Consider the following 133,389-nt stretch of genomic DNA (forward strand, 5'->3'; position numbering starts at 1 on the left):
TTCATCTCATTCCTTTCCAGAGATGTGAGGGCAACATGGTTTGCTAGGATGTTCATGGACACAGAGCCTCTGGCAAACATGCTCCTCCACGAAGAGTCACAGTAGGAAAGGATCATCTGGTAAATCTTCAAAGCTCCAGGAATTGCCCAATCGGACATCAGAAAAAAAGTGTCCCTAAGTTACCAATTATGGCCCAGTCACAAAACAAAAAAAAGCATCTTAGGAATGCACAAAACAATAGACAAGGAGTCTGCAGACAATCCAGAGACTGCCCAACTGCTGAGCAAATCGCTACAGGTGAACAATAAATAAGACAAACGCAATCCTCTTACATATAATTTTGCAAACAAGAAAATGTCAAATATACTAGCCTTGGTTAGGAGTCCTGTTCTAGCTTTTAGAATCTTGATTTTGTGCAAAATTGGAATCATAGAAAATAATGGCTCAGAGGGCTATTTTAGATCTGGATTGGGTTTTTTTGTTAAGTTTGCAATTGCTTCTTTTGAATGAACACTACGCCCTTGGAAGATGTCAGACTGACCTTTCTGGGAACTACAGAATTCATCCAAAAGCCAAAGAAACTTTTATTCCTCTGTTTTTCCAGCCAGCCTTTCTGTAAGGTGACATCCTGCCACTACCCAACACCAAAGGCTTTCCATGTGTTGTTCCTGCTGCTTCCGTTCCTCTACATCTTTTAGGTGGTGAGATGTGTAGAATCATAATTATGTGAACCTAGAAACAGAAGTAGAACCTACTCTTTCAGAGATCTACTGCTAGATGAGGATTTTACCTGTTCCTGGACTTTCTTTTGAACATTTAAATTCATCAGTGATCCCTGTGTGAGCTGCCGTGTTTACTGAATTCATTTGTTTTACGGATTAAAGCACCCGCTTTGCCCTGGTTCTGCGTCAGCTCAGAGCTGGATGCAGTCTGCTGGAAGCACCTGAGAAAGCTTTTTAACCACTTCAAAGCTTCTGCGAACATTGCTGCTCCGAGGGGACCAAGAGCAGGTAGCTTTGTTCAGGGAGGAAGAGGAGGAAGGGTGGGATGGCCAAACTTTTGCTGAGCAGGAATCCCAACACGCCACTGGCCCACCCCTCTCCCGTCCGCTCATTCCTTCTGCTGTCTTCCCACCACCGTGTCTCTAGACCCCACACTGCCTTAACATCTCTCAACTTCAGAGTCGCTCGTGCCCACAAACAGCTCTCAAGATTCACATGGGTGAGATGTGGAAAACGAATGGTCAGGTCTCTGGAAAAGAAAATCAGCTTCCTGATCAGGCTCGCGGCTCTGCTCTGGTCGCTGGTGCTCAGACCTCCACGCACGCCCAGGCACACGGAGCCCCCGCGCCCAGGGAAGTAGCTAGAAATGGAGTTTAATGAGAAGATAGGACAGGCTGCGGTGATCGGGCACACGGACAGACCAGTAGCTTCGTTACACACGACCAGCTCTTTTTATTCTGTTTCCCCGTTTTCCCACACCCGTTTCCCCAAAGCACCTCCATCCCTCTCTGTCCTCACCTTTAGTCCTTTCCTTATGGGTCCCGCAGCAAGTTCTGTACGATCCTGAAGTGTTCTTCCCCCTCTTCCCATATGGAGTCCCACACCCCCATAAGCACTAACCCCCCCAGTCTGTAAGGTGAGCAGGGAGCCTCTCGGTCGGGGGCTGTTACCCCCAGCCCATGGGGCTGATGCTTTGTTTGTGACAGCCCTGGGAAGGGCAGGTTTTCCCAGTTAGGTTATCTTGGTTTTCTCCGATTAGGTTATGGGGGTTGCTGCCCTGTCATCACTCTTCCTCCGTGCTTCTTTGTGTTCACAGAGATGAGCCTTCAGTCACATAACCTAACGCCTCTAGGCAGCTGAATCCCACTCCTAATGCCAGTCATGAAAATCATTGTTTCTGGAAAGCTGTGCCAAATGCTCGGATCATGCACGGTCATTTTTATTGGAACTATAAACTTGCAGATCTTCTCAAGGCAAGTTGTTGTTTTGGAAGATCTGTGTGGCCTGTCATTTGGCTAAAGTTTACTTTCATATTTGTAATTTATTTTTCTTTCACTCCACTCTTCCTGTTGTAAATAAGCCATGACCCTCAGCTAGGCAAGACAAGGTGACCAGCCCGCTCCAGCCTTGCACATGGGCATCCCAAAGGCAAGCCAGGACCCTTGGTATCTGCTCTTGTCCCCATCTCCACAGGGCAGGACCTGCCTCCCCGGTCAGCCTGGACTGCCCCTGGCAGTTTACAAGCCGTCATGTCCTTCTCCGACCCGCAACATCAGCTGGGTCACCCACATGCAGAAACATCTCTTGGTCCGAGGCCAGGATGAATGAAACCCCCAGGTTTCAAGCTTTTTGATGTCTGCGACCTAGCTGAAAACTAAATTAAGACTTAAACCTATGTTTTTTCTCTAAAGGCTTTGGGTTTGATGCTGTATTCCCAGGAAGAGTAAACGCTAGTTCTGAAATTTGGTCTCCAAATGCGGAGGAGGGTTTGTTTCTTGACACGTAAAAGCTGATCGCTGCAGTTGACCATGAGCACATCAAGAATCTAATGTAAAGCAACAAACTTCATCCTTGCCTGTCCATATGCTAAAGAGATCTAAATAATATTTATCTACCCCTGAACTTTGCTATGCCCTGTTGAACAGATGACTCGGAGCAAGAAAAAACGGTCAGTGGGACTGTCTGCCAGCTTCAACTTTTTTGTCCTCATTTAAGAGAGGGAAAGCTCTGATGAATCCCTTCAATGCTCTTGAAAAAACTGGACAAAACTGCCACTCCAGCTATAGCCCACACTTCAAATGGCCGTGAGATGGCCTTTTCTGAACGTTACATAGTTCAAGGAGGCAGTGAAGTGCTCGGTGGAAGATTTTGTATGGGAACTTTAACTTCCCATTCCATTTGACTTTTGGTCTTTAAAATACAGGTCAAATCAATGAATTTAATGAAGGCCGTGGAACACAAAAGCTTTGCCTTGCATTTTGACCTAGATAAAGGAGAGTCAGTCCAGGTCAAAAGGCTTTAGCAGCACTTTAAGTGGTTAGTACACAAATGTGACAGAGTGTTTAGACTCTCGGGGACTTGCAAGACCCAGTGACAAGCCGTTAAAAGTATTTGAAATAGCTGCTTGAATGAACTTTGATAAGGTACCGCTATTGTCTTCTATTGTCTCTTTCTTTTCATACCAAAACACCCCCAAAAGAACAAGAGTCAATGAATGTATAATGCAGTCCCACTTTTACTGGATTTGGGGCTTCTTTCGGCCCTTTGGACTTTTTTTGTGAACTGTTTATGCCATTTTCATTCATTTCCCCCCATTAAGCCTTTCTCAGACGCTAGTGATTAATGTGACTTGTCAGTAAGAGCTTTTAAAGTGCAATGATACTTTCAGAAGCTATAACGTGTCAATCGAACCTAAGATTAAGAACAAATTAAGAGTAAATTTACTCTTACTGAACCTTCTTGCGAGATGGAGCTACCGTACATGGAGATGGTGGTGGCACTTCCCAGCTCCCACACCACAAATCTGAGACAAAACTAGCTCAGAGCAGCAGACCTGTGTATTAAATTCTGGATTCATACCTTTCCCCTCACCGGGATTAAATAGCCCAGTAAGACCGTCAGGCGCTTAACACACATTCACATACTCTACGCAGGCATATAAATTAGGTGGTTGAAATCGGCTTGTTGGTAAAGGTAAGTTTCTATTATTAACAATAAATATACTTTAATGGTGGAAAGCGTACTGTCAGAAAGCGCACGATCGTAAGATTGCCAGAAAGCAAATCTCCATTTAAATACTTAATTATTCTCCATTACTAGAAAGCATTTGTCCAAGGAAAACTGGTAAAATGTGTAACAGTTGATTATGCAGGACCAAATTTGTCTAGAAAGACCAAAATCCTAGTTAATTTGTGCAAGGCAGAAAGGTTCGGTTTTGTTTTGCTTTTCAATTTTGTTGTAAAAAGTCTGCTTCTTGAAAGCTTTCCAGGCCAGAGATCAGGTTCCCCCTTTATAATGGGAGCTATTAATGCCTGAAATGGGCCGCTCTAAAGAACCACATGTCTGTTTCACATGGTTTGATAGCTCCAAGATTTTGCTCACTGTGCTTTTGGGACTTTTCTCAGTATTCTCTATAGTGAGATTTTTATTGTATTTTACTCTTTTGTCTGGTTTTTGTGTTCGAAATTTTTCCCTTATTCATTGACCAGCAACTTTCTGTCACCCATCTTTGACTTTTCTTCTTACATCTGCATTAAAGCTGTCATTTACTTCTGCTTTTTCCCCTCTCTCCATATTTGACAGCAAAAGCCTTCATCAGCTTTTATCCCTTTTTGTTCACATTATGACATAACCTGCGCAAAGTGGCACAGCTCCCCAATTCTTGTATATAAAATTTGCAACATTTTTTGAGACGGGTCAATGCCCATTTTTGGGATCCTTTTCTTTATCTGAGTACCGTGTTAAAACTTTTTGCAGATGTGAGCTATTCAGGAGCAGCCTGCGGCTGCATGCAGAGATGGGGAAAAGAAGAAAAGGCCTTCCTATTTTGCGATTGCCATAGTAACTCAAACATTGCCAGGGTGTTTGTCGGTTTGGTAGGGCACAGCCAGGGAATTTTATTTCCTGTGCAATCAAGCCCTCTACTGGAGATCATGGCTTGTATGACACAAGGTTACAGAGAGGACAGTGGGCTTGTTAGGCCTGGGATTAAGCATTTCGCTTTAAAATAATACCCATTTGTATCCATTTTGTTCAACATAACAACAGCTGCTGGCCTTGGGATGACAGGCTTGCCTTTTTAACCGGTCTCGTATGACATTTATGAATGAGGCAGACTCCGGTCATTTTCGCTTTGAATTCACACTGGTTATTTTTGGTTGTTTGATTTTTTCTTTTTTTTAAGCATGTGGTGATTGTCGACAATGTTCCTGTGATTATATTCACCATTTATGATGGGGAAATCCAACTTTATTTGGGGTGTCAAATTATCACTTTCATTTGGGGGCAAACGGGTTAAAAAAGAAAGGAGAAAGAAGCAAAGAAGCATCTTATGTCAGTATAGTGGAAGCTTTGTATTGGCCCAATAGATAGAGATGGAGACAGAAACTTTCAGGCACCGGAGTTTTTCTTCAGACCTGAAACAGGAGCTGCGGACTTTGGGTTGAGAAGGTTTCTGTCTCCTTTCTGGGTCAGAAGGAGGACTTGCCCCTCCGAGATCTTCCCGTATTTCCAGGCTGTGGCAGACACCGCCGCTCCCTGCACACTGCGCTTCGCGCGCACCCACCCCAGGCCACCCTTTAACCACGGCTGCTGCTACTCCAAAGCACCCCGGCTTTCACCCGACCGTGGCTTAACGGAGCAGCAGTGGCTCCTTCCCCATCACCAGGGCTGCCCTGAAGTCTCCGAGGAACTCGGGACACAGGCACAAGTCCCACGTTTCCACCAGATCTTCTCCAGACTTTCTTTCTCTTGCAGCAAGGGTTTTGAAAGACTCCCAGACCTATCCTGATGCAGCTCTCCGACCTAGGATGCTGCGTTCACTGAAAACTTCCAGCTCCATTTAAATACCAGCCAAAATACTTAAAATCTTGCCCGTTGGGAAGGCTGTAAGGGAAGTCTCCCTTCTGTAAAGCCAGAGGTGAAATTTGGCTTTTCTTTTCCCTGAAATATTTCCTAGACAGTCACCCTGATTTTTCTCCCCCACTGAAACTCATATTTATGAGCTGCCCCGACCCAGGACAGCAGCATGAAGCAGTTTGGTGCAGGTGATCTTCTGTAGTCCCTCGTGGCTGCCTGGAGAAGAAGTAAGATGAGGAGGGAGAGTGCTCCTGGTGACACTGGCACACAGCAAAGACCTGGAGCTTGGTATCAGATCCTGCCTGAAGGAGAGAAGCTGCCTCACACAATATCAGGTCGTTAAAAAAGCTGCCTCCTTCCCTCCTTCCCTCCCCATGAGGTCCAAACTTTTCATTCCTAAATCAGAAGAGAGGTTTCAAGTTAGGTAGGACCCGAAATCTTCCTTCAGTGCTAGTGACTGAGGGAATAAAGAGGAGAACCACTTTGATGATACCAGGAGGGGCTACAATCTGACTTAGACACATGTACTATTCGGAAACATTTAATTCATTGTGCATTCCACCTTGCGAACCTGCCATTTGTGTAAACCAGACCTTCCTCAACCCTGTGTCCTCATACCTCCAGGGTCTAAATCCTGGCTTGCCAGTGAGATGTGGGAGAAGACAATGAAGACTGCAGGTATCTTTCTACCAACTTTGGAAATGAAATAAAATTATTTGCTTTCACATAGAGGCTGAAGCAGTGGTATAATACTCAAAACCATCATTAACCAAAACTGGTGGTTCAAAGAGGGATTTTTCTTGCAAGGGGTATGTCGTTAATCAATTTGGAACCCGGTTCGGTTTGCTTTTCCATACCAGAGTGGATTCACAGCTGTGAGATTGGTGGGCATGTCCCATCTTGCCACATGGATTCAGCCTTAACCAGGCTGGAGTGCGACCACAGCCATGACCCATTTGACGTGTTTGACCACGGAGCTGCCTGGACTGAGCTGGTTTTGCCCACCAGCTGCCAGCCCCTCCAGTTACTTACCCAGCCAGCCCCCGAGAAAAGCAGCACCCTATGCCGGGGGAGCTCGCCAGCTCACCCCGTGTCCCTGCCCTTCTCCTCGCAGGCACTTACAAGTCACACCACTAAGAACCAGAATGGGGATTAGGATCTCTGGCCACACAGAGTTCATAGATAAGACACTGGAAAAATCTCTTTAGTCACATTTACTGCAGGATCAGCCTTTTTTCCCCTCTCAGAAATAAAGGAATTAAGCTGCTGTAGAATGAAAAGAAAATCATGTACATTAGGATGATGGAGTGGCTGATCTTCTCAAGTATCTATTTTTCATGAAGAACCTGCTTTCAGATTGTAAAGGTTAAGATTAATATTCAGCTATCTCCCTGAAGCAAACAGGATTGCAGCCCAGGACTACTTTAAATATGCTCAAGCACCTGGATCCAGACCACTCGGGCCACACTATCTTAGGAGAAGCCTGAACACGCACATGACTCATCAACCCACGGAAGATCTTCCTCAAGGCCAGCTCTCCTCTGCACTGCCCCCTCGCTTTTGTGCCCAGAAGTGGAAAAGCTAATGGGGGACTTCTGAAGGGGTTGTCCAACACGTGCACCTCTTCTGCACGTGCTGCCCACCTGGCGGGTGGCACTGCACGAGGCTGCGTTTCCACTGGATTCCGGCAGCCCTGTATCCCTTGCCCGTTGCATGGACTTGCTTGCTCGAGACTCAAATCAGGCAAATGAATGTAGAAACTAAATGCAACACAGAATATGCTTCAGGTGTGACTCACATCCTTCTGCTCCATGTGAGAGGACTTCTGTCCTGCACAGGCAGCTGGTTTGGAGCGGGCATGGCTGGTCGCTCTGCTCTGGGACTGGATGGAGCTCCTGTCCATGACCTTAGTGTCCATGACCACACAAACCAATACTGTAACCACTTGTACCTAAAAGCATCACAAACAATGAGGCAGGAGCATCTGGAAATACGACCACGTTCACCACTCTGACTGAGGGCAGGATCTAGCGATCCTAAAATCCCAATTCTGCCCTGAGAGAAATCCAGTGATCTCAGAAAGTCTCATATGCAACCCATATGAAAGACTTTCCTCAACACAAAGCTGTCTACATCTAGCATTCTTGTGACCTCTCTACTTTGCCAATAAATCCATTTTCCCTTTTCATCTCTCCCTTCCCTTGCCCCAAACACACAACCACCATTTAGAAAATAAACTTCATCATGCTATCATAGTTGACATTACTATATTCTTTAAATATTTCCCCATTCCCACTACCAGGAATTCTTCCTCTCCCCTTACAGCAGGTAAAAAACTTTAGGGGCTTGGCATGCCTTTATGATGTCCATTGCCTACACACAGTGAAATCAGTCTTATTGTTATCAATAGAAGCTGCACCTATAGCAAATCATCACAATATGATAATGTAATGCTAGAATGCTTGGAGATACAACTCCTTGGAGATCTTGAGAAGCCATCTGGACATGGTCCTGGGCAACCAGCTCTAGGTGGCCCTGCTTGAGCAGGGGGGTTGGATTAGATCACCTCCAGAGGTGCTTGCCAACTTCAAACCCTCTGTGATGCCAAGTTGAATGCTGGCTGTTATAATATTGCTAAAAACTCATTATGACACTGGGAGACTACTGTAAATAGTCTTCAGAAAGCAAAGATAGCAAGAATTGACACAGGATGTTGAACTTTAAGGATAACAGAGATTATGAAACAGCTTCACTTCTCATTTTCACCAGCATGAATTCACAGTAACTCCTCTGATGTCTCTGGATTTGCACAGATGGAAGAAAGAAATCCTGCCCAAGTCCCATAGGTCTGAAATAAGAAGAAGGTTTAAAGGTCAGTCAAATACAGTCATGCATGAAAACCCATTGTTGTAGAAGGCTTCACTTGCAAGCCTTATCACATCTTGCCTACTTATATTATTTGCAGAAGAATTTAACTTTTTTTTTTCCCACATGGCACTTAATTTGTAAGTTTTACAAGCCCAAGCAATTCAAAATGTTGCAGCTGAGTGCAGCTGTTTTCATTACGGTCAGACCTATGAACACAGCTCAGGTTTGGTGGGATCATCGTCTTTTCTGCAAGTGAGTTGTGACTCACTGGGCAGCAATGGATGCTCAGCCCCAGCCTCACCCTTCTTACGGTGTAGGAATTAGCATGGTAGGGGTATAAGTTTGCCTCTAGGTTAGAAATATTAAAATCCAGAGAGCAGTGACCTTTGGAACAGGAAGGAATATGTCTTTTATATAAATTACCAAATTTACTCTCCCAAATAAACTCCCAAATTTACTTATACAAAACACCTACTCAGTTCCCAGAACCGAGCAAAAGGAAAAACTTATTAAAATAGTGCATCACGTGCTGTAATCTCCTTCCAGGGAGAGCACTGATGTGGCCCAGAGCTTGCCTTCAGGGTGTGCACATCTAAAAAGCCGGAGGAACCTTGGTCTTCTTCACTACAGTTGTCATGTGAAGGTTATTATGGGACACCTAAAATACACAGCTGCACAGGGAAAATCAGTAGACTGCTGTTTTGCCTCACAAATTTTGAGCTTAACAGAGCTTAGAAGCTACTTCCATCATTTTGCCCTTTGCAGAGAGAAGGCTGCAGCGGGACTTAACTAAACCTCAGTACGATTCTTCACTGTGTTATTGTCTCGCCAGATACTTTAACGTGATATAAGCACAAGGAAAGCCAAATAAAACCGGCAGCCAATTCCTCCTCGGTAAGATACGTAGTGTACAGCTTCGTCGCCGCTGCTGATGAAGAAAGATGCTGAGACCAGATGCCTGACAGCACAGGAGAGAGGAGAAAAGAGCCTGCGCCGGCCATGGCACGTCTGTAGCTGGCTCTGGCCCGGGAAGGGTTAAACGCTTTGTGGTGAGGTGGGACAAACTTCACTTAAACTCAATTCTGTGGCCAGCCCGATTGTTTTGACACCTGCACTATGTGAGGGATGGCATGGTCTCCTTTGTGGCGTATAATGGCACATCTTCATTATTGTTCTAATACTCTGCGAAAAAAAAAAAATCCCTAATCTTTCTGTGGTGCCAGTGACTGTAACAATGCCGGGACGTTTTATTTTCCTCCTTGCTCTCTCTTTCCCTTAACCCGCTATTGTTGCCATAGCCACGATGGTGCAGTACTGCTGGTTCGGGGAAGTTTCTGTACTGTACCGCCCTGAGCTTATTGTTTAAATCTTTATTATTCAACTGTTCTGAAGATTTACATTTTTAATGGCTCATTTATGTAATCCCATAAATAAAGTAGCAGAAAAGCATCCCACACAAATGAGTGAATTGGGGTTTGAAAAAAGCTGCTGAAGCAGGTCACTCAGGGTCTCAGCTGCGGGGCCTTGATTGGTATCAGCGATATAGCCACTGTGGCAATGGACTTAAGACCACCCAGTCAGCCCCAAAATGGTGCATTACCAGGGAATAGTGGAATGGTGCTATAGTTCAATCTCCCCTATTTAGCAGGGAGCAGAGTTCTGCTGCAAAAACCATTTCAGCCTCAGACTCATTTACCTTATTGCTTTGACAGCTGCACCTCTCCCGCAGTAAAGTTTAGATGATTAGCTTTTCCCTTCTAGCAGCTGATGGCAATAGTTGTGTTTTTTTTTTTTTTTTTCTTAACCAGCATATTCCTGGGGCAGATAAATTCCCTCTAAAGAGGCTGTGAATTCAAGCACCTGCCTGAAGAATTTGTTTTATAAACTGAGCACCGAGATGGAGATATATTCCAACAATTCACTTTTAAGCTTCTCCCCGGCGCTCGCCTCGCCGGCTCCCTCCCCACACACAAATCCTTCGCGAACTGTAAATCCTCTGAGCAGGGCGAGCGCGTTCGTAGCCACGGCCGCGCTAAAGAAAGACGAGCGAGATATTTGGTTTCCGGTCAGTTCTCACCCTTCGAAGTCAAGTTTTAGCTGTTAACTCGAAAAAGCAACCGCGCGGCCGCTGCGCATCCCAGGGACTCTTGTCTTGGGGCAACCACCGCGTCTCCCGACGCATCCCGCTCTCCAGGACGGGTCGCAGCGGCCAGTTGGGTGCCCCACGCCTCGCACCCGTACCCTGCGGTGGGAGAAACCCACCTAGCGCCGATCCTGCCTTTTTGGCACTGCCTTGGGTCGGTGCCACCCTGGCACGGCTTTGGTTCCACCAACTGGAGTCACCCCAGTTGGGTGCCCAGGCTCAGGGTGGGCAGCTTGCCCGGGGGCTGCCTTGCTTAAGGGATTGCGGCCAGACAGAGGTGAGCCCAAATCCCCCGGGGATGGAGGTCTGCACAGATGTTAAGTGTGGAAAGCCGGTCCTCGGCACGAGCCCTCGTCGCCCGGACAGTTTGGGGCTCCGCAGGCGCTCGGGTCACGGCAAGACGGGGTAACTGGGGGCACTGGGACAAGCTGGTGCTGGCTGAGAAAAAAGGGATGTAGGACTGGCTGCTCCTCCTTCTCACCCCCAGGAGCTCTTCTGGGGACCCCAGTTGGTGCAGCATGTTTGGGGAACAGTTTGTCCTCCTCTAAAACGGGAGGTGGATGTCCCTGCAGCTGCAGAGGAGGAGCTCGGCGGTGGCACGAGCCGAGACCCCGCCGTGGTGAGCACCTACCCTGGGGGTCAGCAGTGGCTCGTCCTTGCCAGTTCCCACCTCCCAGTTTGTTCTGACCGGTAACAACGGGCACCAGTCTCTCCCCGCCACAGGACAGCCGGGCCAGGTCCTGACAGCGCTGCTCCCCTGCATATTCCCTTGCCCCGGAGAGCTGCGGGAGCATCATCCATCCTCCCCGGCTCTTCCCAAGGCTGCCGGGACAAACGCCAACCGAGGCACTGGCTGCCGGACAGACAACCACCGCGCCGTCAGAGCCGAAACGATGCGACCCGGACCCAACGCCCAAACTGCGACACACGGTCTGCTGTTACCGAGACACATCGATGCCGCCTTCCCCACGCCCGAGTATTTTAAGCGCGAAGGAACAACAGGTTTTTTCCCCTAATTAAAAAGCAAAGCAGCTCTTTACAGAGGTACGCCTGCGTGAAGCTCTGCCAGCAGATAAACCGCAGCGGTCCGTAGGCGAGGGGTAGCCGGACAATAGCCCTTCCTCAGTTTACCTGCTGGATCTCGTTCTGCCCGGCTGCGTGGAGCGGAGTCAAAGGAAGCTGCTCGGAGGCAGGGAGCAGGCAAGAAAACAAAAGCAGGGAGAATACCAGCCGGCCCAAAGGAACAGTGGGGAAGCTGGTAATTGGGCCGTGTGTGTTTGGCTTTCGCCAGGCTAGCAGGTTTGTTTTTCCCAGGCTGGAGCCTAGGCTGAAAGAGACACAAAATTATTAAAGACCTCAACCTAGAAAAGAGAAAAAAAAGGAAAAAAAAAAAAATTGGCAGCGGCGGCTGGAGGTGAATCTCCAGTAATGAGAGCGCGGTGGGGGCTCTCTGCTCCCTCCCAAGGGCGGAGGTGCCTGGGAAATTATTTTCAATGGGCAAAGAAAAACGAAGTTTAGGTAAAATTCATTCCTGTGGACTTTTATTGCTAGTTTAACTCATTTCTCAGGTAGCAGGGAGCCAACTGGGCAGGATGCAATAGGTCCTGCTACGGAAAGGTAGCGCCGTGCCTTCCTGGTCCCTTCCTTGCTGCAAGAAGATTCCCACAGGGATCCAAGTCCAAATGGGACCCATGGGTGAGGCAGACCCAGAGCCACCCTTGGGAAGGGATTCCCCCATGCAGGGCTGATCTTTGGTCCTTTTGCCAGGCAGACGTCACAAGGAGCTGTACGTCTACCTGCAGATCTACAGTGGTTTTTTTTGCAGGCAGGGTGCGCGCAGGAGCTGAGGGCAGACCAAAAGCCGAGCTCAGCATCGCTCAGGCTGAGCTGCTCCGTCCTCTCTGGCCAGGCTTTAGCACGGAGGACTGCAATTCCTTGTACGTATTTGCAAAGCACGCTATAGAAACAAAGTTTTCAAGAAGGTAACCAACCACCCTACATCTAAGCCTGGTGATAGGGAGGGAAAATACATTTGCAGCCCCTTTCCCTTTTAGTTTAGGGAGAACCTGCCTCGAGCCTCGCGGTTTTCATCCGCAAGAAAAAGGGGATGCGAAATCCTGCTGCTGGACAGGCAGTTGTGAGGGCTGGGGGAAGCAGTGCCCAAATTGTGAGCCTCAGGGAGAAACTGGGGCCGGTCGGAGCTCCTGGTGATCCCACACGGCTCTGCTGGCTTCTCTCCCACCCCAACCTACCTGTCGTTGCCTCGATGGGGACGGAGCGAGGTGTTCAGATCAGCAAACCAGCTCAGCTCTGCTGACGGCAACACGGCTTCACCGATTCGTACCAGGTGAGGATTTACTCACCGACACGGTACCATCCGCTTTCCTAGGAGTCTATGCTTTCTCCCAGAGATTTATTTAACCAGAACGGTCTCAGGTGTTTGACGTGAAGGGTTTTTTTGCGGTAGCCATGCCCCACACGGCGTCTTGCTGGGGACCTCGGGGAGGGAGGTGCAGGGCCAGACCATGGGAAACTTCACCTGCCTCTCTGTGAGGCATCCCCCAGCTTAGTAAGTCGAGACCAGGAGAGAAAGGAGGAGATAATACTCGAACTCTTCTAGAAAAAATATATTCCATCCTCCAAGGACTTTGCAAGTGCCGCCTTTGCATGGAGGGGTTCAGAGAGGCACTAACTACCCAGCGCTGGCTGGAGGAGCTTTAGAAACCAAACCAGCAATGCCATGAAATCCCAGCAACACCGTCTCTCTGCTGCTTTAGCAACACAGTGGATTTAGGGGTCTGCTGTGGGCAGAGCCATCCAAGTTTAGACATCCAGATTGACAACACCAACTACTTCGCTTACCTTCCTTTTGGCTTTTGCTATTACTCTGGTGTCTGCTAACACAGTAGGGAAGAAAACTGTGTTTGAATATAATATACAGAATTAAGACAAAGCAATAGCTCATGTAGAGCCTTGCTTTCCTTCATGTGTTATACTCCTTTCTTAATATTCTTATTATTGAACTTAAACAATGGCTCATTACCAGGAACTGTCTGTCGTTGGTGTTCCTGATGGATTAGATGCTTGCTGGCATTTTTCTCTCTCTGAGACATTTTGGATGACTAGCAGGCAAACTTTCATCCCTCATGGGATGTTTTAAAAGACACAGACAGTTCCTCTCCAGGAAAAACTGGAGAATTCACAAGACACAGTCTCAAGCAGAACGCCCACCCAAGTTTCCCAAAAGCAGACTTTGGTTGTATTTACACAATTGATATTAAGCTGCACGTAATATCGCTCCTGTAGCACTTTCTGCAGTCTTTCCCCATTCCCATCCACGTGCCCCATGAAAGCACAGACGGCCTGGCTGGGCCATGGGCGAGCAGAGGACCAAGGAGATGCCTGGCTGGAGGTGAACGTGTGTGCTCCTGCTTGGCAGGAGGGAGAAGTGAGACCGTGCTAAGACTACTCTGGCTGCCGACTGGCCAAGCAAACACCAAGCCACGTCCCTGCATTCTCCCTCTCATACCATGGCCCTACTTTCATGCTCCTCTTTCAGGTCCTCCATGACAAAATTCAACTCCCCCAAGCTGAACCTGCTGGAGCTGTGACCACGCAGGCACAAACCAAGGAAGGATCTCCACAAGGTGAACTTTACTGAAACTGCTAAACACAGAATTTTAAAGGATCAATGATTAAGTAGCTACAGTATACCTTGGTTTTTTGTTATTATTCTAACTACCATAGGTTTGTGACAAGCATCAGAATTATTCTAATCACCGTACTTTTGTGACAAGCATCAGAGTCAACTCTACCAAGTTCCAGGGCTTGCGCCTTTAGCCTTAAAGCTGACAAACGTTAAGGATCTTTGCCATCTTACTGTGCTGCGTCTGTCGCCCAAGGGAACATGAACTGGGTGCACTGGGGTTGCCATGGTTCCTCCCACACAAAGCTGAACTGGTGCAGGTGGGAGAGTGGCAGAGAGCAGCAGGATTTCCTTTCCGCTCCCCAGCAAGAGTCTCTGTCGGCTCTCTGGTGAAGTCCAACTCAATCCTCAGTTACACTGGTTTTCTACTGTGAGACAGCCTTTTCTCCTCCACACCATTAAAGATGCCATTGCCTTCACTTTCTGACAAAGTTTTGATTTTTGCCTTTGTGACTGTAGTGTCACATCCCTGCAACGCTCTTTCTGTGACCATGTCCCAGCCTGCGATGACATGGAGACGGCAGAACACGAGTGTGTGTGTCCTGCCATACTCCAGACCGTAACGGTGCTTCACGGGCGATACAGAGCACCTGAGGTTATTGACATGAGGCTGTGACGCCTTTTTCTCAAACAGTCCCTACATGTCTATGCTGGGTATTCACACACCTCGGGGAAGAAACTAAGCCCCAATTCTGCCTTGCTCACTGCCAAAGCCGCGGTGGCCATGGCTTGTCCACGTCTACAGTCAAGGCTCGTGGCAGTGGTGCCCACCGGGTCTGGAGGCCACAGGGCTGCACAAGCCCGTGGGACCTTATCAAACCTTATCAAACGCAGCCACGCTGGGAAGCCGATGGCCATCCGCAGAGCAGCCAAGAGGACAGAAGGTGGGCAAGGAACAGAGCTTACAGCGCTTACGAGCACGCAAAACCTATTCTTTGTGGTACAGACATATCCAGAGCAACGAGAAAACCTGCCCAAGATCCTACATGGAAGTTGTAGATGGGGAACTTAACTCTCTTCTCCAGAGACCTATACCAACAACACAGGGGGCTATATCCCCTCCCCAGGGCACCACACCACTTCCCACACAATGTTTGTGCAGTTAGCCCTATGCGATCACAATATAAAAGACACAGGACACTCCTGCGAGAACTACGGAGAACTTGCACCATTCCTTAGCCTAAGCTATTTGGCTCAACATTCCAGTCCTAACGCAAGGCTCATCATTTTGGGTAGCGGTGAATATTGTATGAACAGCAATTTTGTGTAAAATAGCATATTCTTCTTGCTTTCCCTTACAAATGTTTGTTTTTGTTGCATACAGATGGCAATTCAATGTTTTGAGATTCAATATAGATGCAGACTTCTAGAAGCATTTTGTAAGGTGGGGGTAATGCCCTGAGAGTTCCTAAAACCATATTTGGTAAATTTAGAGTCTAAGCAATACCAAACCAATGTAAAATATATAAGGAACACGGATGCACAGTGTTCATTTGAGACTTTGAGAGGTTGCTAAATATTTGGCATAGAAGTATTTGAGTTTTTTTCTGTCTTAAGATCATCATATCTGGAAATGAGGGTGTGAATATATATAGTTTGCAAAATTTTTAAGGCTTTTTTTTTTAATTGGAGCTATGCCCTCTTTAACATTTACTCTTGATTATTTCCTATTGATAAACACTAAAACAAAGAGTGTATATTAATGCAGATTAGAGTTTCATTCATAGATGTGAGCTACAACAGGATTATTTGCAAGTGCAAAGATCACTCACATGAATAAAGATTTGGTGGATCAGTGACTCCACTGACAAAATGAATAAAATCCTTCTCCAAACACAATCCAAATATGTTTTCTTGCTACTTACCCAAGCAAGTCTACTTTTGTGTTGTTCCAGTTTAATTAACTGAAAACACATAATTATTAATGAGCGCTCCAATAGGGCAGGAGTGGAAACATGCTCCTCGGTGATCAACTTGCAGCCACAACACAAAAACCAGTTCTGTTTGTGCAGAAAAAGCAACCCCCTCCTGCTACATTATTCTATTGATCTACAAACATTTACATCTCCTTTGTTAACTAGTTTTCTGTAGAAATTTCATAATCACTAAGGAACACTCTTACAACTGCACCTTAAGAAACTTCTGTTTTAGACTGGATCAGTCTGAAAAACAGGGTCTATTTTTGCCTTTAAGTTGTGCTATATGGGAAATCTGTCGGGCATTTCTTGGACATTCATGATTCATTGTAAATAATTCAAATTGGATTTACAAAAGAGGCGAGGCTGTACAATGAACCTAAGAACTGCACGTTACTATATCCCTGACAGTCAAAACTAATAAAAGTATTTCATAAAGCCCAATCACAAAATGTTTTCTCCTCCTCTTTCCCATTGTTTTGTGATCCACATTCAGCATCAGGTTGATGAAAACGAACATTCTGGAGGATTTCTGTCCAACATAATAATAAAGTCTAATTAACAAGTTCTTGTGGCTATGGCAAGAGAATAGCCTCACCTGAACAAACTGTTATCCGTACAATGTGCACTGAAACTAAACAAAAACAACATTAGTAGCTCACAGATAAACAAGAAACACCTTTGAAGTATCAGTGCAGCAACATTAACATAAGGTGCATTCCCCTCCCATGTAAGCAGCTAGGCTGCAACGCACTGCTATGGGAAGCTGAGACCAAGAACATAATATTTATTTATGTATGTATGTATTTATTTATTTTGAGGACTAGGCACTTTCATGAGTAACAACTGTTCTGAGTTACAGCAGTTAATAACACAATTTGAAAAGTCATGTTCAAGCTGCAAGTTTCAGGCTTTAATCCTATCTTTAAGATACCTTACAAACGTGATGCTGGTGCTGCACAGTATGAGCAACTGCAGACACAATACAAACCTGGCTTTATGCACCCAATTTTTTATTAAAAAAGTGATCAGCAGGTGAAGATTTGCCTTAAGAACAGTTAATGAGAAGCAGAGCTTTTTGGTTTTATTATGTACACTTATGAAAGCACTAAAATATGGAATTGACCAATGAAAGATTAATAATTCATATATGTTCCATAAGTCAGAAAAGAGTGGAATTAGATCTGAACCTACCATCGCTGATGAAGACAGGCTTTCTTCAGCTATCTAGTTTAGGTCATGTCAGATCCTCTAGTTGAGCATTTCTAGTACGGAAGCGCTCTCTATCAACAATCCAGACTGATTTTGAAAGCATACTCTAACCACTTTCCCTACCTGAAAGCCTGGCTTAAATTAATATAGCATCAACAGCAGCACTTATCCTAAAGTGGTGTTTGAAGGCCTGAGCGTGGAAAGCTCTCAGGACACCATATTATCCCCAGAAGCCAGACCAGCAAGAATTCACACGGATTTGTTCTGTGGAACATCTCCAGCCCCAATCCTGACCAACTGTGAGATGAATGCTCTGTTGCAAAGCCACATCCATCCAGCACTGTCACTGCAGCAGAGCCCAGCCAGTATTACAGGTGCTGTCCTTCCAAAAAGGATTGTTAAGGAGAACACAACCAGTGTCCAGCAAAATAAGGACTGCCAACAACATCTGTTTATTTAAACCAAAGATAGTTCTACATTCTCCAAAGATACTATTTTTTCGTTGATCCCACTTAAATTGTTGGAAATTTTCTGAAAGGTTGGGACTTCTATTCCAGTGCTACGGTTCCTGCGGGGAAACAGAGAAGCTATCCTCAGTGGAAATGTAAAAGTATCCTACTTTGTTGGATACACTGACCCTGGCAGCCACCGGTGGGCTTAATGCCTGCTTAACTACCTTCCCATTACTCAGAAGAGTAATTCCCAGCTCACGCATCAAAATTCAGCCACAGCGGATCTCCACTTCGGTCTCCCCATCTCCTAGCTAACATGAAATTTCCAAGAGAGACAGGTAAGTATAGCAAGACGAGGTATAGATATGCCTATAGGTGGCACTCTTGCCCTGACACAACACTGAAGGACCACGAAGCCCTGGTCCTCGCCTTCCCTTACAGGAGAGAGGCCCATGTCAGCGAAGAAACCCATTAGAAGCATTAATTCCACAAAGCACTTTTAATGAACATTTTCGATTTTATTGTCAACACACTTAAAAACGGAAACCTATGTTCAAAACAATTCTTTTTGAGAGTACTGAAATACAAAGTATTTCACATGGAAGTTTGTTATTGTAACGCAAACAGAAGTGAGACGTAGAATATGCTGATGCGCATTTTATGTGGTCCAAGTCACAAGTTTAAGAACCGTACTGCTACAGAACTGTCACACGGGCTTGGAAAGTGAGCATTTGACTGTTTTTAAGTATCACCTCTGCATTTTTAGTATTACACATTTACTAGCAGTGGACAGAGAACACGATAATTTTGTCTTCAAGGCTTGTTTTGAAAGCACCATGACAACAGACTGTTCAAACTACTTCCTTACAGAGGGAAGTCTAAACAGAGACAATTATTGCAGTTATGGCTTTTTAGGAGTAATGTTTATTATTATCTATGACAGGTTTGTGAATATACAATAACAAGCAAAAATCAGTATTTCCTGGTAGCTCCTCCTGGAAAGCAAAACCAGCACTGCCCATTTTAATTTTTTTCTTTTTATATTAAAGAAAGCAAACTCTTATATTCTATACAAAATGCATGTGCTTGGCCAGGCACTGACCAGCTTTCCCTTCTAGATTCTGTAAAACTAAACTAACGCAAACACGCAAAACTTCTTTATTGGTTAGCAGCAAAGAAGTTCTGCAAACTTTACACAATAAATAGATTTCTGCTTAATTTAAATTTATTTCCGAAAGAGTGACATGACTAAATAAGTTGTATTGGACAGTGACACACGTATCACGCTCCATCACCAAGACCCTAAGCTTAGTTAGAAAGGGAGAGGAATGGAGCAAAGGGAAAGGAATGTCTGTTCTAAAATGACGGGAAGATTTATGCTGCACTTTGCTTTTCTCTTAAAGGTCCCAAAGAAAAGTTTTCTAAAGCTACCTCAAGGTTACTTCTCACACAAGCAAGCTGGTTCAAAATTCAATTTTGAACAGCATCTTTTCCTGAAAAACTGAGACATCCCTGCAGCCTCACACTTAATGACATTCCTGGCTTGTAACAACACGTATTCGTCACTCTCCTCTCCTCATCGTTTGCTTGACCGCTTTTCATGCTTATCCTTTGTGTGCTGGTTCCTGTTTCGGTGCCTCGGAGGAGAGCAGCTGACTCTCCTTCTGGACTGAAAGCTGGGTGTATATGGGTGAATTCTGCATTTCTTTGGTTTTTCTTCTTTCCTGCTTTTGTTTGGCTCAGGCTCCTTACTGTCTTCCTTTTGCTCACGCTCTTGGTCTTGTTCTTTTTGAGATGGTAACGTGTTTTTGATGGTATTAATAAGAAATCTTTTATTTGTACCAGCAAGAGGACATTTCAACCTGTAAAGACATTTAAAAGTGATCAAAAGACAAGATAAAAACATCCTGAAACAACTCTGAGATTTTAACTTAAATAATTTTAAGACAGGTTTGTGCTTTTGGCTTTCCTTGCATGCCACCTAGTGTAAACTCTCAGTACAGAAAGATATGCTTAAGGTTATCTCCTTTCTCCTTTTATCTTACTCTTTATAGGATGAAAGTTACTCTACTCCAACACAGTGAAAATCCACATGATTTTCACAAAGTAGTGTGTGCAGGGGGAAGCAGAGGACGACAAAATATTTTAAGGTTGACAGTGCTTAACGTGGGCATTCAGGAATCAAATATTTAGTAACATATTCCAAGTCAAATCGGAATGGTTTACAAGATCATAATCTACTAAAGTCAGCATTATCTAATGAACTGAGATATTCAGAAAGTGAAAGATACATTTGCATGAAAAACCAAACAGCTGTAGCGATAAAACATAAACATGAGGCATACCAATTTTAACTTCTATCTGGCAACCACCAAACAAAATGTTTTATTTCTTTTTCTTAAACAGAAAGGATACTTATCCAACTCTTATCCATTGTTTCTGACTTTCTCCTCTTGCAGCTTAACACTTTTGCACATAATTTATCAGCTAGTTTTAGTGAACAAGTACTGTACATTTCATTTATCTTGTAGATATCAGCTGTACTCTACTTATTCCCAATTTCATCTCTTAAAGAATGGAATGAGAAAAAACAAGTTTGAATATATTCCTGCAGTAAGCAGAAATCACTCTGAAGACTTTGTTTATACTGGGAGCCACTGTGGTGTTTGTCTTCACAACATTTTTGAGTCTGCATACTAATAAAGTTACGGGATTACTCTAAAAAAGCAGAGCTGTTGGAGATCACAGTGCCCCTTACTGAATCAACTATGGAGTCAATGAATCCTAACACCACAACGTTAAGATCATCTATTCTACTTGAGTATTTTGTGTAGAAACTATACCCTGACCATTTAAAAACCTTTGACACCTCTGAAAATCAGAGGTATCAGAACAACAAGAAAATTGTAGTGAAGATCATGTCTGATTATTTAACATACTTCATGACTTGTAACTGGACATGGCATATACCATTATGTTTTGCTTCAGGTCTGCCTAGTAAGCATTACTGATAATTTTTCTTGTCCTAAATCCTCAAAGAACTTACGAGAGTAATTTTAGAAGTATACATTAAACAGCCATACTGTTTTATTTCCACTAGGTATTTCTTGACACATTTCTACAGCATAGTTATTTTAGAGTTTTCTAAACTTTCTGCATACAAATCTACACTGTTTTGCTCAAATCCTGGTTAAAAAAAAAATCTTAAAAAACCCCAAACCTCTAGAGCTGTTATCTAGTATAGCTGTTTTGTAAATCAGGGAGACAGTATTTATCCACTAACTGTATTATGAAGTAAAAATACAAGGCTAATGTATGTCAGTAGAATAGGGTTTCTACTTCAAGCTGTATCAGCCATGAACATGGTGCCAAACATGGCACAGGTTACACTCAAGACTAACACAAACCAGCTAACATTTAAGTCCTCTGTATGTCTTATGCCAGCATTAAACTGTTGTACCTCCACATTTCCTACCAAGAAGGGCAGCTTTCTCCAGGCCGCATCCAGGCAAAAACTATTTCACATTTGTCTCCTTCCTCTTACTTTTTCTTAAGAGCTAATGCATTGATTAATATATATTGACTAATATATATAGCACCAGAACGAGACAATCTGCCCTAAATAAGTTCACCTTGCTGGAGTATTTATTTCTTTTGGCACTATGAGTGCTGCCTGAGCTATACTAAGAATGCAAACTGATGAGAAATGCAGGGCTTCGGAGTCAGCTAAGAGATGCCATTAGTTCAGCATCATACAGCGATAAAAGAGCCACCGGGCTTTCATGGAGCAGCAGTAAGTTATGGCACTGAAGAGAAACATTAGTCTTTAGTTTTATTGACCTCAGATTTCAACAAAGCAAATTCTGCCTTTAAGTCTTAAAGGAAATGAGATGTATGGCATGTGCTATATTACACATGCACACACACAAGCCCATAATGTTTACATATATCCATTGTATATATGGAACTGTGAAGATTAAAAGTGAACTGTATTAATACATTGATATCTTTGAGAGCATTTCTAATGGTGAGAAGATTGACCTCCCCAAAGACAAGCCTCTGGCTTGCTGTAGGTCTGATCCTGCAACGCTCAATTCAATGACAGCTTTGCCCTCAATTTAAGTTCTGAAGGGCTGGGAGGCAAGCTCAGCCTGTGCAAGGTGGAGTACAGTACTGCTGACTAGTAAACAGTGCCACAGAACACATTTTAAAAGCTTTTTGTAAAAAAAAAAAAAAAAAAAAAAAAGAGTTAAAAGAACATTAAAGTTCCAAACTGGAACCCCTCAGGCAGGGCTGCAGGCATGACCAAAGCAAGCACACAACCTGCAATTCTAGAGCAGTCTTGTCTACAAAATGGACTCCAGTTCTGTAACAACGTAGTCACTCAATACAAGGGTTCACTTTTTGCTTTGCATGTTCCAATAAGCTAAACCAAGCTATCCTTACCCACATAACCTTGTCCCCCTCCACAGGTAAGTCCCCCCCACCCCAAAAATCTCTCCACTATGCAATGACAAAGAGTCAACATTGCATTTTGAGCAAGAAAAAAAATACTAAATCTGTTATTGAGAACATAGGTCAAATCTTAACTCTACTTTTGACATTTTAAGCCAAATTCTGTGCAATGACACAGTATTTCCAGCCACTACCTGTTATCAAGTGTAGCAGTGCAGTTCAACACATAAGTGTACCATGCAAGTTCTTAACAGTAAAACATGCTGACACCATTTAGGACACAAGAGTACAGTCCCATGCACCACAGTCTTTTCTCTGCTGGGTAACTGGACATATCAAACAGGTTTGGCACTGTCAGCCTCAGCATATAGAGTAAATCACATCTTTCCAGGAAACAAAGTTCATTATGGATGAACTTACAAGTACATTTCTAACACTTCCAAACTGCCATGGAAAATACAGTGCTTAGCAGAAGAGTGACTGAAGGCAAAAAAAAAAAAAAAAAAAAAAAAGCAGCTAGAGGTTGTTTTGCCAAACTATCTAATCTAGGCTGTTACCCTTTCACAGGGGATCACACAAAACAGGATGCCTGGGAGGACATGGCAAGCTTTTTTGTATGGACTTGGCAGCTAGATACAGCTGGCAGGACTTTGGATGGGAACCGGTGCTCTGATCACAAGATTTCAACATATTTACTTTGCAATCTCTGTCTGTACCCTGTTTCTCCTCCTCTTCAGATTCAAATGAAAGAGATGTAGGGGAATCACATTGCAGTGTTTCTGCACAGTCATGCAACACCCATTCAAAGACAAGATGCAATACAGCATTTCGCAGTTCCAGTGCCCTCAAACGCCTCGGCCTCATCTTCGTTATTTTGTATTCTGCAGTACTTCTAACAGATTTGGTATTGAACAGAAAGCTATCTGTAGGAATGAAAGCAATTTTAGGATTGCTTTACAAGAAATCAGGTTAAAAATAATTTAATGCTTCCAAAATTTATCTTCTTTTTGCAATTTCATCTGCTCTTACAATGCAGAGCTGAACAAACCATCCCAAAATATCCTGTTTTCCGTATCTTATTTTAGGTAAGCTTTTCAAGTAAGCCAAGAAGATTACATTCAGTTCAGCCTTAGCACTTGCTACCAGCATCTTTGAAGACCAGACCGATACCTTGGAGAAAAAAAAAAAGCCTCTAGAACACAGTAGCTTTTGTGGCATTTTAACTGCCTTTCTCAATTAAAGCAGAACCACTTAAAATGGGACCTAACTCCACTGTTATAAAGAAGCTTATGAATTATGTACATAGGACCAACAAAAACACTTAAGGAAAGCTGAGCTTTTAGTTTGATTTTACCTAGACACATGATGGAAAACCCCAAATATCCTATGACTTTATTTCATCTGTGTCCGATACTCTCTGATGAATTAAGGATAAATTTATCTAACCATTTCAAGTGTTCTTACACTATTTGTCCACAACTGCCCATCCTGGATCCAGCTGGCCCTTCAAATGTTAACTTCCAGACAGCTGCTCTGATGTCTTTTCTCATCTCAGAAGTTCCAGCATCACAGCAGCATCACTGAGATTCAGCCACAGATTCTGCTCTCTTTTGGTCAACATTTCTGGGATTAAGACACCTTCAGAAGAGGATCCTCCTTTCCTTTTCTCTCACACATGTTCTTACTTGTGATTAGCTCTACTAATGCTTGAACTAGATACATCATCAACAGATATCATAAGGATGTAGGAGACCCCCAACAAGAATCACTATGGCCATAGAGTACGTACAAAAGGAGCATTGCAGGAACTAGAAACACTGCAGTGCTGAGAGCAAACATCTTGAGGACATCCAAGGAATAAGTCAATACTCAAGAGCCAACAACATGGTATCTACAAATAAGAATATCCAGTATTTCTTGCATTCATTTGCCATGGACCTAGATACTGCCAACCTGAGCAGTCCTGAGAGCATGGAGGCCAGCGAGCTAAGACTCCTAACCAACTAAGAGCTCATGTAGCCCATTGGCGATACTGACAGTTGCTCTGTGCCCAGGGAGCCTCAGATAATTTCCCTTCACACATAAGCTCCTGCCTGATATCACCACCAACCTCCCTGTTTGGGACAAGCCTTTCTTCTACTAGCATCTAACCCCTACGGGTCAAAGCACCTACCCACATCATCCACAGCAAACTTGTAAGACAATGTAACACTGGCAAAACATTCCCAAACTGGAAGAAATACCGTCCCATATTTCAAGGCTGAGTCTTTGTACTAGAGACTTGGGCTAAAGGATGACTGCTTGGTACATTTTTTCGGTACCTGTCAGCTATGCTAGCTTGGATGCTTGTAGTTTAGGCTCAAACAGCAGCTGACTATCCATCTCGCATGAGGAGGCAGCAAAAAGGTAGGTAGGGGTGCTTGGGGAACTTTTTCAAACAGCACACTTGAGCTATGGAGAACTAATCACTCTGGACACTAATGGAGCAGTGGCTTGAACCTGAAAGCAGTCCCAAAACAGTGTTCAGAGACTGGCTAAGATTTTGCTGCCATCAACACCCACCAGGAGACACTGCTCCTTTGTAATGGTATGCACAATACAGTTCCCCGGGAATGCCACCTCCCCATGCACCTCCCTTTAACCAATTCCTGTCAAATGCCACTGACTCCAGAAATGTATTTCCCAGTATTCAACAGCTGCTGGAGAGCAACATAAACTGGAATCAGCAAAGTATGAGCAGTAGCAGCCTCTGCTTCTCCTTACCCAAAGACAGATGGCAGAACAAATCTTTTCTTCATAGGCCGAGTTGCTTCAACTATCCAGTGCCAATGCAGGACTGATGGCCTTACACTAGATGTCTCCAGGGTTTGTGCATCTCTTCTCCAGGACTCCTCTGACAAAGGGCTGAGGAAATCCCAGAAGTCCTCATGAAACACACCTGTAAGCATTTTGAGTTTGGCAAGGAAGGAAGGTTTTGCGTTTCATCTGTTAAGACTGTGCTTTTAGACAAGTTGGTGATGACCTTGTCTCTTTGCTTCTACCAGTTATGCTTTCCTGGATTTGGTCTACTAATATACATTTTCATGATCTAAATTTTCTGCTCATTTCATTTGCTATCCACAGAGCTCAGAGCAGCAGTTACCTTCTCCTCAGTAGTTTACAATTGCAAGGTTACATGTCAGTCTTGGATCTAATCTCTGAAGCCCTTCAGGATTTACCGTAGCATCAGTTACATCTGATTGCATTTTGCTGGAGTGTGATACTCAGCTGAGCATAGTTAAGTTTCCTTCCAAGTATCTTACTAGTTATCTCCCAGGTAAATATGCAATACCTAGCTGTTGGGCCAGTTCAGAAGGACCAGAGAAGCACAATGGAGCACGAAAAATATTAAAGGGAAGAGAGCAGTGGCAGCTTCCAGCTGCTGTTCTCTTGCGCTTGCAGAACTAGACACCAAAGGTTATTGGGAGTCTGCCTATGGGGGGCTTTATATACCTTCCTTACAGCCACATACACCAGCTGTACACTAGCCTATGCCAAACTCTATGGCAGCAGGTTTGTGACAAATGGGATTACTACCAGTCTCTCTTAAGGATAAATTCAGAGAGGGAAAAATCCCTGGAGAAGCATCATATACAAAAAAAATCATCTGAGTGCAGGATATCCTGAGCTGCAGGCTGCCCGAAGCTGGGATAGTACCTTGAGGAAGTACTGCTACTTTCTTGTACCCTTCTTCCTCCATTTCCTAGGTGCTGGGTATTGGCCACTGATGGAGACAGGGCACTACAGAAATGGATCCATTGTTTGACCCAGTATAGCTATTCTCACGTTCCTCTGCAGCTGAAAGGATCCTTACTTCAACAGTCTCAGTTCAGGATATCACCACGCCAACCCCTACGTCAACAGTTTTCCTCTGCCTGAAGCCTTCTTGACAATCCTCTTCTCCTACACCTTTAACACAACCCTGGCCTAGCCACACACTATTTCACTCTAGTGGAATCTGCAGTTGTTCTGAAGAACAGGTCACCCTTGGCTATCCCCTCCTCTGGCAGGTCTTGGGCACAAGGCTTCAGCAAACTGCATGTTACCCCGAGCTGACCATCACAGCCAGCTGCGCAGGACCACCACTCTTTTACAGAGAAGGAATAAGAAGTAGCCAGAGCCAGGAGCAGAAGCCCACATGCACTCCTGGCTGGTATTCCAGACTGCACAAGCGGCAGCAAAGTTGCACAGGGATACTTGGTTATCTCCCAACAGAAATCTCCATACCTGGAATTAACTTGCAAATTCACAGTAACTGGATGCATGCAACACTTCACAGTGCTAACTAATTATCTGCACTGGTTTACTGGCCATTTAGCAAGGCTGACAGGGTAAAAGCATGCTGCATCAGTATAGCTATAACCACTCCACGGGATTAAACCAATTTAACTATTTTAACATAAAGAGTGTAAACTGCATCCCTAGCAGAAATACTGGGTAAAATATACAAAAACCCCCAAACTTGTTTAGAAAACATAAAGGATTAAATGTTTTCAGCAAGACGCTATTTTAATCTCTTCAGAGCTACTAAAACAAACACAGCCAAGAAATCAGCCGAGAACTTCATTAACAGCGCAGGCTTATCTTTTACTACTGTTGGTGGAGGAAGCCAAACCTTATCTACAAATGAGTTTAATGCAGTCAACTGGTGTACTACTTGTGTGAACATCCCTAGATCCAATAGCTTCTTATCAAAGTCATACACATTATTTTAAGATGAATGACTCTTCTCGGCACGTTATTACTTCTTTAATTACAATTACATGCATTACATTCCATAATAATCTAGCTGTAAACACTGAAATACTGCATTGAGGAATTAATACTGTATTTCTATTAAGATGTAAATACTGTGATTCTTCTCCCACTTGCTACACAAATTAGCCCCTGGGTTTTAGGAGGTTTTTTTAAGTATTAAAAAATACCTCCTTCCAAAATTGGATTATACTTCGAGTTCATTTTTGGCTGCAATTTACACATGGATTCTCTACTAGAGGATCATTTATTATTTTTATTGTTTTAAGGGTTTAGGTTTCTTTGTCATGTTATGAATTCTGTTAACTTAAACAGAATCTAAGCCAGTAACATGTGGCCAGTATGTAAGTAAATGCACACTGAAACTACCCAGTATTTTAAAGAGTCACAAGGTTCCAATTCAAACTTTGCAATTCCATCTACTATAAGGAAACACTATTAGAGTTTTCCAGTTGCTTTGACTTCAACTCATTCAGTCACACAATTTCATGCAGGCAGAATTTACTTGAACTTCTTTCTTATCTGGACTCAAATTTTTGCCCAGACAAATTAATACATGGATGAAGACAAATTATTTAAACATGAAGCAAATTAAAAGGTAGAGACTTCTGTCACGCATTAAATGTAGAATTTATTTTGGCATCGGTCACAGAATTCATTTCCTCTTGGCAAAACTTACCAACCCATAGCTCCCATTGTTTCAGCTCTGGTTCTCCCACGTTTTGCCTCTTTGAGTAACTCTTCCACAGCCTTCCTAAACATAAGGAAAAGAAAAAAGTTACCACTTGCGGAACACAAGAACTTGCCACTTTATGCACTTATGTAAATAAAGTGGAGAGCTTCTTCACTGTAATGAATTCGGCAATAAAGAAGCTACCAAAATCACCTTGACTTTCTTATTAAGAGAATTCAGATTCCTATCCATCAAGATTAAAAGAAACATTTTGACATATTAAAAGCAATTAAAGCTGTTGCAAATACAACAATTGCAATACTAATTGAAGATTAGAAATAAAGTGTACAGAACTGGTGTACTACATTGAAGAACACAGTCCCTATCACTTTGCCTTGGGAATGCTCTTCCCTGCTTTCACTTCACTTAGGTTCTTCCTGAAGTCTTTCAGCCACAGCAGACCTATCTATTTTGAGCACAGCTGAACACCAGCAGTAAAATAGCAAGCAGTCAGATGACAGTAAAATCCCTGCAACTACCAGTCGTCAAACTGCACTAGCTTTGTGTAACAGTGGAAGAAAAGAGCTCATCTTTGTGACTATGATCCACCACCATCCAAAACAAACAACTTTTACGTTATCAGCATATTCTAGAACAAACTGGCAAGACTACCACTAAAGCGATTAAATAACTATGCTCACATAAAAAGGTCATCGGAGAGCGTAAATTATGCAAATTATAGATAACTCCTGCAATGTCAGTCTTTCAGTTCTCTTTATGAATTAATTTCAATCTCAAATAAAACTTAAGTAACTGCTCTACAGTACATGGTTGAAGTTAATGGGAAAACCAACGAAGGGATAACGCGAGCCATTTATTATATAAATTGAACGCATAAACTAACAATTTAGTTAGTTAACTGTAAGCAACTATATATGTCAACCAAAAAATAACTGCAAGACAGAAAAGGAAAGCTATGCACCTGGCTGTAATACCCAGTATATGAAGCTAAGCATTAACACCACTGACCTAGGTAAGACTGAAGGCTTGAGGAACTGAAGGTAGGAGGTAACAAAGATAGTATTTATTGTTTAGGTCTCCCAGCTATGATAGTCCAAATGCCAGCAGCCATTCTGGCACATGTGAGCAACACAATCATCTTGATAGTACAAGTGTGTGTGTAGACTGTGCAAAACAGGTAACTGCCAACAGACTTCAACTCAAACTTCAAGGAAGCCATGTCCTATCACATTGTTATGGTATTATTAGCATAGCAGAATTTTGCTGCTTTGCCACAGATTAAAAAAAGCCTAAGTATCCATTTTGTTGTCAAGCCAAAACTGAGACTAGAGAAGTCAAGAATCATCATCTAATAGCAGAAGCAGGTCTGAGAAGAAAAGCAAGCAATTTACATGGCAGGTCCATGTCAAGATCTAACAAGTTATTGCTGGGCTCTGAACATCGAACAGAGTGGTTTATTACCATTTAGGTTATTAAAGTCTACACAGAAAACACAAGAGGTCTTAGCTTTAAATGCATACAGTGCATGTGCGTAACAGGGAATGAAAATAAGCAGTACAGAATTTCCTTCAGTAGCTAATGAGAAAATGTCATGCAGTTACAGGGCAGCCTACATCTGTCAGTCTAGATCTAACCTTCTTCAGTTTGTTATGGTTTTAACATAAGCCTTTACTGGCTCCCTTCACATTTGTGATCGTGGATTTGTTCATTCATTAGGACAGGATGGTGACATTTTATAAACACAGACACACTTTTTCTTCTGTCTGTATTGCTTTTGGGCATGCTTTGGTTTTCCCTGGTACCAGAAAACAAATTGGTGCTAAATGAGTACAAGTGTAACATACATCAAGTTATAGCTACTCTTTCTACAGTTACTCTGCAGCTCTGCTTGGATATAGTTTTCATATTTTATACTTACAACCAGCTATCATGGAACTACTTCCTCACTTTATAGTAGTTTCCAGCAAGCAGTACTTTAGCTAAAGATTCCTAAACAAGCCTCCAGAGTCTGTCACTAGCTGTCGAAGAACATATAAATAATCCTTGATCAACTTTTATTTTTTTATATATATATATATTCATTCCCCCTTTGTTCCAAGGGGAAACCATTCCATCCAGCAAAAGCTGAGATCTGTGCCAGACAGACACGCAAATACTCACAGGCTATAACTTTTTCCTTTGGGAGTTTGCATTTGACGGGCTTTGCAAAGGAAAGCGTCTAAGACTTCCACAGAAACAATAGTAGAGAAACGCACCAAAAATTGTAGTATTGCTTCTCTGTGCACTAGTTTATTAATGGCACATTGGTTTAAGTTCCTCACAGAAGTCTCTCTCTCATGTAAGGTTATTAGTCTCAGTAGCAGTTGGGCTTGGGGTACTTCGAATCCTTTTTGAAGCATACATTCAATTGCAAGGACATGTTGCATATGCAGTCATAGCATGAGCATTTGTGGGAATGGAGCATTTGCCCAGGTTTTGAGTTGGTAACCTGTTTGAGTTACCTGCACCTAGATGCAAAGTACAGCATCAGCAACCTTACCAGCTACTTCTGCCTTCCAGGTAGGAGCAGTGGCGTATGTGGGACAGCTACTGCCAGGAACAAAAAAAAAGGGTAAGAAACACAGGCTCTACCACTGGAACGTGGGAGATGTTGCATACGCAGGTCTCCATGAAGTTATGGCAAAAATTATTTTTTCTCCAGACCCAGAATTTTCTGTCTGAGCAGCCTGAGCTAGTTTATAGTAATGACAGCAGAAACAAGTGGCCTTTATAAAAGCCTGTCCCGAGCCTTCAAACAGCAATGTCAGACAAAGGGGAGGAAAGAGGAAAAAAAAGTATCTGACTTCTACTTACCGCAGTTACCAAACTTAGTGATTCTGTTTTGAGAAACCTGACTAGGAGGCAGATGAAAAGCCTGTCACTATTTTATGTTACAAAACCTGTCATTATTTTATAATTAAAATCATAAACCAAAGTATCTGAGCTACAAAGCACTAATAAAAGCCACACACAGACACATTTTTTAAACAGCTATGATTCAGTTTTAGGGGAAACATCACAATAAATTAATATGGTGACACCATTTCTATTAACTTAGGTAGGAATTATAAGCCATTAAGTATTTGAGACTTTTTTTTTCCCTCTGGTTATATCAAAGATCAGACTGACTTGGCATCCATCTTAGTAGCCTTATAAGTCAACACCTTCCTTTCTTATCAAACACTGTTTCCTAATATTGGTCCTTCAACATCAATCTTATTCACTGCACCTACACAAAGCCCTTTCGACTTGCACAGACAAATGAAAAAAATCCTCAAATCCTCTTTGAAATAATGTGTTTCCACTCACTGAACTTACATCCTCTACACAAGTAAGCCAAAAGCTTAAAAGCTATGCAAACAAGGTTTTTACATTTGCTTTTAGAGGCCTCTTGGGACTTTGCATTCCTTGTTCTCTTCATTTTTACAGCTTGGTTACAATACAAGCAGTCCTGTGGCTGCCAGCTTCAACTCCAAGACCAGCAGCATGAGCAAAGAGAACAACACAGCATGCAGCTTTCACAGGAGAACCACCCAAACACTGGGGGGCTGACAGGAAGGAAAATTAGGGACAGGGGCACATTTAAGAACACTGTCATCATTCTGGCACCTTTTATAGCAAGCACGACTTAAAACTTCCTGTAGCAATCCTTTTTGAGCAGTCAAACTTAGCTGCAGAATTACAGTAACATGAAGGTATAAGCAGTGATGTTTTTATCTTCAAGAGTATCACCCAAGACCTATTTACATTTCTGAGGGATTAGACCTTTTCCTCTATATTCCAAGGTTACAGGCAAAGCTCCCATTGCATAAATCCTAACTTGCATCACAAATACATGTGCCCAAAGAATGGGAGAACGTTAAAGTTTCCGAAGTCAGGCAAAACCAGAGATATTTTCTATTCCTCACTCAGGGAAAGAGCTTCATCATTTTTCCGAAAGATCAGACAGACTGAAAAATGAATAATTGGTAATAAAGAGGTATGTCTGATACAGTTACAGGCAATGAAAACACTGTGTCATTACAGAGACCACCCAATGTTTGTAATTATAGACCACTCTGTCAGGAGAAGACGTATCATGCTGGAGCTCACAGCTGTGAGGCCACACAGCCACAGCTCCATGCCCAAGTACAACTAGCAGCAAGGCTGAAAATCTACTCCCAGCAGGCAGATGCACACACCACACATATACACCACTGGCCACACCAATCACAGACACACAGAGCGCTCACACCAACAGCTTCATCCTGCTCTTCTCTCTGGCTGGAGCACACGAGGCTTCAGCCCAACTCCACTGCTGGTACACACCATCACACAGAGCTGGCTGGGACTCCCTGGTCCCCCAGTACCCAAGCCCACTGAAGTTTTGCCCATAGGGACACGCAGGCACACACATGTCTCACCCCCTGGAGACCCTCTGACCCAACAGTCTCTCCAGCAGCTGGCCAGGACTCCTTGGTGCCTCCAACAGCTAGCTCCTCCCGTGGTCTTGCTCTTAGAGATACACGCTCACCTCCCAGCTCCCACCTTATTCACCCACTCACCCGCTGATCCAGCTTGATCTTTGCTAGCAGCCACACGCTCCCTCACACACCCACGCTTGCTCCAGTACTGCAGCACAGATAAAGAGGTCCCCAATCCCACTCCAGTGGCTGACACTTGGTTTTACTCACTCCATGAAGCGTTCCTGGTTGCTGGCATGCAGCCCTGCAGCCCAGGGTCCCAACCCAACTGCTGGCATCCAGACCTGCACTGGTTCCAGCTGCTGGCTCCACGGACACACCACAGTCCCTCCAACCCATGCTTTGACTCTAGTTGCTAGCAATGAGATGTACACCCACTCCCCTCAAATAGAGTCCCTCACCCAAGAAAGAGTTAGAAAGGAATTTAACAGGAAGACAGGACAGACTGCGCTGATCAGGCGCAGGGCACAGCCAGACAAGGGTACCAACCAGCGGCCTATTCACACACGACCAGACATTTTTACCCCCTTATTCCTCTATTTTCCCGCTGTTGCTTCTCCCCAAACCACCTGAACCTATCCCTTTCCCCGCCTTTGGTTCCTCCCCTACACACCCCGTAATAAGCCTCACGCAATCTCAAAATGCTCTTCTCCTGCATCCCATAATACATCCCACACCCCTAGGCAGCAACACCCTTAAGTCCCAAAGGTGCTCCAGCATTGACTCATCTTCATGGATGTCACACCTGGAGGACGAGGCTGACTCCTGGGACCAGCCCTGGGAGGGGCCCAGAGAAGATGTTTTCATCTATTTCATCTACTATTTGCGCTCCCCCATCCACTACGGTCTCTCTTCAGTCCTCCCGTGGGTGTGCCCAGGAGCTTTTGGCACATAACCTAACAAACTCTGCCATCTCCACCCACGCCATCATCTTATTAAAAGATCCCGATGAGAACTCTAATGAAAATATATCTACTGGAATTGCTTCACAGCACGCAATCGGCTACGGAAGTGCACAGACCTGGAGTAGGAGGGCAGCATTCATATTCAACATCTCCCAGAGTCAGAGAAGGGACATCTTTATCAAACACATTTTCGTGAAAGACATTGACAGCATTAATAACTGCTTGCAGTCTATACCACTACTATTCGAGCACAAAGGCCAGGCTGCTCGGCTACTGTGATCCCCAAAATCACGCTTAAACCTACCTCCCGAGGTACTCTATGTCCTGACAGCAAGCTGCAAGCCCAGGAAAAAAATCAGCAGTTTTATTAAGCAATTTTCTCAAAGTAGTTTTATGCTGACTACACAACTTATCTTTAACCATGCACGGGACTGGAAATAGAAGTGGATGTTGGTATTCTGATTACATCTGAATAATATCAAGACCTTCAGTCAAGTAAAGGACTGAAGATACTGCCTTCTACAATAAAGGAACGGTCATGAAGGCCAGTGTTATTTATAATTAACTCCTCTGAGCTGGTTTGTCCTATCTGCTCACACTTACTAAGAAAACTGAAGAAAAGGAATGTCAAGAATAAAGCCTAAGCCACAACATTAAAAGCAAGAATGAAAAATGCCACAGACTTCCTAACGTTTGTTCAAAGGCAAAGACATGCTCTCATTCTTTGTCGATGAGGCTTTGTACTTATTTAAATATTCTATTTGTCAGTCCCATGAGTGCTATTTGCAGCACATTTCTGTGATGATATTCTCACCGGCTTGAGTAGCAAACACACCACTCCGTTTCAAACACCAATTTTAACTTGCAGACCACTTTTTGTGCCATGAACATGGGAAAGAATGGCATGCTGAATCCTGATACTTCAATTTTAACTGTTAAAAACAACAGTAAGAACTATCAACTAATTTCTGCAAGGCACAAAGCTTACTTGTTAAGAAGTGTAATTGGGATGCCTGTGCAGCAAAAATATGAGACTATTGATTCTCAACTCAACTACAGGCCTCTTGTTACAGAATTATAGCATTCCTTGTTATTCAGAGCAGCAGCTCCTTAGGAAACACTTAATTCCAAGTAAGTGATGCTCCAAACAAGCTTGGTAGGCACTTCTAATAAGGTATGGTATCCAAGGTTGTGAAATATTCATAGCTGTTGAAAGACAGAACGGATTATGGAAGGATTTGGACACACAGCATAACAAAGCCACTTCCTTTATATTCACAGAGAAATGACACATTTTCTGTGCTTCAATCACAAAGAACCACCATGATGACAATTTAGGAAGGAGAGGGGGAAGAAAGATTTTTTTTAGATAGGGATGAAAATGGTGACCTCTGTAATATCCCAAAGGATATTTAGTTGAAATAAACTAAGAAAATCACATACATGTGCTTGCAAGGGAATCAAACTAAGCTCTTCCTGGTAGCTGATTTGTAACCTTTTTTTTTTTTTTTCCTACTCATTCTTGGGTCATACCTTCACAATACCATTAATTATATATTAACAGAATTAGCCTAGAATTTTCTTAGAATCACACTGTATCTCAAGACTCGGTCTTCACTGATGTACCAGCAAGTTCACAGGATAAAATGTCAGTTCATGCTTCCAACAAAGGTTACCGGGTGAGGTGGAGCAGAGGAAATAATTCAGTAGAATGTAGCAAATACTACTATTTTACACACCTGTGGTATTTACAGCTTTTAGAGTTTTAAAATCCAGAGTATGCAACAGTCATATTGTAACTTGCAAGTTAGTATTCAGCTTTGGTAGTGACTATCACTTCCTATTAAAGTGAGGAAAAGAGAAAACGCAAGGTCAGGAGAGAGTCAGACATGGTAAAACTGAAAAATAATAGCAGGGAAATGTGGCAGTAAGGATGAAACAGAACAAGCAAGATGAAGAGAGCTCTCCTTAGATAATAACCCCCCAAAATAGGACAACTGACTTGTCTTAACAGATCACTGTTCAGAATGCTGGAACACAAAATTCACTTCAGCCCTGAAAAAACATGCACAAAAGTAGTTACGCTTCTTTTTCTGCCACGGTAAATTAAATAAAACCCACACATACAAAAACCTTAAGCTGTTATTTAAGATTTATGAATTGCAAGACAAGCCAGAGTTCAGACTACTGAAAATATTCTAAATAAACCCATTTTTAAACATTAAAAATCTACCCAAAATAGTTAACAGTGTGGCTACAGAACAGAAATGCCACTATTTGTATGCTAAAGCCATATTATAAGGAGCTGAAAAAGTATAAACCCTAACTACCACTGCTATACTCTTAACAGGAGAGTATGCTCAACAGGTCATCGAATATGAAACTAAGAAGTAATGTCTGTAAACCAAAAGATAAAGAAAGGTCTGTATTAGACTCTTGAAGACTGTACAGGGAAGCATATTTAGAGTAAGAAATATCCAAGTATGGCATTTAAATGCATACAGCATGAACTGAATTCAGGGTGCTACTACCAAAGTGAGCTGCTATGAAAGCTGAGGGTATGAAAAAGTAACTAATGATAGGTGGATCCAGGACAGAAAGTGATAATCATCAAGTATATTGTACTTACGTTCAGAGACGATTAAACACATATGGAGGTGAACGGTAGCATGGATTGAAGACACCGCACAGCTAAACCCTACGGCGTACCACCCGATAAGTAATACTGAGCTTCATCCTCTTTATCTGCCATGCTGCCAGAGAAAAGGAATAGCAAACCCCAACTCAGATTGAAGCTGTGAGGCAGCATAAAACTTTGAATCTGGCTCCTGGGAAGGAAAGCATCAGAAGGAGACTGTGGAGCCATCAGCTACAGCCGGTAGCGAGGAGCTATGCCCTGAACTGCCTGGAGGTCCCCAAGTCCCCAGCACAGCAATAGCAGCCAGAGCACAGACAGCATGGAAGAATAGTGACATGGTTTCAACTTGCTAAGAATGAAAGAGGTTTAAGTTCGGAATGGCACTAGTAAAAATAACATTCACGCATATATAGAAAGAAGCTTCAATTATTAAACTGATGATCTGGCCCTTCCACCACCCCACTGGTTATCACTTTTATGCCATTTAAAATACTTGCCAGATATAAGCACAAACAAATTATTTTCTAAAGGTGCTCTCAAACGCAGTTTCTTAAAAATTAAGTGAGAGATTCACGTGGAGAACAGTTCAGAAAGCTTCTGGTCACCACTTCACTATAACATTTTTTTTAAGCAGCTGTAAGACAAAGTGCAGTTATACAAGCTTGCAAAAAAAACCCCAAACCCTAATAACTACAAATAGGATTATTACTATGTGTTATAAACATATAAAAATTACTATGTGATATATCACATATAAAAATTTGTGATATAAACACCTAAAGTCTATTCCTAAAGCAAAAGCAAGAGAGGCCTACTGTGACTGAGCATCCAAATAGAGAAATCTGCATTTTAATTCTCAGCGTTTGCTTGGGAACACTGTAACTCAGTACGCACAGCAAGATGAGTCCTCTCGTCCCAATGAAACGAGAAATAGAAAACAATTTTATTTTTTGACAAAAGAACGGCCACGCATTTTGTACTACTACACATAAGAAACAGGGCAACTTTAACAATTAATCAGCTGGCCCACCTCCAACGCTGAAAATTGAAATTTCTAAGAATAGAAGTTTAATATTTTTTTTTTTGGTTAACTTTACCAAGGACACCTATTCGCCAAATTATAACTGACGAGAGGTGAGCCACCTAACGCTTTTCAGTCTTGTTTCTAAACGATACCAGCACGCATGACCAGAACGGTTGGTCATTATTATTTTTTTTAAAGTCACAGCTCTTCCCATTACGCAGGAAGACCCCATTTATTTTTCTCCCGCACCTCCCTCAGCGAAAGCTCCGAAGTTTTGCCCCGAGGACAAGCCGCAACCCAGCTCCGGGCTGCGCAACCCCCCCACCCCCGCAGCCGGAGGGGCTGAGGCGGAGAGCGGGGGGCCGCGGCGAGGCCAGGCCGGGCTGAGGGCCCTCCTCTCCCCGAGGGTCCTCCTCTCCCCGAGGGCCCAGGCCCCACCGCCACGGAGGGACCGACTCCCTCCCGCGCAAGGCCTGGCGGTTCGGTTCACACACACCCCCCCCTCCAGCTCCTCAGACCCCCGAGGCCCGTCGCAGGCGGCCCCAGACCCAACGCTGCCCCGGTCTGTGAGGGGCAGGAAGGCGACGCCGGGCCCCGCTCCGGCGGAGAGGCCCCGCCGAGGCCGTGAGCCCCCCCGGGCCGCTCAGCCGCCGCCCGCCCGGCCGCCCCTCACCTCTCCAGCTCCGGGTCCTCCTCCATGGCGGCGGCGGCGGCCGCTCTCCCCCTCTGCGGCCCGGCTCCTCAGGCGAAGGCCGGCGCCATGTCCCGCTCGAGGCCCGGCTCAGGGCGGAGCGGAGCGGCGGGGGCAGGCGCAGCCGAGCGGCGAGGACCCCGGCGGGGAGGAGCCGGGGCGGTACGAGCCCGGCCGCCGCCGCCGCCTCCACACCCCCGCCGGGCACCTGCGGCCACCGGCGGCCGCGCCCGGGACCCCCCCGAGGGGAGAACGGGGGGCGACGGCCGGGCCGGTGGGGATCCTGCCCGCCCCCCTCGCACGCCGGCGGGACCCATCGTTAAACCCCCGCCCCGGGCGGCGGGAGCGCTGCGGGGCGAGGAGACGTTGGGGCGGGAACCGCTCGCTCGTTCGCCCGCCCCGCCGCTCAGCGGGAGCCGGCTCGGCGGGCAGCGCCAGGGAGGCGGGACCGTGGCTGCCGCCTTCCGCCAGCGGCGGAGCTTCCCTCCCCTTCTCCCCCGGGGTTTGCCCCGTAGCAAGGCCACAGGACTCGGGCGGGCGGGGTACGGGTCTACCGGACCGGGCACCGCACGGAGCATCTCCCCGGCCGGCCCCCCGTCTCCGCCCGCACCCCCCGGCCCCGCGCGGTGAAGCTGCGATCAGGCGAGTGACGGGGACACCCCGGCCCGGGGCTCCGCCGCGGCCCGCCCCGGCCCCTCTCCCATAGGCTGCAGCTCGCCCCCGCCGCCCGGCCCCGCGCCCCGGGGCTGCCGCCGGAGTGGCGGAAGGCGGCTGTCACTTTGGGCAGCCGCCTCTGCCCCGGGGCGGGGAGGCGGGAGTACCGGCCCGGCGGAGCCGCTCTCCCTCAAGTACCGCCCGGAGTTTGCCTCCCGCCAGGCGGGAGCGGGCGCGGCTCGGCTTTGAGGAGAGCGCGGCGCGGAGCTGAGCTCGGCGGTGAGTAACTTCCCTGCCCCGCCGCGGCACCGGGCGGTTCAGCCTCCCTTCAGCCCGGTGGCGGGAGGGCCGGCGGGCAGGGCGGCGGCCGCACACACCTCCCCGTCTCCCTCCTCGTCCTCCCGGCTGCGGCCGTGGCAGCGGCGCCCGGGGGGGGGGCTCCCGGTTGGGCCGGGCCTGCTGCCGGGCTGGGGCAACAAGTCCGGGAGAGGCTCCGGGCGCCTGTGAGGCGGAGTCCGCCGCCCCGGAGCCCCGGCGGGAGCGGCCCTGCCCTGGGCCAGGAGGAGCAGGGGGGTTTCCTGCCGGCCTCGGCGGGAGAACGGGCGCCGGCGGCGGGTCAGCCCGCGGCGGGTCTCTGCGAAGCCGGGCTGTGGGCTCGGGGTGTTGGGGAAAACCCGCTCCGAAGGCGGCCGGTTGCTTTTTTTTTTTTTTTGGGGGGGGGGGGTCCACCTGTGCTGCTCTGGCGTGTGTGCTCTTGTGTGGGAGAAGCTGCCCGGCCGCAGAGGAGTCGGATTACTGCGTGCGGGGGAGGCAGGAGAACAGCTGCGAGCAAACCCCTGCTGCAGGAGCTGGTTTCAGGTTATGTGTTTTACAGCTGCGCCAGAGGAACGCGGAGCTGTGCGTGAAACGCCTCCGAAGCCTGTGTAGTTGGCAGCTATTCCAAAACGCTAACTCCAGTCCTCGCTGCTCTGACCCAGGCTCTCTGATTTTTTTTTTTTCCCCCCGTTTGTTAGCTCTTACCACTGAAAATGGGCTTTAAAAACTTAGAACTGTGCGTCTTTTAAGCTTCAACAGGGCATACTTGAAAATTACCGTTGCTCTTGACAGAATGTTAGTGCTCCGTCAACTAGTTGAGAAAACAATTGCTGGAGCTGTGGTAGTGACAAATCTGACAGTCCCTTGTGACTTTTCTTGCCGTGTTCCTGATGCATAGCACTGGTTGTTTACTTCTGTGGAAATCCACTATTAAGTAGTTCTGAGCTTCGTTTAATTCCTTTTTTAATTACATGATATTGTGGGCTTGGTTTTGCCTCTGTGTGCAAAGTAAAAAATGTCTGGTAGGGATTAGCTTTGGGGTACGTTTGATAGTCTCTGGAAATAGATTTTGCATCATAAATGCTTTTGAGCTCCTGTTCAAAAGAGAAACCGTTCTGAGCTAGGCTCTCATTAAATAAACACTCTGAATTACTGATTTTTTTTTTATTCCTCTACCCGATTCCTTTTGGCTTCGCGATGCTTTATTCTAAGCTGCAATCCAGCAGCAGATCAAGGAGGCTTAGGAGGAAACATCAGATGGTTTCGGTTAGTGTCCCTACCACTTGGAAAATAAACATGTTAGTACCATATGCTGCCCTGACTTTATTAAAACAAATTTCCTCAAAATGGAAGCAAGGTATATCGGTGTACTAGCTAGAACCATAAGACTTAATAGGGTCCTTTATCATTTATTCTTTTTGGCTTTTTTTAAACAATCAGCTCACTGAGGGAGGAATCCTCTTTCCTGAACATAATGCAATATAAAATGATTAACTCCAAATTCAGCAGGCTGCGAAGAGCACCATTGTGCCCAATTAGATTTTTTTTTTTAATAGAAAAGGTATGTAATGTTATGTGTTAAAGTGCTTGTATTATTACAATTCTAAAATTTCTGGATATTGGGAAAAAAAAAAGCATGATTTCACAATGAGAGTTTTCAGTACTGAATTTCTAACTGTACTGACCCTTAACTTTGCCTAGTGACTTCAGCAAGAGAGAGCCCAGGGCCTTGGACTCAGGGCTGAGATTTGCAAACATAGTGTGGTTTCCTAACACAGGACTCGAATCTTCTATTTAAAAAGTAAATAAAAATTAAGCTACCATTTAGGGATGAAACTTTGCAAGGGGAATGTAAGCTGGTGATTGGGTAGAAAAGTACTGTTCTCTTGAGACAGGTTAGGTTAAAAAATAAGCTTACTAAAACCTGTTGTGTAATTACAAAAATGTTGGCTTTGACATTGCAAGCTTTGGCATTTGTTTGGAGTCTGCTCTTGTGGAAGCAGTGATGACCTTGGTGAAACTTTGTTTTTTCGTAAGGCTCTACCTGCACTGAACAGCCTGTCAGTCTCGATCTTGGTATATATTTATGGGCCTGTATCACTAAAAAACAGAACTTTGTTAGCTATTAGTTAAAACTGTCCACTTGAAAATACTTCAAAATATCCCCTTCTTTTTTTTTTTAATCCCATTTTTCTGTACTCTTAAAAAATGTCTTAAAATAGTTGAAAACAGCCATGAAGAAGTGATACCAACAATATCAAAGTGAAATGTATAAAGATAATGATGTGTACTAGACATTGGATTAATATAAATTATTGTCTCAGATCAGCAAGGTGCTGCTTGTTTAGAGAGCTGTTAGACGTTAAGAGCTGTAATTAATAAGAAAACAGCATTCATTCAGTGTTAAAATGCTCCCTGGTATAAAAGGCACCAGAGGAGACTGGTTGCCTATTTGATACAGCAGTGGCTTGTCTCTGATATTTGAAAATTCTTTGTTGATCTGGTTTGCAGAAGCAATTTTAATGTGACACCATTGAATTGCATGCTGCTTAATTGCTTTATTAGGTCAGTGGAGTTTGTCGTTTAGTGCCTTTCGAACATGAAAATTCTTTTAAATATCAGTATTAAATTATGTAATTGTTGGGTCATGATGTCTACGGAGCAATAAAAAATAATAATATTGTGGAGTGTGCTTTTTGTTTTTTTGGCCCCAATTCTGTAGATGTTTGTGCTTGCATATGTTTAATTTTAAACACCCAAGTATTTCTTTTGGAATTAGTGCGTCTTTTCTTAGGCTTAATGTTAAGCCTGCATGTAAATGTTTTCAGGGTCAGGATTTATGTTCGCAAAGTTCATGGGATAAACCTGTCATGTGTTTTCATACCGACTGTTCTGTATGAGATAATGTAGGTAGCTGACTTCTGCTTTGGAACTGGGGACTGGTTTATCTACTGACACGTACGGAGATGCTCCCAGCCCTGCTGCTGCGTTACAGGGGGTAGCAGTGCTGTACCTGAGCTGACTTCACCCTTGCAACGTGCTTTGCAATACTGCAGGCGTCTCTTTGATTTCTGAAGTATTTTTGGTGATATGAATTTGCACGATGTCAATCCTGTACATTCTCGTAGATGCTTATTTCAATTGATGTTAGTTTTACAAGTAATTTGGGCGCTGGAAGAGGAAGGGAATCTCTTGCTGAGTCTCTCACACTGAGCTGGGCATTAGATAGTGAAAACAAAAGCTTAAGTATGCAGTTGTTTGATATAAAATCAGGTAACTTGTGAACATGCAAGATTTTAAATTGTTTTGCATTTCTGCAATTTTTCCACCCAATTAGTGGGAACTATTTTTATTTTGAAAATGGAAACTTGGGGTAATGTAGCTCAATATTTCCAGCCTCATTTTTTTTTTAAGTAAGCAAGTTGTGATGTTGCTCTTGGGTTGTGGTATGGTGTTAAGAACGTCTAGAATTTTCTTGCTGTCATCACAGCAAAACAGAGCAAATTGGGTAAAAAAGTAATTGTAAGATTCTAAATGTGTCAGATCAATATTATATTGAGTTAATTTTTGCCCAGGCAGAGTTGGTTTACTTTGGCATGGAGTGATAGATGTTGCATTTTGCCTGGCTGTTTTTCCTTCATTCCACAGAGAAGAATCATAGAATCATAGAGTGGTTTGGAAGGGACCATCTAGTTCCAAGCCCTCTGCCATGGGCAGGGACACTTTCCACTAGACCAGGTTGCTCAAAGCCCCATCCAGCCTGGCCTTGAACACTGCCAGGGATGGGGCATCCACAACTGCTCTGGGCAACCTGCTCCAGTGCCTCACCACCCTCACAGTGAAGAACTTCTTCTTTACATCTAATCTAAATCTACCTTCTTTCAGTTTAAAGCAATTCCCCTTTGTCCTATCACTGCATGCCCTTGTAAAAAGTCCCTCTCCAGCTTTCTTGTAGGCCCCCATTAGGTACTGGAAGGCTGCTGTAAGGTCTCCCTGGAGCCTTCTCTTCTCCAGGCTAGACAACCCCATCTCTCTCAGCCTGTCTTCATAGGAGAGGTGCTCCAGACCCCTGATGATCTTCATGGCCCTCCTCTGGACCTGCTCCAACTGGTCCATGTCCTTCTTGTTGGGGACCCAAGAGCTGAACACAGTACTTCAGGTGGGGTGTCACAAGAGCAGAGTAGAAGGGCAGAATCCCCTCCCTTGGCCTGCTGGTAACGCTTCTTTTGATGCAGCTCAGGATACAGTTGACTTTCTGGGCTGCAAATGCACATTGCCAGGTGATGGTGAGCTTCTTGTCAACCAACACCCCCAAGTCCTTCTCCTCAGGACTGCTCCTCGATTCATTCTCTGCCCAGCCTGTATTTGTGTTTGGGATTGCCCTGACCCATGTGCAGGACCTTGCGCTTGTCCTTGCTGAACTTGATGAGGTTTGCACAGGCCTGCCTGCTAAGGTCCCTCTGGATGGCATCCCTTCCCTCCAGTGTGTCAACCGCAGCACACAGCTCGGTGTCATTGGCAAACTTGCTGAGGCTGCACTCAATCCCACTGTCCATGTTGCCGACAAAGATGTTAAACAGTGCTGGTCCCAATACTGACCCCTGAGGAATGCCACTTGTCACTGCTCTTCACTCAGACATCGAGCCATTGACCGCAACTCTTTGAGTGTGACCATCCAACCAATTCCTTATCCACCAAGCGGTCCATCCATCAAATCCATGTCTCTCCAATTTATAGACAAGGATGTCATGAAGGATAGTGTCAAATGCTTTGCACAAGTCTGGGTAGATGACATCCGTTGCTCTTCCCTTATCCACCAATGCTGCAACCCCATCATAGAAGGCCACCAAATTAGTCAGGCACAATTTGCCCTTGGTGAAGCCATGTTGGCTGCCACCAATCACCTCCTAATCTTCCATGTGCCTTAGCACAGTTTTTGGGAGGATCTGCTCCATGATCTTGCCAGGCACAGAGGTGAGACTGACTGGCCTGTAGTTCCCCGGGTCTTCCTTTTTTCCCTTTTTAAAAATGGGGGTTATGTTTCCCCTTTTCCAGTCAATGGGAACTTCCCCAGACTGTGATGACTTCTCAAAAATGATGGATAGGGCTTGGCCACTTCATCTGCCAGTTCCCTCAGGACCCACGGATATATCTCGTCACGTCCCATGGACTTGTGCGCCTTCAGGTTCCTTAGATGGTCTTGAACCTGACCTTCTCCTGTCTTGGGTGATTCTTCATTCTGCCAGTCCCTGCCTTTGCCTTCTGCATCTTGGGCGTTGTGGCCAGAGCACTGGCTGGTGAAGACTGAGGCAAAAAAGTCGTTGGGTACCTCAGCCTTCTCCGTATCCCGGGTAACCAGGTGTCCCGTTTCCTTCTGGAGAGGGCTTACATTTTCCCTAGTCTTCCTTTTATCACCAGCATACCTATAGAAGTTTTTCTTGTTGCCCTTGACGTCCCTGGCCAGATTCAATTCTATCAGGGCTTTAGCTTTCCTAACCTGACCCCTGGCTGCTTGGACAATTTCTCTGTATTCCTCCCAGGCTACCTGTCCTTGCTTCCACCCTCTGCAGGCTTCCTTTCTGTGTTTGGGTTTGTCCAGGAGCTCCTTGTTCATCCATGCAGGCCTCCTGGTGTTTTTGCCTGACTTCCTCTTTGTTGGGATGCATCGCTCCTGAGCTTGGAGGAGGTAATCCTTGAATATCAACCAGCTTCCTTGGGCCCCTCTTCCTTCCAGGGCTTTATCTCATGGTACTCTCCCAAGCAGATCCCTGAAGAGACCAAAGTCTGCTCTCCTGAAGTCCAGAGCAGTGAGCTTGCTGTGCGCCCTCCTCGCTGCCCTAAGGATCTTGAACTCCACCATTTCATGGTCACTGCAACCAAGGCTGCCCTTGAGCTTCACATGCCCCACCAGCCCCTCCTTGTTGGTGACAACAAGGTCCAGCATAACACCTCTCCTCGTTGGCTCTTCTATCACTGGGAGAAGGAAGTGTTTTTATATTTCACTGCAGAGATTGTCATGCTTAACCACTGTTTGATGGGGTGTACAGAATTTTTCTGAAGAACCCTTGTAGCAAAATACAGTTTGATCAAGGAGTATATTCAATATGTGAACTGATCCAGTTTTAAAATGTTGTAAATGGTAGTAATAAGTAGTTCCAGAAAACTAAGAAGGAACTATGACTTATTATCTATTTTCTAGCAATAGAGCGCAACAGAAAGCGGTGTGCGTTAAAGGAGAACCCGTATGTGTCTGGGCAAAGGGAGGAACCCAGTAGTTGCAGAAAGACAAAGCAGGGCTTTTGGATCAGGTTGCCTGGAGTGGTGTAGTGCTGTCAGATATTATTCAGCACAGTGGGGAAAAAATGAGCGACAAGCTACCTACTTTGGGAGACAGTCCTGAAGGGCAAAGGGGTCCAGGAGGGATGGACTTTCTTTAAGAAGGAAGTCTTAATGGCTCAGGACCAGGCTATTCCCATGTGCCACTAGATGAGCCGCCGAGGAAGACAGCTGGCCTGGCTGAACAGGGATCATTTGCTAGGACTCAAGAACAAAAGGAGAGTTTTATCATCTCTGGAAGAAAGGGCAGACAACTCTGGAGGAGTACAGGGATCTTGTTAGGTCATGCAGAGGGGACATTAGAAAGGCAAAAGCTCAGCTAGAACTCAATCTGGCCACTATTGTAAGAGACGACAAAAAATGTTTTTACAAATATGTTAACAATAAAAAGAGAGCCAAGGAGAATATCTGTCCTTTAATGGATACAGAGGGGAACATTGCCACCAGAGATGAGGAAAAGGCTGAGGAACTTAATGCCTTCTTTGCCTCAGTCTGTAATAGTGACACCAGTTATCCTCAGGGTACTCTGCCCCCTCAGCTGGAAGGCAAGGACAGAGAGCAGAATAAACCTCCCTTAATCCAGGAGGAAATAGTTAGTGACCTACTACACCGTCTGGACACTCACAAGTCTATGGGACCAGATGGGATCCATCCAAGAGTACTGAGGGAGCTGGCGGAGGTCCTTACCAAGCTGCTCTCCATCATTTATCAGCAATCCTGGTCAACAGGGGAGGTCCCAGAGGACTGGAGGCTTGCCGATGTGACGCCCATTTACAGGAAGGGTCGGAGGGAGGATCCAGGGAACTACGGGCCTGTCAGCCTGACCTCGGTACTGGGGAAGATTATGGAACAGTTTGTCTTGAGAGCGCTCACATGGCAAGTCCAGGACAAGCAGGGGATCAGACCCAGCCAGCATGGCTGTACGAAAGGCAGGTCCTGCTTGACCAACCTGATCTCCTTCTATGACCAGGCGACCCGCCTAGTGGATGAGGGGAAGGCTGTGGATGTTGTCTACCTTGACTTCAGCAAGGCCTTTGACACTGTCTCTCATGGCATACTCCTTGAGAAGATGGCGGCTCATGGCTCAGACAAGTGTACTCTTCGCTGGGTGAAAAACTGGCTGGATGGACGAGCCCAGAGGGTTGTGGAGAATGGGGTGAAATCCAGTTGATGGCCAGTCACAAGTGGTGTTCCCCAGGGCTCAGTACTGGGGCCAGTTCTGTTTAATGTCTTTATCAGTGATCTGGACGAGGGGATCGAGTGCACCTTCAGCAGGTTTGCAGGCAGTGCCAAGTTGGGCGGGAGTGCTGATCTCCTTGAGGGCAGGAAGGCTCTACAGAGGGATCTGGACAGGCTGGATCGATGGGCCAAGGCCAATTGTATGAAGTTCAACAAGGCTCAGTGCCGGGTCCTGCACTTGGGTCACAACAAGCCCACGCAGCACTACAGGCTTGGGGAAGAGCGGCTGGAAAGCTGCCCGGTGGAAAAGGACCTGGGGGTGCTGGTCGACAGCCGGCTGAGTATGAGCCAGCAGTGTGCCCAGGTGGCCAAGAAGGCCAACGGCATCCTGGCCTGTATCAGAAATGGTGTGGCCAGCAGGAGCAGGGCAGGGATCGTCCCCCGGTACTGGGCACTGGTGAGGCCGCACCTCGAGTCCTGTGTTCAGTTTTGGGCCCCTCGCTGCAGGAAAGACATGGAGGGGCTGGAGCGTGTCCAGAGAAGGGCAACCGAGTTGGTGAAGGGTCTGGAGCACAAGTCTGATGAGGGGTGGCTGAGGGAACTGGGGCTGTTTAGTTTGGAGAAAAGGAGGCTGAGGGGAGACCTTATCGCTCTCGACAACTACCTGAAAGGAGGGTGTAGTGAGGTGGGTGCTGGTCTCTTCTGTCAGGTAACAAGTGATAGGACGAGAGGAAATGGCCTCAAGTAGTGCCAGGGGAGGTTTAGGTTGGATATTAGGAAAAATTTCTTTACTGAAAGGGTTGTCAGGTATTGGAACAGGCTGCCCCGGGAAGTGGTGGAGGCACCATCCCTGGAGGTGTTCAAAAAGTGTGTAGACAAGGCACTTCAGGACATGGTTTAGTGGGCATGGTTGGTGGTTGGACTCGATGATCTTGAAGGTCTTTTCCAACCTAAATGATTCTGTGATTCTATGATACTTCTGCATTGGTGCATTCTTTGCAGTGGGAGTGATTTTGAAGTGTGCTATAGGCTGTGCTCCTCACCCCAACCCCCAAAATAGCACTGCCACTGTGTATCCTCATGACCTTCTCCAAAGAGGTTGCACAAGCCCGGTGGAAGGTGTCAGGATGCCGGCATCGTCCATTGCTGGGAGGTGGCTTGTTAGAAAACAATTGGTAATAAGCACAGTTTATTATTGGGTTCAAGTCAGTGTTCCCATATGTTGACGCTTTTATCGACTTCTGCAGTTGTACTCATCATGTAGACTTTTTTTTTCTTTGCATGCAATTTTTGCTTGAATCCGAGCTACCTTCCACAGACAACCCTCTTTTAATGCAGTGTCATCTTCAAAATTTTGGCCCTGAAACACCAAAGAATACTAGTGATGGAGGATTTTAAGCTCTTACCTTCCTGTGGCTTTGTTCTTCAGATTGGTGCTAATCCTTGTTTCTGAGTTCATGCATAGGAAAAAGAAAGCTGGTGCAGCAGAGGTTTTTGGCACAACAGAAGCAAATGAAATTCAAGCAAAGCTAACGGAGGTAAAATGTCACTGACTTGTGTACTGAAACCAGTTTGTGGAAAGCGGTTTTCAGTGGTTGCTATATTGTGCTCGAATAAGCTGTCATGTTCTGCCACTGGAATGTTGTGTTTGCTTTGAAAGGACCAACCCATGGGGTTTTTTTCTGACACAAAGCAACATTTCTGAATCTAGGCGTGTCATGATTTTTCCAGCTATCAAGTTTTAGTTGGCATTCCTGAACAAAATCTTCATTTAGAAAAAAAGCTTGGCTGGTATAAGTGAGCCTTCTTTGTTCATGCATTTTACTCTGTCATAACGTGAATGTGCTTTTGTCTGCGTACCTTGTATTAGTCCGCAGATGAAATGAGCTGTATCAGCAACGTACTCTTACGGCAGGCAGTAGAATAGAGCCTATACTGGGGTTTTCTGTGGGTGTGGCGATGTCATTCAAATCATTCCCCTAATTGACATTGCTGCCTGCTATGCCAGCAAAACAAAAACAACAACAAGAAAACCCACAAGCCTCACAAGGCTCTGAAGCTAACCACATTTTGACTTCAACACAGTTGGTTCTTCCACTGCCTTCAGTGACAGTCTGTGCAGAACAGTACATTCAAAGTCCATCTTATGGCTGGGTAGCCTACGTGTAGAGCAAGTCACATTTCAAGGAGGGCACTGGAGGTGTTAATATCTTTGTGTGCCTCGTGGATAGTGCACTGAGATATCTGCAACAGATTAAATACTTAAATGTGGACCATATTAAGTTGCTTCTCTACATTTGGAGGTTAAAAGTTATAGAAAAAAAATTGGTAACAGCTATTGCCACTTCATGCAGAGGAGGATGCCTTATTGTTACTTCCAAGTTCATGCATTTATTTACCAATAGCCCACCCTTCCTTGTGTTCTTGCCTCTTTTTATTAGATCTGTTCCCCTGCCACATATCATCATTTTCTCCTTTTTTTTTTTTTTTTTTTAATCAAGTTGTTTAAAATTTGTATGTAACCAGACTGAAATAACTAAGTGAAAGTTGATTGACACATCACAAGACCACATAGATCCTAATGTGTTGTATAAACTTTCTGGTTATGTTCAGAGAGTTTGCTATTGACCCCATTCTGATTGTACAGCTGTAACCTGTACCCGTGGTACAGTATGTATGCACCATAGCTGTCATCCAAACCCCCTCCGCTCCCTGTGGCTTCCCTGACTGTTAATTGAAGTAACTTGGTTTTTAAACTTTTACAAAACCTTTTTCAGTCGAACTTTTTCCGGAGCAGGTTGATTAGGATTTCCTTCTGTCCAGCCTCTTTTTCCTGTCTTTATGTCTTGTTTGCTCTAGAGGAGTTTTCTCAGGCACTTACTGACAGAAGCTAGTGAAGGCTCACCCAGTGAATTAGTAAAATAGTTCCAGGTCTGTGCTGGATCTTGCAATTATGTTAATTAAGAATTAGTGCAAGCCAGTTCCTGGACTGTTTTTACAAGTAGTCCATTACTAAGCTGTCATTGCTGCTTCTAATGAAGATTGAAACTTAAAAATCACAGGGTTTCCTGCCTTGTACTGAACCAGTATAAAATGGTATTCGCTCAGGATTGAATGCCATCAGAATTTAGGTTCGCTTCTTAATTACTTTAATTCCTTTTAAATGCTAAAGGTAAAGCTAATCTCATCCAGGTTATATTAGGCTAAAAATACAGATATTTTTGTGTACTTGTAGATCTATCATGCATTTCATCCAAATGTCTTAAAAAGGTATGTAAGTTAGATCTTCACATACACATTACAAAGCTTCATAAGAATTCAGTGACAACCACCAAATGTGTTTCTTTTTCAAATCACCAGTAAAAAAAGGTATCTTTCTACTTTGTCTGGCAAAATAACCACTCCTCATTCCTTTTATCTGGGGGATGGCTCAGTGTGTCTGTTCAGCACTGATACTTTTATATTCTATAGCTTCTGATACGTGTCTATAGCTGGAAGTGACACAAGCTGAATTAAGCTTCACCGCATGTACAGCAGCAAATATATCTGTCGTGGTGTATTTATACAGCATGGGCATGATCCTGCATAAGTAATACTTGCGGTTTTAGTTGTGGGGAGGGTTTTTTTCCCACTTTGAAATCCATTTTGACTGATAGCTGCTGACTTACCTATTGACTGTGGCTCTCCTGCTTTCTGCAGGGAAAATAACTTTCCGGTGAAGCAAAAGTGAAGGTGATTCAGTGATGGTAAAAAGGAGAATCAGCAGCACAGCTTGTCTGTGCACTTGACCTGAGCTGTCTTGCCATGTAAGCAGAAAAAGAGAATCTATGGGAAAATTAACACCAAAGTGAGCGGTAATACAGAATTTTGGGTTACTGGAGTGTGAAATGAAACTGTTAGTAAGGGATGTGTGCCATCGACTAGAGAAATGCTGTAGAAGTGTAATGCTTTCCTAAGTTGTATTTTGAAAAGTTTGAAAAGCTGTGAAGCCAGGAAATGTTCATAACTACATGTCATGCCATTATGAAGTGGAAGATATTTGATGAAGAAGAACTTTGGGTACAGCTTGACATGTTACCTGCTACAAATGATCAGAACCATACGGATTTCACAACAGGTATGGTTTGTCTTTAAGTAAGTCTCAAGTTTAGTGAAGGCAACTTATTTCACACAGTAATGTCAACATTGTACTGTGACTTTTTTTTTGTCTCAAAGGGTCAAAGAGGAAAGATTTATGTTTTAGCTGCAGTACTGACTTTGAGGATAAAGAAGATGGTTTGTTCTAAAGCGTTGATATGGGTGAGGCCGTGTATACCTGAAAACCTGCTAAGCAGTTAAGCTGAAATGCAGGAGAGAAGGGACTTCACTACAGTGCATCCACACGTTAGGAGCAGTTGCTGTCCCGTATGTGCTATTTTTCGGATGATATATCACATGCTGAGTCCTGCTTAGCCATCCCTACACCTTGACTGTACAATTGAATCTGCAGCGGTGACTCCATGGGGTCCTTTGTGGAAATGAGGGTCCTTCTGCCTGCTTCTGCTCCTGAGAAAGTCACTGAATTCGCCACAGCTGTGATGAAGTGGTTATAGCAAAGCATCCCTTATGGGATTTCTTTGCAAGGACTCAATTGCTGCTGGTACAAATCTGGTTAGCACTCTACTTGCCATTGAGCTTACTTTACATCTATGTGTATATACATAAAATTAATTTCTATAAATAAATAAAACAGTATAAAAAGGAAAAAAAGCAAGCTTACTCTTTTTCTTTCAATAATTTTTTGCTCTCTTTTCTTTCTTTTCAGATCTTATCTTAGAAATCCTTCCAAATTTAGCTTTAAGTATTTTTTATGTAAGAATGAAGCTGAGATATAATAGGTAAAGTCATTATAGAAATCTGATCCAATATGTTTTTACCAACTTAATTATTGTTCAATTCTGTAGTTTTTACGTCTTAGTTGTGGAGTAATTTTATTCTTCTGGTGCTGTCAGCAGTTATAGCAGTGAGGAGCTTTGATAATGTGTTGTTTGAATAGAAGATCTGTATAAATATTATCGATCGTGAACATTGATTATAGAAAATGTTATGAAACATTTATGGGTTTTATTGGGGGATTTTCACATAAATCCCCGCAACAAAAGTTTGGAAAACAGTAAATGAGTGATGGAAAAATAATAACATTTGTAAGATGGAAGGAGTTATTTTCTTAATTTTCCAGCTGATGAGTAGGTGCATATAAAAAGAAGCCATCAGATTGCTTTTGCTGTCATGATATATTTTTCTGTAGTCCAGAGGTTAAGTTCTATCCTTATTTAATATTAAGCTTACTCAGTTTTCTGACTTTGAAATAAAATGGAAGCAATCAAAAAAAGGTGGAATAACTGATCATTTAATCAGATATTAAGACTGTATTTAAATATATTTAAATATTTCTTTATAAAATTGCATTTAAATAGATTGATAAAACTCTTTATTGGAAAAAATGCTCTGCTTTATCATGAATTGAAGAGGATTAGGATTTCATGAAGTGAATTACTGTTTTCTGTTTGAGGGGGAAAGATATTTTCCCCCAAGGATTTGCTTTTAAAACTACCATCTTTCTTCCCAGATGTTCTCGAATATATTCTGCATTGTTTTAAAACAACTCTAATCTTTAATATGATTATCTGTAAACTTCCCTTGTTAACTGAGGATTTTTTCAGATTATCAAATCATTTTATATATACAAATCCTCCTTTTCTTGGTGTATACTGTAAGTCTCCATTGCATGCCCGAGGCAGCGCCCCAAATGAAGCCGACTGACATCAGTTATTGATGATTATTCTCTGCACACTGGGAAGTGAAATCGAGTCTCTGGTCTCGATTCGTGGTTTGTTTCAAACATGGATAATGACAGCAGGTGCAGGCAGACACCGGAGCGTGTACATTGATTTGCAGCATAAGGATGGACAAGTTACTTAAGAGTATATGGGATTCAGAAGAGAAAATGATTGGAGCTGATGTTGTCGTGTGCTTTTAAAGAACTTAGTCAGTATGTTTTCCTGGTACCCATACACTGAAATGAGAGGAGCTATTTTCTCTCATCGTGGTGGTGATACACTGGGGCATGGGATAGCACTTAACAGGAGGGAAGGGCCCCTCCGTCCCAGTTCCCCATCCCACCTAAGGGTGGCCTGATCTGACTTGCTCTGACTACAAGCTAAAATTGTACTCCGTATTTCTCATGCACCAATAACTTTCTTTCAGTGGGGTTTTTAAAGTGTGAAATCGAGCAACCTAACGTTGGTAACATGCTTGTCCATCCCTCATGCTACTCCCTTTTGTGTCTGTCCTTTGCACAGGACTGGGCTGCGGAGGAAAAAAGCTTTTGAACAGAAACCAGCAGCTGGGTTGCAACGCAGGTTCAGGAGGGGTGGGGAAAACTGAAAGTGGGTAAGCTAAAAAGTGGCATTTCTTAATTTCGTAAGTTAGCCTGCAACCTGAATCGTCATGTTTTAACATTACTACATGTAATTTTTGACATTGTCTTTTTAAATGACTGCAATGGTTGCAGCAGCTACATCATTAGTAAAATCCTTTCTGCTTATGAGGTTTAGAAGGAGCTGGCAATACTGCCTGAGCTACAGTACAGCTTAGAGACAAGAGAAAACTTTGTTATCCTACAGACAAAAAGTAGTCTGCTTGTTTTTTTTTTTTTTTTTTTTTTCTGGAGGACAAAATGATTAGTGAGGATTTGGGTCCAGCCAGGTTTCCCCCACTGCAAGGTCTTTCCAATGCTGGCAGCCTCTCGCGGGTCCAGCTGCCTGGGTTTCCCTGCAGGGCGTTCACTCTTGGGTATTGTTTTGGCAAGCTGTCTTCAGGCTTTCTAAAGAACAGAGAAAAGAAGGGAAATATAAATTTTTTCAAAACCCAGTGTGGAATTTCTTGGGACAGAGCAAGCTGTGCAGGCACATGAGGATTTTTCATGTTTGAAGTCAGAATCCGTTGTAGGGGGAAAGGGTCAGATGTGAATACAGGAGCCTGATGTCTCCCCATCAGGACTGCCCCTCCATCCTCTGGATGCAGGAGTTCAAACGCCAGGTGTAGGAGGGCAAAGTGAGAAGTAAGCAAAAGAGGATCGTCTTCGAAGGACAAATCAATGCGGTGAGAGCTTCCCTTGCTGGCAAAAGCCTGAGTAAGCAGGTGGGGCTGGCATTGTGCCCTGAAGGTTAATTTAGTCGGTCGCCAAGCTGGAGGGGGAGGCGAAGCCCTCCCTTCTGCCAGGGTTCTCAAGAAAGATGCTCTGAGAAGACTTCGTCTACTGCCTCTCATTTCACCTTGGGTGCTGGGAAGAAGAAAGGGTAGCTAGGACAGAGACAATGCAAAGCTAAAAAAAAAATTTAAAAATCAATGTATATAGTATCGGTGGCATTTAGAATCGTGTTGGGTTCTTTGGTGGGCTATGAGTGGCAGCAGGGCCAGTGTTTCATTTCTTTGGCAGCTCAGCTGCCCCAGCAGGCTCGGAGGCTGCCATCCACCCTCCCAACCACCCGAGCTGCCTGCCGCACTAGCTGAGGTTTTATGGTGCCTCTGAGGCTATTCCTGGATGTCAAGTCTATATTGGAGAAATACTGCCAAATTTTTTTTAGCGCTAATGCAGGAGAGGTCTAGCTGAGCACAGAGACAGTGATATTGTTAATTTTCCAGGCTGTTGCTATCTTACTCTCAGCTGTCCCTAGACATCCTCACCATTTTATGTTTCCTCTCTAATGGCATGAGCCAGGATGTCATAATATCCAAAATCAAATGTACCAGAAAATATAATAAATTAGAGTCGGGCTAGCAGAGTAATTGAAGAATAAACTGAATTTTAAACAACACAAGATTGCGTTATGAACTGATTGCTATGCACAAAATGCACCAGAGGAGTGCGACTTCATGTAGATTTACTATTGATGGCAGCATTTCCTAGATTGCTACTGGTAATAAAGAAATGAAAATGGTTTGAACTTTTGAGTTAGTAGCACGACATAATATTGCAGTGAAGGAGAAGTACCATTCTAGTTACGCTGCAAAGTAATTCTGGAAGAAAAATGTTCTCGGTGCTTTATTTATTTATTTATTTAAGAGGTTTACATGTATTTAGCAATTCTGGAGTTTATAAAGGCACACAGTGAATGCAGGCTTTGGCGTGGAAAGAACTAAATTTGTGCTCAACTCCTAATGTAATTCTTCTATAAGAAATTACTTAGGAAATGTATCAGTAGAATGGATTCCTCTCAATTCAGAAAATGGACTTTAAGGACACTTGTTGTCTCTAAGAAATGCTAAGGTTCTCTGCCAGGTTCAGTTTTATGGCAGATAGTCTCATATTTTGTTTGAATAATTTTCTTGCATTCTTTATTTCATTAAAAACAGATAATGCACACACAGAAGACATTTTGAAAATAACCCTCTGGCTGTGACACTCATAGACATATAGGGAGATGGTGTAAGAAGTTCTGGTTTTGTGAGCTACAAGCTACCTCAACTGAGCCCTGGAAGCTGAGCATCCGTGTTCTCCTGGTCTGTTGAAATATGAAATGAGAGAGTGCTAGTGAAAGCCACCCCGAAGGTTGCTCTTACAACCAGAAGCTGTGGGAAAGGCTGTGAAATGCAAATAGTCAGTAGCAGGTATTTGCTAAAAGATAACAAATGTTTGAGCTGCTGGGTTGAAGAATCTGAGTGGGCTGTATGAAAGCGGGTCCTGTGCAGAGGTGTCACTGTTGAGGTAGTTGAACCGCTGATGTGCAGAGAAAAACACTTTTGACTGTGCTTTTCTGTTCATCCTGATTTTTGTAAGGATGAGATTTTTGGTGGCAATAATTCAAGCTCAAGGCAAGGCTCTGCCACTTCCAAAATTACATTCTGTGGTGAAATACCAGCAAATGGAAGGGCTGTTCAGTGGTAGAAATGAAACATAAGCCTTCTTTGGTGGCAGGGAGGGCAGGAAGGCAAAAAAGCAATATTACTGTACTGGAAGAATCTAATTTTGTAGTGATAAGCAGTATGATTTGTTTAAGTGAATACCTTTAAGTTTAAAGGTTTAAGTTCTATTTAAACATGAAATGGTATTGTTTATTTTCATTATTCTTGTAAAATTTAAATAAGGTTCTCTACCAGGAATGGTAATGAAATACATTTGATTTTTAAACTAATTGGTTTTTTGATTTTTGACTAATTTCACTAATAAAACAGTGAAACAAGGTAGCTCTTGCAAGTTAAATACTTGGATATATACACTAAGCTTTAGCATTATTAAACTAATTCAAAGTGCTGTTAAATCCCTTGATTTAAATTACTTCACTGTGCCATGACCTAATGGAAGCAGAAATTAATCTAGAAGATGCAATTAATAAACTACTTAAATCCCTCGTGTAATATTTAAAATGAATTATTTTTCTGTGTGTATTTTGATCGCTTAATAACTTATCTCCTCCCATCCATCCCGCATACCCGTAGGCTCAGGGATCACCGGGAGGCAGAAGGGAGGATGCCCGGGTGCTGCCTGCCCCTTTGGGCTGCCTGGGGGAGATGGTAAGGGCCAGTTTCATAAACAAGCCGCAGACCACCATGGCTCTGGCTCTTCAAACTCGTGTAGCAGAAAACTTGGGAGAATGGTGTTACAGAGGAAAAAATAATCCGCCTATCAGTAGGGGAAAATGGGCAGCATTTAACCCATTTAAAAAGAAACAAACTTGAGCAGTACAGGGATTCTTACAGGCAGGTTTTGAGGAAGGTCATCTTCAAGATCTGATATTTCTGCTCTGTTCAATGGCAAGTTCTGATATTCTGTGAAAAATTCAGAGCTCTCCTGTGCTACTGAGGACTCCTTGTTCCTTTTCCCATCCTGCATCCCAGGCAACTTTTGGTGAGTTACACAAACACCATTTATCTTTTGAGAGCTTTCCCCAGTGGGAGGTGACACTTGCAACAAATAACTGTATGATGAAGCCTTTCTCTAGCTGCAGTCAGTCTCTTTTCTAATGCTTGTTACCAAGTTAACCTAGCACATGAAATCTGGGTACTATGGATTTGCTCTTACTGCAGGTAAGACCACTCAAGAAAACTTGAGTGCAGTTGTTAGGGAGGAATATGATGGGTAAATGGAGTTCTTTCAGAGTCGTGGAGCATCATTTTCTTTCAAAATATATTAGTGGCATGGAAGAAGGCGAGCATTTCTGATAAAGTTTATTGCAATAGTAAATGTTAGAAACAAGTCAGCAATATTGAGCAGTCCAATTTAGTTTGGAAGCTGCAGGCAGTTGAATGATATATTACAATTTAAGGAATAAATTTTCTATAACATTTAGCAGCAGAAAATCTAAACCATTTTCACAGGGTGAATGCATCCTGGAAACATGCAGCAGTCATCATGATTAACTATTGGAAAACAGCTCTGTTAGTACCGTGGTAAGATGCCCAAGAGTACTGTGAGTAAGGATACGTAAGGGAGTGTTAACAAGGAACCCGAAGGTGCTGTTCCTGGGGTATGGGGCACAGGCGGTACCTGGGACCTGCTGGTTTCTGATGTGAATGCTTTTAGAAAGAGTTAACACATGAAAGCTGGAAAGACTTTAAAAAAAATAAAGAGTTACAAAAATTATTAGAAGCTGCTTTATGGTATTTATTCAAGAACCTCTCTTGCCTCATCTAACTGGTAAATAAACCATAATGCCTAAAGTAATGGGGGGGTTTCATCATTTTAAAGAGATGTTTACATATCTGGAGCATCACTGACAGGCAGCTAATACAGCTAGGTAGGCTTGGTAATGCTTTGCTACAGACTGAGTAAATATCACAAACATTTAAGGATCGGAAACCCTCAGGAACAGTAAACATGACTAGCTAATACCAATAAGTAAAGATTTCACCGTTGGATGCAAAATTGCAGAAATGTGTATTTAATGTGTACCCGCAAACTAATCGCTTCAGCTAGATGTATCGTCCAGTGATGCCGTTGGGATCAGCACTTAATGGTACAATTTCTATTAGGGAGTGCGTTTCCTGTAGCGGGTGGGCAGGGAGCCAACGCTCCGTAAAGCCACTGATGTCATCCCAGGGCTGCCGATGGCGGGGACAGGCGGGACCAGGCATCCCGAGACCGACGTACGAGGCAGCCGCATCCGTCCTCGCGCGCCGCTGCTGCTGCGGAGCTGGACCGCTGAGGTTCGTTGCGTGGTACGTCGTTGAGTCCTGCAAGGAAAATCTTTTAGTCTGGCGATCAGCTTGCCAGCGGAGACCCCTGTGCTTGAAGAATCTCTTCAGCCTGTTATTTTAAATTATGTGTGCCCCAAAGCAGGTATAAATGAATGCTCCTAGTGCGTCTGTTAGATAAGGAGATGGACAGCTCATAAATTCAGATCTTGCTCTGTTTCATGTTCAGTCAAATAGACTTTGATGGTTGTAATGTAGCAGCACAAAGGCATTTTGAGTTTTGTGAATGCAGGAAGGAATATTAATGTAGTTCAGCTTTATCCATGAAAAGACCAATGAAAAAGATGAGGAAGAGCCTTCACGTATTTTGTTACATTGTTTTCCTACCTTGGTAAAAGCTGCTTCTCTTCAGTTTTAATAAAGGATGTAGTAGCTGAAAGGAGGCTTTTCCCACGTGAAGGAAAAGGGTGAGAAATTGTAAAATAAATTTACAGGATTGTCAACAGAAGTATTTCATGGGGCTTACAGAGGATCCCTTTGTATGAAAGTGGGAAAACCACAGATATAAACTAAGTCCTTCCATGAGGCGATAGTTTGTTTGAAGTGGCATACCAATAAAATCGTGGTTTTTCCTCACAGCTTTTCTGCGTTTTTGAAAAGGGCATGGAAAAGGCCCATCAAAAGACTTCAGAAAGGTCAAGACCTTTATGGTTGTCAGTGACTTTGAGGTTCTTGGGTAAAGGCATTAAGTAAGTGGAGTATACAGTGACTATATCATGGGCAGTACGTTGTTCTGTTACACCTTACATGACAGTTAAAAATGTCATGAGTTCAAAACGTGTTTTCTCATATTTATGCACAACATAGAACAGCACAATTGCTCAGCTAAATAAACAGGACATTTTCAATTATAAGGTGCCATTACCTTTGTGTGTTCTTGTCATTTATGAAATCAGCGGGTAGTTAATTAAATTGCTCCTTTGGACTCTTCTGAAGGCTGTGTATTAATTATATTTCAGTGGTGCTGTGCACATTTCTCAACTTTTTACTGAGGGTGAAAGTTGTTTACTTCTTCCTTTGGAAATACATTTTTTTTTTCTTGAGGTTAGTATAATGTGGGGTTTTGTGGTGGGTTTTTCTTTCTTTCCAATAAAATCTCATTATTCAGCTGCTCATTGCAATCATGTGGCATGCTTAGTTGAAATAAAATCTTAATATCTTAGTTTTCCTGCTGCAAAGGACAGCTAAAACTGCGGAGTCTGTGCGTTAAACCTCATGGTGATGCAGGGAATAGGCTCATCGCTCAGGAGAACATGCTTCCTTCAGCCATGTCTTTTGAAGACACGGCTCCTGAAGGAGATTCTGGGGGTCAAACCCAGAATTTTGGTTCAGCCCATTGGCTGAGCCAGCAAATCCTGTCTGTCCTCCTCCGCCTTCGTCGGCAGTGAGAGCAGCGCTGGTGTTTGGGGGTTCGGAGGGGACCCTGCGGCGGCTGGGCTGGGGAACAACTTTTTTTGAGCCTACTTCTGCGCAGCAGGGTGAAGGCTCTGCTTTTACCCCCTTCCTTTGCTGCGTTTCGCAGTACAGCTAAGATCCCCATGTTCAAAATCTTTGTATCTTGGCAAATGCCATTTCTAGCCGTGGCTTCCCTTTTATTTTAATTAGTGACACTTGCATGCTAAAGGAATCCCATGTAGGTGTAGTATTGGTGTGTTGACAGAGGAACGCTGTAGCCAGGATTGGTTTATATTGGTTCTCCAGGTGAAATGGTGTATTACAGGCAAATGCTCAAACCGAAGGAAAACGACCCTAGCCTAGCGTAAATATCATTGACATCGTCATTTTAGTGCTGTTGGAAACGTCTCTAGCAGAGGTCAAAAGTTTCATAGCGCTCTCTAGGTCTTTGAAATACCATCGCAGGTTTTATCTGGCAGGAAGGAGCAGAACCAGCCTGGCTTCTGCTGGGACAATTTATTTAACGGGTCTGGTGGCCTCGGTGGGGTGCTCTAGGCCACGCAGCTCTCCTGTGAACCAGAAGGACATCAGTCCTCTTCATTACGCTGTTCATCCAAGCCTGTTTGTTTAAGACCATGCCAAGGCAAGAAGAGTCAAGGAAAACAGTTTTGGTACTTTTTCAGAGGGGTAATTTACTTTGCAGTCATGTTTTCTCAAGTGGAGGGTGGTATAAAGACCACCCCGAAGTCTTCTGAAGCATCCACTGAGACCTCAAACTGAACCTTTGCCACTGGAGCATACTTGTCTACTGGTGATTTATGGTGGTGGTTGTAGGTTTAGGGGTCTTTTTCCATCCACTTCGTGGAACTAAGTAAGGGAAGGGAGAGGACTGTGTCTTGAGGGATGTGGTGGTTATCGTATTTAGCTGGCTGTAGCCTCTCGTGCGTGTTATTTGTATTATGTCCAGTATAATGGAAAAACAGTACTTGAGTATTCAATTTGAAAGTGGAGTTATTGAAGTCCAATACACTGGACTTTATAAAAGCTGCCATGGAAGATAGTAGTTTGTAGCCTGTAAGTCTGCAAATATGCAGTATATCTAGTATTCAAAAAGCCAGGAAGTTAGTTAATTTGAAAGAAACTAGAATACTCTTCCCCTCTCCCTCCCCCCACCCCTTCTTTTTTTAATTGACAAAAGCAGGGTAATTTCGGGATGTAAAACTGACTTTTTGCTCTGAATACCCCTCTAGTATTGAGATACTGAATTAAAAAACTGTACAGAAATTGAAACTTTTCCAGAAAGTATGCACAGTTTTGAGACAGTTCCAACATTTCATTTTAATTTTCTTTTTTAAAAAGCAGAATTTTCTTAAAGAGAGGAGGGGAGGAAAGAAAAAATAATGTTATATAATCAAACTTGTTGTTTTTCTTGCAAACACTGTGTTGCTTTTCATAATATTCATAGCACGTAGCGAGCATGACAGAGACTTGAAATGCCCTGTACGTGTTGTCAAGCCACTATGTACTTGGAGTTACTGTAAGTATTCCTGCGTGTGAGATACCCGCACATGCTCACCGGGTGTGCTTACAGAACGGTGGTGCGCTGGATGTAGTAGCACCATTTCATTATGCATTCGTAAGAAATTGCTGGCGACATGTTAGCCTGCGGTTAATTTTAATGTTGGGTTTAGTATTTGCAAAGGGCACAGCGTAAGAGAGCGCCTGCCGGTCTTTTAGGCTGGCTTCTGCTCCGGTTAGTATTTGCTGAGGCACGGCTAGTAGGGCTTCACTCGTACTCGTGCGAGGTTAGGTGAGGAGGTGAATTTACTGCTTCAAGTAAATCAAACCCCGAGAGCTGCTTAGTGCTTATAGGAGGGGCTGGTCCTCTTTTAATTACCCACCAGTGAATTAATTTGTGTATACCGGCATGCTGACAACCTTTCTCCTTGAAGTTCCCTGTTGTCATGTGATATCCCCTCCTCCAGGAGAACAACAGTATATTCTTCTTTTCCTTTATGTTGGGCAGGTATGCTGTGCTCCCTCCTCGCCTCTGCTGGGATGGAAGGGTAAGAAATGTAGGCTGAAAAGGTGACGAGGGGAAGGGGCTGTCGTGCTCTCCGTTGCGGGTTTTGTAACAGATCCTTGGTGCCGGCTGCCGAGGAATTGTACCTGGGTGTTTCCGGGGCTCCGCTCAGCATTTTAAAGATGCTCTCCTTCAGAGGCTGGGCACCGAGTGCTTAATTGCAGGTTAGACCTTGTGATGAGAATGACAAACAAGAAACGAAGGGAGTCCTTTCAATTTGGCTTTTTTCAAATGCACAGGCTATTCTAACCCGAAGTGCAAAGTGAGTCTCTCTTGAATTAGCTGGTTTGTGCTTTTCGTTTTGTGGTTTTTTTCTTTTTTTTTTTCCTTCATTTCTCTTTCTGTGGGTTTTTCCTAAATCATATGGTTCTGTGATATGTTGTATTTAACAGGTTGATGCTTTGCAAAATGTTGTGGTCAGAAATCTACATTTCACTTGCATGAATACAAAGGCTCTTTGGTGATTTGCATGTATGTATATGAATTTTTAAAGATTAAAAAATTTTAGCTTTGCTCATTTGTAAAATTCAAGTTTAAAAACACACTGCATGAATTACTTGAGATTTCTGACATCTTTGTAGTCAGAAGGTGAGAATGAAGAAGTGAAATAAAATGAAACATTTATGCTGATATAAGCAGAGGTTAATGTACATTCTGGCTGAAATTAAGCCAGTGTCCTCCTTTCTCATGGCTATAGGTATTATTTATAAATGCATGAGATGTGTATCGAGAGGGTGACTGGGAAATAAGCTCTTAAATGTGAAAGCTCTTTGGTCTCCTAGGATACGTATGTAGTAATACTTGTACAGTTATCCATAAGGTTTTCCAATAGGCATCCTAGAAACACTGGTCAACTTCCAGGTAGCCTTTATAACCACCTTGTAAAAAAAGGCTTCTCATTTCGTCAGGTGTTGTGCAGTGCATGCAAACTTTAAGTAACACAAGTCTTCTGGTTAAGACTTTTTCAAGACAAAAAGGGATGATACACTGCTGAAAAACAGAACGAGAAACAGAGGATCATTCATGCATTTGTTCCTTCTTTTTACGAAATCTGTTTGCTTTCAGGACTTCTTGGTAGAAGAAAGTAAAAGTTAAGAGCTCTAGTGTGTAGGTATTTTGAAATAACTCTACTTAATGTTTTCAGGTGGAAATGTTTGTCCCAGAAGAATGATTCTTGTTTCACTGTTTTTCCAGGATTTGGGGAGAGGAAGGAGGGAAAGAGAAAAATTGGAAAGCAAGTGAGGTGTCAGGTCTGGCTGTTAGGAGGTTTTTTTTAATTGAAGATTTGAAATTGTTGGTGAGGTTCAGCGTTTTTGTTTGTGTATTTTCTTACCCTAAGCATGCTGTATACCAATGTTTACAATAATTATTTGGGACAAGGTTTTATAGCTAGTTCGTTGCATGCTTTGACCCCCAGTTTGCAGCTAAATAGGAATCTCTGAGCCAAAGCATCCCCTCAGTTACATTCACAAGTCTGAAGGGAGTCAAGAGGGCAGTGCAGAACGTGGGTCTTCAGCCAGCTGGAGCCCCAACAGATGTGCTGTTCTCTAAATCCAGCATCCAAAAAAAAAAAAATCCATCTTCTATTGCATATGGGAAAGGTGCAGTGATTTATTTGCATTTACTTAGTGAAAAAAACCAAGACTCTTTGTAACCACTTTTAGCTTTATATTTACTTCCATTTAGTAGTAGGGATTGGCTGAAGCTAAAGCAACACAACATGCTTTAACAACAAAATAAGTATCAGTTCAGAATTTGACCTTATTGAAACTTCATGTTCAGTTAAACCAGTTTGTATGGACAAGCAGTAAATCTGAGTTAGTACATTTCCAGTTCTGAAGTTTGTAAAGGGAAATGTAATGCAGATTACTCCTTTTAGCCAAAGTATCCTATATTATTGCAGTAGCTTTCTAGTGTAACTTCTTGGTTCTGTGAAAGGTTTTACCTTTTCCGTCTTAAAATTGTCAAGCTAGGATGGCCTTTTCAGGACTCTTTCCTTTCCCTATGTGTTTTCTTTATGTTCACTCAATATATGGAGGCAGACCAGCTGCCTGGGATTTTATTTATTTTTTTCTGTGTTCTCATCCCATATGACTGATAATAAGACACAGTGTTGCTTGTAGCTGAGTCTGCTGCTTTTAAAGGAAGATGTCTCCTTTGAAGGAAAATTGCATCATGTTCTTGACTGCACTTCAGTTTTCAGATCACACACAGAAAGGACAGGATGTACGCTTTTAATTACCCTGTTTGCCCACCTCTCAATTCATTAAATTGAAATTATTAGCTTTTTGACTCTCAAAACCGGTGACAATCAAGGCTGGCTTTTATTGCAGTATTAAACAGTTCTTTACAGAAACGTGAAAAGTTGGTTTTCTGACCCAAATGTCTGTGTCGCTGGAAACTAATGACTATAGAGCAGACTATGTTTTTTTGTGCGGGTTCCCTCATACTTCTCTATATTACAAACTTGATGCAGAAGGGTTCCTTCTCGGGATAAAGTGTGCACTCATTTTCTAGGTTTTCCTTAGCTTTTTAGCAGCTGCCAGGTGAAGATGACTTGTGGCGTAGTCTCTTTGACCCGCTAGACTCTGTTCCTGTGAGTGTCTGGACTGTTCTGAACTTGATAGTAAGTTTGAGTCATTCCTTACAATTTTATGAACTGGCAGTTTGCGGGTGAACTTCTGACTAATTCCTTGAATCCCTGTTGTTGGTGATAAGAACAGAGAAGCTTGGAGGTACGTTATTTCCAAATACCCCATCGCATGCTAGTGCCATTGCGTTAAGCTAGCCTGGCCTTACCAGCAGAGCGGCCACTGCTGCTGCTTCTCTGCGAAGGGTAGGCGGGTGTCTACAGCAGCGCTGGACCTTGTGTCGCATTTCTGGGGTCTCATCGTCTTGGTGCACAGCACTGCTCCCTTTTTATGAAAAAGTGTCGTGGTTTAACCCCAGCCGGCAGCCAAGCCCCACGCAGCCGCTCGCTCACCTCCCTCACAGTGGGATGGGGGAGAGAAATCAGGAGGGCAAAAGTGAGAAAACTCGTGAGCTGAGATAAAGACAGTTTAGTAGGGAAAGCAAAAGCCGTGCATGCAAGCAAAGCAAAACAAGGAATTCATTCCCCGCTTCCCATGGGCAGGCAGGTGTTCAGCCATCTCCAGGACAGCAGGGCTCCATCACGCATAACGGGGACTCGGGAAGACAAGCGCCATCACTCCCAACATCCCCCCCCCCTTCTTCTTCCTCCAGTTTCATATACTGCACATGATGTCGTATGGTCTGGGATATCCCTTGGGTCAGTCGGGGTCAGCTGTCCTGGCTGTGTCCCCTCCCAAATCCTTGTGCCCCCCCAGCCTGCTCACTGGTGGGTGAGAAGCAGCAAAGCCCTTGTCTCTGTGTGAGCCCTGCTCAGCAGTAACCAAAACATCCCTCTGTCATCAACACTGTTTCCAGCACAAATCCAAAACACAACCCCGTACTAGCTACTGTGGAGAAATGTAACTCTGTCCCAGCTGAAACCAGCACAAAAAGAGATGTATCCCATGGGAATGTGAGTCTTTATCTCAGAGACAGCATCATCTTTTGGGTTCATTTGCACAGCTCCCAGTGCAGTAGGAGCATTGTCTGTGATGGTTTCTGGCTCTTGGATAATATGGCAATTAAAAAAAAAAAAAAAAAGGCTTATAAAGTTTAAAAAATGTTTCATCTAAGTATCTGGCATAAAACATGTGAAAGTGTTTAGCATGAGTTAGCAGTAAAAAAAAAAAGAGTATGGAAATAAATGAGAGTTTTCATTTTTGATGTCTGTGAACCTAACCTAACTTGTTGAGAAGTGCTTGGTTTGGGAAAATGAGCCTTGTGGTTAGCGAGTGCAAAGAAGATGGGTACTCTGGAAGCTGAATCGTCTGCCTCTTAAAGACCTTTTTCTAAAAGCAATGCTAATGAAGTAATATCCTTCAAAGCAAGACTGGTATTTTAAGAGCTAGCTCTTAAGGGTTGAATACATAGAATAAATGAGGAAGTGAAAATTGTATCATCCCCCACAGAATCTCAAATGCAAAATTTCAGCATGCTGAGAAGAGATTGGACAGGGAGGAGGAGGAGGAGAAGGTTGGCTCCTTCCCACTGTAGCATGCTTCTGTCAGCCTCTATTGCTGGAACCATTTTGACCACGGATACAGAAAAGTGGTGCCTGAAGTTAGGAATCTGAATGTCCTACCTGGTGGGGCTCTTTAGCGCATCACTCCTTTCCCGCTCTCTTCCCAAAATGTGGTGAACCAGAATTCCCTACTGACGTGAGTAAATGTCTTCTATGTGTTTTGCAAATTCGTGATTAAGTATCTGAGAACTGAAAGGCATTTTTCTTTCATCATTCTAGGCCTTCTTTTTTTTTTAACAACTCAGCTTTTCTTTGCTAGAGGAGCGTAGCAGTTGGAGCCCTGGTGACTCTCCAACCCAGCAAACTTCTCCTGACCCTTCCCGCTGTTTGCTTGTAGGACAAGTAGCCTTCTCTGAGCACTTAACTGTCTTGTACTTTTATTGGACAATTTTATTCTAGTTTATTTCTTTATTTATAGTTATCTTAATATATCTGTTATATATAATTTCTGCATATGACTACCAGTTTGGTGTTTTACATAGGTGGTACCATTTACGTGTCCTTAGTGTCATTTTTTTCTTTGATTTTATTTTAATTTGTGCTACTTACTTAGAAGGTAATGATTTTCATTTGTCTGCCTTTGTTTAGGAACCTTATTTTTTTTAAACAAAGAGAACAAGACTACTGAGGAAAGCGGCCAGAAATGCTGTAACAGCAGCTCAGCGCTCACTCCTCCACATTATTCATTCTGCAAGGGGGAGGTAGAAGATTGCCACTTAATGTTTAGCCCATCACTCATTTGAGAATACATACCAGGACCTGCTGGCCTACTGCGTGTTACTATGTGTCTTTCCTAAGATTTTCACTTGAATCTTAAAGGCCTGTTTTTCAACAGGGCTCCTACTGAAGTAGTTTCTTTCTGAGAGCACTAACAGGATTCAGGGCACACACTGCAGCAGCCAAACTTTGCACTTCAGGCAGATAAACTGCACTCTAAAAGCCTCCCTATCTAATAGGTGCTGAAATTCTATTTTTTTTAATATATATATATATATGTATGTATGTGTATATATATATTTAATGTGCAGCCAGCCAAGCTAATAGCAAAAGCAATTGAAATAAACAGCTCACAAACGTGGTTAGGGGAGAGAGAAATGTTTTAGGAAAAATGTTGGGGGGGTGTTGGGTTTTTTTTTCATTCAACAAATGTTGTCTCCACTCTTTCTTGGTGGCTGTGGAATTACAAGGGCTGAAGCGGAGAATATATGATTCCTACAGTTAGATTAAAAACAAATGCAGTGCTGCCTTTGCTTCCATATTCTTTGCCTCTGTCAAATCTGTATAACCAGACTTGACTTTACATACTCAGCTCAACGTCCACTTCCCTCCCTGAATCCAGTCTGGAGGCCCTGGATCAAGTACTTGTCTGCTGGGTATGTAAAGACCTGCTTAGATCCAAAATATTTACATGTTTTTTATTTAAGATACTATTTGTATATTTAAGATGACAGCTTCTAGATCTAACAGGTTCTTGTTATATAAATTCTGATGATGTGTGGCTGCATTTATTTTCAGTATCTGTGTACAGAGTACATCTATCTGAGGCGTGGTACGTGTCCATATAGAGAACGTAAGCAGAAGATCTCAATGTAAAGTTTTTATTTTCTGACAAGTGTCCTACAAAATAACATGGTATTTTGTATAAATATAAGAGGGCATGAGGACAGGTCGCGCTCTGCCTTTCCTGTGTGCTCAAAGCTGGGTCGGGCAGCTGGCTCTGAAAATAACCTTTTTACACGGGTCAGACTGAAAGCTCTCCCTGGAAATTAGGTGGAAATTGAGTAATGTACAGCAGCAAAGCGAAATGTCTTCAGCAGAGTTAGCAGGGAGAGGCACAGCGTTAAGAATCAAAGAACTCGCCTTTATTGTGGAGTTAATTCAAGTGACAGCTAGCGGGTGGCATCCTAACATCCTTCGCAGGCACAGGTAGGGACTGCTCAGCCGTGGCAGTGATTTTGGGAGTCACCTGAAACTTGGCAAGTCCTGCTTGCCAAGGGCTGGCCGGAGCCAGCCCAGCTTTCCTTGCCCCCTGGTCACACTGGGCTGCAGACCAAATTGGGGAGGTTTCGCAGGTGAACTCGTCACTCCGCGTGCGGTACCCCTGCTTACGAGCAAGTCCTGTCTCCTGGTTAATTTGGCCCGGGTGTAGGTAGCCCGAGTTAAACACTCCATTTTGACTGTAGGCTTAAGGCGGAGGGTTTTCTTCTTCTTTTTTTGGAGAGTCCTGATGTGGTGAGATTTGCTTTCTTTCATTAGGGAGAAAATAAGCAGTCTTTAGGCAGGGCAGACCGGTTTAGGAGATTGCCTTAGCTCTTCAAGGGATGCTCCCGAGCTGCCGGGGTGCTGTTTGGCAGGTCGAGGCTGGAGGCTGAAGCCGCAAACCTTCCGTCTAGACCCTCCTCTGCACTCTTTCTCCCATACCTGCAGGTTTCTTTGGCCACAGGCTGTCGCGGGTTCCTCGCAGCCGATGGGCACTCGCTCCTGCGGAGGACTCTGCCTGCTTTCACGCAGAGGAAGGACAGCGTGTGGCTTATTCATCTGAGCCATCTCCAAAGCCTGTCCTCTCGGCTCTGACTCACACAGATCTCAGAAATCCTTGTTTTGAGAGAGACTGGGGTTTTTTTCTTAGCTTAGTAGGGGGTAGCTTCAATTTTTCATGATGTGGCTGAGCTGAAGAACTGCTTGGTAACAGCACAGTTTACCTTTTAAAATAGCTTTCCACCATCACTCGGGTTGTGGTTGGTGGGGGAAACCAGCTCTAACATGTTAGGCAAGGTGGCATACGCCCAAAGGAAGAGATGGGGCTGGTGTTTCTCCCTGAAAATAGTTAGTCCTGCAATTTAACTACGCAGAAAGTTCTTTTATCCTTCTTTCCACCCTTCCACCCCCAGCTTTTCTCTGTCATCAAAGCCGTTTTGTGATTAATCCAAGTGTTGTCTCCCTGAATTTTCTCCATGCACACCCATAGGGATGGGCCTGGTTATACAGAAGAGCAGAAGGGAACATAGCTCACCACTTTCTTCTTTATTTTCTTTGAATCGCTTCAGCTCCTTAAAGTTTGAATTAATCAAATCAAATTGTCTCTGTGTATATCCAGGAACCAGCTACGTTTAATCTAGTTAAGTGTTTTCTGTTCATCCACGAAAGTCCCCGTTTCAGGGCAAAGTGCGCAGGGGAGGGTTTTCCAGAAGGTTTAGCATCTTGATGGACAGCTTTCTGCTGCCTTCATCTCTCCAAACAGAAAGGGTGGCACATATGGCAAGGGCTGGTGGACAGATTGCACTGCAGAAAATAACCATGGCGGCTAAGCAAATGTTTTACTCTTTCTTGCCTTTCTCCTCTGCTCCATCAGTGAGAAGAAAGCGTCGCTAATTGTCTCCTTGTCGTGGATTTTTGACTGCTGGGGTATTTTTTTTTCGCTCCCACTGGATATAAAAGCCCACCTGTTACAACAGCAGTAATGAGATACTGCTTTCGTTATCTTCTTTGCACTAGGAAGGAAATTTGTCTTTGGCTCAACCGGCAGGTAAGTGGTTATTTTCACTTTCATTTCATTTTGCTGCTTTTCATCTATTTTTTTTGACTGCTGCAAAAATCCGAAAAGGGATTTAGAAGCTTGAAGGAGGTTTCGTGCAAATTTTTTTTTGGTATACTCTCAGGTCTAAAAGCATCGCAAACCTGCTCAGTTGTTGAGAGACCTGGAAGCATCTTGAGCCCCCGGGCGCTTGTCCCGTGTTTGGGGGTTCCTGCGGTGGGGTGGCTTCTGACGCCAAATAGGGTTAGCCCCCAGAAACGCGCCCTTCTCTTTCCACTTAGCAGAAAATTGAATGCACCCGCAGAAAATGGTTCTTTTTGCAAATTCTAAAGGTGGCCACCACCTGGGCTGGCGGAGAAGGGCAAATACTCGTGAGCGAGACTTTAGTAGGGTGGGCAGGAGCGGCTGCCGTGCCTGCAGAAGAGGGGGTGCAAGTTCAAGTCCTTTTTCCTCCGGGGGGGTCAGGCTTGCTGCAGGCCAGGAGAGCAGCCCGGCCGTCCAAAACGGGCAACTCTCGTCTAGCTCGACTTGTGCGTTTTAACTCTTCCTTTTTCAGCGCTCCTCTTGTTCGGTAGGAATATGTGAAGTTTGATCTGTAGATGCGTGGATGTATCTTCATTAAAGATTCATACTCTTGTCTCCTTTTCTTCTATTCTTAGATGATTTATCGGATGTAGCTCTGTGTTTGCTATAAAGAATGGATATTTTGTTGCAGAGACCTCCGTAGGGTCACAATCCTCATCTTCCCTGTCTCGTTCGAGACCGATTTGACTAAAGTAAAGCTATTTTAATCTCCTGGTCCCAAAATAGAAGCCATTCCATTTGTGCCGTAGAAAACGGCTGCAGGATGATCTTCGCATGTTTGAGCAAACCTTCTGGCCGCTTGTTTTATCTCAGGGTACCGTGTCCTTCTCTTTCCTCTCGTCATCCCCTGGTGTCGAGCATCCCTGAGTTTGAGGTGTTAGTTTTGGGAGGCAGGGGTCATCCATCTCCTGAGGTTGGATGGCCTTGCACTTCCCCTCGGTTTCCCCTTTCTTTACATCTCTTCATGTGTCTCACACATGTACGGTGGGGGCCCTTAACGTCACAGCGGTTAATTAAAGCCCGTAGCCCCCCGTTGCCAGGGAAACGCAGCACTCCACAAATACCGAACACAATTTACGGTCCTATTCGTTTTCCCAAATGCTCCTTGTTCGCCAGATTGAAGCAGGGTTTCATTTCGCAGCCTGGAAAAACGCTGTACTTAAGAAATACCCAGCAAGGGGAGCATGTGTGCGCATCTTTCTTAGGATATTGCTCATAAAAACCCACACCCCTGAGGCGGGGAAGGAAAACCATCGCCTGCGACCCGCTGCCTTTGCAGCAGTGATGCCACATCAACATCTGGTACAGGGCTGACACCTTGGCTGTGTGGGCATTGCTTTGGTAGAGCAAAAAGATGAGCACAGAGGCAAAAAAATTATCTGCGGAGAGACGGTTTTACTGCAAGCCCAGCCTTGCCTGGTTGTGTTTTAGTGGAACCAAGTCACCATTCAGACGCAATTTTATTTAGTTTGAATATAAAAATTCCAGTCATTCTGCTGAATGACTTAAAAAAAAAAAAACAACGTGGAAGAGGGTTGCTCGTTGGTACAAAAAATAGGTGTATTGGATAATTGGCCTGCGGTGACAGTGTGGCTGCAGCATTAGCAGAAATCTGTCCCAGTCTAATTGCTGTGCTCTGCCCATCTCTCATAGGTTTTTTCCTGACTTTGAGCTGCCAGATGCTGCCTTTTGACAACACTTTCAGTTGTTTGCGTTTTCAAAGGAGGAAGCCTAACAGGATTACTTTCTCATAAACCTGGACTAAAATCGAATCGGGGTTTGGTATTTGAAGACAGTGCAGCCCTCGGATATCAGTATAATTAACAGGGATATTGTAAAGTCAATACAAGTTGCTAGTTCTGCTTCATTTGTTTGCTGTGTGGCTTTGCAGAGATTGTATCTAATGAGCTAGGTCATGCTTATTGGAAGATGTGGAATAACACTTTTCCCCTCTAGTGCTGTGCGCTAGCTATTTATTCTCATCATGTTTTTTATTACAGTTTCTGCTATATTTTATTCTTCCACTCAGGCTAGGGTCTGCTTTGAAAACAGTTATGAATCATCAGCCTGATGCTGTAATTCCTGTGAAGGATACTGGACTGGGAATTAAGAACTAATTTTTAATCGGTTATGATGTGTTCTTTTAAGCGATGGATGTAACCACTCTCTCGTTTCCCTCTCCTGGGGCTTGTGTTGATACACTCCTGGCTGCTAAGAGATGCTGGCGTTTGGACAAGGCAGGGGAATTCGGGTACCCTGACTTTCTTCCTAGCTAGCTTGGGTGCTCGGGTGCCATGGCCGTGGAGAACGGACTTCAGAAATCCTGTGACATTTTGAAATTAAGCCAACCTTTCTCGAAATCCAGGGTGATGACCGTACTGTTGCTCAGAGTTACTGATCGATGTATGTTACGTGTTGCCTTGCAAGTACAAATCTGACTGACCGGGAAAGGTCTGCCTGAGTTTAGGGTCATACGAAGCTGTTACATACATATATATATATATATATATATTCACCGTAGCTGTTATAACTTCTTTCCATCCCCTCCCTTTCCCTACTGCGAAGGTGTAAGGCAGCCTGGAATTGAGAGGAAATACACATGGACATTTTCTCACCTGAGTTGTTTTAAGCTACACAGTATAAATTAAACAATGATTCAGTGGTTAGATACGTCTCAGTGAGATGATGTCTATTCTGGTGTAGTTATTACTATTACATCGTTAGCCACAGAACTGAGAGATCTGCATCCCGGCTGTTTTGGGATACGGGGGCACCGGAGTCCAGCAAAGGAACAGGGGTGTCATTCATCAAAGGGGGTTCTTTTGACCTTTGCTTTTGCTTGAGGAAATCGCATAGGGTAGTAAACAAAAGATGAAATTATGGTGTATTAAAGATAATTTTTAGAGCGATTAGTTGGTAAGATGGCTGTTTTCCTTAGCTGTTTGCTTCTGGGTTATATCAGATTTTTTTCTGTAAAATTTTGAACAGTCAGTTAATGGGCTCTAAATCTCCAGGATTTTAATAAGACAATTTAGAAATAGGTTACTTAAATCTCTGAGAGCATTCATTGCAAAATACACATTTCCATTAACTTCAAACTGAAACAGGTTTTAATTATTTGTGACTTATGTAAAAAAAGACAACCATAGTAAAAAGGCTAAGTTATTGCTCCAATTCCGGTTTGCTTGTGGTTTGTTTGGTTTTTGTTTATAGTGCCCATTCAGACAGAAGGAATAAACATCGTGAAATCTGATGTAGGTATAAAGCCTGACATCTTATGCTTTTGTAAAAATGTGTCAAGCTTCTCCAAACAATGTTAGTTGAATCAGTAAGTCAGAACTAGAGGAGGCCTAAGGATAAGGCTGTCTTTTTCAGTCTAAAATCACTCTCATGCACACTCCACTTAAAAAAATAAAATAAAAATTTGCACAGTTGGATGTCCAGTCTCACCCAGTTCCCAAGTGGATTGTGATTTAAAACTGAAAGCAGGACACCGCATGCACTGTTTGGCTGTTGTAATGAAGTCCCAGGAGAATTATTTCCTAGGGAATTATATGACTTGAATAACAGGCCTGGCTGGCTCTTTTACCCTCTTTATGTTTTTTTATAATTCTGACTGTTTTTCCTGTTTGCAGCTTTCCTGAGCTCATTCTGTCCTGTGGAGCTGGTGATCTGCAGTGATAAGAGATACAGCAAATAATATAAGGAATGCATAATGAGGGTTGAAGTAGGGTATTATAAATGGCAGTGCTCCTGTATGGTGGATTTCAGGGGTATAGTGCTTTACATCGGTGAAGTTTAGACCCTGCCTGCCATCCCAGTTGCTGGTCAGACCACAAATACTGTGTTTGTGGACTTTGTAAATTAGTTGATATATTTTGCACTGGGAATAGCCTGTAAAAAGTCTTGGAATTGATAATTAGGCAGCTGTGGTATATAATCAATACAAATCCTGGTGACTGATTCCTCAGTCGTGGAATAGGCTTGCCCCCAAATGCAGCACAGCAGTGAAGGAAGCAGACAGCAGCGTGAAAGGGAGGAAATCTCTAATTTTTTTTTTGGGGGGGGGGGGGGTTGCATGGTGGTAGCGGGGTGTGGTGGGTTTTGTTTGTTTTTTTTTTTTATCTTCATGTTGTAATCCACTATCTAGTCCTCCTGCAGCTCTGCCGGCAGAGAGCTGGTGGAAGGGTGGTCACGTCAGCTGTTAGAAGAGGTGGCGGGGTTAGTTTATATGGCATTTATGGATGGTTTAAGCGAACAGGGCACTGGCAGCGCTGGGCAGTGGCTAGAGGCAATGTCAGACGGCAGCAGGAACAGCCTGCCCGTGGCCTGAAGTGGCAGCTCGGCTGCAAAGCGCAGCCCAGGGCACCGGGTCCTGCACCAGCAGCATTAAACCACCGGGACGGGGCACTCTGTCAGCTCGCCTCCGTTAGTGGTGGGCAATGGAGAGTGACTGCCTGGGTTTCACTGAGGACACACTTGTGACTTCAGTAAACAGAGCTTGTCTCTGGAGATAGCTTTCCTAAGAAAGAAGGCTTGTCTTGATAATTTAAAACGTGGCAGTGAAAGCCTGATGGCTCAATAACTTTTCTTTGTTCAAAATTTATAGTAAGCTATTTAAAAAAGTTTTTAACACGCAAAAGGATTTAAGTGCAACCTTCTAAAAGAGGGCTGCAGGTATCTTTGGCCATGGCAAGTATATGGTCAGAGTATCTCCTGGGTATATTTACTGTGTGACGCTGCCTGGTGCTCTGTAGCAGACTGCCATGGGAGTCACGTAGACTCCGAAGGATAAAAATGCTGGAAGCCTCCAGGAAGGTGAATTCAGGATGCTCGCTGTCAGGGGTCCGTAACCGGAGCTCCGTAACTGCCGTGCACAGGATAGTCCCTGGGTTTTTCCATAGCCTTGCTGATCTAGGACTTGCTCTTTCTCGGGACCTTGGTTACTTGGAGAAGGAGGAAGAGTCCTGGTCGTAGTCAATAGTGGGTCTAGTATTTGGGCAACACGCTCTTAAAATGGCTTTTTCTGCCCCTTCTCCGTGTCCCTTTCCTCTGCCCTGCCTGTTGGTGTTGCAGGTACCCTCCAGTACAGTACGACACGCACCACGTGTTCCTCTCCTCGTGCCCTGAGTGGCAAAATAATTTGGTAAAGTCGCAAATCAGTGCAATGTTTTTTTCTAGAACATCTATCTGGTTTATTTTGCATTACGTAAAGAACAGCCATGAGATGGGTCTCATCCCTTCTGCGTTAATCCAGAGCGAGAGAGCTGTGGTTGGAGCACGAGGACCCTGCGCGCTCTCTCCTTATCTGCTCTCCAATCTTTAAACTCTTACATAATACGTTTAAGACTGGTTTTTGAGTAATCTCTTTTGGGGTCTCATTTTGCATTCTTAGCCTCCAGTAACAAAGAACCGCTATGCTCTTCCCTCGTGAAATCCTTTCCAGAAGGTGCACATTATCTACTACAAGGCAGGGCAATGATGAGCATCAATTTCCACGGCAGAATAGAAGCCTGGATTACAAATTACTATTTAATCCTTTTTGCGTCAAAGGATATAATAATCCTTGTAAAATGTGCTCTAAGTCTTGTGCTTGGCTATGTGAGGTTAAGGAGCAAAAACCAAAACAGGGGTTTTCTTAAAAAGTAAGACATGGTGAAATGCACGTGTTCCACATGAATTTCAGAATATATTTATGATCACATTTCAGCAGCTAAAAATAAAGATGATGGGCTGGTACGTAGACTAGCAGTTTTCATTTCTCCGTATGCTTGCTACTACTCTGCTAGAATACAGTGTCTGTCACTCTGTCATGCGTGTTGCTTGCTGAATTGCAATAAAGAATTTGGGCACAAGGTAAGCATTGCTTGAATTTGATTCCCCCCCACCCGATGAGAACATTTACCAAAACTTAACGAATGAGGAGGTCTCTTAAGAATGTGAGAAAATTTGTTTTATTTTCTAAATCATCCTGTTATGAGCGTCAAGCAATATGATTTTGTAAGGGAGAGAAGGGTAAATAAGGTTGGGAGGGGTAAGGATTTAGTGTTTGAAATTACAGACCGATGGCTTCACAGTTTCCTGACCAGGCAGGAAAGAGGGGCAAAGTTTAATAACTTATAAAGTTTAGAAAACAAATTCCAGAGTGACAGACCTACAGACCTTTGACTGACATGATTATCGTCACATTGAGTATGCTGTAATTTTGTTAGATAAAAAGCAAAACAGGTTGGTTGTTTGGAGCCAATAGCTTCATATGATTAGTTTATTCCATATTTTTATTACTGGCCTCTGAACTAAATTAAATGTGGCGTATTGGATAGAATCAGTCCCTCTTACTGTGTAGCAACCCACAGAGAAAACCTGAAGGTAAGTGGTGACATATATGCAATATTACTAATGGAAAGAACAGGGTAAGCAGTTCGTTGCTGCTATTTTTTAATGCAATGTATTTAGATGTTTAATGTGTAACATTCTGCATTAATAGTCAAAATCCAAAAATGAGAGTAGGACCAGATTGAAATCATAATCTCATATTAAAGAACACATTTAATCACTCAGTCATATAACCATTATTCCACAATAGGGTATTTTTGTGCTAGATGCTAATTGCACGCTTCTAGTGTGACATTGCGTAATGCGGTGTCCTTGCTGTCACAAACTGGTCATCTCGCAGGTGAAAACTGTGCAGTGCAGCAGCTGTTATGAAGCCCTAAAATGTTTATGTTGTAAAAGGAATTGTACTAGCAGATTTTGTTGCTCTCTTCTATGATAAATTTACAGAAGACAGGAATATTCTCTTTATCTAGCTGTTGTGTTTTGATAAGCACAGTAGTCAGAAGTTCTGATGAGAGTTTTGATAATTTGTGCAAAGTGAATAATTTTCATTTCTTTATTTGTTGCAGAAAATGACGCTTGGCTGAAGCGCCTAAGTCACCCTGGAGTGAGCTGCTTCCCCCTGAGCTTTATGTGAGCAACCCCATCCCGCGCGGAGGAGGATCCGTCAGCCGCCTTCGCTCTACGATGGGGACTACAGGTGACGACATGGCTGCGGTGGAGCAGAACGCCTCCTTGAACCCCCTGTGCTTCGAGTGCGGCCAGCAGCACTGGACGAGGGAGAACCACCTCTACAACTACCAGAACGAGGTGGACGATGACTTGGTCTGCCACATTTGCCTTCAGCCCTTGTTGCAGCCATTGGACACTCCCTGCGGACACACTTTCTGCTACAAGTGCCTAAGGAACTTTCTGCAGGAGAAGGATTTCTGCCCACTGGATCGAAAAAGACTCCACTTCAAACTCTGCAAAAAATCCAGCATTCTCGTTCATAAACTGTTAGACAAGCTACTCGTTTTGTGCCCCTTCTCCTCCGTGTGTCAGGAGGTCATGCAGCGATGCGACCTGGCGGCACATCTCAAAAACAGGTGAGCCGTGCCGATGTTTGCATTGCATGTTCCTTAACACGCTTGGTAGCCGTCGAAATTGGGGGGCAAGAGCGGGGAGAGGGTTGGTGATGGGTTTTAAATTCACGGTAGAAAGCGGTAGGAAATGGTCAGTCTGTAACTGTGCACAACTAGAGCAGTGGATCCCGTTCTGGGCATCGCACCAGAAATAGTGAAGAAGACTTGGAGAGAGTCATGGGGAGAATGACATGATTCACGAGAGGTCTCAAAAACATGATTTAGCAGAAAAAGTTAAAGAAATGGGGGTTGTTTCTGGTAGGGGAAAAAAGGCTGAGGGAGGGGAAAAATGAGAGAGATGAAAACTGCCTGCAAAGAGGAAGGAAATAGTGGAATAGGAACAAAGGAGATTTAGTTCAGATTTTAGGAAAAAAAGATTTATAATGGTCCAGTACTGGTATAGATTACTTGGGTGGTGGTTGTGTAATCCGCACTTTCAGAATTGTTTATGAACATGTTAAACCAACCTTTATCAGGAACAGTAATGGCAGAATTGATTCTGCTTTGACTAGGCAGATGGACAGGGTATCTCTCGAGACTCCTGTAAGACCTATTTTTCTGTTTAAAAAAAAAAAAAAAAGCGTTTACTGAACAGGTTGATGGTATGTCATGTGAACATAATGTAGTTTCTAGGATTTGTTTGTTTGTTTTGATTGCTTATAGAACACTGGCAATAGCCTGTTAATTTGGTAGAAACTCATCACTTCACACCAGTGGGAAGTTTTGGTGCAGCTTTAGTGAGTGATTTTGTGCGAGAGAGATACATTCCAATATCACCTGCACCTAAATGTTTAGGACCTTATTTTGAACTGTTCATTAATTTTATAGTTCTTCTGCTTTATGCCGTCCTACCCTAAATATTTAGATATTGAAAGGAGGCCATGATAGAAAGAGGGAAATAACATTATTATAAGGTTGGACCAGATGATCCTTGCAGTCCCTTCCAACCTGGTATTCTGTGATTATCCAATTCAGGTGGAATGATACTTCATATTGTGCAGACTAGTGCACTTTGTTCTTCAGCAAAGGAATTGCTTCCGTACCACGTGTGTGGTACTCTGCTACGTGAACATGTTTCATTCTTCTCTGTAAGGCAATGCCATTTTTCTAACGGAAAAATGTTGAACTTGTTTTGAGGGGTACATTTGACTTCTTTTGTTTCAGTAAATAAACAGATAGGGTTTTTTAATCATTAGCTATTTCATTACATGAGTCGTGAACAAAAACTTGGACATACCATTTATGTTAAAGCTAAAATATGGTGGAATTAATGAGTCGGGGCTAAAAAAATATTATGCATAGCTATACCAACTAACTTTAAACTGTTTAGAGATTTATGAAATTAGAAGAGGAGTATAGTGAAGAATTTGTGTAGAGAAGGAAATTACATATTCAAAAGAAGTGCATCTGACTTCAAAGGACCCAGCTCAGGTGAATTGCATCTGCTGTCAGAAAATATTCCCTGTGTACATCTCCATGCTATTTGAAAACCTGTGTTCATTTTGCAGAGAGAGGTTTCAGAAAAGTATGTAACTGTCCCTGCAAAAAAGCATCAACCCCAGAAAAAATAAGCATTGCGCATATCCGTTGTACATAGACAAAAGGCACTAGGGAAATACAGTTCAACACGTGAGCGTTTCTGTCAGCAGCATTTATAAAAAAGCATATTGTATGGTGACTCTTAACAAAAATGGGTGGTACGAGTCCTAACTCTTCTGTCACCAGTTGAGATGAGATCTTTTCATTTCCATGACTTCATCATGGGCTTTTTTCTTACCTGCTTTGCTTTCTTTCAATTTGATACTCTCTTTTTTTTTTTTCCCCCCTTATTTTTTAAACCAGACTGCGTAAACTTGAGCAGTTGCCCATTTCATGAGGGTTGTTTCATGGCTTGGTGCTCTTATCTGTGCCGGCTCTTTGGGCAAAAAGCCCTCCACGTGGGGATTGAAAACCCAATGGGCAGCATTAGCCATGTGCCTCCTCCGCCTGCCTCTAGGTTTCGTTGAGAGGCGCGTGGATCTACCCCATGAACTCTTTTCCAAGCGTCGGTCTTTGGCCATTTGGAGAGTCTTGGAGTCCACCTTTGGGTGAAGGGTGACATTGCGGAGGAGATCGTCGGGGAGTCACTGCCATGTCCCTCACCTCTTCAGTCCATTTTCCTTGGTTGACATCTCTTTGAATTGTATTAGGGCTGTTTACAACAGGGCCACATAATTTATTTGTACGTGGAACACGATGTATGCTCTCTTTAGGTATATATGAAATATTCATTTACTTAATGCACAAGGTTATTACAAAATCTGAGTGAGCTGAGTCACTAGCTTTTCCTGTCTGTCGGCTGGAGAAAAGCTTTCAGTTGCAGAAGGCTGCTCATTTTCAATTCCTTCTGTTGTCTTGGGATGCTGATACGCATTTTGAGTATATGGTGATTTACAGTTTTCGATTAAGTTTATTTGCAAACTTCTGAACACCTGTAAATTATCATTGCTGACATAAACGATGGCAGCAATTGCATAGTTTGAATTTGATTTTATATGGATTAGTGAATCCAGTAAAATTCTACTACTGATCATTAAATGTAGGAAAGAAATATAAAATTCATTATTATTATAATTTTCAGCATAGATTAATATAAACGAGTCTCAACAAGCCCTTACATGAGCTAGTTTGTATTTCTAAGAAATGCGATATGATTGGTTAGTTTTCACTGTCTAAAAACATTCACACTCAGGTTTTCCAGTGTTGTTTTAATCAGCTCAATTTGAGCATAAAAGCTGGAAGAAAATGTCATCGTATCTACCAGGCACCTCGGAGTGTAAGGTTATTGCAAGCTGCTCCAGCAAGGAGATGAGAGGCACAAGACATAAACTTGATTACTGTATGGTCACTAATTGCACTCCATGATACCTCCTTGCATCAAGAAAATATTCTTGATTTATGAGTCTTTTGGTTTCATCACATTCACTTGGGAACTGTGGTTTTAAAAGTTAAACAAAATGCACATAATCTGATTTAAAGGAAAAAAAACGTGAGTAATGCTGAGTTGTACTGTCTTCCCCAGTCACTTGGTATAGAAAATTTGTTGATGTTTAGTAAAGTAGGTGCCAATTCCACTTCTAAATATCAAAGGTAAATTTATCAGAAGGAAATCTGGCAAAAAAAGGATTGAGCTTTTCTGTGTATGATTTTAATTCAGTTAGTTCTTATGGATTATTCAGACCTGAAGAAGCTCCGTTGTACAAAAACATACTCTGAAATTCATCCGACTTGTTAATGAGAGGGTTAGGTATTGTGTTTATGTATTGCTTTTGAGTTGGGCTTCAGTTTTCCCCTCTTATATTCTCCTATGGTAGTTTAAGTTATTGTTTTGGATGGAGACATTTTTCCAAATCTTTTAATGTTGAGGCCAACATTCAAGCCAATTTTATGTCAAGTTAAGTTTGAACTTTATATAGGATCGCATTTTCTGGAATTGGAGAAATTATTGAGCTCTTCACTGTGTGTCAGTCGGCACACTTAATATATGGATTTAGATTAACAAGATCCATGGGAAAATGAGTTGTATAGATACGGAATTTTATCATTCAAAATCTTGGCAATCCCAGTTATTTTGGTGTTTATGATCGTGCTGCTGAGTCCTGTTCTTCTCACCCGGTCCCATGTTAGCTGTAAGCGCTGTCCCTACCCTGCTCTTTGTAGCACCAGGAGAAATGAAGAGGATCTGTAGGATTTAACCCTCTTTTGGCAGGTCTTTTCTTACACCTGAGTAAGTGGATAAGCAACAGATTCGGAGTTTCTCCATGCCCTGTGGACTCTTTCCATTGCTGGAAAGGTGAAGGATCTTTCTGTGGCTGTTCTCTGTTCTGAAGCTACCTGGCTCCTTGCAGGCTCCTCAAATCGTGGGGTGTGAGAGAGAAATGTGCAACAAAACCATTCTTTTTTCTGAGTCCTCTCTGATTCCCAAACCTAGATAACTCCTAGTGCTTGCTTTGGGTTTTTTCCTTTTTTTTTTCTTTTTTTTTTTTCTGGCAAAATTAAAACCAAGACCCAAACACTTAGCTTTCCAAAGCAGCACCGTGTTTTACTCTGAATTGCAGCTGTAAATCTTGCCAGAATTACTGCTTAAGGTCACTTTGCTGGCAAAGTTTTATGAGCAATAGCAAAGGCATTTGGGCTGCTTCTCTGCAGTCTTTGCTTAAATTCAGCTCCTGCTTGGAAAACGATTTAGTGCAACTGGTTTGAGGCTATTTGGTGTGTTTGCTTTTATCGAACCTCTAGACTGGGCAGAAGCTGATGGTGTAAGTTACAATGAAATCTTTCTTTTCAGCAGCCAGTGAGCAAATGTGTTTTTCGAGTCCCTACTGTTATTCCACGGAATACCCTGTAAACTATATCTTAATTTTGTATGAAAGCTCTTTTTATCTGCAGAGAGAGATTGCTACTAGTGTTCCAAGAAGTGGGCTTTTAAATGAGAAATCCAGGAGACTTGGCTGTAAAAAAAAAAAAAAAAAAAAACCAAACAAAAAAAAACCCAGAAAAACCTTTTCTTCTCTGATATCCATTTTCTGGATTAAGAGAAGTTGAAGGTAAAAGCCACACTTTGTCACCGTCCAGAATTGAGCAAAAGCTGGTGCTGAAGGGAGGAGAGGAGGGAGTTGATGAATATAAGCAGAAGCTCGTTTTACATCCCAAGAACAACTGCCCTTCCGAGTTCCTGATAAATAACATCACTCAGTTGCTTTAGCAGGTTGTTTCTGTATCTCTACTCTTGAGCGTCTTGATTCATGAAAGAAATTACATAATTACTGGAAATTCTAAAAAACAAACCTGCATTTCTTCTTGCTCCTAGCCAAGATATTCTGGCTTTGTAAGTAGATATGAAATGCTGTTCCTGTAAGACACATTTCAGTCTCATTTCAGCCCTTATTTATGCAATTTGTTGTGTGAGAATGGATTCCTGTACCCATAAAAACCATCTTCAATGCTCGTTTTGATCCCAAGATGCCCATCTGTGTACATAGCTTGTTACAAGATTTAGTCCAAAATGCTCTTTATCTCAGATATTTGGCAAAAACAGTATTAGTGAAGGTGTGCACCTTTAGAGATTTATTGGCGCTTGTTAACTGTTACAACTGTTGTATGGTTTTGCTGTTTGTGAATAATACATTCCTACTGCCAATAAAAATCTTTTTATGTTGCAAGTGGAAATGAAAAATCTCCTTATAGATGTGCTTGAATACCAATACTGGGCTTTGCTGCTTGGTAGGTGGCATATCGTGTTTAAAGACCTAGGAATTGGCATCCCATGAATTAACGTCTCCACCAGACAACTGCTTTCCTGGCAATGCAGTTGCACTATAAAAGGCTGAAGTTGTAGTCTGTTACAATTAATGACTAATTTGGGGAAGAATCTGGGTTTTTTTCTTTTTTGCCTTGTAGAGTGCTGCACAAAAGGGATTCCGTTGAGCTGAGTAGGTATGCTCAGGAGGCTGTTTACATTTCTTGATATTAGCCTTTAAAATGATAATTAAATATCGCTGGCAAAAATAAACCTCAAATCTATTTATATTTCACGCGACAACTTTCATCAGCTGCCAGGTAACTATGGGGGAATCTGCCCTGTGGAGGAGGACCTGGCTGTGGTTTGGAAGGCTTTGACAGAAATAGGACACTTCCACAGGTGATTTTTCTTCTGTCCTGGTTTGATACAGTTTAAAAAAAAATAAAATAATAATTCCAAGGCATGCTTTGCCATCTACACCAGGTCCTTTGAGCTGGCTGAATGAGAGTCGACAGCACCGTGTTTTGGTAGAAGATATCTAAGGAAGTATCTGGTTCACCAAAGTATTCCAGTAAGGCTGGACTCTGCCGTTCAAGCTCAGGGGGATTGAAGCTTTGTCCTCTGACAGCATCAGTTTTGAGCTGTTCTTTCACCTCTTTGCTGAAAAATCGCCACTCCTATAGCAGAGCTGTTCAGGGACAGCAAGGACTGGCGAGATTTCTTAGCTGATCAGTCCCACTATGCCAATGATTTTATGTAGTAAATACTACCTGGGCAAAACTAAGAAGTAGGGTTGCGTTCCATCATTAAAAACAGAGAAAGTTTTTCACAAAGCAAAACCTTTCAAGTCACTTTCCTCTTTTGTGCTTGCACTTTCTTAACTTTGAAGAACAAGGTGACCAGCAGTCACCTTGGGGAAAGCCCTGAGAAGTTATTTCTTAAATGTGTCATTTCATAATGTGAACTGTCTCCAATTTATGTATTTATGCATATTTCACAGCACGTTCGGGTTACCTTACACTATTCTTCTAAACATGTAGATCATGACTTACATATATAATGATTGAGATGTATCACTTTATGTATGTATAACACTGCTGAGGGTCACAAAAGCTATACAGGTGTCTTTATCAACATTCTTCAGAGCTGAATGACTTTGTTAACATTTCTTCAAAATCCCTCATGCCAGAACAGTCTAACCATGTAATTACCAAATCCCCTTCACAGAATTTCTCAAGGCATTCTGGTTTAACAAGTTAGGACATCGTTAGACTTCTGTCTTTTACTCTGTTAACGCATTTCTTCTCCTGTTGCAAAAAGAAATCATTTCTTCTTTTGTTATAACAATCTGTCAAGTTCCCAAACAGGGAGTCCTTTCAAGAACACTCTTCCTTTTTTCTGCCACTGCTACAGTGCGAGCAGCTTTAGGTGGTCAGCAGCTCCAGAAGCAGGAACTTCTAAGAAGGACATCAAATCCTGCAAGAAGTGACATATCAGACACTGGCAAAACTCACACAGGCAGATGTAAGATTGATGTCCACATCCAATTACTTAACGTAAATGTAAGACTATTCAATAAATGAGGGCTTTCCGTGAATTTGCAAAATTGCAGCCCTTCTTTGCAATAAACTATTGTAGGATTTTAAACATAAGCAAAAAAAATTACTGCATTAAGAATAATGGGAACTCACAAAAATAAGTTTATAGTGAAAAGCGCCAAATGCTGATGGAGCGTTGTTACATGAAGGAAAGCAAAAAATTTCACTTCCTTTGTGAAGTCAGGAAGAAAAAAGGGGAGACGGGAAGAGGATGAAACACCTTCTACTGATTCAAGAGGAGATGATGAGCAGAGCTGTTACTTTTGCTAAACTTTTTATACAGCCTCCTAGACAAGCATTTTTTTTTCAGTATTTTAACACTTAGACTGCAATATGGGTAAAATTTTCATCTCTTTCCTCCCCTAAATGACCCCAGGAAAATATGGTGCTTCCTTCTCTTGGCTTACTAAGGTGAAAGGAGATTGCCTCAGTGGGTCTTCAAACGTGTCTTTGAACGGGGCTTCTTTTCTGTGGAGTTTTATACCAGTCCTGTTTAATCTTTTCAGCAAGGTTATCATCCAGAAACTGGAATGTATGTAACAGTAAGTCCACATTCAGAAGCTGTTACAGCACTTCTAGTTCATGGCCAAAAAAATACGCAGTAGAAGTTTTGTGAAGAAGGCAGTATTGTTTTGGGGTTCTGTCTGCTAAAACGTATTTTGCCCTTAAAATCCAATGTGTTTAATAATTTTTATTATTAGTTTAAAGCTGTGGTTTTGAAGAAGGCTGATTTCATTTGATGGAGTACTTGGGCATTTTCTGCTACAGACATCGCTGCAGGCTTGAAGCATGGTATAAATGTTGTCTTCACAGGTGTCCTGGGGCTTCTCATCGAAGGGTGGCTCTGGAGAGAAGGAAAACGAGCAAGCTGCAAGCAGAAGCGGAGGGTGAGAGTGGTCCCGGCGGGACGGAGCATCCCAGCGGTTTATCCACGGACGCAGATCAGGGAATAGTGCCAGCCGAGCAGAGCTTCACGTCGCCCGCCCTTCCTGCGTGGACGGATGAGCCCGGCATCGACAATCCGCCTTTTGAGGAGAGCACAGTAGCAGACAGTATGTCATCACTTATCTTCTCAAGTCTCTTTTATCAGATGTGGGAACATTTGTGGTGTCAGTTCTTGTCTCTTGCCAACCGTGAATGCGTTGTCTTTGTTTTCTGTCTTTTCTCTTGTGATTCCTGGAGAAATATTAGTGGGTTTGGGTTACATGCAAGTATACAACTGGGATAAGGTCACAGTTAAGAAGGAAAGAAATATCTTGGAGTGTGTGCTAGGTGTCATGGTGCTGTACCATCACATATCATATTGTGGTGGAGTAGTTCATGTTAATCTACTGGTAGCGCTGGCCTTGCAGCGAGGCGGAAGGAGTGTGTCTTCTGTAAAATCACAAAAGTTGTTTTCTAAGATGAGATTTCTTCTCCCCTCTTCCCCCTTCCTCCCTACCCCGATCAGCAGCCTTCTCACACACGGAGTGCTGTCCTGCTCGAGCGAAAAGGCAGCTGAGTAACTCCTGCATCCACCTGCACCGAACGAGCAGTAATGTCTCTAGCATCTGGGATTTTAGAGAGGAGGTGCTGAGCCTTACCACAGAGGAAGGTGGTCCTGTCCGCTTCCTTCTCCTCTGTATTTGCCATCCTTTAGCATCCCCCTTTTGCCTCTTTAGTTGTCTCCGTGCTTGCTTCAGAAATGGGCCCCTTCTCTTGACCCGGTCACTCAATGGCAGCTCCTAGTGCAGTTGTGAGAGCAGCCGACGAAGAGCCATGACCAAGTCGTGCGCTGTGGGGTAACCCCTAAAATGCATTTTTGTCATCGTCACCAAATGTGAATACACAGGTGACCCAATCGGAAATGAATTGTATGAAATTAATTACAAAGGACAGGATCCAAAGGGTTCAGAGTATCCTTTTCCAACCCAAATGACCCCATTTCAGGAAGCATGGATGCTACTAAGTCATTAGAGAGCTGTTTCTAATGAGCTAGGTGTTCCAACAAGTAGTGGAACTAATCCAATTGCACTTGGTTAGTTTGCTGTTAAACCGTTGTCGTGTGGCCTGTCTACATTGTCCTTTGGTGATTTGCTTTACTGAAAGTGAACGAGGTATAAAGGATATTAATCATCTTTCTTTTTAAAAATAATTGGCAGCAAATCAACAGCCACCTACCTTGCCTGAAGGAGAGATCACTACTATTGAAATTCATCGATCCAATCCTTATATCGAATTAGGAATTAGCATAGTGGGTGGCAATGAAACGCCTTTGATCAACATTGTCATTCAAGAGGTTTATCGAGATGGGATCATTGCCAGAGATGGAAGACTTCTTGCTGGAGACCAAATACTGCAAGTATGGAACCTAATTACGTATTCTGTCTGCTTGCTTTCCATTCGCTCCTTGCAGAACTGCCTGTTAAATGAGGTGGGAGATTTGCCTTGTCGGACTATGTTGTGTAAATGTTAGCTTTGCAATTATCAGTTGGAAGGCAAATTAATATTCAGAGCAGAGCCTATTGTTCTAGCACTTTTGGCTATGATGCTTTATGTTGTTTATCGGACCAGTCCCTGGAATTACTTCTCCTTCTTAGCATCTCTTATCAATGTTTAAAATAAATTCATATTTTTCTGTTTTGAAATCTTGAGGGACTTGGTCTTTATTTCAACTTTATGCATACTTTCCAAAGGAACCCAAGGTTATTTCTGGCTAACAAGTTGGCATAATTTGTCCTTTGTAAACAGCAATTTGTGGATTGTAAGGCTGACTTCATCTAAACTGTTATTTTAATCTTGCTTCACTGTTACCTTCCAATAGCCTAGGCAGTTAACCTGCATTTTTCAGTATGTGTAAAAGAGTCAGTGATATTCTTCACTGGCATGATTTGAAGCAAGGTGCTCTAAATATTTTTTAAAAAAAGTAAAGAAACAATTAAAATTTAAGTTGGTTATGATCGAGTGTGTATTTTTGTTACAGTTTTAAGTAATTAGCCACAGACAGTGTAAAAAGATCAAAATCTATTAATTTTGGACTTTTAATTTTATATTAAGGGAAGGGGTTGTTTATAGGACTCTTAAGAATGGCACTGAGTTCTACATAAACAAGACAGTCCTCCCAGCTTTTTTTCTATTTTTAATCATTCCACCTGAAACAAATATATTACCATCATTTCAAAATTACTTCAGTAACAATGTTTGCTTTTGATCTGATAGCCTAAGATCAGTCCAAAATTAGTATCAGCCTTTTTCATTTCACTTTTTTGAAATCAAGCCGATAGAAGTAGCTTAAATACTGCAGTTACTCTTGGAATGAAAGTAGTTTGCACTTCAGAAAATAAAGTCCCTTTTGAGAAACATGCCTTTTTCCTCTCTTGGAGGCTTAGCATAGCGGCTGGCCAAGAAAGCAACCCAAGAGGTTTCCAAAATGTTGCCTTTTTAACAAGCAGTTGCAGACACTGATTGAATGCTGCCTTATTTGTTTCGATACTCAAAGGCTCTCCTTGGTTGCCAGAATAGGGTGCTTGAGCTCCAGCGAAGCTTTGGAAATTCTTGCTGTTCGGGCAGGTGTCAATTAGAGTTTCCAAAGCCGTAAGTGGTAATAAATCGACTACAACTAGGATTTATAAGCCCTATCAATGTGCTGGCACTGGGGCTGGCAGATGTTAGAGGGGTGTCCATCAGAGTCCTGTCACACCAAGGGAGAGGTACAGGAGGTAAAAGCCAAAGTTTTTGGAAGATACGATATCTTTATTGCTTTGAATTTACCTGTGCGAGTGGAGAGCTGTTGTATTCAAATGACCAGGCTCGGTCTCTGCCGGCTGTGATTAAGTGCAGAGTTAGATGCAGTTCAGCGTGCACGCTTCGGTTGGATATTTCTGAAGATGTCTTTAAAGGCTTTTATGAGCAGTAAAGGACTAAAAGAAAGCCAGAAAGGACTGCAAGGTGAAACTCAGCATTTTCTTGCCCAGTCAAACAAGAAGTATTACCCTTTTAAGATTTGAGGGAACAGCATTTAGTAACAGCTACATAAAAGCGTATGTTGTCTGCAAGGCATAGATAGGTGCCTAACATTTTCAAAGTGCTCTACAAACTGTCCCTTTTTTGTGCTGGACTGTGACTGTAATTCATGTAAAACATGTCCTAATGAGAATCTCTTTCCCCGAGAAATGTTAAGGCTCTTTTATTCTGAAATTGTGAACTGCCTTGTAGAAAGAAGAATTACATTTTATTGCATATATTCCTCTGTGCCCTTTGAATGCTTCCATATTTTATGTATTTACTTTAGCTGGCGACAGCTAAAAATAAAACTAGATTTAATTTAAGGGGTCTGATGGATGAGCCCTAGCGGGTTTTGCTGGTGGCAGGTCTAAATGTTATTTCTCCTAGCTATGCCTCCTTTCTCTCTGCCGAGGTTGCAGCCCATGTCGGGGCAGCAGCAGACCGGGACACGGCCGTGATTCGGTGTCTGAGCTCCTGGTGCTGCTGGGAGCGGTGGCTTTGTACTGGGTGTCGGGCTGGAGGTGGAGGTGGCCGAAACCACCATGGCCAAATCGTTTGGCGTTGACCTCTCGGAGCCCTTCAGCTCAGATGCGTGATGTAAATGTGGCGGCTGTCATACGTAGAATTCTGGGTCCTTTCTCTTCCTATTTTTTTAAGTGATAATACTGCTATTAGATGGTGGGAAGCTGCAAGTTTATATTTTCACTTACTTAGGTTGCGACGGGGAGCATTAAAAGGCTTGGCTAAGGCAGGTCAATACCGTCCATTTGGTGTTAGTTTCTATCTGCTGAAATTATGGGGCAGGGGTTCCTCCATCAAGGCACAGTAGGGCATGCTAAGGATGAAGTTTTAGTGTTAACTTTGAACCCCTCCTTACAGAACAAGGTAAATAGAGCTTTTGTGCTGGGTTTTGTGGTGCTCCTGTTACCTGCTGAATCTCACTGCACTGTCAAGTTTTATCTTAAGTTTATAGTGCAAGAAATGACTGAAGATGACCGATCTTTGTATCAGTGGGCCACATAACAAGCACAATTCTTGTTTATAGGGAGGGAAAGTTTAATCTGTTTTTCATTTACAACCGAATTTTGAGTGATACAAGTTATAAGTCTGAAACTCTGATGTAGGTCTTTTCCAGCCTAAAAATAGGTTTGTAGATTGAGCAGCCAAAGCGGGTTTGCAGGAGAGGGTGGAAAGACAAAAGAGGAAGCCTGGTAGGTCCAGATACGTAGGTTGGTCCAAGGTTGGTTTTGCAGTGAGCCCTGAATTTAGTTTGGGAAGGACTTTATTTCCATAACCAACTAAACGCGTGAAAATATCATTCCCTTTTTTTTTTTTTGTCGTTTGTTGTTTTGCAGGTCAACAGCTTCGACATAAGCAACGTGTCCCACAACCACGCTCGAGCCGTGCTTTCCCAGCCGTGCTCGGTGCTGCACCTCACCGTGCTGAGAGAGAGGCGGTTCGGCAGCCGCACGCACAACCACGCCGACGGCACCGGCTCCCTGCGGGAAGACAGCTTCCAAGTGACGCTCCATAAACGTGACTCCAGCGAGCAGCTTGGCATTAAACTTGTACGCAGAACGGATGAGCCAGGAGTTTTTATCCTCGACCTTTTGGAAGGGGGGTTGGCTGCTCAAGACGGCAGGCTCTGCAGCAACGACCGTGTACTTGCAATTAATGGACATGACTTGAAGCATGGGACACCTGAGCTTGCTGCTCAGGTTATACAGGTACTTTCCATTCCCTACCTGAGTCTTCAGCTCAGCTTTATTTCTTGGGCAAAGCCTTGGGTAGAGTCTGTCCCGGACAGAACAGCTTGTGTAACACCTAAAAGCCTGCAGCGATGCAATTTGCTGTGATTTATGTTCTGGAAATCATAGTGCAAAACAGGGTCTGCTTTGGCACCTAGCAGATGAACTTCACCTCCTCAGAAGTGAACAGTGCGTTGGTCTTCCCTGGCATACAGCCTGAAGGTTAGAAGACTGCTCATGTGAGCAAGGAGAGTACCGCGTAGCTATCACTTAGCAGAAAAAAAAGAGGATTATTATTATTATATTTATGTATGTACTGTAGTTTTAATCTCTCAGTAAGCTCTATAAAAGTGGGCTTCGTTTTGTGTTGATTTGCCTGTGCATGGAATTGAGGTTAAAACAGGAAAGTGATTTTTCAGACTTCATAGAGGCAACAGGTAGCCGCTGGAAAGGGAAAAAATAGGTCTTCCATGAGTCCCATGCAGTAAAACTCATTTTCTGAGCATTCAAGAAAGAGCTATTCCCAATGTCTGGCTCTGTTCTGGACACAAATATTACCCAAAGCTTGATGCAGTGTGACCTATGACCCTTCCCTGTTCCTACAGGAAAACCTTTACTCTGTGCCTTTCTCCCAGTCTGTAAGGAAACAGCTGTAGCATGTTGCTGCTTCCTGCTGATGGGATGTTGGTGAAAATTGCTCTGGTTTTAGGAAAGTTGGAATAGACCAGTAGTAGGTTCTTGCAGTCTAGTGCAGTCATCTTTGCTTAACCCAGCACCACATGGAGAACTCTGATAAAAATGAGTAGTAAATATTTGTTTCAGGAATCATTTCAAGAGCTTCCCTTGCAGTTAAAGGAAAATAACAACTATCATGGGAATTGTAATTTCAGTTTCCCAGTTTTTGGATACAGTGAAGTGGTCAGAATTTTACAATTTTAACTCTATCTATTGAGGTGTGGTTTCGCAGCAATACAAAGAGTTGATGTTTTATTTAACATCTGGTAACTGAGTCTCCTGATACTCCCCAAACTCCAGAATTTGATGGTCTGCTCATATGTAACATCTTTCTTGGAAGTCTCTTTGGGAAGCACCAGCAGTGTTCAGAGCTTTTGACCAAGCTCTGCAGACCCTGGAACCATCACATGGGCATTTCTTTCTTTCATTGCGACACGTTGCAGAAGTTCACAGAGGCTGCAAATGGAATTGGGTGATTTTTAGTGTTTGAAGCTTCATAACACAAAGTGAGAAACGTCCTTTCAGCAAAGGATTTCCACCTGATGTAAATGTAATATCAGAAGCAAAGGAGGAGTGTTAATAACCCCTCTGTTCTGAGGGGAATTACAGCAAGAAGCAAGTAAGGGACAGTGCAGTCTAAGCAGTTTGTGGCACCCCCAGGAACTGGAAAACAAGTTCTGCTGTTGTCTTGCTTCATATTTCATCATACATTTTTTCCTCCCTCTCTGCTAATAATATCCTAACAACTTCGTTCCTGTGGTTTATATATTCAACAGGCTAGTGGGGAGAGAGTGAATTTGATCATCTCTAGACCCCTGAAGTCACAGACGGTCAGTATTATCCGAGACACCGGGAGTCACAACAGCAACCCACACCAACACCAGTCCCAGCAGCTGTTTCACAGCAGACCTAACTCACATAAGGTTGGTGTTTCTCCTTCCAAGAGGTATAAATACCATTTTACTCATGTGATGGTCTAAGTGTGTGGGAGGGCAAGACTGGAAGAAAGGGTTATACCTTCCTTTTTACCTATTTTTTAAAAAAAAAAAAGGTGCTGACTTCCAAGTACTCGAGTCCCGCATCATGTCTGGAGTGGGAACAAAAGATATGCAACAGCTTTTCAGTATTTTCCTGGATTTGCTGACTGCAATAAAAGAGGCGAGTTCTCTGATCTCATACAGCTGTAGTTGTTAGACCTTGTCTAAGACAGTGACTCATGTGTTACCGCTGCGTAGGAGAGCTGTCTTTCAAGCACGTTAGGTTTTTTTGTTGCCGCTGTGCTGGCTGCAACCAGCAAGGACAGGAGATGTGGTGCACACCATCCGGCATATAAAGAGCATGTTGGAGGGATGTGTCATCTCCTCCGTGAGCCAGCAGTGCTGGCTGCAAGACTGCTGAGTTCTGCAGCGTCAAGCAGGGAGGGAAAGGCAGAATGAAGAGACTTTCATGAAGCTAGTGTCAAATTATCTGGAAGACCTGCAGAAATAAAGCCTTTGCTTGAGATGTTCTTGTAGTTAGAAAAATATGACTTCTCACTGTGGAGAAGTTGATTTTGTGAAATAATTGTCATGTTGACCGTGTCAACCAAGCCACCTTGCCTCCTGTGCACTCTGTTGGCATCACTGTTTAACATCATACTTCTGTTGGGAGGATTTACATGTGTTGATAGTATTTTCTTTTAAAAGTTTGGGTAATTTCAGAAAAGAACAAGTGAGGCTTTAGGAAGCTTGTTTTCCTCCTGAGCGACAAAGGTGAGGTTCCTGAATACAGTTAGTGACCATTAGTACTGCCACAATTTTAGGCCCTATCAACACAATGATAATCAGAGCTTGAACCCACTTTCCATCTCCTAGCATGGGTTGTGTTCATATCACAGTTCCAAAGTTGATCCACTGGCTGAGCTGATTTCTCTCACGTATCAATGCCATCCCTGGGCTCTTTCAGAGTGGGAAGCCCCACGTAACCGCAAGTGGACATTTCCCGTGTTTCATACCATTTATCTTTGCCTCTCTCTCATTAACCTGCAGTTGGCTTAGAAGTCTTGTGGCTTAAAAAATGTTTATATAATTGCATGGCAGCAGCCAGTTAGTCCTAAAGCCTGAAGACTTAAGAAGGAGCTGTCTTTATAAACTCTGGTATGTATACGTATAGCTACATAAGTGATTAACATGTATATGTGAGGAACAGTCAGTCAGAGGGAGCATGTGGCATTGGAAGTCGAAGAAAGCAGTGTTGCCATTTCCAAGAGAAGGCGGGGGAATAAATAAGTATTTGTAGTTGGAAGAATCTCCCAGGCTATTTCTTCTGTTATTTTGGATTCCTTGCAAATATTCTGTTGATTTAAGATGCTACTACAGGCATATGTGCTATGGTTTGAATGTGTCACTAAATATCCTGAAGAGAAAGGGCTTCAGCAAATAAAATATACTTTGATTCAGGTTTAGATCCTTTTGATGGGGCAAAACTAACTACAGGCTAAACTTTGTAATTCAGGTGTTAGAAAATGTTGTTGCTTCAAGTTTGGGTCTTTGTTGTAATCATTAGGGAGTCTGCACAAGGCACCCGTTACCAGCACATCGCATTGATTGGCCTTAGTTACTTGGTGCTCAGGGAGATTCTACATACCAGCTGGGAAAGAAAACATGATGTAGAAGGGCTTTAAATGGTCTCTCTTTGTCATCATGAAAACACACGTGTTTTCATTTCTTAGGAGCATCTTTATAGTTCTGGGCCATATTCTGCTGACAAATGAGGTAATGCTGATGTTCACCAAGACAGCAAAAGATTTGTTTCTGGTTTGTGTCCACTCTTTTGACCATATGGTTTTGTAGTGCAGTCCTAAAATTTAGGCTATTCCAGTGTAGGATGATAAGAAAAACTGGGGTGAGATTTTCAACATGGGTTTTTATAAACTTTCTGTCTGTCTGTGTTTAAGTATCTACATGAGTGGCTTTTGTTGGGTTGGGTTGGGTTGGGGTTTTTTTCCTGACCTGGAGGAAATCCAGCTGAAGCTGATTTACACTACTTAGTCCTTTGAAGCCATTCTGTTAAAGTGCCAAAGTATACCTTTGGGGTGTATTTAGTTGTGTTTTGTTCGGGGTTTTTTTTTAAGTTTTAACAATGTTATTTATCCTTGTCAAACAGGATCTCTCCCAGTGTGTTACATGCCAAGAAAAGCACATTACTGTGAAAAAAGAGCCACATGAATCTCTGGGAATGACAGTGGCAGGAGGCAGAGGCAGCAAAAGTGGCGAACTGCCCATCTTCGTGACAAGTGTACAGCCTCACGGGTGTCTGGCAAGAGACGGCAGGATTAAACGAGGTGGGGCTTGGCTTTCCTGGTGGCACGGGTGGCCTCTGATTGCTGTTTGATGATGTGCTGGTTTTGGCAGAGTTAATTTTCTTCACAGTAGCTAGTACGGGGCTGTGTTTTGGATTTGTGCTGGAAACAGTGTTGATGACAGAGGAATGTTTTGGTTATTGCTGAGCAGGGCTCACTCAGAGACAAGGGCTTTGCTGCTTCTCACCCCACCAGCGAGCAGGCTGGGGGGGGCACAAGAAATTGGGAGGGGACACAGCCAGGACAGCTGACCCTGACTGACCCAGGGGATATTCCAGACCATACGACATCATGTGCAGTATATGAAACTGGAGGAAGAAGAAGGGGGGGGGGATGTTGGGAGTGATGGCGCTTGTCTTCCCAAGTCCCCGTTATGCGTGATGGAGCCCTGCTGTCCTGGAGATGGCTGAACATCTGCCTGCCCATGGGAAGTGGGGAATGAATTCCTTGGTTTGCTTTGCTTGCGTGCACGGCTTTTGCTTTCCCTATTAAACTGTCTTTATCTCAACCCACGAGTTTTTTTCTCACTTTTACCCTCCTGATTCTCTCCCCCATCCCACTGTGAGGGGAGCGAGCGAGCGGCTGCGTGGGGCTTGGCTGCCGGCTGGGGTTAAACCACGACAGTCGAGTACGTGCTCTGGAGTCAGGTGGTGTCAAAAGTCTTTTCACAGATGTAGGGAAGCGCTGGTGGATACTTTCCTTCGTGTTTCAATAATGGAAATAGAGTATTTGGTATCGCACTTCCACCTTTTTGAGGAAAGGGATGTTTAGAGAGCGATAGCAGGGGAAGCGGATAAGACCAGGAAATGTCTGGCTAAATTCTTTAAAGCTGACGGTAATCCCCTGAGCTGAGGGTCTGCTGTGACACTTTGCCCTGTAGGGCACGCATCCTGTTTTTGCGTTTGATTTGGTGGGCTGGGCCCCATCTCTCTCCAAGGAATCTCTGCTCCTCAGTATAATCTCTGAACAGCAGAGATGCTCCGATGACAGGCCACAGCTCACCCCTGCTAATTTTACCCCCAAAGCAGCATCAGTGCTGACCCTGGTTCCTGAATGCTTTCTTACCCTTCGGGACAGCTTGGGTTTGCCAGTCTTCAGGGGTGCCACAGCACCCACCCGTGTTCCTCAGCTTTGCAGAAGGGAACCGGGAGGTGGAGGTTAGACTCGGCGTAGGTGAAGGCAGTCCTGCCTGATCGATAGCAAAGCATTTGGTGGTTAAAACATGTTGTGCCGTATGTGTGAAACAAAGACTGCCTATGGGATCTCTGCGATTCAGAGTTCGCAGAATTACAGATTGTTTTAGGAAAGAAATTTAGGAAAAAAAAGCTTCACAGATTGCAAATTTAAAAAGAACAGTGTGGGAGCATCCTTATAGGCTTCTGAGAGAGGGAGATTTACACCCACATACCAACGGGTACGCTTTCTTTTTCTGTACTACTGTGAAAAACACACTTGATGGAAGAATCACAATTGCTTTTTCATTGTGTAACATTAAAGTAGGCATAGCAGCAACAAAAGTGATTTCGAGTTAAGCTGCACCTCAACTTCAGGTTTCTCTGGGAGGAAAAAGCTTTTAAAAAATGAGTCTCATTCCAAATGTGACCCAGGTGTTCGCACTTTTGCTTTGGTTTTTCTGGTTTTCAGCAGTAAGTGAGACATTGTGTGGAAGAGGAGATTGTCACTGCTTGGACAGTAAATAACATTATTGTTTTCACCTTGAGGCTTTTAAAAAATATTCTGAAATAAAATAACATAAAAATCGTGGCAGTTTTTTTAGTGGCTTTGACTCTTTCCAGATGATCTATGTAGACATGCTCACCCTTTCTTCTAATGGACTGGGTTTTGTACCAACCTTTCCAGTAGTTTTTAATTCCATTTTGTTCTCCCAAGTAACAAGTTAGAAAAAGCAGATGACCTAAAACACTCTGTGGAGACTCACTTATCTACAAGAGTTGGGTTTTTTTTGGTGCCTGTATTGTTCCTTCCATCATTCTTCCCTCCCTTTTAAAGTTAGAGTGGACCTATGATCCACCCCTGGAAACAATTATGTAGTGGCATCAGCAATAGCAGTTGCGGACAAGATGGTGAGGTGCTTAGGTAATTTCCATCTCAAATTTTCAGGGCGATATACCATAGAAGCCGCAGTATTTGATGTGTTATGCGGAAATAAATGATACTGATCCAGCTTAATAGTTCAATATGTTAATGTTTCAAACTGACGGTATAAGGCTTCAGAGCTATTCACGTTCCTAGGCTGTTAGTTCAGAGTGTCTCAGCTCCAAAAAATACAGTATTAAATGAAACCCTGGCGCGGGAGGTGCTGTCGGTAGGAACGACTCTGACGGACTGATGTGTTCTCACTTGCGCCTTCATACAGGTGATGTGCTGCTGAACATCAACGGCATCGATTTGACTAACCTAAGTCACAGTGAGGCCGTGGCCATGCTGAAAGCAAGTGCTGCCTCTTCGGTAGTGGCCCTGAAAGCCCTGGAAGTCCAGATCGTAGAAGAACAGCCCCAGGCTAACGAAGAGCAATTGAGTACCATCAGTGAAAATGAATACGATGCCAGCTGGTCACCGTCGTGGGTGATGTGGCTGGGACTTCCAAGGTACGGAATTAATTGATAAAGTAATTAGTTACCTGTTTTAAGCTAGGTCCGAGAGAGAGAGAGAAAAGCAGAGACCTTATTAGTTGCAGCACATCTGCCCTTATTTCTGCCTGACTGACCATCTCAGCTATATTTGGTCGGCAGTGTGCTTACAAAGCGGACAGCAAACGGGAGCAGTGTCTCCTTAGGAATCTGGAAGATGAATAGACTTGGTTTATCTCTTCACAAACCGTAGTAATTACCCATGTGAATTCTTCTCATTGAACACAAGTCATCTTTTCTATTGTTTAACCTTATCGTATCTTTCTGAATATCTAAACCAGAGAGATTATTAATAAAAACACAAAGTATATACCCACATGTCTCTTTGCTAATCTGCTACCTAAATTTACGAGGCCAAATACATAAGTTTAGAATATTGGATCAGACTTGCCATTCTGACTGGCTCTTGACATGGGTCTCTTGCACAGGTAGGAGCCTGTAGTTACAAATAACCCTGTGTTTTTTTCAAGAACCCACTACCATCTCTGCCAAACACAAAAACCCTTCACGATTTGCAGCGAGTTCCCTCCTCTTGACTAATCTGCAGTCTGCTGGACATCACCATGTTTCATTTTTACTCTTCCATTTTTCACTCTTTTGTGGCTACAGCTGTAAGCTCATTCCCACATTGCTCACTATCAAGAAGAGCTCCCACCGCAGCAAATAGTGTTGTTAACTTCAGTCAGGGCACGCAGGTTAATTCCTCTCCCTCTGATAGAGTTACCAGGCTCAGGTCTGTAGTTTAAGCATAAAACAACAACAAGAACCAGGTGTATTGGTAGCAGAATTGCAGCTGAAGATAACAGAAACATGTGTTGGCCCTCCAAAGATTTCACACTTCTTCTGAGTTTTACTGTCAGTTAATTTCTCTCCTATTCAAGTATTAATGAGTTACCTAATCTCAACAAACAGCTCTCAGTTTTGGTAAATATACGTCCTTTCCATGCTTCAGCAGTGGTTTATTGCTTAGATAGTACAGCTGCCCATGCGTGGTTCCTAAAGTTAGGCTGTGTGTTGTGCTGCTATTCATTAAAGGAGTGTTGTACCTCAGTAAAGAACTTGGCATCTTTTTTACCCAAAAGTTCATTTCTGTGTTGTTGGTTTTTTTAATTACAGTCATTGCCAACTTCATTGGCAACAATTAATTTTCATTGGGGGAGATAACATACACCAGTACAGTTAGTGAAGCATGATCTGAATTATTTACAATCTGTGTAATAAAATGGTTAATCGTTTACATTTTCATTACTGGTGATGCATCAGTTCAGAGATAGTGAAGATGATGCATGGATTTTTAGACCTTTACTTAAAGACTGGGGCTGGAAGAAAAAGGCACTGCATTTTTGATTTGCAAACTAAACGCATCAGGTATCCATTTTCCACCCACGTTCTTGCCACCTGTGAAATCCCTAAAATGCCATGCTATTACTGTCAGTTTACAGTGTTAACTGTGTTTAAGTAATTATTCTAGCACTGCATTATTTCTTTCATGACACTTTTCTGTCTCAAGATTGTGGGTTTTTTTGGTAATCGGTTTGAATATTGCAAAATTACTCTGGGAACAGAAGTCTAATCAACATCCCTCCCCGTCTCTTCCACGCTTAGCACAGTGGTAATGATGAGGCAGCAGGTGTTGTGCCTACAATAAAAATATCTATATGTGGTATACATGGCTTTTTCTCTTGCTGTCCTGTGCTTCCATTCCACAGCTGCCTACATAGCTGCCATGATGTAGTACTGCGGCGGAGCAATTTAGGGAGCTGGGGTTTCAGCATCGTCGGTGGCTACGAGGAGAACCACACGAACCAGCCTTTCTTCATTAAAACGATTGTTCTTGGAACTCCTGCATACTTTGATGGAAGATTAAAGTAAGCTAAAATAATACTAATAATAATCAACACTTTTAAATAATTACGTGCTGGTGCAACTAACCGCTTAAGGAAATATACTGTAGCATCTTGCGCTGGGGGGATCTTGCAGCCCGGTAGTGCTTTGCCCCCCAGTGAGTGTGATGCTGGGAAGTACTGGGGGTACTGGGGTGTTTCTGCTGGGGAAGGGGTGTCCGTCAGAGGTGATGCTTGTGCCGGCACCGCTGCCATCTCCCGTCTTCCTCCCCAGCTGCAGTGCTCATGTCACCTGCTGTCTCCAAATCCCTGTTGAACGCTTCTTTAGGCCAAGAGACATTGCAAAATGTTTACTTGCAGATCTGGCTAGTTCGTAACTTTTTTGTCTTCTTAGAGCACAGCTGACAAATTAGAACTTATTTCTGTAAAGTGGGGAAAACTGCTTTATCCTTTCATGTAGCCTTCTGAAGCCACTGGTGGAAACTGGTACTGAAGATGGGTGCTGCTGCTTTAATGGAAAGGCAAGAAAGTAGATGAAAAAGTCAGCACTTCTGAAAAGATCATGTCCCCATCAGTGCCCCGAGAGTCATTAGTTGGCAGGAAAAAGACTGATAAATGAGGCAAGTTCAGAGGCCCCCAAGATGGGGAGAGCTGGAACACTTGCCCTACAAGGAGAGGCTGGGGGAGCTGGGCTTGCTCAGCCTGGAGCAGAGATATCTTCGGGGTCACCGAACAGCCCCTTCGAGTAACTTTCAGAGCAAGAGGAAGGGAGGCAACGGGCACAAGTTGAACAAAAGAGTGGGACTGGTTAGAAGGAGAAGGTGTTTACCCATGAGGACGGTCAGGCAGTGGCACAGGTTGCCCAGTCTCTGTCCTTGGAGGTTTCTGGATAAATCCCCGAGCAACCGGGTCGGATCTCACAGCTGACCTTGCTCTGAGCGGGAGGTGGGACTAGGGACCTCCTGAGGACCCCTCTGACCTTAAAGATTATATGATTCTACTTGCATGTTATGTTTAGATGCAACCCTGAGGTCTAAGAGGCGCATATGCATCTTAGCCTTGTGTGGGATTAGTTCAGAACTTACAGTTCCTATTAAAGGTTCTCTTGTTCATAAACTGATCTTTTGTGAAGGTGGAAGTAAAGAATATGCAACTTGAAGTTTTATGGCATCATTTGTACATGTAGATTTACTTACAAAGTAACTTAAGAAAAAATGTGCTTATGCCTAGAGCCTTGCCAGTAATTGATTTTTCAGTTCAATGACTAAATAAATAAATGAAAAAATAGCTTGGCTGAACACAAAATTAGATTTTTTTTATTATTATTTTTTTTTAGCCAACTGTGAAACAGTTGGGATTAAATGAAAGATTTCAGTTCAACCCAAAGTAAATAATTTCAGATTGGGAAATTAATAGCTAGAAGTCTTCACACAAATGGAAATTCAAGCATCATTCCTAAGAAGAAGGGAAGGGTGGTTTTGGTCACCCTTACCCCTTGTAAGGAATGGAAAAGATGCTCTTGTGTGATATTGTGTTATAGTACCCTCCGTTCAAATATACTGTCTCACTGAAAATATGGACTTAAAAATGGGCTATCGACAAGAGAGAGCTCCTTAGAACCTGCACCATGAGTTACCCTGGGCCAGGGCTTTTTGAAGCTGTTCTGTTGGGTTTTTTAAATTATCTAAATGTTTTGTTCAGCTAGAGAGGAAGGAAGGAAGCAACTTCACAGTTCAATAGTTAAGATGGTTTTCTGCCGACATTCATTGTCTGGTGTGATTTTATAGAAGGTGAAATGACTTCAGCAGAAAGGCCGGCTGAGTGAGACCCCGCTCGGTGAACTGGAGCGTTGTGGTTTGGGTGGTGGGTACCTTGGTTCAGGCAGGGAAGTGCTTCTGAACGCGCATTTGACTGGTGCGGGTCACAGGGCCCCTTCTCCCTCTGCTCTGCCTTGGTGGAGGGCACTGGGAGAGCTCAGGACGGCATCTTCTTGCCTTCCATTTTGGTGGCTCCAGTAGCTGGGAGGATCAGTTTTAGGAAAAGTCCTGTTTGATCTCCCGAGTCATGTCTGACTGCTTTGGGGGCTGCCAAACACACACTCAAGTTGCAGAGAAGAGATGCCTGGAGATGGAGCACGCTTGATGTAGGCAGAACTGAGGTGCTTTTTTGAAGTTTCACTTGAGCTTGTAAAAAATGAAACTTAACGCTTTGAGGTCAATTTTCTCAAGGCCGGCAAACAGCACCCTCCCAAATTTCTGTTCCCTGCTTCAAAACACAGAGATGCTACAGCTTCTCAATTGAACCATCTGCTGAGGGAGATTTCAAGCCAAATGGTTACATTTGACAAAATCGTAAGCCGTTGAAAACAAGGTTCTCGGTTGGAATGCGGTTGGTAACCATAAGTATCTTTACTTACACCTCCTACGGTAAAGGCATGTTTGGTGTAAATGTGTTATAATCCACACAAACAAACAGAAATGCTTCTGTCATGCACATGCTATCTCATTATCTTCTCTTGACTCCATTAGATGTTTCCAGCTCTCTTTTCACGTTTCCCAACAGGTCAGCTCTTAATGCAGAACTATCTTTTGTATTAGAATTGAAATCTAGTGATTTGGGAATTTCCCAGATGAGTTTCAGTAGTAAAACAGACTTAAAATTGAACCCCTTTGGTTTTTTTAGCTACACTTCCAACCTGATGCAAACCTGTCACCTCAGCAATGAAGTGCTCTTTGTTGGTGTGTACTAGTTACTGCAGAACAGTAGTCATCATTTGCTTTTTTTCTTCTTGTGTTTTTTAGGTGTGGTGATATGATTGTTGCTGTAAACGGACTGTCCACGGTTGGAATGAGCCATTCTGCACTCGTTCCCATGCTGAAGGAGCAGAGGAACAAAGTAACTTTAACGGTGATTTGCTGGCCTGGAAGCCTCATATAGATTTGCGAATCACTTCGGTTCAAGCAGCGTCTTCTTCTAGATAGCTGGCACAAAAATCTCCTCTATCGTTTTTTCCCCTATTGATACAGCTGGTTATAAGCAGGGCCAAAACTGCTGTATTTTCTTTTTTTACGGGCCTCTCAGACTTACTCTATATATCCTTCCATCCTGAAATAGCCATTTCTGTTTGCTATATCCATTGCTGACGCAAATGCAAATATACACGAGCTCACAGAGAAACTCCCACTCTGATATGGCTGTCCTTGAGCTTTCCCCGTCAGGCTTGTAGAGTCAGCAGAAGAACTTAGTGGTTCTTTGGGTTTCTCTGCACATTCCTCAAGTTAGGTGTGATATATAAACATAATAGCCATGTGCCCATCCTTCCCGGTGAAGAGAACGTGTGTCAGTACAGCAATGACACATCTATCTGCTGCTATGAATCAAAATCCGTTTCCAAAGGTACGTCTCTTCATTTCGTAAGCCTTTCCATTTTTGATTCAGTATTTTGGACTAATTCAAGTAATCCATCTTATTCATCAGAAATTACTTGGTCCCCCAAATTTTTCTTGCAGGGCATCAGTGTTCATAGAAAAGTAGGACAAAAGCCTGATATTACTGGAATTTTTATAAAGTGCAATAATTGGACTCTTTGTTAGGAAACTTTAATATATTACAGAGTTTGTATCCTATAAAGACAAGTAATATGGAAGTAATTACTGTTGCAACGCTGGCAAGAATACACATGCCCGAGGTCGCCTTTGAGTGAATGGCTTGCAGTATTAGACTTTACTTTACAAATGAATGTTTTGCTATGTCAGAGAATTTTGATGAACATTTTTACAAAGATCATTTTTACCGTTTCTATGGTAGTTGTCAGCTCTCTTTATTCATGTGTGGAAACAATACTTTGACTTGTACTTTCTAAATGAGAGAATTATTTCCAGGAAAAAAGCAAGCTATTAAGAAACCATATGTTAGGGTTTACAGGTGGGCAGGCTAGAAGGAAGGCTCTTTGAATTCACGTCCAACTACAAAGTAAGCTGCAAAGTTCACTCTTATTCTGTCATCTCCTGACAAATGTGCAAATGCCTTGATATCAAATGCTGAAACGATCTCTCTTGCATTTCAGGATATTATTTTTTTTTCTCCTTTAGAGAGCACCTGTTATTAAGTTGTCAGTAAGAGTAATACTGTTTATCTTGGCTTGTATTTAGTATTTTTACAAACCAACCTGTAACTTCTAGACTTTGCCTTTCCATGGTATTTGCAGGCTAAGCACCCATTTGTTTAAGAAAAGAGGGGTGGAGCGCAGAAAGAAATGTGCTGACCTGGAGCTAACCCTGTGTGTTGTCAGTGTTCTGCATATTTGAAAAAGCTTCATTTATAAACCAGGTTCCCAACCTGAACTGATTTTATGAATGACCTCTGTATTGTATTAATAATTACCAGAGAATGTATTTGAGAATCACAGCATATTTCAATTGTGAAGCATGAACTTTATTTTCAAACTTAGCCGGTATAATATCGGGGCATATTATCGCATGTCATTAATTCCAGTAGCTTTGTTTTCAAAAGAAATAAAGTTACTCTTTTGCAAAAAAAATTGTAAACATCTCACATGAATGAAGTGGTTTTATTCCTCTCTGTAACGTATGCTATTGGTTTAATTTCATAATATTAAAATACAAAAGAATGTTCTCTACAGTATATTACTGTACTGAGAATCTTTGTTTCTGAAGCAAACACCAAACTTATTTGATACTCTAACTGATTTGAGAACAAGTTTCCTCCCATCCCCAGGTGCTGTTTAACTGTATGCTTTGCTCTTAATGCAGATTTTTCTGTAAAGTACATCTCAGTGTAGACTTTAGGGAAGATTTTGACACACGTACTAGATTTAATGGGGTTTATTTTTAAAATTACACTTTTCATTCAAAACCCTGCAAAAAATCACATTTTTAGATTTTTTTTTTCTTTTATATGTATATGTAACAAAAGCATGGGTTAGCTTAAACTGTGCAGTTTTGTTTCTGTGTGCTGTAGCTTTTGATCAGAATGTCTAGCGATAAAACCTTTCTGAATTAATTCCTTTCCTGAATCATTTTTCCCCCTTCTCTTGTAGCTGCATAGTTGGGTTTGGTTTTCTGTGCCTTCTGTTTTAAATTATTTCAAGATTTATTTTTTTTTTCCAGACATTGCTATCTAATTGTATGGTATTAATGAAGGATGAATGAAAATAAAAGTTCATTCTACTCATTGTAATAACTCAAAGTATTGTCTCACTCTTTGCAAAAGATATGGGTAGCTCATTGCAGACTCAGTTTAAAGATTTTTTTTTCTGCTGTGATTTATCATAAATTACAGTTAGTGAATGTACCAAAAGAGTCTGAGGGCATGCACATCCCACCGGGGTAACATACCAGCTGTTTAACCCAAAATTCCAGCACTGAGAAGTGTTTCTAAAGCGGAGGTAAGATCTGTGCCTTATAGTACTTTGCTGCAAGCAGCATTTCCTCTCTCCCCTCGATGCCAGCTGGTACCGATCAGCTGGAGGATGTTTTCACAGCGTAGATTTGATGCAAGGAGACAGTCTTGCTGGAAACATCGGTTTTACAGCTGAAACTTGAGCCTCCTGGTCATCAATTCCCATCTCCTGCAGGCAAGTATGCTCTGTCTTTAGACATCTGCAAAGCTGGAATGAGTCTAAAAGCAATTTCTTAATGATTTGCAGTAAAGTTGCCCAGAACCTCGTTTCTTATTTCTTGCAGTTGTTAGTGGGTTACGACTGTCGTGGTTTAACCCCAGCTGGCAGCCAAGCCCCACGCAGCCGCTCGCTCGCTCCCCTCACAGTGGGATGGGGGAGAGAATCAGGAGGGTAAAAGTGAGAAAACTCGTGAGCTGAGATAAAGACAGTTTAATAGGGAAAGCACAAGCTGTGCACACAAGAAAAGCAAACCAAGGAATTCATTCCCCACTTCCCATGGGCAGGCAGGTGTTCAGCCATCTCCAGGACAGCAGGGCTCCATCACGCCTAACGGGGACTTGGGAAGACAAACACCATCACTCCGAATGTCCCCCTCTTCCTTCTTTTTCCCCCAGCTTTCTATGCTGAGGATGATGTCGTATGGTCTGGAATATCCCCTGGGTCAGTTGGGGTCAGCTGTCCCAGCTGTGTCCCCTCCCAAATCCTTGTGCCCCCCCAGCCTGCTCACTGGTGGGGTGAGAAGCAGCAAAGCCCTTGTCTCTGTGTGAGCCCTGCTCAGCAGTAACCAAAAAATCCCTCTGTCATCAACACTGTTTCCAGCACAAATCCAAAACACAACCCCGTACTAGCTACTGTGAAGAAATGTAACTCTGTCCCAGCCAAAACCAGCACGGAATGGATGAGTTCCTTTAAAACCAAGCCAAGCCTATGTACAGAAATGCAGAAGAAAGAAACCACGTCTGCCCATAGGTTGTTGGCTCTTGTGTTTGTTGTGAGGTAAGAGCCAGACCGTCAGAGTTTTGATTTACAGACAGATGAATGAATTCATTGCTGCAGCTGAAGGTGCACAGAGCTGTTGTGTGAGGTGGTGGACCTAGTCATGAACACCGTCCAGCGAAGAATGTAAAAGAGTTTATTCTGCTTCACAGCATGCCGATGAAGCAAAATCTGAAGATATTTGCTGCTCTAAACTTCCTATTTAGAGTCAGGAACAACTGAGGGGAAAATTCAACATCATAAAAGAATTAAGAATTCATTTATTTGCTGATTCCCTAATAGATCTGGGACCGGTATAATGAAAATCTAAGCCTGGTTCTCAGATGTAGTGTGACCCAGATAATATCAGAAACAAGGCAAGTTCCTTTTAGTTAAGAAACTTGACCATTTACTTCTGAGGCGATTTTAATGGATCATAAAAATTTGTTAACAAACTAAGGTAGGAGATCCTGATGAGTTAAAAGAATGAGTATGCCAGGCAGGGCAGCAGTGATGGCAAACAGAGGGTTAAGGCCACGCGTGTCTGACGCCACATGGCCCAAGAAGATGTTTTAACACCGAGGAAGGTCAGTGAACACCCTCATCCCAGTTGTCTCAGGCAACTTCTGGGCAAGCTTACTTACCTAAAAAGTGGATTTCCCCTGACGCATAGAAAAAGGAGAAAATGATTGGCAGTGACCTCATCACACCTGACAAATGTATCCAGCTAGTGAAGAACAATTCTTAGATTCCTTGTTGCCCAGAGGTTGGAGAAGGCTTTAGACTTTATGCTTCTGGGACAATTCAGATAATATTATAAGGGTAAGAAAGCTTAATTCCAGCTAAATGTTGATGTTGTCCTTCTGTTTGTTTGTTGCCATATCACGTGGACGGGTCCCCTGAATATTAGCAGTGCGATATGGATGCAGTGCCCATGTCAAGGATGCACGGCCATCACAGATGGTGATGAGCTCCCTTCTGTAGAGCGATGCAGAAGACTTCAGACAACTCAGAAATCAGAGAGGCCTGAGAGTCCAGTCAAAGGTGCGCAGCCCGCTCAGCATCAGCCGTGGCATTCACCGCGCCTGAAGCTGTTTTCGAAGGAGAAGGGAATGCGTTTGGGTTTGGGGGTTGTTTTTATTGTCAAACTCTGCTGGTGAAGGCTGGCTGGGGGAATCTGCGGGTTGCAAGCACAGCCAAGCAGAAACAGCACGCTCCTCAGCAGGGAAACCCAAGTTTGTTTTGCCGAAGGAAGAATGAGAGCCAACCGCTCCCATCGATGCAACTGCGAGGGTTCGTGTAAACACGTATCGGAAGCATTCTCTAACTCTGGTCTCGGAGTTAGGCTCGCCTACCTCTGCGGACCCATCGCACACCCGATAACCTCTGCTCTGTAGGGGGTTCATCCAGCAGCTCCGTTTTGCCCCCAAAGCGTAGTGTGTGGTGGTGCAAAACCAGCACTATTTCAGCAGCTGTGGTTGGTCTTACACAGCTCTTCTGCCATCCCAGCGTTGGTAATCATTAGAGGACCAGCTGAAGGAGAGGAGGTAAGTTTTAGCAGAACAGAGCTCGCTCTTTGTGCTTTTGCCTATTCATGGACTAATCACGTTCTCTGCAATGCATTTTCTGTACTGTGCCTTCAGATTTGTGATAAATTGTAGCATGTGAGCACTAAATGGCAATGGAAAGTAGAGGTGGATGCATTCTGTTGCATTAACTAGTTTAGCACTAGGCTGGACAAGATACATCACGTAAGAGAGATGGTATCATAAGCAGTGAGAGAATTTAATTACAATGATGAATGTAATGCTATGATGGGGTTTAGATGTAGCCACGACATTAGCCGCTTGTAGTGACTTCATTGCTTAGCAACCTCGGCACCAGGCAGCAAGACCCAAAATGCCTTTTTCTGCCCCTAAAGCAGGTATTGAACCTTAACCAGCTGCAGGGTGAGCCCAGGCATCCGACCGGTTCCACAACCCCTTTCTCAGGGAGCAGCTCCACTAAAGCCAAACGAGCCGGGTTTGCGGTTTGGACCCAGCTTTGTATGGTAATGAATGAAGTACGCAATTAAGGAACCCCTTTGGTATTTCTTTCCTTCTGGGACAAACCAAAGCGCTGGTGGCTTTGCTCCCAGGTTTTGCTATAAAGCGATTGCAGAAAGCTACTGAAGAGAAGCATTTTAATCAGATTAGAATAGATAAAGAGTATAACCCCTTGGTTATACAATTGAGCTTTCTAATCATATTAGACTTTAATACTGGCATCAGTGCCATATTGGAACAACAATCGCAAAAAGCTACAAGCATAAAATATTACAGATCCTTAAACATATTAGAAAATGTCATCCACAGAAGTTAAAAAATGTTACCGTGTTTGGGGAAATGTGCCAGCTTAAAAAAAAAAAAAAAAAAAAAAAAAAAAAAAAAAAAAAAAAAAAAAACAACTCGGGAGCCTGAAGTCGTGTGTACACGTGCAGATTAAATGCAGCACAGCAGAGGCAACTTGACCTTTTTGTTTCTTACTTTTTGATTAATTAAATTGCTTCCCAAACAGCTACTTCTGCCACCACTAATACCCACCGCAGTCCTCATCCGCCGAGATGCAAAGTGCACTTCTTAGCTCTTTTTGCAATCAATTAAAGGGTCCCTCGTTGTGGGACATGGCAAGAGGTGGCTCCTCTTTCTTTACAGCTCAGGCAGCCCTGGAAAAGAAAGAGCTTCAGCTCTGTCACACCTCTGCCATTGCAGCCACTGCTCAGCATCCATCGGTGCTTAAAGCGGGAGAGGACTGGAGCCAAGAGCTGAAGGAAAGGAAAGGGGCTGTGAATGCACATCAAACGCTTGATTTAAGTGGCTCTGTCTTCTGGCATCTATGTGTTTCCACCGATTTGAGTTTCCTCTGTGATTCAGGTTTGTGAGTACAAAGGACCCCACTTGGGAACGGCGGACTTGCTCTGAAATTCTGCCCGCGACTGCAAGTCCTGCCGGTACGCCTCTGGGCTGCAACAGCCTTGAATCACAGCAGGCGATCACGGCTGTCCCTCCTTGAGCGAAACGGCCAAGCAATAATTCAAAACCAAAGGTTTTCCTTTCTTCTTCCCTCCAGCTGGAGTCTCCTCTTCCCACAGGCAGGCTGGAGGAGCTACGCAATTTGTTTCGATTGAATAGAGTCAAGGGAGCAAAGACCTCGAATTTAAACCGCACGGTCCTTTCTGGCTGCGGTGCGAGCGCGGCTGGCAGCTTGGCACGGGGTGACGTCCACCGACCCAGCTGGGATGGGAGCCGCCACACCGCTGCAGCCCTCACCCAGGGCGTCCGGGTCAGCCGTCCAGCTGGGATGGGTTCTCCTGTGCCCCAGGGCTGAAATTTTATTCTACTGAATATTCTGCACCCCACAGGGTCTTTCTCATCCTTAGACTAAATAGCGTTTACCCCCAGATTTTTCTTCTCAAGCTTTCCATCATTTTTTCCGTCCTTTTTGCATGTTCCCTGTCCCCCTGCCATGATGCTTGGCTGCTCCCCTACGACCCTTTAAGTGCTGTTTTTTCCAAGGCATCTTCCAGCCCACTAATGCTTCCTCCGGGCTCAGGGTCTCTCTGCATCATCCTCTGACAGGTAGCACGTGGTCCGCGGGGAGGCCTAAGGGGTATTTTGGGCTCTCCATCGCTGCCGACACCACTGGCGGTGCTGGGGATGCAGCCTGGCACCGGGACAGCTGCTGGGTTTGCTGCTCCCCACCGCGGGGGGAAAAAAATCACGGCTGGGTCCCGGCGAGGTCCCCCACCTCCAGCGCCCACCCCAGCACCCCACAGACCGGCGGTCCCAGGGCGGTGGGAGGGGACCGGTCCCTAACAGCCCAGGAAGTTTGGCTCTTTGTGTTTCTTTGTGATTGACGTCCTGGTAATTATGCACCTTATGAAGATATGCGATGTAATCATACCCTTCTAAAAATGCCTTGGATTAAAAGCTTTTCCTGGGTCTTTAGGTGATGGGCCTGCAATTACAGAAAATGAACTGCATTTTAGCTTTCCATTGAAATTAATAACAGTGGTTCTCCAGTTGACTCCGTGAGTAGTTAATGGAACAAACTGGATGCTTCACTACGATATGGGTTTTAAAGCTATTTGAGAGAAATTCTGTGTTTCAAATAGGAAAATAATTCACACGATGCAAAACCATTTTGTTCGCCTCTTTGTGAAATAATGGCTCTGTGTAGCTTCAAGATGTAACTGTTTATCGATAATGATTTCAATGTGCTCTTCCAGCCCTCGCTGCACTTGGGGGGAATGACCTGCAGAGAACTTTGGAAAAAGAAAAACAAGCCAAGGAATTAATGATGCAGAAAAGCGTTCCAGCCTGGCCTGAGCAGCACGACTGGGTTTTACCATAAACCTTGAAAAATAGATTCGCGTGAGTTCACGCAGGAGCAGAACAGCAAATATTTCAAGACTTGCTGAATTTCAGTTACCCCATCTCCAACTCGGCTCAGTTCAACTGCCATAATCGGCAAATTTGGGAGTGCTGCTGGTGGGCTGCAACTGATCTCGGGGCGAAAGCAGCCAGCCCCTCTCCTCCAGCCCAGTTAACCTGCCCCACAGGCAGGGACACAAATATCGGACGTGTCTTCTGCTGCATCCTCCTCCTTTCACAGCTCCTCGCCCGCCGCACAGAGGTGCGTCTAGGGCATCACCCTCCGGCGGAGCAAAAAAGCGAGCGGTCCCTCTTTCCCCAGTGCCTTTTGCACATGAACTGGGCTGAGACTGGACCAGGACCCAACTCTGCACCTCCCACGGTGAAACCAGTCCCTCTGCTCCCCTGCACCGGCCACGGTGGTTTTGGACCCTCTGCCTTATTCCTCTGCGGACACCATTTCGGCGCCCACGTTTTAATCTCCCGCGTCCCGGTTCATTTAGCAAGGCAGAAAAGACCCCGAGAACACCCCCCTCCTGCCCAAAAAGTCCTCGTCCCGGGCCGTGCCCGTGGGGTGCAGGGTCAGTCCTCGCTCCCCCACGCTGCGTCCTGCCGCGGGCTGCTCGTGTGCCAGCGGTGCCAGTTTTACTGCCTTTCCCCTGGACGACAGCATCATCTATGCCAGTTTCGGTACTTTCTCTGGCATCAAAAATAGTTGTATTTTCAGAGCGTCTCTCTCAGCCGGCCAGAGCAACCTGAACTGCAATCTAAAGAAACTGTATTTTGCAAGGAACTTCTTGAATGAAACACTTGCTCCCTTTTTTTTCCTCTCCGAAAGCATCTGCCAGAAATCTGGTGAGACCTCAACCATAGCAAAATATTTTTCATCAGCTGAGTCTCCTGGGACTCACCCACTCACAGGAAAATATTCCCTCGGTCAATAGCCACGTACGTGAATCTGTACGGCAGTGACCACCCCAGGAACCCTCTCGGAGGTCGGGTGGCACCGATTTCCAAAAATACGCTCCGAAACCCTGGGCCTGGGCCCAGAGCCACTTGCACCAGCAGCGCTTGCACAAGGACGGGTTTCATCCTGCTTCCCAGCCAGATTGGATGTGGTCAGGAATGAAGGTGCATAATCAATCAAAACCTCAGGACAGGGAAATTGTAGGTAACTTTCTAGCATATTTTATAGATAATATGTTTTTATGACCTATCTATTATGTTTTACCCATATATTATAATTACCCATCTAACTAACTATAACTACCTGTATGGTATGGGTAACAAATTATAATTACCTCAAAGTTTGCAGCCTTTGGGTGGCCCAGCATGGGCAAGACTGAACTTCACTTGTTTGTTCTCCTTCCAGACTCGCAGCTCCTCAAGGCACAGCTCTGCTTCCTTACACAGCTGTAAATCAGTCTTAGCTAGGTTAAAAAAAAAAAATGCTCATTTTTCCTTTGCTTCTTTCACTCCTAATTCGCCTTCCCCTCGCTTTTTAAATAATCTATACCTTTCCCAAAGTACCAAGACCTGGGAAGGACTGATCTCGCCACCCTGGACCAGAATTGCTGCTGCAAGCTACAGCCAGGACCGGTGGTTCAACCCCAGGGCAGGCTTTGAGGGCACCCATCAGCTATGCTTCTGTCTACATGTATTTCATTTTGTTTCTCTGTCTCGTTATTTTTCTTGGTGAGGAAGGTACAGGGAGGGATTTTTTTTGATCAGGAGCGGAGTCAATTGAGAAGCATCGCAGAAACATCTTTCAGCAGATGGCTGCTGCTGCACTCCCATATTTCACGAGGCAGAAGAAAACTAGCCCCAATTTAACGAAGTCTAATGCATTTGTCTGCTTTTAGAAAACCCTTCGTTTATTGCTAGAATTAGTTAATTCTCTCAGCAAATAGATCAACATCAACTAAGATGTGAGGCTGGCGGCTCATTCTTCGGTTATTATTTAAAAAATGAACAGCCAAATGGACATCTTCCTTGGTTTAGAGTAAATATTTTATCAGCCGCATCCTTCAGACACTGCTCTCCCATTCACAGAAAAGAATAAGGAGCTGCTCACCTGGGCTTGCAAGTGTTTTTTTATCAATTGTATGGGTTGCGATGCTGAAATGAAAAACCTGTTGACTTTGCACGAGGGTGGAAGGCTGAGGACAGAGATGCATCTTTGCGATGCAAATTTCCCCTTCATTTAGCGTGATTTTTTGTTATCAAAGAGATAAAAGCTAAGCAGGGAGCAAGGAGCAAAGCTGGCATGTTGTGACAGACACTTGCGAACAACAGATAAAATGTGCTGTTTCCAGCCTCAGCCGGGTGTGTCTGACTGTCACTCGGTGAGTCTCTGGGAGCCTTGAGTATCAGATATTTTAATTATAAATGCTCAATCAAGTCAATATATTTCTCAGTACAGGAGCAGCAGCAGATAAAAATTATTTTCTTAAAATTCAGCATGCGCAGTGACATCCCCAGAATTGAAAAATAAGACAAGCACACCTTTAAAAAAAAAAAAAAAAGATTTAAAACTCATATGTACAAAACAGGAACAGCAAAATAGACCTCTGGGGAGACTGCAGGTAAGCTTCAGCCCAAACTTGGAAAGAAACATAAGCTCGGGAAGTCTGGAAAGACTCAGGTATGTGTAACTACATTGTACTTTCATACCTTGAAGTAAAACACAGCTGTAGCTGTGCGAACGTGGAGCTACCCGGGACCTTCACGAAGGAGGAGAATTTCACCGGATGGGTGTCTCTCCCACCGACGGTCTGGATGTGAGGCATGAGGATAGAGATGCTCTGCCCAGGCACAGATTATCTGTCATGTCGATACGTAATGTTTATACCAGGGAGCTTGGGCTCCCTTTCTCCTTAATGGAGAGAAATTGGCACTTTTAGGTGCTGTTCATCTCATCCTAATGTAGTTGTCTGAAATAAATCAGATGACTCACACTGTGGGCATAGCTTTTTTTTTTTTTTTTTTCCCTGTCTTGAAAGGGAGCGGGGATGAGCAGGCGAGGTACCGACTTTTGCACAATAGTGTCTGAAGGGAGGCGAGATGAATCCTACCGTAGACAGGAGGAGGAGTTTTCCAAATAAATCAGATGTAAAGCCCCTGGGAGAGGCCGAGTCAAGAAAAATTAAGCAACGAAGATTTCAGCTCCGCTCCCGGGACGCAGGCGGCATCAGAGAACGTTAAGCACATATGGTAAAACATAAAGATGGGGTGCCCAAGGGAGTCCCAAGGGTTGGGGTACTCGGGCAGGTCCACGCTGGGGGGGCCATCGCCTCAAGCCATCTCCTGTAAAGTGTTCCTGGGTCGGAAACGATGCGTCTCAGACAAAACCCAGCTCAAAGCTTGCGGTCTGGGGGCTGTCAGGGAAACGCGACCTCTGTAGGGGTAACATCGGGTAACTCGGGAATGAGCCACCCCCCAAAAAAAGCCTGCGCCCTTGCTGGCTGCCGGCTGCAGGGAGCTGGGCGGCGATGCCAGCTGGTTTTAGGGCCCCCCCGCCTTGGGGTCCCCAATTTTGCAGAGGGAATATGCCCATCCAGCTCATTGTGGGGAGGGCCCGTCTCAGCCAACTTCACCCACCCAGAGGCCGAGCATCTCCTCTTATCGTGCCTCCACGAGCAGCAGGGAGGCCGGGAAGGTGACTCCTCTGCATAATTAGGTATTTGCCAGCCCTGGAGGCTTTCGTGCCCCTTAACCCATGAGGGGGTTAGCTGAGGGCCCCCCTGCGTGGCTAAACGTGAGTGAGGGGGTCCCACCATCACAACCGAGCGGCAGCGCCGGGACGCGGACTTAAAGGGTGGGCGTTTACATCAGGCGTAAGCAGTGGCTGATTTTAATGACGAGTTTAAAATAATGCATTGTTTTGACGATCACGTTAACTCGTGGTCTCTCAAAGGCGCGTGTTGCCCGATACACCTAAACTGAAGAAATATCAGCTCCTACCTTGGAGATATCCACAACCCGTCTGGACATGGTCTTGGGCAACCAGCTAAAGGTGGCCCCGCTTACGCGGGGGGTTGGACCAAATGACCTCCAGAGGTGCCTTCCCACCACAACCCCTTCGTGATTCGGTGAAATCTAGAACTAATGTAAAATAATACAGAAATTAAGAATGTTCTCAGCGCTTTCCAGCAGAAAGGGGGTGCCCGCAGGGTCAGCCCCCTCCTACCTGGCTGAACAGGAGCTCCTCACCACTGTTCACCAGCAAGACCAGTACAAAGCCCCTCTCCCCTCCCAGTCTGCCCCTGCTCCCCCACCACATGATGGGGACATGGCCACGGTGCCGGGCGTCCCTCCATAGTCACCCCATGGCAGCCAGCCTCCCGTCTTACCGCTTCTGCTTGGGTTTTCGTATACGCTACGTACACGCTGGAGAGATTTGGACAGCGAAACCTCGTCCCTTTCCTCCCCTTCCATTGCTCCGCGTCTCCGCACCTGGAGGGGAAGAGGATGCCGATGTTGGTTAGATACAAAAGTAAGAAGAAAGAAAAGGAGAGGAAGGCAAAGTAATTCTTCCCTGATGGAAAGCTCTCCTGTTTGTTCAGATCATTACTGTATCAGCAAACCCACATAAAAGTACCGTTAATGTTAATACTTTCCCAAGACTAATTAGGTTTAAATTGGGTAGAAAATATTGTGCAAATAACTAGTCGTGCATAAAATCCTCGGTGAAGTTTAAACAGGAGTGGCAGAAAACAGGGAAAATAGTTTTTATTAATGCATTTACACCTTCTTAGAATTTCCCTGAATTGTGTTTTACCTTGGCTATAAAAATGAAAACATTTAAATTTCTTTAAAATTACATTTGACTTAATTACAGCCAATCCCTAATACCAGCAAACAACCCATTTTGCCTACTTCCCAGCATAAATAGCCACCAGCCTCATCATTTCATAAAGAGTTGTTTTTCTACATGATGTTCTCTATGTGCAGAATGTTAATAGCTACTATAGCTGAATATGAATAGGCTTTGTAGCTCCACTTGAAATATAGAAAAATGGCCCAGACATTAAAAAAGATAAAAGGGAAAAGGGCAGTAATGAATTTAGAGGAAAATGAACATTAATGGTACTAGCATTACCTCATGTTCCACATAACAAATTATTGGAAATCTGTCAAGCACACCAAATTATCTACTCATCTGCTGTTGTGGGGCCCTTTGGAGCCATCCAAAACCAGCAAAAGCAAGACAATTTAAGCTAATTTTACTATTTATAACAATAGAACAGACCATTAAGATAAATTAATGTCATTATCAAGTTTCTATGAAAATGACAAATACCGCTATTTCAAGCAGCTTTAGAAGCTGTTGACTATAATGAAATCTGCTGTACAGGTACTAAAAAGAAACACTCCAAGTAATTATTTTCTAGTAGCTTGTTTGTTTCCTTCACATTCATTTACTTTCACCACAATTAGTTCTGTACACAATATATGGTAACTAAACAGTCAACACTACGCAGCATTAGGACTAATTGGGCAATTACGATGCAGTTTTCAGCCTTTTAGGTCCTAAAGAGAGCCAGGAGTAAACATTTTAGAGGCAACAATAGTGGCACCGCATCGATTTGCGGGGTTGGAGTTTGAAGGAATACAAAGCAATGCGGGAAATAAAGCCAGGTAAAATGCTTTACACAAAACAGCCCGAAATGAGATGGTTTATTAAATGATCTAATTGCTGAGACTGGACACGGCCGACAGAAGCCAGCCGGGGTTAGGATTTTGGAGCAGGCGGGCTCCCGGGTCGGCAGCGATGGGTGCATCCATCTAACCAACAGCCACTGTGACACCAGGCAGGGCTGGGAAAATGTCCGTGCTGGAAAGATTTATGCATATTCTTTCATAACTTCCTCGGCGTCGTACTCCAGGGGTTTCGCAGGTACCGTCCCATCCCTTCCTGACTCCCAGCACTGCTGCGTCTGACAACAAATTATGCAAAAAAAATCTTTTCTTACTGCCAGTCTTGACTTTTTGCTTTGGAGGATAAAGAAAACAGAAGCTCCTCATCCCTCCTTCCCTCTACCGCTCATGATTTAGTAGACGAGGCCGGGAAAAATGCACACATACTGCAAACGCGGCAGGGATGTGGCTCGATACGTGAGTAGATTCCAGCCAAAGCGTCGATGTTCAGCTGCACTAACCAAGCACGATGGAGGTGGCCGTGGAAAGCTAGGTGGAGATGTCACGCTTCCCCAGGCCAGCCTGGAGGCTTTTTTCTCCCTGCAGCTCGCTCACTTGGAGGGCAAGAGGAGGACGGGGGAGCTTAGCATCACTCTTTGAACTCCTTTTTGCCTTCCCCATTTCTGTAGCTGCCAAGCTTTTATCTGCTTCATGCATGCCATTTCGTGCCAGCGACATAACGAAATAATTTGCATATTTGCACATAATTTCCATGCAACCGTCTCCAACTTTAAAGCTCTACGGCTGGGGTGCGGGGGCGAGCGTGGGACGCAGGGGGAGCAGCAGAAGTCCTGCATCCCTGCCCGGGGACACGCGAGTTGGGCTGGGAGCCTCCTCCTTGCCTGGAACACAGCTGAGGGCTCCCCAAATTGCTGGGATGGAAGCCACAATCCTCCCTCTCAGCTCTCTGCCGCGAGGGTAATGCTCTGCAGAGCGGAGGACGGACCGTGCGTGGGGACAACCCACGTCGGTGAAGTCCCAAGGACCTGGGGACGGGGCAAGGTGGTCTCCAGCCCAGGGACTGGTGAGGAAGGTACCAAACCCAGCCGCTGACACAAAGACCCCTCCTTCCTCCTCTTCCTCCTGGCCAGGCCCTATCCTGCACCCGGTGATGCCACCATGGCACGGCGGTATCTTAGACTGGGTGCTGATCGGTTCTGTGCTAACGATAATGAAAGGCAGTTAGTCTCTAAAAGCATTATCACAACATTCATTGCATTTATGACATTTTATTAGTACTATCAGTCAGGGATTTTATGAAGCAGAGATTTGCTTTTTCCTTAATTAGACATTTATGAGAGAATATCAAACCTGACAATCCATTTAGGAATTTATTACAGAATAAAGAGACTCCAGCTGAAATTCAGCTTTAGTTTATATGCCTGGTTTCGCACTGAATTTAACAGGAGCTGCATCTATTTGCGCCAGCGCATATTTGGCTCAACGTCCTTGCGACAGACTATGCATCCATCAATTTAGGGAAGGCTGAACCATCCACCCGGCTCCCAGCAGCTGGAGATGCTCAGGCTGCGTGGGGATGCACAGGCAAGAGCAAAGGTCCCGTAAGCTCTTGCACCAGAATGATTTTTAATGGGTTTTTACAGCAACCTCCTGAGCCATACACCATAAGCTGGAGTTCTCAGTCTGCCAAGCCCTACAAAGAAAAAGCTTTTGAATCCCGGAGCCAGACGCGGAGCGGTAGGGCAGCGGGGCTGTGTCCAAGGAGGGATGAGGAATTCGGGAGAAAAGTGGGGAAACATGTCCCTTCTGTGCCTAAAAGGTTCTTGTGGTCCCTGAATATCCAACCAGGGCTGAAGGGGCTATTTTAACTGTGCACATTGGTGACCCTAACACTGTATCCACTCCTGGCCTCTGCAGTTTTGGAAGGTGCTCAGTATTTAAGAAGTTACCAAAAAAACCCCATATCAAGACTTAGAGAAAATGCTGCTGTGAAAAACCTGAAGAGCTTATGAAGGATGTTTAGAGCTGACCTTGCTACAGGTTGTATGAATTTGTTCAGAGACAAAACAAGGGTTGCAAAGGGACTGTGTGGTATAGAGGAGAAAGTCAGAGCAAGAACTAAGGAATGAAGCTGCAGCCACCCAAATTCAGCTTGGAAGCGGAGCAGACCTCCACCGGCTGCTTAACCATTACCTATCAGTGCCAAAGGCAATAGCTATGGCCAGCTGAAGGCCGGATGCCTGTATTCCCACACAAGTAATTGGGCTCCAGACAGAGGTAAGCAAATTAAAGGTAATAGCCTGTGATAGGCAGGCAGTCTGCCTAGGTGATTTGAGGTTCTCTTCTGACCTTAAATACTACGAATTTATGAGAAGGATCTGCAGGCTGAAGAGCTAGGTCAGCGGGGAGCTCACCTGGGCAGGCACACAAGATACACGCCAAAAAAGACTGTGATGGAGAAAACACTTAAAAAGCACAACTATGGTGGCTTTGCTGATTTTCCCAGACTTGTAGCTCTGTAAATAAAATATACCCTGGGAAACTTCTGAGAAACCGGGATTTTTTGTGAGGTCCTCTGCCTGCACAGGAGCGTGGTGCGAGCAGGAAGGGAAAGATTTATCACAGGAGCCAGTTACATCCTTAAATACCAACCCTTCTCGTTCCACTATAAACAGATGAAACCCCGCGGATATCCACACTCGTCTTTGATAAAGACAGCTCGAGGTCGGCTCCAGCTTCGGCAGTCACGGACACTGCGCCCACCCTGGGTGCAGAACAGCAGACCCAGGCAGAAGGCGTCAGCCGCTCGCCGGGCGTCCAGCCCCACGTCTAGCACCTCCGCTGTTCTGCCGCGGGCCTGGCTGCTGGTGTTTCCTCAATGGATGCTGTTTAGTATTTACTTTGTATAATAGCAATAAAAAATAATGCTATTTTTGCAAGAAGAGAGCCAAGTAGGGAAAGAAACGTGCTTTTTACATCCTTCATCCTGCCTCTTGCTAAACTGCTTTTTTTCTGTGTATGTGTGTTAAGGAAAGAGATAAACACACACACAGACAGAGGAAAAGCTGCAGGCACGCTGGTGAGGGTACAGAGAAAGGGAGAACTGAGCTTTTTCCCATTTCTTCATGGTTTAGGCAAGCCCTCCTGCCCCTGCCTGTGCAACCCCCAAAAAGCCCCAGTTCACCCAGCAGGTCCCTCTGGCATGGCATACAGCACAAAAAAATCACGGTCAGATTTCCTGTCAATCAAGCTGATGCTTTACAACAGATCTCGGCCTGACTAACCCAGAAAACAACGTGGTCGCCGGTTTAGGTTGTTCTGGACTTTTCAGAGTTTGGGTTTAAGTTTTCCTTCCACACCCCAGAAGCACAACCTGGGTAGTGATGAAGAAATCCCCTCCTCTCACCCCCGTGAGTATTTTTCCTTTCCCCCTGCTTACAGAGAGAGCGCCAAGCCCTGATGTAAGCATGCTAAGATCAGAGCAGCGAGGCTGTCTTAAAAGTCTGCGAGCAGCCTGGCACAAAGCACTCCGAGGCGTGGGCTAGCACGGTAATTTAAGCAGCAACAAACCAGAATCCAAAGCGATCAACGTGCAGCTTACTGAAAATGGAAGTTTGTAAGCACTGAGACAATACGTTAGTGTACTAGCAAACCAAACACCACCAAACCGATCCTGTTACATAGTTATTGGCAGACGAATTTCATCAAATCTCTCCATTTTAAGAAACAGATGGATTTTCAAGGACTTTTCCGCTCAAAGAGGGCAGACGGCAGGAACCTGGTTCAGAGCTGACAAGCAGCTCGCTGCAGTGCTCAGCAACCTGCAGACACGCTGCTAATAGCTGCTTATTACATCTTTCTCCAGGCTGGATGCAGGGACACAGCCTCTTTCCCAGGAAAACGATCCACAGCACAGGGTGTGCCAGGTTGTACTAATGGAAGAGCTGTAGCCTCCTTAATTCTCTTTAAGCATCTCTCTTTCCCCCAGGAGAAATCCACCACCATTCCCTTCTGAAGACAGACAAAAGTGTGTTCCCTTCCATAGCATAGAGTCTATATGAGGGACAAAACTACCCATACGTGGGAGAGTCTCAGACATCAGGAGCGGCCGCTGACCCTTCTGGCCCCATCCACAGCCACCTGAAACACTTCTGCAACACCTCGGTGACACCACCATGGTACTGAGGGACGTTTCTTGGTATTGCACCCTTGCAACGTCAACACCGACACCGAGGGTGTTACCACCGGGCAGCAGATCACAAATACCTGCCAACGCGTGGGCATCATCAGAGCGATGGTGGGGTAGTGCTGCGTGAGGGATCCTGGTGTCTGGACGTGGGATATGTGGTAGGACCGTGGGGGACACGGAAGGCACAGAGTCTGGTTCTTGGGCTGTATGCATTTCAAATGTATTTGTATCGTATACCTTTCTACATTGCCACTAACAAGACAGTCAATCCGTATTTCCTACCAACTCCACCTTCAGCATTTGCTTCTGCTTCTAGTCTGTCCAGTTGTGCCAGCACAGTCATTTATGCAACATAGGGTGACCAGGACCACTGTACTTATTCGGATGAAAAATAACTCACCTTTTTGCCAAGTCATTTTTCAGCTGTTTGACTCGGCAGTCACACAACTGCTCATGCCAGTCCAGCACAGGTGGTAGCATGGTGGGTGGGAATGAAAGGACAGGGAAAGGAGAGGAGAGCAGTGGCTGATGGAGAACTGTCTCCACATGAGGCTGTGGCTTTGTGGTGAGCAGCAGAGCATCTCTGCCCCTCGCTCCTGCAGTGCGTTCCTTTGCCCACCTGGTACCGCGTTACATCTTGGCTCTGCAGAAACCATTTTGCAACCACATTGTGAAATGAGTCGAGGCTCTTGGCCTCACCTCTAAAAAAAAACCTGCAGAATACTTATTTTTAAACCAGATCAGTTTTTTCAGTCACAATTCACAGCACGGACGTAGTCCCTGCACATTTCAATGGGTGGTATGACACAGCATAGGCTGGAACAAGAGAAATGCAATTTACAGCAGCTGCTGAGTCTGCTTCATACAGTAACACCATTGAGCAGCGTAAGTCAGGACCGAAGTGGGATGTCTGTGTCCACAAAAGACTTAACAATTTTCAGCTCCTCCTTTTTAAGCTTAGCTAGCGCAATCTGTTGAACAGCTAATGATGCAAGACTTCTTAAAGGAGTATAGGTTTCTTTTAAGATTGATATGATAAAGACAAAGGAAGTATGCAACGTACATTGTCGCACTTTCCTCTGTGATGAAAACTGAAGAGATAAACATGGAATATAAACTGTTTTGTGATGTTGTGGTCCATGACCTTTGTCTCCAAAATTAAGCTCTATAAATAAATAATAAACCAAGTGCTGTCAATTAAATTCTGAGAATGATCACTTCATTTGAAGAACACAAGGAATACTTATATAGGTATTTTTAAGCCCTGAGACTACAGGTCTTTGAAGCCTAAGCAAAGCTTTGAGTTCCGAGGAAAGCGGTGGCCCCTCAGGGAAGAGCAAGATGGGGGTGAACACAGCGTACAGCTGCTCAAGTCTGGCTCAGGACCTTGCACTGAGCCCCGCAGAGTTATTACCAAGGTGGGTGTACAGGGAGCAGTGAGAGAATCAGAGAACTGACACTCTTTCCCCAGTGGGCCTATCTGCTCACACTGCTGTGCCCTTTCAGGTGAGAAATACATCACTTTCTCCATTACCAGGTGTACCAGGGTGATGAACTGCACCCCAGAGCCCCAGTTCCACCTGGGGAGCTCACTGCACTCTCCAGCCAGAGCAGTTCATACATCACCTCTGCTGCTGGCCCGAAGGACACAGGCAAGTCATGACTAAATCGTGAAATGGCAGCTTGAATTAAACAGCGATTCACTTTTTTACAGCCCATTAATAGCAAACCATCTCTAATTACAATAATCTGTGGTAATAAATGCCAATTAATATCAGATTTGTCTGGGAGAAAGATAATTTGCTATCTAAAATGAGGGACATGAAATGATTTTGTACTCAGGTGCTGCTCAAAGACATGATTTGGGTTGCACATGGGGACCACCGCAGAAGGGTAGACCAACGCTATCTTTGGCCAGCACAGTTACAGGAGAACGTGACAAATAAAATATCCAGAGTTGCAGCTGCTGTGGATGGAGGTTTGGGACTTTGCACTGACTACTGGAAAGCATGATTTAAAACCTGGGTCAGGTTTCTTAGGGCCTTCTCCAGTCAGGGCTGAAGCTCTGCAAGGACTGAGATTCCCTGGCTGCCTGGGGGAAAACCCTGGCTCTGTGGAGCATCTTTTCATCCAAAGAGTTGCCTCAGATATTTCATTTCCCACTTGTTTGCATCCTACCTCCAGGTACAATGAGGTCAGTAGGAGCTTTGTTTCACCCATTTTCATAAGTACTTTTTCCACTGTGCACAAGGAACTTCATGTTGTTACTTTTTTTTTTCTTCCTCTTTTTTTCCAGAAAGCTCTCACTCGGGTCCCTCATGAAGGCTTTTACAGAAATGGAGCTGTCACAAAAGATCTTCCTATGAGGATTAATAACTAATCTAATCTAAAGTGGTTAAAAGATGTGAAACAAAAGGTGGAAAAGATGAGGCAGTTTTTCACAATGAAGGAAATAACCACCGGGGAGCTGTGCCGGCCAACATTTTCATAAGTTATTTGGACAAGGGGTGAATAGCAAGGTGACAAAGTTTGCTGATGTTGCAAAATTGTCAGGGGGTAACGATGACAACTGGCTACGAAGAACTGCAGATGGATTTTATGCTGTGGAGTGACTTTGAGGATAAAATGGAAGATGAAATCCAACATTGACAAATGCTAAGTAATGTGCATGGAGGGGAAAACAATCCTAAATATGTATGCTCAGTGAAGGGCTTTAAATTAGCTATTATCACCAGGGAAGAGATCTTTGAATAGCTCTCTGAAATACCAGCTCATTACTCAGAGGTGGTCAAGAAGGTAAATATGATGTCAGGAGTTATTAGGAAAAGAACAGAGAGCAAAATAGAAAACACTATTATGCCATCGTATGGATGTTATGTATGCATACTGTATACAGTTCTGGTCTCCCTACCTTAAAAGCATGTGTTAGAGCTGACAAACAATGATAAGGATACTAATGGTGTGGAATGACTTGTGTGGGAAGTGACCACAGATATGAGGACAATGAAGTTTACAAAAAGAATGAAGATGGTGATATGTTATAAATGACATTGAGAAAACAAAAGAGAATGGCTATTTACTATTTCTCAAAGAATAGTAAGTTTTAAAAGAAACAGAAAAGCCCTATTTTACTTAAATTTTGAAAATTGTTGTCACAAGAGATGAGCTACATAAAGGCACAGATGAGTTATAAAAGGGATTAGACACAAATGGTATAAGCAAAAAAAATCAAGTGCGATTACAAAGATGGCAATGCAACCTCTGTCTCCAGAAAATGGAAATACGTTTCCCCAAGCATCTAGGCAGGAATGGCTATATAAGTATAAACATGTACATGAATGCACACAAACACAACTACTCCTAAGCCAGAAGGGTACACCACCAAGGAAGAATCTCTACTTACTCTGCCTGTGCATCCTTCTGTAAGCATCCATCACCAGTCACTGTCAGGGGCCTGTCTCTCCCTTCCTTTTAAGATCACCGTCGCAGATGTCAAGCGCTGTTCTCTGCCCTCGGGTCTCTGACTGGTGTCAATTCTTCACATCCAACTGGTACCTGGCACTGGGACACTGGCAGCTGGCTTGAGCATTCGGAAAGAGAAGGTGCATTTGTACATGACCATCTCTGTTCAAAGAACAGCTTCTGCATGTAAATAAGAAAGGCACAGGAAAAAAGTAATCCACAGTTTACACTGCTGATTACTCTGCCAGAAGAAAACTAAATTGTAAAATCCTGAAATCTACTGGGACCTGACAGGTAAGAACAGTTTTTACGTCCTCATATTAAGACTGGGAATGTTGTGTGACAAAATTAAGTTAATAAATACCATGCTTACGGAGGAGCTTGGACCATAAGAACTAGCAAACATCAGGAAGGTCCAGGTTTCCTTGGACCTGCAAGGGCAGGACTTGTGCTTGCAATCAAATGTTTTAATGTATGTCACACTCCTTAGCCTGTGTTATAACCAAGTGAGGGTCCTGTTGCTATATTTTCCTTTTATGATGCAAAATAAACCTTGTGACTGACAGCAGGCGCAGGCTGGCAGGAAAAACACGTGATACTGCTCTAATGACACTGCACGTTCATTCCTTTCTCGTGATTTAATGGACAGGTCTGAAAAAGGTGAACATATAAAGGACACCACATTTCCAAATTGTGGAGAAACGAACAATACATTGGGAAGCAAACATAAGCGTTATTTCTCTTCTAATCAATATCTTTGGCAGGTTGACCCTGGCTGGATGCCAGGTGTCCACCAAAGCTGCTCCATCACTCCCCTCCTCAGCTGGACAGGGGAGAGAAAATACAACAAAAGGCTCGTGGATCAAGACAAGGACAGGGAGAGATCACTCAGCAATTACTGCCACAAGCAAAACAGACTCAACTTGGGGAAAAATTAATTTAATTTATTACCAGTCAAATTAGAGTAGGATAATGAGAAAATAAAACCAAATCTTAAGACACCTTCCCCGCCACCCCTCCCTCCTTCCTGGCTCAACTCCACTCCTAATTTTCTCCACCTCCTCCCCCCAGCAGTGCAGAGGGACAGGGAATGGGGTTGGGGTCAGTTCATCACACATTGTCTCTGCCGCTCCTTCCTCCTCAGGGGGAGGACTCCTCACTCGTCCCCTGCTCCAGCATGGGTCCCCTCCCCGGGCTGCAGTCCTTCAGGCACAGACTGCTCCAGCGTGGGTCCCCTCCCCGGGCTGCAGTCCTTCAGGCACAGACTGCTCCAGTGTGGGTCCCCTGCAGGGTCACAAGTCCTGCCAGAAAACCTGCTCCAGCGTGGGCTCCTCTCTCCACAGATCCTGCCAGGAGCCTGCTCCAGCGCGGGCTTCCCACGGGGTCACAGCCTCCTTTGGGCACCCACCTCCTCTGGCGTGGGGTCCTCCCCAGGCTGCAGGTGGAGATCTGCTCCCCCGTGGACCTCCCCGGGCTGCAGGGGGACAGCCTGCCTCACCAGGGTCTTCCCCACGGGCTGCAGGGGAATCTCTGCTCCGGCACCTGGAGCATCTCCTCCTCCTCCTCCTCCTTCACGGACCTGGGGGTCTGCAGGGTTGTTTCTCTCACATCTCACTCCTCTCTCCGGCTGCAATTGCACATTTTTTTCCCCCTTCTTAAACATGTTGTCCCAGAGGCGCTACCACTCTTGCTGATGGACTCAGCCTTGACCAGCGGTGGGTCCGTTTTGGAGCCGGCTGGCATTGGCTCTGTCGGACACAGGGGAAGCTTCCAGCAGCTTCTCACAGAAGCCACCCCTGTAGCCCCCCCCCCCACCAAAACCTGACCACACAAACCCAATACAGTATCATGAAGCATATTACAAATTAACCACTTTTCCCAGATATTTACTGTATTAAGTAGCTCTAGGCTGAGCCCCTGTCAGGGTGGACAGTGCCATCTGCATTTAGAAAATTGCCTATACATTTATTAAAGTGAGATTCACCCATTAATTAATCCTGTCAGCATTTTCCCTAGAAACTCTCATTAGCACATTGAGCTAATTACGACAACTAGCAGCACCGGGGGGGGGTGTGTGTACGTGCAGGGTGGGGAGGAGGGAAGGTTATTCTAATTTAATAATGGAAAGGATACCTCACTCTTACATTTATACTAAAATCAAATGGACAAAGTCAGAATAACTTTGGAATGAGATAAACCTGCCATTTTATTTTCATTCCATATTGGAATCTTCACTGCAGGAAGAAAAATATATTCAAAACATGATAGAAATCTTCTGAGGCTAATAAACCAGAAGGAATGAGACATTCTTCTAGTTACCCATTCCTGCATAACTCTGATATTAAGTGTATTTTGACCTAGGAAAAGGAAACCGCATTTGTGTAACAATGCTACTCAGCTCCTTTTCTACAGCTCTCCTTGCTCAGGATATTTTCCTACTTGCTTGTATGACAGCAGTACCTGGAGACCCTGGCTGGACAGGACTTGGATGCACCACAAAGTTATCTTGACCTGCCCAGTTTCTTCAGTGAGGTGAGCCAGAGGTGAATGTGCTAAGCTCTTGGTGTGCCAAACCCAATCAACTACATTAACTTGAATCTTTTTCATTGAGGTTTACATTAAAAGATTTTCCTCGTGTGTCCCACAGGTGTGTAGTCAGGGACTATGACTCAGTTGATGGACACTCCTTTTTTATGCCATGGTAGCCCTATCCCCATGATGAACGTCACTGTATGAGCATCAAGTGAAATGCAGTGAAAACTCCTCAGGGAGCCTGCTGGCTAACCTGACAAGATAACAGGTGGGAGGGAAAAATGGCAGTGTAGAGAAATGAAATGACTTTTAAAGGTCTTAGGGTAGAAGGAGGCAAATACTAAATCCAGAAGTTTTAACTCCTCATTGAGTCACCTTGCCAGCAGAGTTGCACACAGTAAGCATCTTACAAACTTTTCCTTTCAAGTTCACCATATATTGCACATTAATACAAAGGAAAAAGTATTATTTTAACATCTCTCTTCCTTCATCACACACTTGTAGCATAACTGCAAATACAGCCGTTACTGCCAACACTGCCCACTTTTCCACATGGGCAGTCCTCCACCTGAAAAATGGGAGCAGTCGGGGAGGGAAATGGCAATAGTTTGGTCACGCACAGCGACATTCAGCTGGCAGATGAGCACGTTATCCAGCTGACAACACCGGGACACACATGGTGTGAATACCACAGCAACACCCACATACATAGGGTTACCAGAGTCACATAGCAAAGAGGGTGGGATCTGAAGACACATGGTGAAAGTGAATATTGGGAATGTCTTAGAGACCCAGCTGCAAGGATTGATGTGTGAGCTGAAAACTAGGTCAAGCTCCACAGGCCTGCATCCTCCAGGTAGGGGAATCAACTGCTGCTGGTCATACTGCTCCTACATATCTTACACAAGTATCAAAAGGGAGCGTCTTCTCTTCTCCAGATACTGCAGAGCACAGGACACATTTGCAAGCGAGAGGCTCTACATAAGGTCATCATAAAAAACATTCCACCCCAATTAAATGTGATTTTACCGTAGTACAATTCTTGTAACTATAATTATCTAAAGCTCTAAGCAAAGATACGCAGAGGTACTTACCAATGAGCCCATCAGCAGTCCCAGTTCTAAAGCACTCTCCTGCATACATAACTTTTCTCAAACCTTTTATCCCTTCAAAGTCAGTAGAAGAGTCCCTATGGGTAAAGCAGCTCGTACACATACCCCTTCAGAATCAGACCTTAAGTAATGCTTTATAACCCCCAAAGCATTTTCTGTTTAATAAAGAATAGCAAAAAGTGTTTCTTTTCCAAAAAGACAAAAATACTTCTAATGAAATTAGAACCCTGATCCCAAACAGAGAACTGAATTATTTCAGTTTGATAGGGTTTTTACTCAGCCTTTTTATGATCTCCTTCCTTGCCTTCTAATCCTGATAGATTTCAGCTGTATTCCTCTAGCAACAAATGGATTCTCCTGTGGCTAAAATAATTGTATAAATAGGGATGCTAATGTACTCCCTTCAGCTGATTAGTATCAAGTTGTAGAGACAGTGAGTTCAGCTTGTACTTGTATTATAATTTCTATTAACTTCTGCCCCCAATCTCTATGTAAAGATACTCTAGCAGAGAAGTAATGTGAAATAAGTATAAGGTGCAAAACAGTTCTGGTGTTGAAAAATGAAAAGAAGAAAAATTTAAGGATGAACTTCATCTGTGTCATCATGCCAGATGGCTGCTTATTTAAGTAATCAAGTTAAGCAAGATGCATTTAGGACTATCTTGTTTAATTTGATTATTTAAATGAATAAACTGCCTGTATGGCAGTGTTTTTTTGCACGTATAATCAGGTCATATCCAACTCTGGTTCATATTTGCTGATTTTGATATGGTTAGATCCAAAATTAATTAGTTCATCATTTCTCTGTGTAGCTAAACTGTTTTGCTTACATGAGGGATGTTTTGGAGATGAGAATTACCCTGATGAACCAATTGATATTATGTTAATGCCTAGCAGATTAATGCTGTAGCAAATTTGCATATAATGAACATGGACCAAAACCCTTTGTTGAAGTGCACATCCCTGTGTGCCTGCCCCAGATAATGGGCCCTATCCCTGTTGACAGGGAATCGAGAAGGGAGCAGAAGCAGGTTCTGTAATTTCTTTCTTATGCATTCAACAAAACTACCACTGTAACTGCGGAGGTATCGACTAGTTACCGGTATGGGAGTGATTATGCAAATGACATTTTGCAATTCTAGCGACTGAACTAACACCGCCCTAAGACTCTACATTTGTTTGGTCTACGGTAGACATTTCCAACCCATTTAGCCTTCAACAATGGTAAGTGTTTACATGGTCAATAAACAATGTTGTTCTGCCCTTTTTCCTGGCAAACTTTGGGAATGGTTATTATTTAGGGCTTGTCCAAAATTTTTCCACTGAAACTGTTTTTATGGAAAACTTCAATTTAAAACTGAACAGCTTTTCATTTTTACTGGCTGTGGAATATTCTGCCCCTTCTGTCCCAGTGAGCTGTGTCCCGAACAAAGCACATTTTGATGGGGACATGCCATTCTGAACACTCAGAGGAACTCAAAGTGGGGATCCTTTGGGTTGGGTGCGTTGACCCACCATAGGGTGCTCAAACATTGGAACAGGCTTCCTAGAGAGGTGGTTGATGCCCCAAACCTGTCAGTGTTTAAGAGTTATTTGGACAATGCCCTGAATAACATGCTTTAACTTTTGGTCAGCTCTGAAGAGGTCAGGCAGTTGGACTAGAAGACCGTTGTAGGTCCCTTCCAACTGAAATTATGCTATTCTCTTCTATTCTAGGCTCAGCTTAACTGCTGAGGCACAATTTTATAAAATCAGTAATTGGTGTACTTCGTGAAATTTAGTCCAGCTAGAAAACCCAGCCTGGAGAGGGCAATGAAGGTACGAAGCACCTCAGGGCATTTCCATATCAAAGTATTCGGGTCTATAATTTGACAAAATCTTTTTTAAAAGCCAAGCAAAAAATCAGTAGCTTTGTTCAATGTGCAAAAATATTGTGACTGCCAACCAAAAGCTAATAATTGAATTTCAGTGAAAATATCCAAGTTTGGAAATTTTGTATGCTTTTCCTGTTTGACCTGCAGACAGTTTGTAAATGGCTGGGGAGGACTGCATGGAATGTTGAAAACTAGGTTCACATATCTAGCCTGGAGTGATGGGAGATGATAAATTTTGCTATGAAGCTGGTGCAGTGAAAACTTGAACCTGCCTTTCCCTCCTCTTGAGGCAGGATCCCAGAGCAAAGCCTTTGGCTTCAATGAAATGCTACATTTTTTCCAAAATGTAATTTTATTGAAAACATTCCAAAGGATCTACGACTAATAGATTTTAAAATAACAGAAGGAAACAGAGGGATAGCCTCTATATATTTACTCAGACGTTTGTTAGAGTTACTCTACATAAATCACTTTGCTCGGCTCATGAATGGTTTTTAGATATAATTAGAAGAAACCATTTACCTTTTAGAGCATCAGTTAATTATATTTCAAGCTCACAAAGTACAGTTGTTTTTCATTACCCACATATGTAACTGTAAAAGCAAAGCAAATGTTACTGTTATAACATGGTATTCCTCTCCAAAGTTTACAAAAGCAGGGTGAGCTAATGGAAAAAGAACCACTAAACAAAGCACCAACTGGCTCGGTTTCTAGGCTTGCTTTTAACTTTTTCCCTTTTTTGGCCATTTAAGAAAAGATACTGTGAATTTTCCCACTTTATTTTTACCCAGACATGAAATAGCTAACAATAACTCTTATCTTTTTCAGCGGCATGCTGAAACATGTTGGTTCAGATGAATAAGTATGAGATTTGGGTGTTAAAAAAAATAATTCCATCTCTGTTGCTCTATTTCCTTGTAAACAAGCAGACAAACAAGAAACTTCAGTTTCTCTACATATGCTAATTCCCTTACTTGTTAGGACCAGGCACAAATTTTATACTACCTTCAACATGGGGAAACACTATAAAGCTGCAGATTAGTAAACTAAGATTTTTTTAAGATCTGGTTATGGTCAATAATACTTACAGAACTTCTTATTAGTACATTTTGCAGAATGATTTTCCTTTGACAAATTTAAATAGAATGCATGCATGTGGGCCTTTACAGCATGAATAAATTCTGCTCAGTCCTTCTAACACCATCCATGCTTGTGAGTTACTTGATCTTAGGTGAATATGGGAATAATTCATTTGATTTCTGAGTACAATTCTAGATGTTAATGCAGAGCTGGCTTCTGAATTTCTTATTGAAACAATTACCTCCCACAGCTCTTTATAGAAAAAAATATGACTCATTTGTTGTGGCTCCATCATCCATATTTAATTTATGTAAATAACCTATGGTAAATATTATTTATGTAAATAACTTACCATGTAAGTATCACTGGTGTATGAATCCAAATAAATACATAAATTGCTTGGAATGTAAAGATGTCTCAGCACAATTAAAGTGCTTCAAAATTATTAACAAATAAATTCTCAACCTTCTACTCAAATACAGATTAGTTCCTCATATTTCAAATGGACTGAACTTGTAGGACTGTAATCACTTCTATGAAAATGCATACGTAAGGGTCCCAATCCTTCATTAGAATGTAAATGGGCAGAACCTGAAAATCACTTAGGTCCTGCTGATTCCCAAAGTGATTCACAGATAAATAAGGGTTATTTTCACCCAAGTTGAGCTTTTAGTCCAAAATTCTTGGTATGCCACTGGGGTAGATGACACCCACCCCCCCACCCCCAAAGTCCCTTCCAACCTGAATTATTCTTCAATTCTACACTTCTATCACAAAGTAGTAAATTGCCTTTGGCAGCCATTCCTCCTGGAGCCCAAAACTTGTTCCTATAACCCTATAGCATGTGGAGGAAGGGCAGAAGAGAAAGAGGAGGGAGACTATTGGAATTAAACACGAGGTAGGTGACGCACTGTGGGGTCTGAAGTCACCAATGTACAAAGTCTGGGATCAGACAATGTACATGGGACACTGAAAGCTGGCCTAGCTGTGAGAGGTTTGTTGTAGATGCTCTCTGAGAGCATATCTGATATAAAGAAAAAAGACAGAGCATTGTAGGAAAGGGTGAAATGCAAAATTCCAGATGATGAGTTTTCCATATGTATCTCCTGGAAGAATCCAGTCCAAATTCTGGTTGGAACAGAAGGAGCTGCCAGGGCAGGTATGGATTGGTGTGAATACTTTGTTGCTGAAGGATGCAGATTTTTTTTCGGAGGGTACAGTAATATTTTTTTAAGATGTTGACATCTTGGACCAGGTAGAGGAGGACATACAGGGAAAGCTGATCTTAGAGAACATACCCGATTTTGCTGAGCTCATACTACAGAGCCAGGAATCCTGACAGTCGTCCCCATCCTTATGGGGATAGAATAGAGTAGATTTCAGAGGTACCATGTAATGAATTCTGGAGAGGGCTTTGTCCCTAGTCTCAGACGCATGAACTGCACCTACACAAAAGAGCAAAGTTAAGGAAACCCTATCAAAATGAATAAGCTGTATAGCAGCATCTTGTTTTATAATTCACTTTGACAAAAATTAGGCACAGTGAGGTACTGAGGCTACCGCTGAGATTTCAGGAAAAAAAAAAAATGTTACCAATAATTCAGGAAGGATGAAATACTATAAGTCATTATTTTCTGACAACCCAGGGATCATAACTGATGTTTTTTCATGTTCAAATGCTACACGAAAAGCAAGCAATTGGGCAGTAGGCAGGAATGCTGTCTTTTGAAGGACTTTTTTTTAAATTAAGGTTATCAGTGAAGCCCTGAGATAACAGGAGAGTCCTAGTGAAGTGCTCAGTGCAGTATTTCTTTATTGTTCATTCGGATTATAGCATTACCTAACCTGAGAGCACAGCTCCATAGTGCTAGGCACAGTCCAGACGTATAATTAGGGAAAGACCCTGCAAGGAAAAAGGGAGAGAGGTTCTGTCTAAGCGGGCAAAAAAAGATGAGAGGAGAAGCTCGGAGATGAAGTGACTTATCCAAGGACACAGGGCACGTCAGTGGCAGCACTGCAGTCAAAACTCGCATCTCCTGATTCCCACGCCAAGAATCACCCAGCCAACGCAAGCACGAGGCAAAAGATGTAGCTGAAATTTAGGCTATATGAATCCAGGGCTCTTTGGGCTGCTCTAACTCTTCTCCTCTGCCGCTCCATCATTAAAAGCAAGCCATGATCACTGACTTGTAACGAACAAATAACCTTGCTTTGGTGTGTCTGCAGCCATCACTCACACAACTTACTTTGCAATTCTCCTCCCCAAGCTTCCACTCAGCCTGGACCATTTGATGCCTGCTGCCTTTGTGAAGCTTTTGAAATTAATGCTTTAAAGCCTGTAAGAGCAGCACAGAAGGAAAAAAAAATGTCAGTTTTACATTTTTAAAAAGATGCTCTCATTCTCCTCACAGTTGAGTTTTGGCAGCAGCTTGTGAGCAGAATAGCAAGTGGGAGTTTTTGTTGTGTTTTTCCAGGCCAGTTTGTCTGGCCTGTGGAGAGCCATACTTTTTCTCATTTGTTTTTCGCTGCAGTTAGGCCATGGGAAGTCACCTCCTCAGCAGAGGTTCCCCCTGTGCCTGTGCGGACCAAAGAGGGAGGATACACAGTGCTCAGCTATTCGAGCCGGATCATGCCATTTCCCCCATCTTTGGGGACAGAGAAGGCTGCGTATTTCTCCAGCTCCCTGCTCCCCTTCTCTTGCCCTTTGCCAGTCAAGTGTCTATATATATGTCTATATACCACGCCAGTACAAATACTGCTATCTGTGAGCTGAACAGACTTTCTCTAGCTGTCCCTTAGAGAAGAATTTATTCGACACCAACAAAAAAGTTCATACTAACTCCATTTCAAACAAAAGCCTCCCAGAAGTGTCAAAGTGATGATGTGCATCTCAAAGGGCTAATCCAGCCCTCTGGAGAGCAAAATCAGCTCTCAGCCATACAGCCGGGAACCCAGCGCCAGTCTGAGTTAACACAACAGCAAATGAATTTGAAGTTTCAAGCCTTGGTCACGCAGACTGCAATGACGCCACGAATCAGATGAAATTTCTCCTGTAAGCAAACAAAAGTCGTCCCACGAGCACCGAAATAACTGACACTTGAATTGTCAAGGTTTGTGTTGCCGCCCAGTTCCCACTGTAGTCATTCCAACTGTTCTTCCTATCTTCTACAACAGACCTACAATATCAAATACCAACATTAAAGATATCAATATCCCCCCAGCATGTCCTCTATGCCTCTCCGTTGCCCTAAAAATGTCCTAGCTCCTTCTCCCATCTCTAAATCCCCCATCACAGCACTCCCTCAGCCTTCCCCATCACCTTCGCAGCCCCCCAGGCAGCTGGCAACTGTAGTTGATCTGATAATTCCAGCATACGCTGTCTGGTCAACTGGATGAACTCTTTTGCCAGAACGAGATATTGATTTGAGGGTGTCTCCACTGTTTATGCCCTGATTTTCGCAAAACTTGTTAGAAATATATAAATATTTATAGATATTATAAACGTAAAATATCTTTGAGGCACGTATCTCTTTGCCAAAACGGGCTAAAGTGTCCAAGAGATTAAAACTGCGCCGAGAGAACCTGCAGAAAGACAGATGGATAGGAAGACAGGATGATCACATTAGCTTTTTTTTCCCCTTAGGAAAACATGTTAAAAGAAAAAAACCCAAACCATCAAAAGGCTAGTTTGTACTTATGAATTCTTATCAGACTTAATTAAATTCTGATTTCAGTTCTTTACTTTGTACCAGGATAAAACAACAAAAAAGGTAGTTATTTTATGAATTAATTTTGAAGAAAAGATTGATTAGCAGAAGATGAGCTGTTGTGTATAAACATGTGAAAAATCCTACTGAACTTTTTTTTTTAAAAGTATTTTTCTTCAATAATTTTCAGAAAGATTTAAACTTTCCTCATCTTTGCATTCCAAGAAGCTGAACGAGAACTTCGCGGTGGAGCTACCCACCGAGTGCGTTTTGTAGTTTTTGCTTCTTTACTGAATTGTGAGAAAAAACCCTCAAAAAACTAGCATCATGCATCATACGCTAAAAAATCTTGAAGGGAGATGATGAAGACTGTTGTTAAGGGCATTTGACTTGGATCATCTTTAGAGGGAGATAAAAAAGAAAATAAGATTACCTTGGGAAAAAATACATACAAAACCAGTCAGATTGTACAGCCTCCGATAAAACCCTACTCTCGGCAAGTTATGTTGCGGGGGCAGGGGGAAAGCAGCTTCTCTGTCTGTAATGTGTATTTTTTTTAACATTTACAAATTATTTTTGACTTAGCCACGCAGGGAGCCTACTTTCAACCCTCAATTTGAAAATCATGGAGGCTTTATAAAGTCTTCCACCTGCATCTCTTTTTTGCATCACAGTTCTTTATCCTCTAAAGGATGAAAACCCTGGCATATAAAAACTTTGTTAAGCTGTCACTATCAATAGAGTAAAAAAAAATAATGGTTGACAAAGAAGAAACAAATTGCATCTTCGAATAAGTTTCCTTCATGCTCTTGTTAAAAGCTATAACCTCTGATGTTAACTAAATTTAACCCATTCTGACCCTTGCAGTGGCCCTTAACCTTTTCTTTATTCTGCTTCCTGTGGTTGCTGAAGAAAACTGGCCCAGTCATTGGAAAAGCGCTCTCTGTTGCACACAAAGCCCCAGCCTCGCTGCTAGTCTGTCAGGAGGGAGAGAATAGACGGGGAGGTCAGCACCTGTGCTGAGAAGCAGGTGACAGGGAACTGCTTGGACCATTCTAGGGCAAGTTGTAATAGTTTCTACCCTTTAAATATCGCACTGTAGTTTCGGGTATTCAAGGCAGCGAAGTTCACGTTTTCTTTGTGAATGCAGACTTTAAACAAATTAATCTATTGCTGTTCAACTGACTGTAAAATTAGTAGATTTACTGTTGCAAAAAAAAAAAAAAAAAAAAAAGGAGAGCTTTCACTTCCACTTTAATAAGGTCACGGATGTGTCCTAGGCTGCCAACAAAAGCAGCTTTTAAAATCTTCGCAGCTGAACCCAGCAACTTGCAAAGGCAGCAGAACAATGTCTTAGATGTACAGTGGAAACTCCTCTCCCTACAGTCAAGATGTAAAACTAGGCAGTTAAAACACTTTCTACACTGGGAAGTTTTAGCTTTAATTGTGTCTCGCCCCAGGGACCCACAGGCTTGCTTTTATGATTAACGATTTAATAAATTCAGTCAGCCTTGCTTTTCAGGGAGCAAAATCAGTTCTTTGCCTGGATTTGGTAAATCAGCACAAGCAATTTAACGGCAGAGCATGCATCGTCAAAAGATTTGTTTCAATTCCTGTAACAGGGGCAGATCTCAGAAACCAAACAAAACTTTAGCTGTTTCAACTGTATTCGTATATTCTGTGCAGGGCATCAGTTAGCAGCGACTGTTTACCACTCACCGGAATTTTGGGGTTTGCCTTTATTTTTTGCTGTCTCTTGCTAGAATAAAAATAG

At 43.7% G+C, this 133,389-nt stretch overlaps 2 protein-coding genes across 4 annotated transcripts; one reads left to right on the forward strand and one right to left on the reverse strand.

The window, feature by feature from the left end:
- Positions 1–18,373: 18,373 nt before the first annotated feature.
- POLR1D (RNA polymerase I and III subunit D) lies at positions 18,374–37,708 on the reverse strand. The gene is made up of 3 exons (XM_075050681.1): positions 37,562–37,708; positions 27,805–27,879; positions 18,374–19,738 (listed from the first exon to the last, which is right to left on the reverse strand). Exons 1-3 carry the CDS (start codon positions 37,585–37,587, stop codon positions 19,453–19,455), a joined length of 387 nt encoding a protein of 128 aa, XP_074906782.1. The 5' UTR covers positions 37,588–37,708; the 3' UTR covers positions 18,374–19,452.
- Positions 37,709–37,746: 38 nt separating this feature from the next.
- Positions 37,747–101,736, forward strand: LNX2 (ligand of numb-protein X 2). 3 transcript variants are annotated; one of them, XM_075050680.1, is made up of 12 exons: positions 64,926–65,065; positions 66,239–66,302; positions 68,282–68,455; positions 75,454–75,972; positions 83,701–83,939; positions 85,029–85,228; positions 88,227–88,598; positions 90,131–90,277; positions 92,499–92,676; positions 95,072–95,303; positions 97,055–97,213; positions 99,991–101,736. In XM_075050680.1, exons 4-12 carry the CDS (start codon positions 75,572–75,574, stop codon positions 100,124–100,126), a joined length of 2,064 nt encoding a protein of 687 aa, XP_074906781.1. In that variant the 5' UTR covers positions 64,926–65,065; positions 66,239–66,302; positions 68,282–68,455; positions 75,454–75,571; the 3' UTR covers positions 100,127–101,736. The 3 variants fall into 3 exon arrangements, with proteins under 3 accessions (XP_074906779.1, XP_074906780.1, XP_074906781.1); XM_075050679.1 differs by lacking the exon at positions 66,239–66,302 and having other exon boundaries at positions 64,912–65,065; XM_075050678.1 differs by lacking the exons at positions 64,926–65,065; positions 66,239–66,302; positions 68,282–68,455 and adding an exon at positions 37,747–38,512.
- Positions 101,737–133,389: the final 31,653 nt, after the last annotated feature.

Source organism: Buteo buteo, chromosome 18 (genome assembly GCF_964188355.1).
Source record: "Buteo buteo chromosome 18, bButBut1.hap1.1, whole genome shotgun sequence".
NCBI classification, from domain to species: Eukaryota; Metazoa; Chordata; class Aves; order Accipitriformes; family Accipitridae; genus Buteo; species Buteo buteo.

What these genes read in the sequence shown, in the direction of transcription:
- POLR1D (XM_075050681.1), bottom strand. Translation starts at nt 37,587, where the DNA reads ATGGAGGAGGACCCGGAGCTGGAGAG. An exon ending in GAGGACCCGGAGCTGGAGAG is followed by an intron (nt 27,880 to 37,561) that starts GTGAGGGGCGGC and finishes CCTTATGTTTAG; the next exon opens with GAAGGCTGTGGAAGAGTTAC. An exon ending in ACAATGGGAGCTATGGGTTG is followed by an intron (nt 19,739 to 27,804) that starts GTAAGTTTTGCC and finishes ATGTCTTTACAG; the next exon opens with GTTGAAATGTCCTCTTGCTG.
- LNX2 (XM_075050678.1), top strand. Translation starts at nt 75,572, where the DNA reads ATGGGGACTACAGGTGACGACATGGCTGCGGTGGAGCAGAACGCCTCC. An exon ending in CTGGAGACCAAATACTGCAA is followed by an intron (nt 85,229 to 88,226) that starts GTATGGAACCTA and finishes GTTGTTTTGCAG; the next exon opens with GTCAACAGCTTCGACATAAG. An exon ending in TTGCTGCTCAGGTTATACAG is followed by an intron (nt 88,599 to 90,130) that starts GTACTTTCCATT and finishes TATATTCAACAG; the next exon opens with GCTAGTGGGGAGAGAGTGAA.